General features: G+C 47.6%; 3 protein-coding genes and 2 pseudogenes across 9 annotated transcripts; 3 read left to right on the top strand and 2 right to left on the bottom strand.

Annotated features, from left to right (window-relative positions):
• Window positions 1–6,273: 6,273 nt before the first annotated feature.
• On the top strand, window positions 6,274–17,550 carry PRRT4 (proline rich transmembrane protein 4). Of its 3 annotated transcripts, XM_082472297.1 has the most exons (6): window positions 6,274–6,596; window positions 7,829–8,552; window positions 8,638–8,742; window positions 9,068–9,187; window positions 14,294–14,520; window positions 15,043–17,550. In XM_082472297.1, exons 2-6 carry the CDS (start codon window positions 7,901–7,903, stop codon window positions 16,117–16,119), a joined length of 2,181 nt encoding a protein of 726 aa, XP_082328423.1. In that variant the 5' UTR covers window positions 6,274–6,596; window positions 7,829–7,900; the 3' UTR covers window positions 16,120–17,550. The 3 variants fall into 3 exon arrangements, with proteins under 3 accessions (XP_082328423.1, XP_082328422.1, XP_082328424.1); XM_082472296.1 differs by having other exon boundaries at window positions 14,294–17,550; XM_082472298.1 differs by lacking the exon at window positions 6,274–6,596 and having other exon boundaries at window positions 6,688–8,552; window positions 15,555–16,069.
• Window positions 17,551–22,120: 4,570 nt separating this feature from the next.
• On the bottom strand, window positions 22,121–23,289 carry LOC309665734 (chromobox protein homolog 1 pseudogene; annotated as a pseudogene). Its single transcript has one exon. The product of its transcript is annotated as a chromobox protein homolog 1 pseudogene (transcript).
• Window positions 23,290–23,902: 613 nt separating this feature from the next.
• On the top strand, window positions 23,903–54,722 carry RBM28 (RNA binding motif protein 28). Of its 3 annotated transcripts, XR_014266619.1 has the most exons (20): window positions 23,903–24,144; window positions 26,312–26,470; window positions 26,771–26,865; window positions 27,299–27,374; window positions 27,801–27,893; window positions 28,968–29,039; window positions 29,677–29,863; window positions 30,036–30,178; window positions 33,867–33,936; window positions 36,258–36,367; window positions 39,007–39,080; window positions 39,880–40,015; window positions 40,996–41,060; window positions 42,877–43,035; window positions 44,919–45,068; window positions 45,381–45,455; window positions 48,341–48,600; window positions 49,182–49,281; window positions 51,749–54,353; window positions 54,564–54,722. XR_014266619.1 is itself a non-coding variant. In XM_082472308.1 (19 exons), the coding sequence occupies exons 1-19, from the start codon at window positions 24,027–24,029 to the stop codon at window positions 51,881–51,883; spliced, it is 2,277 nt and encodes a 758-aa protein (XP_082328434.1). In that variant the 5' UTR covers window positions 23,903–24,026; the 3' UTR covers window positions 51,884–54,722. The 3 variants fall into 3 exon arrangements, 2 of the variants coding, with proteins under 2 accessions (XP_082328434.1, XP_082328435.1); XM_082472308.1 differs by having other exon boundaries at window positions 51,749–54,722; XM_082472309.1 differs by having other exon boundaries at window positions 23,956–24,104; window positions 51,749–54,722.
• Window positions 54,723–54,815: 93 nt separating this feature from the next.
• On the top strand, window positions 54,816–65,138 carry LOC309665708 (ADP-ribosylation factor 1 pseudogene; annotated as a pseudogene). Its single transcript has one exon. The product of its transcript is annotated as an ADP-ribosylation factor 1 pseudogene (transcript).
• Window positions 65,139–81,525: 16,387 nt separating this feature from the next.
• Window positions 81,526–100,319, bottom strand: LEP (leptin). Its single transcript, XM_082472466.1, has 2 exons — window positions 95,508–100,319; window positions 81,526–93,978 (listed from the first exon to the last, which is right to left on the bottom strand). Exons 1-2 carry the CDS (start codon window positions 95,706–95,708, stop codon window positions 93,619–93,621), a joined length of 561 nt encoding a protein of 186 aa, XP_082328592.1. The 5' UTR covers window positions 95,709–100,319; the 3' UTR covers window positions 81,526–93,618.
• Between the last annotated feature and the right edge of the window lie 21,577 nt (window positions 100,320–121,896).

Below are 121,896 nucleotides of genomic sequence, written 5' to 3'. Positions count from 1 at the left end.
AAAGGCAAAACTGTGGAGACAGTGAAAGGATCAGTTGTTGCCAGGGGTTGGGAACAGAAAGCAGTAATCTAGGTGAGACAGTGATGGTGACAGAGAGCAGTGAAAAACATTGAAGTGAGAAGTCTTTTGGAGATAAAGCTGCCTAGATTTCCTGATGAATTAGATGTAAGGGTGAGAGCAAGAGAGGAATCAGAAACAACAGCTAGATATTTGGTTAGTCAACTGAGTAGGGAAAAGTAGGAGTATTACATAAAGTAGGAAAGAATGAGGGAGACTGAAGGAAAAGTTCTTCTGGTGGAGAGGTTGACTGGTTTTTCATGGGAAATGATTGGGGGAAAGGGTTCTTTTTTGGACATGACAAGTTTGAAGCATCTCTTAGCTAAGCAGAGAAGTCAGGTAGGTGGTTAGGTAATATGAGACTGAAGCTTAGAGGTCAGAGTTGGTATTTAAAACCATATTACCAGGTGAAATTGCCTAGGCAAGACTATAAGTAGAGGAGGCCAAGTGGCAAAGGAGGGGAGCAAGGCAGGTGCAGTGTCTCCAGAGCCAAGAAGAGTGAGTGATAGAGGAGGGGTAAGTGATGGAGGGTATCTACTGCTTCAGGAAAGTCAAGGAAGAAGATTCAGGTCTACTGCAGTTGGCAACCTAAAGTCATCGTGACTTGACACATGGCTTGACAGGAGCTGTTTCAGTAGAGCAAGGGGATGGAAAGCCGGACTGGAGTAGGAGGTAAAGAAGTGGAGACGATGGTGCAGACAACTGGGGTTCTACCGTGAGGAGTAAAGAAATGGGCCAATTGCTTGGCTAGTGCTTCTTCCCACTGCTTTCCCCTCCCCATTGATTCTTGTGCCAGAATCACAGTATAAAAAAATCATTGTGTATCACTTATATGTGGAATCTAAAAAGTACAACAAACTAGGGAATATAACATAAAAGAAGCAGACTCTCAGATATAGAGAACAAAATAGTGGTTACCAGTGGTGGGAAGTGGGAGGTACAAACTGTTGGGTGTAACATAGGCTCAAGGATGTATTGTACAACACCGAGAATACAGCCAATGTTTTGTAGTAACTGTAAATGGAAAGTAACCTTTAAAAATTGCATAACAATAGGGACCTCCCTTGTGGTGCAGTGGTTGGGAATCTGCCTGCCAATACAGGGGACACAGGTTCGATCCCTGGTCCGGGAAGATCTCACATGCCGCGGAGCAACTAAGCCTGTGCGCCACAACTACTGAAGCCCGCACGCCTAGAGTCTGTGCTCCGCAACAAGAGAAGCCACCACAATGAGAAGCCCACACACTGCAACAAAGAGTCTCCCCCACTCACCACAACTAGAGAAAGCCCACGTGCAGTGACGAGGACCCAACGCAGCCAAAAATAAATAAATAAATAAATTTATAAAAAGAAATCATTGTAGCTTTGTACTATATTTTAATATTTATGTAAATCAGTACACACTACCCAAGGAGCAAGTTTTTGCCATACATCCCGTTTGCCACTCTTCTTTTTCTTTTTGTGCCTGTTATTCTTACAGATGAGCTATGGAATAATTATTTCAAATTTAAAAAACTCATTGATATTTTAATTGGAATAGTACTCAACATACGAATCAAGTTGGAAAGAATTAATGATCTTATAAAATATTGAAAGGTTCTATCCAGAAACAAGGTTGGTTTCTCCATTGATCAAGGCCTCTTTTATTTTTTCAGCTTTATTAAGGTACAAATTGACAAAACTGTAAGATATGTAATGTGTAAAATGTGATGATTTGACACATGTATACATTGTGGAAGGATTTATCAAAGTCTCTTATATCTCTCAGTAAAGTTCTGTAGTTTGCTTCACATAGGTTCCTTTCATTTCTTAGTAAGTTTATTTCTTTCTTTAATGCATTTTGCCTATATCGAATGGGATATTTCTCCCCATTCTTTTTATTTATTTATTTTTTATAAATTTATTTATTATTTATTTTTGGCTGCATTGGGTCTTTGTTGCTGTGCGCGGCTTTCTCTAGTTGCGTCAAGCGGGGGCTACTCTCCATTGTGCAGCTCGGGCTCTAGGTGTGTGGGCTTCAGTACTTATGGCTCATGGGCTCTAGAGTGCAGGCTCAGTAATTGTGGCGCTTGGGCTTTGCTCCGCGGCATGTGAGATCTTCCCGGACCAGGGCTCGAACCTGTGTCCCCTGCATTGGCAGGTGGATTCTTAACCACTGAGCCACCAGGGAAGCCCTCCCCATTCTTGTATAGAAAAACTATTGATGGGGATATTTAGCTTCAACCTAATCACATTTTTTTTTCTAATGGCTTTCCAAATGTTTCACAATATAATGATATTTTGGCTTCTCCTTTACTCTTTTTTAAAATACATTTATTTATTTATTTATTTATTTATTTATTTTTGGCTGCGTTGGGTCTTCGTTGCTGCGCATGGGCTTTCTCTGGTTGCAGTGAGCAGGGGTTACTCTTCGTTACGGTGCGCGGGGTTCTCACTGCAGTGGCTTCTCTTGTCGCGGAGCACGGGCTCAAGGGCTTCAGTAGTTGCAGCACACAGGCTCAGTAGTTGTGGCTCGCAGGCTCTAGAGCCCAGGCTCAGTAGTTGTGGCACTCGGGCTTAGTTGCTCCATGGCAAGTGGGATCTTCCTGGACCAGGGCTTTGAACTGGTGTCGCCTGCATTGGCAGCCGGATTCTTAACCACTGCGCCACCAGGGATGCTCCTCCCCTCCTATATTTTCTATCTCTTTGTATATTTGCTTTACTTTCCAGGGAGATTGAATCAACTTTATCTGCCTATCTCTGTGTTGATGTTTTTGTTTCTGCTGTCATGATTTTAGACATAATTGTTGCTTTTGCTACAAACATCTCTGGATGTTCCTTTGTATAGCATCTTGTTACTGTTTCATGGATGCAGTATCTTTTATCTCTCTAAGGATATTAACCGTGGTCTTTTTGACACTTTCTTCTTCCTGTGTAACCTGTTTCCTCCAAGTTACTTTTTTCTGATTGTTTTGTGGCTCTCTTCTGCATTAGAAAATTTCCTGGATGTCTGGTAACACTTGGCCGTGATTAAGGTCGTGTAGGTGGGAGGGAAGCTAGTCAGAAACTCTGAGCTCAGAGGTTGGGTTTGCCACCATAGGGTGGGCTGGCTGGGCTGTTTCTTATGTCAGTATCTTTAGGTCTTTCCTCGTGGACTGGTGAAATACCCCAGAGCAGTGTCTTCCAGTTTCCTGCCTAGGTCCTGCTCCCAGCACTTGGGGAGCCTGATGGTGGCAGAAAACTCAGCATTCAGCATTCTGCATTCCATATGGCACGGTCACTTAATCCCTTTGTTTTCAGTATTTTTCAGAATGGTATCTCCATTCACAACTGTGCTCCAACACAGACACCTTCTATCTTACATTCTTCAGAGGAAAATCCCCCAGACTCTGGCTGGCGTAGGGGAGGGACTGTTGCCCAGGGGCTTGGAGCTGGAGGAGAGATGGAGGGATCTAACTCCTCATCCTGGTCCTTATCTTAGCAACCTCTTCCACCTTTCACCTCTGGGAATCCAGAGGTACCTTGGACTCCCAATTTCTGTGCCTCTGAGAACCTTGCCATGTAGATCAAGTTGGCTCTCAATTTTCGCCACTGCCAGCTGAGATGTCTTTTTCCTTGGGGCTGGTAAGTCAGTAAATAACCAGATGGCTGGTCTGCCATCCTGCTTCAAAAATTTTGTGACTGTTGTCTTTTTCCCTGTTCTGTCTATCCTTGTAGGTTTATCTCTTGATTTAAAAATCTCTTTATGGAAGTTTTAGTGGGGTTTTAGGAGGGAGTGAAATTAGATGTACACATTCAATTACCATCTTAACCCAGAACCCTAACTTCCCTTTTTAATATATTTTAAAAAATATAATTCCTGGGAGGATTGTTATTGGTCATGGAGGATTGTTATTTTAATGTACTGGGGCATGTTTATTTCTGTCTTTCCATTTAGAAGTCTTTAACTGAACATGATTAGCAGGAAATGAGCCTTTCTATGAGGAGGATTCAAGGAAAATGTCTCTAGTGGGATAACTTTTATTAAGTATATGAGAGAAACCCAGAGGCTGGATCCCAGTATGCAGCCTCCAGGCAGCCCCTAAATGACTAGGGCGGATTCCTGCTAGAGGAGGGACCCTATAGTGACCCCTGAGGGTGCATCCAGGGAATGCCCTTGGCAACATTTTGTTTAGAGACCCAGAATAAATCCCAGACTTCATCGCTGATGTTCCCTGGAGAGGGGCTCAGTTAGTGGCCTGAGTTTATCTTACATCAATTGGGGGAATTCTGTGATAAGAAAGTGAGTTCTGGATGCCTTTCTGAAATGCAACCCATTGCCCATTTGGGCCCTAGAATCATTCATTCATTCGTTCTTCACTTTGCTAATATTCATTGAGCATGTGCCTGGGCCAAGTGCTATGCTAGCCATTCTTGAGACAGATCTGCCCTAGGCAACTCTTTTTTTTTTTTTTTTTTTTTAAATGCGGGCTCTAGAGCGCAGGCTCAGTAGTTGTGGCGCTCGGGCTCAGTTGCTCCGCGGCATAGTGGGATCTTCCCCGACCAGCGCTCGAACTCGTGTCCCCTGCATTGGCAGGCGTATTCTTAACCACTGCCCCACCAAGGAAGCTCCTGGGTAACTCTTTAAGCACCCTCTCCCCAACCTTGCAGAACAGCGAGGTCGGGGGATCAGGGTGACATCCAAGGCTGTTACCTGGTGACACTCATTTTTCTCTCTGTGTGGCCTGTGATGAGGACCAAGTGAGGAGACACCTAATCATCCAGCATGGTGCTCGGCACACAGTAGGATGTCTGGATTTTTTGGGACAGCTTTGTATGGTGCAAGGAACCTCCTGTGTTTTATGTTCACCTGATACTTTCAAATACTAACATTTTGGGAGGGATTTATTTATTTATTTATTTATTAGAAATGATTTATTTTTGGCTGCATTGGGTCTTCGTTGCTGTGCGCCAGCTTTCTCTAGTTGCCACGAGCGGGGACTACTCTTCCTTGCGGTGCGCAGGCTTCTCATTGCGGTGGCTTCCCTTGTTGCGGAGCACAGGCTCTAGGCGCGTGGGCTTCAGCAGTTGTGGCTCGCAGGCTCTAGAGCGCAGGCTCAGTAGTTGTGGCTCGCGGGCTTCAGAGTGCAGCCTCAGTAGTTGTGGAGCACTGGGCTTAGTTGCTCCGCAGCATGTGGGATCTTCCCGGACTCGAACCCGTGTCCCCTGCATTGGCAGGCGGATTCTTAACCACTGTGCCACCAGGGAAGCCCTTGGGAGGGATTTAGAGATTCAAGTCAGCGTAAACGAGCCAGTACTACTTAAATCAGTCACTGTGACAGCATGATAGGGTCCATGAAATATCCACAGTGACCGCCCTGCTCTTTAGTTATCTTCAACACTGGCCTGCGCACTCTTATATTCCTGGACTGCACACTCTTTGACTTCACTGTTCTCCTCTTGCCCCTTATTGGAAACAAGTTGTAAGCCACCCAGAAGGTGAGAGACATTTCTGAAACTCCAGTATTTTTGAGAGATCAGTTTTAGCAAAAAGAAATGTTACACATGGATTGACACTTGGTGGTTCACCTGTGAAGTGTTGGAGGCACTTCCAACTGTTGAAAGCCACCAGGTGATGGAGAAAACAGTAGTGGGACTGGGTTCTGGTTGCCCAGCTTTGTAATCTTGGGCAAATTCGTGAGTTTCCCCACCCACCCGAGCCTTAATTTACCTATCTGTGAAATGGGGACACCCACAGGGTTGTGGTGAGGACTAATGAAATAAGGGGTGCAGACGTGCTTATTACACTTTCCACTCACGGCTTAATAAACATAGTGGTTCTTCTTGCCGGGAGTGCCATCCTGGGCAGGCTGCCGTGTGTGCGCGCGCGCGTGTGTGTGCACATGGGTGTGCGCGTGGTGCTCTGGCCCGCTGTGTTTCCTGGGGAGGGCGTACGAGTGGATGTGTGTGATGGGCCGCCCTGGGAGCGTGCGGCTGCGGCGCCAGGCTGAGAACACGGTGCCCGCGCCCGCCGCGGCTGGGCGGCAGCGCCGGGTGAATGAGCGCGCGTGGGGACGCGGGCACAGAGGCGGCGGCGGCTCAGCGCTGCGGTGCGCGCCCGCCTGCCTGCCGGCCGGGTTGGGGGCGGACCGCGAGCCGCGGGCCGGGGGAGGAGGAGGGGAGAGGGCGGGCGCGCGGGGCGGGCGCGCAGGGTGGGAGCGCCGGAGGCGGGGAGGACGGGCGGTCAGAGCGCGGCTGCCGCGGAGCCCGGCGCGCGGCTCTGCCGGGGAGCGAGGCTCGCAACCAGGAGGCGGCGCAGCGGGAGGGAGCGCGGAGCCGGAGCCGGGCCGGGCCGCCTGCCTGGGGCCAGCGCTGCGGGCCGGGGACGGGCCGCGCCAGACGCGGGGAAGCGCGTCGGCGAAGCCGCGGTGGCCGGGACGAGCCAGGGGGGCGTCGGCCGCAGAGAGAACCGACCAGAGTCGGCGGAGCGTCGCCCAGCGGGGCGCCTGGGCTGCCGCGACCGCCCCTTCTCGGGGGACTTGCCGGAGGAGACCCGCCTGCGGGAGGGAGCGAGAGGAGCAGGTCTGCCGTCAGGGCAGCGGGAGAGGGAGGTGTGTGTGTGTGTGTGCGCGCGCGCCTGCCTGTAGGGGTGGGTGGGTGTGTAGGAATGTGCATGTCTGGGGATGACGGTGTGTGCTGTGTGTCTGTAAGGAGCGTGCGAATGTGTGTGTAGGGGTGTGTATGCCTCTGGGTCGGTATATACTGTGTGTGTCTGTGAGGTAGGGGTGTGTGTGTGTGCCTGTGACACAGAGCAGGCTGGGAGCTCACAGAGCTTGGGTCTGAACCCATGTAGGAGGGAGGGGGCTCGGCAGGACCAAGTGTGTGTGTGTGTGTGCGCGTGTGTGCGCACTTACGTGCAGGGGTGTGTGAAGGGTGAGTAGGTGAGTGTGTCACGGGTGCTAGGTGTGGCCGTGTGTGATGTAAGGGTGCTGGGTGCACCTCCATCCCTGGCTCACCCTCCCCTTCCCCTACCAGAGGTAGGTGCCTGGGGTGGGGGCCGGGGAGTTAGGAGTCTACTGCAGCAGCCCCTGGTCCAGTTTGCCTGCCTGGCCATCTTCCGCCCACCCCCCCGGAAGCCAGAGATGGCCAAGCTGACCCTCCCCCCAATACTTCTAGGGTTAAGGGATGGGGAGCTGGTCAAGCCGCAGGAAAGAGGGTAGAGGCTGAAGGGACAGAGCTTCTGCCAGACCAGGGCACCCTGCTTCCCTGGCCAGAGCTGCCTTCTCCATCTCTGCCAGATCACTCACCCTGTGCTTCATCCCTCCAGGGACCAGGGCTCCCAGGGTCTGAGTGAGAAGACAAACATCTTAGAGGGGGGCCGGAGCTGGGGTGGGAATATGTTGAGACTCATCTGTGAGGGCCAGCTTGTTCACAGTTGTATTACCAGAAGGGTACTCAGCACATAGTAGGCCTCAACAGATATTTGAGGGAGGAAAGAGAGAAGAGAGGGAGGGAAGGGATCTGAGTCAGTCAAGGATGAGGGCAGCTGGATGCAGTCAGACCAGTCCCCATCCCCGGACTGAGCAGGTGGGGGAGGCAGGGGCTTAGGGAGAAGGAACCTTGGCTGGAAGAGAAGGGAAACTGCAGGGAAGAGATTTGTGCTGGGGCCTGAATGTTCAGGAAGAAGCTGGCAACTCTCCTTGGGCAGAAGCCTTTGTGTCCTATCCCCACCACCTGCTTCTCTGGGATCAGAAGCCTCTCTGGGGCATCAGATCCCAGGCAGCCAGAGCTCATAGCACCTCTCCTCTCTCCAGGACCTTCGTGCTCAAAGGTGCTGAAGACCTGAGTCCCCTGCCTACCCAGGCCACCTGAGGCCTGGAGGGGCCATGGCAGGGTATGGCTGTCTGGGGCTGGGGCTGTTCTGCTGGGTCCTGCTTGCCGTCCCTGTGGGCTCCCAGCCTGCCTCCTCTGTCCCAGGTGCCCATGTCACCACTTTGGCCCCGCCACCTCAGAGTGAGGCCTCTGTGCTGTCTCTCAACCTGGGACTTAACTTCAAATTCCACCTTCGGGGACCTGCTGCTGCTTGGGGGAGCTCTGTCACGGAGACCCAGGCACTTTCTCCTGGGCCGAGCCGGGAGCCGGAGGAAGAGGTGGCCGGTGGGCTGAGGACTGACCCCCTTTGGGAACTACTGGTGGGCTCTCTCGGGAACTCCCCCCCAGAGCGGGGCTCTACTGAAGGCAGCTCTACTCCCTGGGCCTCCTCCTGGCCTCTGGAGTCCACATCCCTCCTCGCTGGGCCCACTGACCGGCCCACTGCTCCCTACCAGCCCAGGATGGGCACCGTGACCTGGGCTACTGCTCTGACGGCTACAGCACCTCCATCCAGTGCTCCCAGGCTCCACCAGAGCGAGCTGGAGCTGAAGTTTGACATGGCGCTGAGAGCAGGCGTAGCCCCAACGCTTGGACATCGAACACTGCCCCTGCTGCCCAGCCTGCGGGCCAGCCTGGCAGAGATTGCTGGGCGCCTGGGACCCTTTGGTGAGTACCCACCCCAACCCAAGGAGAGCCTCTGCTGGGCAGTCTGGCAGGTAGGAGGAAGCTTCAGCCTGGGCTCCTTTTGCAGGGTTCTTTGGCACTACTGTGTCCCCACTCCGGAACTTATCAGGCCCGAGCCCCCCGGGCCCAGTTACATCCCCAAGCTCTGCCTCTGGAATTTCGGATTCTCCAGGTGAGTGTTTATTTCACTGCAACAAGCATTTATGGAACACCTCTAAATGCCAGCACCTCCTTTTTCCCTTGACTCAAGGGCAGCTCGCATTCCTTCTCCCAGGACCTGGGATACCAGCCACTGCTCTATGGGGAAATGCCCTCTTTGCCATACTAAGTCTGGTTTGGTCCTTGTAGCTTAGCTTCTGGTATACATGTGGCTACAATTCCTGGGACAGTGGCTCCCATAGGTCAAGCTCTGAGAAAGGACAGGATTTTCTCCAAAGCTCCAGAGGCCAACGCCGGCTGGTAGGATGGCAGTCTAGCCCTATGTGCTCCCTTTGCAGGGTTCTTTGGCACCACTCTATCCCCGCCCCCATCCCCCCAGGAGAAAAAACTCCCAAGTCCAAGGCCACTGGACCCAGCTGCTTCCCTGAGCTCTGCCTTCATTGCAACAGCATCACTAGGTAAGTATCCAATTCATTTAAACTTGACTATTATTATTATTTTTTTATTTATTATTTATTTATTATGTTTATTTTTGGCTGTGTTGGGTCTTCGTTTCTGTGTGAGGGCTTTCTCCAGTTGCGGCGAGCGGGGGCCACTCTTCATCGCGGTGCGCGGGCCTCTCACTATCGCGGCCTCTCTTGTTGCGGAGCAGAGGCTCCAGACGCTCAAGCTCAGTAGTTGTGGCTCACGGGCCCAGTTGCTCCGCGGCATGTGGGATCTTCCCAGACCAGGGCTCGAACCCGTGTCCCCTGCATTGGCAGGCAGATTCTCAACCACTGCGCCACCAGGGAAGCCCCAAACTTGACTATTATTTATTGAGCACTTACTACATGCTAGCCACTCATCGGCATTCTGGGATCCTTTTATTTCATTGTCATCACCATTCTCTTCATCACCACTATGGAGATATATATTAATGGTCTGAGAACAAGTGTTGCTGAGGATGGTCCCGCACAGAGTTAAGTAATGGTCCTCTGAGAGTTTTGCAGTCATAGACAGAGCAGGATGTAGACAAATGTATCAGGGGCAAACGGACACAGGAACTCCTTCATGATTTCCACAGCCTCAGCACTAACCCCACCCTCTACTCCAGTCTGCCTGCCCTGCCTCCCCACCCTCCCACTCCGACCTTGGGGCTCTGTCCTTTGCCGTCTGATCTGACATGACGTGCTGTCAGATATGGGCAGAGTTGGGCCCCTCATTGGGAAGACGTTGAAGAGAAGACCTTGCGCAGACAGATGCCATCCTTGTTCCAGGGAGCCTTTCAGAACACGCACGTAGACAAGCTGGTGGTGCAGAGCAAAGACCAGGGGCTCTGGAATCCTGAGACTTGGCTTTGAGACTTGAATCCCAATCCACTTCCTAACTGGCTGGTGACCTTGGACAGGCTATTTAACTTCTCTGAGCCTAAATTTTCTCCTATATCTGGGGTTTAATAATAGTGCCTGTTTTGTTATTGTGAAGCTTCCACATAATGTAATGGGCACAAAGTATTAGCTCATTAAATAGTGTCTGTTAACCTTGCTTCTTTCCCCGGTGTGTCCCAAGTACATTCCAGATCTACCTCTCAGATACGGCAACCGTGGCCCCTAAATGTGATAGGACAACACATACCACAAAAGGCAGAGGGCACGCTGCCTGGGGAGAGGTTCTGGTAGGTGAGGCCAAGGGAGACATGCAAAGGGTTAACTGTGGCTGGGCATCCTCTCAGGCACCCCACACTAGGAACTGGTGCAGCAGTGGAAACCGCTGGTCCCCGAGCTGCTTCCAGCTCCAGACTTAACACAACACTTGACTGTCGCTTCCTCTCAAGCGGACTCGGCACTCCTGGGCATGTGGGTGGGGAGCCTGCCGTCTCCTCCCCATCCAGCCCAGTGTGCAGCAGTGGCAGGATCTGCTGTGGAGTTGGGGGCAGGCTCTGTGGCCTCAGGGGAAGGATGCAGGGTGACGGTCTGCCAGCCTTAGTGACAGCGCTGGCCAGGCAGGTTTAATGAGTCTGGACAATATCAGAGGCAGCCCAGCCGGCTGGTGGCCCCGCCCTCCTTCCCCCTCCTTTCCACGGCTGCAGGAACCCAGCGTCTTCCTGGCTGTCCCTCTTGGATAAACCCCGGAGGGCTGCAGGCCTCCTGGAGAGAAGGCCAAAGAGCCTTGTTCCTGCCAGCACCTTCTGCGGGAGTAGTGGCAAGCAGTTAGGGGATAAAGGGAGTCTCTCTGTGTCTTCTCTAGGAACTTTCTAACCTCGGTAGTTAACCTTTGGGCCTAGGGCTTCTCTTCTCTTGCATTAGGTCTGCTTCACCTCGGACAGAGCTTGCATTCAGCCAGTAAGTGCTGAACAGTTGTGCAGGTCGTTAACATAGTAAAAGACTTCCATACCAGTTGATAACTATCCACTCTCCTTAGCCTCCTGAGCACCACTCCCCTCCCTGACCACCTGGCTGGCAGCTGTTCTGATTCACCTGAAACAGTGGTTAAATATTTCGAATGTCACCCTGACAAGGAGTACCAATCCTCTGTGATCCTGGAGGTGGGGTTGGGGGGAGGGATGGGGCCAGGCCACTGATCCGGGCTGCAGCTTCCGGCATCCAGAGTAGAGAGTGATTCCCCAGCCCTTTGATCTGGGCAGCTAGTGGACTTTTCCATAAATTGAGCCGGGCCCTCTTCCCAACTCCTCCCCAATCGGCTCTGGCTTCACCAGTTACTCACATTGACATCCCATCTCCTCTCTTGCCCCTGAGGTCAAGAGGAGACACAGGGCCAGAGTGGGACCACCTTGTAAGGGAGGCCTGCTCAGGAGAGGGATCCTAGGAAGTCACTACCTTCTGGGGGAAACCGAGGGCCCCTTCTGTGGAAGCCTCAAATGGGGAGACAGACGATGAGGTCAAGCGGACCCGTCAAAGGCAGAGGCTGGGCCTTCTTCACCTGTCCCCACCCATACCTGGCCTGCCCTGCCCCCCCGGGAGCAGTGCTCCTAGGTCAGAGCTCTCTCCTCTGACACTTGAGCTGGGCCTGTACTCTATTTCCTGGTTGTCATTCTTTTTCTGGCTTCTTAGGAATATTGCAGTTTGCTCTAGTTGCCATAATGCTTTGGGCCAGAGGTGAAAGATGGGGTCTTCTGTGGCCATCGAGTGAGAAGTGGCGCTGGAAGAGGGTGAGGCGGAGCAGCTGTCTGAGAGCTGCACTCGTCTGTACAGTGAGCGAGGAGGAGGCATGAGGGGTGACAGGTCGGCGCAGGCTGTGGGCTCCTGGCTGGGGTCTCCCTGCCTCTCTGCAGAGCCCACCAAGACCGGAAAGACCAAGGAGACTCATCCACTTTGCAGAAGTGGGTTGTGCAAGGGTATCTGAGGGGACCAATAAATGAGGGGTGAGGGAGAATGTTTGTGTATTTGATCCCACTGGTGTTAGACTGACCCTGCCCCCACCGAATCAGCAAGCCGTCAGTTCCCAGCTGAATGATTCCTCATTTAACTCACGGCTGTGTCTTCAGTAGGTGTTTGGGGATGGTCAGTCCATCCAAATGGTGTTCTTTAAACAGGGTTCACAGAGTGAGACAGTGCGTTGATGTTCACTCATTTGACTAATAGTTGACTTTCTAAGGGAAAACAGCCTTTTGTTAGTTAAATCGAGAATTAGTTTGAGGCCAGAAATGGTCACACTCAAACAGACACACACCGATGACTGACGGGTGATAAACATTAGCCCATAATGATCAGACCAACAACAGTTGTATATCAAATGCTTATGATGCACCAGTCTCTCCAAAGAGCTTTGCACACGCTGGCCATGTATTCTCATAACAGCCCTGTGCAGTAGGTGCTCTTCCCCATTTTAGACTTGAGGCATATGATGGGACAGGAACCAGGGAACATGCTGCCATTTGCAGTAGGCAGCCAGCTGTATATATGTAATTTTTTGGCAGCTCCCTCTCTGCCCTCCCAGTTGCCCAATTCTACCTTCCCCTCCCCTCTCTCCAGGGCTGCTTTCTGGCCCGCTCACTCCTTTTCCTTGTTCTTAGGATTGCTCTGTTTTCCATGTCCCCAGCACAAGCTGGCACTGCCTGGGGTAGGGATGGGGGTGCGCCTGGAGTCTTCCTGTTTTGTCCTGCTGAGGCATGGCTGGGTATGTCCAGGCAGTTGGGGCAGGAGTCTGCTTGTCAGGAGATCCTCCCCGCCTCATTCTACATCTGTCTCCCGTGCATTTCCCCATCGCCAGCTGGCTCCTCCCATCCTTCACCACCATCTTTCTCCCTCCATCCTTGCCTGCAGCTGCGGTTCTGCTAAGCCTGCTAGATGGGGGAGGGAGGTTCAGCGTGAAGCATCTTCCCTTGCTGCCTGGCCATGGAAAATCCTTGGGTCTAACTCTTTTTCGCCCCTCTCTAGCTCCAGGAGAGTAGAATTAGGGATCTTAGTCCTCACACTCTCTTACTTGACTTCCCTTTCCTCAAGGGATGTGGGGAAGATGTTAGAGCACAGGATGGGGCTGGGAGCCTAAGTTAGCAAACCCCAGAGCACCTGAGGGGCTCACTCGCTAAGCTGTGATCCCCCCAAATGTTCCTTCGTCAGAGTTCAAGGGTAGTCTTGAGACCCAGGGGAGTCCGTCTCAATGTCACCTTCTATAAAAGGGGGTGAGAACCAAAGGGGCACTGTATTAAGAGCCTCAGACCAATGACTTTGTAGTTGAGTTAGGATGGGGACCATAGCCATGGGTAGGCCGAGGTTGGAGGTGTAGCAAGCAGGAAGGCCAGTGAATAGGGAAGGTTGTGTTTTCTCAGGGTGCTGGGGATGGGAGGGACATATCACTCCCCCTGCTGCTGTGTGTGTGTGGGGGGGCGGGGCGGGGGGGCTTTTCCTGATGAGACAGGGAGAAGGGGGGAGCAGCTGAAAAAAGGCAGGGCAAGCTTCTTCTAGCACCAAGGTGGGAGTTGGGAGTCAGGGGTGCAGAACAAGAGATAAGCAAACTAGTATTATGAAGCGCCTCTGAAATCAAGGAGAGGGGCTCAAACTGGTGCTCAGATCTGGATTCTAGTTGCAGCTCTGCCAATTTGTAACCTTGGACAAGACACTTGGCTTCTCGGCAGAGCCTCAATATCTTCATCTGGCAAATAAGAGGATTCATTTCTTCAACGAATATCTGCTCAGTGCCCACTCTGTGCCAGGCACTGTTTTAGGCATGGGTATTCAGATGTGAGCAAAGCAATCCTTGTTCTCACGAAGCCTCCTTCCTGGCGGGAGGATTGAACTAGAGGGGGCTTCTACAGCTCCTTCCACTTGTAAAATTCTGTGACTTCTTAAGAAAAACCCTTTTCAGTGGAATCACAGGGTAATGATCAAAGCAGGGAGCTGGGGGTGGATGGGGTGGGGGGAGGGCATGAGAGCTGAAGCTGCAGCCGGAGGAGTTTGATGTGGGAGGGGAAGGTGAGGGGCTGCAGGGTCAGTGAGTCTCAAATTTAAGACAAGTCCTTCCTGGAAGCTATGAGGACTCTCCGATGGGCATACAGGCTACTGGCTGTAGGGTGGGCAAGGGGAGGGCTGCACGGAATGCCTCAGACAAACGTTCTTTGCCCACAGACTCCACCACCTCCACCTCTGGCCTGGATGACCCCTCTCCCGCCAGCCTTGGGAACCTTTCGGTGCAGCCAGAATGTGGGCCAGGGTCCTGCAGTATCAGAGAACTGCCTGAACGCGAAGCACAGCCTCCTGCGGCCCCACTGCCCCTCTTCTTCCTGACCCTGGAGGCCGACTGGACAGAGGCCAAGGCTCGCTGGGGTTTGGCCTGGGAGGCCCATGTATACGGGGTAGGCGCGCTCTTCGGCCTGGTGGCCCTGCTGGCGCTGCTGGCTCTGGCCCTCTTGCCCTGGCGCTGCCCGCCCGGCGCCCCCTGCCTGGCGCTGCTGGACCTGCTCCTGCTCTCCGCCGGGACCACCCGGGCCTTCCCGCTCTTCTACGACGCCTACGGGCACCGCGACCGGTTGCCGGCGCTGGCCTGGCTGCTGCTGCAGGACCTCCCGCTGCCCTGCCTGGCCGCCGGCCTGGGCCTGGCCTGCCTGCTTCTGGCCCGGCCACGCCCGCCGCGCTGTCCAGCCGCCCTGGCCGCGCTGCTGCTCCTGGGGCTGGGGCTGGCGGCCGCCGCCGCCCTCGGGAGCGCCGCCCATCGCCCGCTGCGGGCCCTGCGGCTCGCCTCCCGCGGGCTGCACGCCTTCCTCGCCGCCCTCCTTTCCGGGCTCCTGCTGGCGCTGTCCTGCTGGGGGGGTCGGCGGCGGCGGGCCGGAGCGCCCCTGGGAGCGTCCGGCTTCAAGGGCGCCACTCCTTTTCCGCAGGCGCGCAGCCCCTTCGGCCCGCTCGAGTCCTGGCGGCGCGCGGCGCGCACGGCCCCGGTGGCGGGCACCTTCGGGCTGCTGAGCGGAGCCCTGCAGGGCTACGAGGTGCTGCACGCCCTGGGCTACGGCGGCCAACCTGGCCTGGAGGGGCCCTGGCCCTGGTGGGCCTTCCAGCTCGGCCTGCGCCTGGGCGAGGTGGGCGTCGCGCTCCCGTTGGCGCTGCTGGGCCTCTACCCGGCGCTCTGCAGCCCCCGCGTGCCGCCGCGCTGCTGGGCCAAGCTCTTCCGCTTGTCCCCCGGCCACGCCGCCCCTCTGCTGCCCGGAGGCTGGGTCGCCGGGCCCCCGGACAAGAAGCCCCTGGGGAGCGCCATCGCGCGTGGCGACGCGGAGCTCCTGCAGCTGTGCGCCCTGGCAGGGCCGGGTCCCGACCTCCTACTCCAGGGAGGAGGCTGCCGGGGCTTCGACGGCGCGGCCGCCAACCCGGCCCCTTCCCCGGCCTCCTCCCCCTGCAGCGATTACACCGTGGACTTCCGCCCGCCCTCCCCCATCAACCTGCGACGCAGCATCGAGGAGGCCCTCTGCAGCGAAGCCCTGCTGAAGCCCGGCCTCTTCCAGGGCCCGGCTTTCGGGGAAGCCCTGCCGGGGCTCGGCCTCTACCGCACCGCCTCGCTGGGGGCGCAGACCGGGGCCGGGCCCACTGGGAGGTCTGGGGAGGCCCCTGGTTCCCCCGCGCCCCCCGAGCTCCCCTCTCCCGGGGCCTGGCCCGCGGGCAGCAGCGCCTCATCCGGCTCGCTGTGCGGACTGTCGCGGGACAGCTCGTCCGTGCTGCTGTGCTCCAGCCCGGACAGGCCCCCTCGCTGTCCGCTGGTCTGCGTCCTCAGTCCCCCGCGGCCCTCAGGAAGCAGCCCTAGCCTCCCGGTCTCAGGATCCTACCAGGCCCTGTCCCCACCCTCCCGCGACTCCCCAGAGCCTACTCCTGAGCTGCAGGCCGAAGAGGCCTTGCTGCAGGAGCAATTCCTGGATGCCTGCCGACAGATTGACGAGCTGAGTGTGGGCAGCGACACCATAGACCTGTGAAGATGTGGGCCCCTCGCTGCCCCGACAATACGCCCCCTTCTGGAGCCTGTTCTGCCCGAGACCTGCACACTGTAACCCTTCCCCAATCCCGCCTGGCTCAGATACCTCTCCCCGCTTCCCCTCCCATCCAGGGACCCCTGGATGGGTGGGTCAGCAGCCAGGCTCTGTTGATTGGGAACTAGTGCCACCTTCTCTGGAGCCCTGGGCACTGATGCCCTCAGCTGCAATTCTAGGCTGGCAGGGCTCCCACTTTCCTTGGCATTCACCAGCAATAAAGCTCCAAGGTGCTCCACTCGAGACCACCACTTCCCACTGTGGTGCTGAGTGAGAGGGGCTGTCCTCAGCAGACCTCAGGACTGGCCTCAGTCCCCACACCCACCTCTGCCACGCCCAGGAATCCCATCCCTGCGTGACTGAGACTCCGTGTCCTCCGCATGATCCTTCCCCATAGAAGGGTCCATGGCCCATCTAGGAGACTCTACAGCAGTTGGGTGGGAGGTGAGCGCTTTCAGAGTTAATTTATCAATAAAATATTTTCAGAGGAGAAAGGTCTGACCTTCTTGGAAAAGCTGAGATGAGGCAATAGCAGCAATGGTTCTGCCAGAACTGGAAGAGAAGCAGTGTTTGGGTGAGGTGGGTCCATCTCAGACCCCAGTGACCTTCACTCCTGACTGCAAGGGGTCTTGTCCTCCACATGACCTTTCCCCATAGACAGGTCCATGGCCCATCTGGGCTGCGTGAGGGTCCTGGGAGTGGCCCCTTGAAGACCCTTCTGACTCCCTTGGAAGTGGCTTTTCAGAGTTGGATCACTGCCCTGAGAAAAGAGGCAGAAACTCTACAGTCGTTGGCAGAAGTGTCTGCATTCCTAAGAAACTGGCTTCAGGTCCTGATGGACAAGTGGTTAGGGACTAGTTAGCGTCAAAGTCCTCCATGGAAATGTTGATACACATCTCAAGGGCTTGATCGCTTTGAGCTGGGTTTCGCAGCAATCTCCCTGCCACGTACCCAGAGGAATTCACAGAGGAAACTACTTGCTCCACCTACCAACAGGACCTCTTCAAGTTTGGACTAACAAGCCCCTTCCCCTGGAGAGCATTCATCTCCCACAGGTGCAGATCCTCCCTGGAGAAAGACTTTCTTCCCCAAACACCAGCCCCATCCTACCCGCCAAAGCAGAACTCACAGGGCAGAGACCCATGAATACATCCGGCCACCAGGCACTCTGTAATCCCTCCCTTGTCCAGAGCATTTGGCTCTGAGCTCTGTAGTGTGTGCATTTGTCATTTGGCTAAAATGCAGTAAGTTCAGAGTGGCACTAAAACAGAGTCAGAGATTTGAAAACTAAATTCTGGAAGTGTTTTGGCAGATGTCCTGCACATCACAGGGAAGCCTACAGGGGCACACATACTAGGTTTGAAGTGGAAAAACAGGAATAGGAATGGTTTTTCTTCCAACTCTGCCCATCAGCGTGTGGGGATTTGAGAAGGGAAGCAAGGGAGCCAAGAGGGAAGCAGGGAGGCCGGGAGGGGAGGGGGCCCTCACCAGACCAGGTCCAATGCACTAGTGGAAGAATTAAAACACTGCTCTCCTCACCCATGAAGCTCTGTCTTGGCTGAAAGGAGCGTTCAGAGCCTGGAATCTCAGAAGGAGGAGGGAAGCCAATGATGCTTGGGGCAAGTGAGGGTCATCGTAGGGAAGAAAATGAGAGGAGGGTGGGGCAGGCACAGCTGAAGAGTGGGACTGGAGTGGTTCTGACTGTGTCTTCTCCATCACCTGGCTCAGCTTGGCTCAGAAATTCTTGCTGCATCGTCACTCTGGGCTGAGGCCCAGAGAACTGCCATCCTCCTAATTACAGGCATTTCTCACTGGTGTTGTAGTGGCTGTAGCGGCCCCAGCACCAGAGCTGCTCCGAGAAATTGTTTCCTTTCTTCCCCACTTACCCTTCCATCTGCCTCTGCTCACACTCAACTCCTCTCTGCCATCTCTTCCTCGTCCTGATCCTTGCCAGCTCCTCTCGCTCTCTCACTCTCCCCATCAAGGGTCCTTGGGTTCAGGCACACACCTCTCAGCAAAGCAGTCCAAGCCCCACATACCCCCAGTCGGTCTCTCTGTATGTTTGTCTGTCCGCCTCTCTCTCTCTCACAGAAGCGGGCACACGCTCGCACGCGCACACACACACACACACACACACACACACACACTCCTTTTTTGTTTGGAAGCTCTGAATGGGGCTGGTGAGATGGGGAGGGGGCAGGGGAATACAGCTTGTTACTCACCAGCTCCAGCACTTCTTTGATTTGCCTCAGCAAGAATCGCCTAAGCCCTTTGACTTGATCAAGAGGCTGAGACTTTGGTGAGACAACCCTTCCCTTTTGTCTCATGCCTCAGCCCTTCCTTACCCGAAGCAGTTTCCCAGAAGAGCCCCGGTAGACCAGGGTGTAATATATACGCCCTCAGTTCCAACTCTTAGTACTGTAGGAGACTGAGAAACAAACACCTTCATTCGTTCAATCTCTTTAAAACATTTTATTGGATGCTTACGATGTGCTAGGTGATGGGGGTAGACAGGTGAGCTAGGTGGACAACAGCCCTGAACTTATGAAGTTGAAGGTCTTTTGGGGAAGGCAGACATTAAAGAGTTAATCATATAAATAATTACAATTACACAAGTAATTAATTACCTTTGCGAGAAGTGCTAAGAACAAGAAGTATGCGGTATTATAAGAAGGTTTGGCTTGCAAGCGGGAATGGAGCCAGAGGGATGGGGCTTGGAAGAGGATGGCTGAGCACAGCCCAGGCCTCTCTTACTTCCTTTCCAGGCTCCTGCAAGTGATGGATGAGAAGAGGCCAGCAGTTTATTTCCCCTGGAAGCCACGTTGCTGATGTGGTGCAGGGTACCACGACTCCTGCTATTTAATAAAGAACGCTGCATGTGTCCTGGTTAGATGGATGAGCAAATATTCCTGATTGAAGAACCACATGGCTTCCCTGTTACAAATGGATAGGAGGGGATGGGGCTGAGGCTGAGGCTGGGAGACTGAGATGGGGAGCCAGGTCTGAAAGTTGGGAAGAGTACAAAGGGTCGGTTGCATTGTTATACTCCCCTAGGGGCACAGAACTCCTCCGTACTGTGGGTGGCTGCTGCCCTCTGATGGGCACAGGGACACAGTTTCCTTTTGTTCTTTATGGAAGATTTGGGTCCAAAGTATTTCCAACTGAGCATTGTAGGGTGTGTCCCAAAGGGATGTTGGAGCAGCCTTCTCAGGATTCTTTCCCCAGTGCACACTGCAGCCAGGGCTGGGAAAGCCTCCATATAGCTAGGGCCCTGAAGCTTGCAATTTAGACTTTGGGTATGAAATTTTGATCTCTAAGGTGATGAAGGGGCAAGAGAGGAGGAGAAGAAAGAGAGAGGAATGTGGAATTCCAAACCGACTGTATTCAAATGATCCATCCCATTTCCTTTGTCTATTTGTCTCTCTTTATCCTGGATGGAATTAACCCATGGCCTTAAAAATCTGTTTTTTATTTCAGTACTTCCTCTGCTGAGTTGTGTGTTTAAAAATAACTGTGACATTTTCTTTTAAGCATATAATAAATGCTTAAAAGCTAGGGTTTCATAAATCTGATGTTAAACGTTCTCCCTTTCCCCCTATCACTATCAACCAGTCATCCATCCAACCAAAATGTGCTGAAAGTAGATGGGGTTTGAGGAGAAAGGGAAACACTTTTCAATGTACCTTTTGTACTTTTTGAATTTTCTACCTACCCTGTGTTCAGGTTATGCCATTTAAAAGTAATTATTTAAAAAATGCATTGGGTACTTTTGTTCTGTACAAATGTTCTTCAGGGTGCTGCACTCCTGCACACAGGTCAGTTCCTGGGCCCAATGGGATGGCAAACACTGTCTGTGTTCCAGGATCCAGGAGCACCCAGATCTCCTGGCCAGTGGGATTCCTCAGCCTTGGCTCTGTCTGATAAGCTGACCTGAGGAAAGATCTCCTGTCTCTGGGAGGACCTGGGTACTATGTCTGTGTGTGCAAGCTGGATGTCATGTTTGTTCTGGGTGTGTTCTCACGTGATCTTGCATGGTGCAGGCTATGATTTATTTGTAATTTTTTTTTCTTATAAATCTATAGTTTTATTAAGACAAAAACTGACAGTGTTGGTATGAAGTTTAACATTTAAACAAAAGTTTTCACAGACACCTAACACGTGCCTAAAAGGGTTTTACAAGGGAGTTCTAGATGCAGGTCTAGATGATGTCAAGAACTGATGGATCTCATGATTCAAGACAGTATTTTGGGTTCTAGTTAGTTCTTAGGATTAAAAAAATTTGTTTTGTTTTAAAGTGAACCACTGCCCCAGTATGAAAATTTAATCTTATCCTGAGACCAGGGCTTCTGAAATCATTCAATTCTTGAAGTGATTCAGTGAACTTGTGTTCAGTCAGTGACTGAACCCTGCCACCAATGGTTTCAAAGTTCAAAAAACAGAGGCTCCAAAAGTTTTCCACCTAAGAGCACCAGCCCTTGTCTTTGCCTACTCTCCCACTTCCTATACCACCCTCTGCCCTTCCCCAAATACTTCAGCCAGTGGCTTGATGGAGAAGCTGATATTTATAACTTCATAATTGGAAAAAAAAAGGGTCTTCTTGTCAATTTCAAGAATTAGCACCTCTAAGACAGAATGATCTGCCTGTGTATACACTCCAGTAAGACTTTTCCTCCTCAACCAGTTTCCATCCCTCAAATGGCAGCTTTGGTAACTTCTTAACTGGCTTAGTCCTTTGTTGGGAATAGCATTAAGCTCAGGCAGGGAACACCTTGGCTTCTAAGTTTCAGGCATTCACAGCTTTTTTTTTTCTTTCTATTTTTTTTAACATCTTTATTGGAGTATAATTGCTTTACAGTGGTGTGTTAGTTTCTGCTTTATAACAAAGTGAATCAGCTATACATATACATATATCCCCCTATCTCCTCCCTCTTACGTCTCCCTCCCACCCTCCCTATCCCACCCCTCTAGGTGGTCACAAAGCACCGAGCTGATCTCCCTGTGCTCTGCAGCTGCTTCCCACTAGCTATCTATTTTACATTTGGTAGTGTATATATGTCAATGCTACTCTCTCACTTCGTCCCAGCTCACCCTTCCCCTTCCCCGTGTCCTCAAGTCCGTTCTCTATGTCTGCGTCTTTATTCCTGTCCTGCCCCTAGGTTCTTCAGAACTTTTTTTTTTTTTTTTAGATTCCATACATATGTGTTAGTGTATGGTATTTGTTTTTCTCTTTCTGACTTACTTGACTCTGTATGACAGACTCTAGGTCCATCCATCTCACTACAAATAACTCAATTTCATTTCTTTTTATGGCTGAGTAATATTCCATTGTATATATGTGCCACATCTTCTTTATCCATTCATCTGTCGATGGACACTTAGGTTGCTTCCATGTCCTGGCTATTGTAAATAGAGCTGCAGTGAACATTGTGGTACATGACTCCTTTTGAATTATGGTTTTCTCAGGGTATATGCCCAGTAGTGGGATTGCTGGGTTGTATGGTAGCTCTATTTTTAGTTTTTTAAGGAACCTCCTACAGTTCTCCATAGTAGCTGTATCAATTTACATTCCCACCAACAGTGCAAGAGGGTTCCCTTTTCTCCACACACTCTCCAGAATTTATTGTTTGTAGATTTTTTGATGATGGCCATTCTGACTGGTGTGAGGTGATACCTCATTGTAGTTTTGATTTGCATTTCTCTGATGATTAGCATTCACAGCTTTTAAACAGTCTCTCACGTCCTCATTTAGGTTGCCAATGACATTTTTTGAAAGGATGAAATATTCTAGACACAGAACCAAATCATCATTAGTTGTTCTTTCCTTTGTTTCACCATTTCCCCCATCAGGCCCCAAATTTTAACAAAAATAATCCTAACCCATCTCCCTTCATTCCCACCCCATCCCTCCCACCCCAAATAATACACCACTAATAGCCAAAAACTACATATATGCTACGCTGTAAAAATGCAGAGTTAACACTATTGGGAAGAAGGCTGTGGGTTGTGGGGATGCTCTTTGAAGATCTACAGTATCCTTTGCTCTCCCACAACCCATTCTGCAAGTTTTGTCCTTCATAGAAGGCCCTTTGCTTTTCTCAGCAAAGTTCAGAATGGGTTGCCTTGAAACACTGACCCTCCTTCCCCTCCACTGGGATGGGTGTGCAAACTATACAGCATGGAGTGACTTTAAAGCACTTGGGCTGCTGTAGGGTACAGAAACTATACTGGCTCTTCAAAAGACATCTTCTCAAGCCAACTCTATGCTGTCAAGACAAGTAGAACTCCTTCTTTCCCCACTTGAAACCCACAGTCATATGTGACAGGGGCTGGTACTCAGGAGAGTTATTCTTGTCATCTTTTTTGTCATCATCCTCTGAGGGGTAGGAATGCCACGTCAGCCTTTCCTCATAGAAGGATATGACAACCTGTGGGCACTTGACATTGGCCCTCTTGGCAGGGACCAGGTCAACCTCATCAGAGTTTTTCCATTTCATCAGGAACATGAGTTCTCCACTGGAGCCTGTAGCTCCAATAATCCGCTGCGGTTCCAAACCCCGGGCAAAGCCTCGTGGCTTTTCTGACTCTTCTTTCTTCTCCTTCGGTTTGCTCTCCTCCCCCTTATCTTCCGAATCAGAATCAGCTTTGCGCTTGCCTCCCTCTGATTTATCTGTCTCGTGTGCTGTTTTCTGTGACTGCAGGAACTCAGCAATGAGGTCGGGGCAATCCAGGTTTTCTTCTGGCTCCCATGTGTTGTCCTCATCCGAGAACCCGTTCCACTTTAGGAGGTACTCCACTTTGCCCTTTACCACTCGACGGTCGAGAACTTTTCCCACCACATATTCTTCTTTTTCTTCTTCTAGCACCTCCTCCACTTTCTTCTTGTTTTGTTTTTTCCCCATAGTGCCCCCAGCTTTCTGGTATAAAGGGTGACGGGGCTCAGAGCAGCGCCCACGAGCCCGAGAGGAATCGGTGCTGCGCTACAGGCGCGTCTTGTCGGGCCGGCCGGGGGAGTGGCGACCAGTAAAGCAACAAGACAGTTGACCGCGGTTGAGCCCCTCACTGTAGCGGCGTACTGCAGGCCCCGGGGCAACGGCCCTCCTTTTTTTTTTTTTTTTTTTTTGATTAATGTCTGTCTACCCCCACGGGACTGTACACCCCATGAGGGTAGGCGCCCCGTCTTTTTTTAGCTCACCAATTTTATCCTTAGTGCCTGGCACATAGTAGGAGCTCAGTAAATATTTTTCTGAAAGAATGTATGATCTGTGCCTATTTGTACTTTAGTAGCTATAATTTGTCTGCGAAGTGTTAAAGGCACAGTTGTAGTTATCTGTTATAGTGTGACAGATGTCTCATATTCTCTGAGAACATGAGAATTGTCCGAATGATGTATGTGACGTACTTGCGTTGATGTGCATTCTGGCTGTGTTTTATGCACATAATCTGGGAGTCTGGGGTGGCACTTCAGAAAATATTTATTAAACATCCATTATATGTTAGATCCTGGGTTAGGGCCAGAGTAAAACCAACCTCTCCGGCCTGCCCTGCTGAGTTTGGTATCGATCTCCAGGAGGTTACATCGTAAGCAGTGTAGGAAATAGCGAAGCCAAATTTCTCTACAGCGGCGGGGGCGGTACTTGGATTAGGGGTGGAACCCCGCTCAAGAAGCTCCGCCCCCGGGCGTCATGATTTTTTTCCTTCCGGAATGTTTTTTCTCCTTTTACCACGTTTTCCTCCGGACTCTTTTGAGTGAAGAGCACTTCCGGAGTCTCCCGGCAACTTGGCGTGGTCGCCCTTACTAAAACCTGTTCCTTGACTCGCGTGCGCGACGCCGCGTGCTTCTGTTTCTCGGCCTTATGGCCGGGCTGACCCTGTTTGTGGGCCGCCTCCCGCCCTCGGCCCGCAGCGAGCAGTTGGAGGAGCTGTTCAGTCAGGTGGGGCCGGTGAAGCAGTGCTTCGTGGTGACTGAGAAAGGTAGGGGGCGGGGCGGTCGAGGACAAAGTTGGGGTTCCTGGGAGCCGGGTGGGGGCGAGGACATCCAAATTGAAGCGACCCGTATAGTCCTTTACCTGCCGCATAGTGAAAGGACTTGGAAGTTGAATTTCTTTTCTAAACGGACTCTGCTTTAGATGAATCCATACGGGCCGTTTCTGAAAGTCAAATCACTCCCTTAAATTTATGTAGCGCTTTCCGTTTATTATGCACGCTGACATATAAGATCTTATTTGGTAGTAAATAACTAACTTTTAATAAAACACTAGTAGGGCTTATTGAGAATCAGCTGATAGCCAGGTGCGGTGCTTGAGTTCCATGTGTTATCTCATTTAATTTCCCCATCAGTCTTGTTGGGTGGAGAGTTAACTCCATTTTACAGACGAGGAATCTAGGGCTTAGGGAAATTTAGTAATTTCAGCTTAAGTTCATACAGCTAGTAAGTAGTGAATTCAGAATTTGATCACCAGACCCGGAGCTCTTAACCAGTATGTTATTCATTCACCCAGTTAATTATTCCGTAAACATTAATTGAATGCCTATTTTGTGCCAGGCAACTGTTGTAGGTCCTGGGGATACAGCAGTGCACAGAACCAAACCAAAAACCTTGCTCTTGTGTTCAAGATGGGGAAGACAGCCAATAAGCAAATAAGCAAAATATGTAGTGATAATGGTGATAAATGTTGAGGAGAAAAATAAGTCAGGGAAAAAGGATAGGGAGTCTCTGTAGATGTGTGTGTGTGGTGGTGGGGAAGCTGTAGAGGAGTGAGGAGTAGCCAGGGAAAGCCTTTCTGATGTGAGAGAGGGAACATGTGTTTCTCAGTGGGAGGAGCAGCCTAAGCAGAGAGAGCTAAAGGATACTGAAGAGTGTGTGTAGTATATTGGAGGAATAGTGAGGAAACCAGGGTGACTGGAATGCTGTGAGTGAAGGGAAGAGAATTAGCAGATGAGATCTGGTGCTACCAGATCATGTAGGACCTTATAGGTCATTGCAAGGACTTTGGCTTTTACTCTGAGATATGAAACCACTGGTTTTGAGCAGGGAGCAGTAAATATGATCTGGCTTGCATTTTGGAAGATTCTCTCAGGCTGCCGTGTTGAGAATAGGCTGCTAAGAATAGGACAGAAGTGGGGAGACCAGTTATTAGGCTCTTGTGGTAATCCAGGTGAGAGAGAGGTCATGGTGTTGGACCAGCTGTTGTAGCAGTGAAGGTGGTAAAAAGTGATTGCAATATGGATATTTTTGAGAGTAGAGCTGAAAGAATTTGCTGATGGATCAGATGTGGGGTATGAGAAAAAAGAGAGTGTCAAGGAGTCAAGTCTGACTCCAAGGGTTTTGGCTTGAGCCGCAGGAGATATTTACTGACTTGTGGAATACTTTGGGTAGTAAGCAGACTACTTGGTCTGTCCTTTCCGTTTTTGATGCAGTAAATTACTTAAAATTTTACTACACAAAAATATTAAACTGAAAAAAAAATACCAAAAAGGGCAAAGGTGGGTTACAGTTGATATTTGCAACTGTTTGTCTTAAATGATTCGTTTGGAGAAAAGCGATGATGATATTGGCTTTTCTCTTCTTGGTGTGTTCTGACAAAATGAGGTAAGAGGTTTACAGCCGCTTTAGAAAGGTTTAATTTGATATTGATTTCTAGGGCTTGGTAATAATGGTAATAGTGTCTGCAGCCTTCTGAAGCAATGTTTATTGTTTGAGGTTCTTTTTTCACGGCCCCTGGCATTCATTGCTGATCTGTTCTGCGGAGCGGTGGCTGAATTATTTCTTTGTAATTTTTGAAGCTACCATACTTACCTTTCCTACCTTCTCTGGTGATGTTTTGTTCTGTTTGATGTTGAGTTCTTCTTCGGAGGTGTAATGCATATCATGGGTCCTCCATATTCTTGAAATTATCAGGAAAGAGGGAAGAAAGGGAGCTAACAGCAAAGACACCACATTAGAAGAGGAAGCCTAACAATTTCTGAGCAAAGAGGGGATGGGGGCCACTCATGCTAATCTTGTCTCTTTCTCTTTTGAGAATTTTGGCAGACTGGCTGGCCTGGCTGTATATTTGCTAGTTTAGGGCTGTGAGAATACTGGTTTAGGGATCTTGGCTTACTGTTAATCCCCCCTTCCCCCATCCCCATACTGTTCCAGGAAGTAAGGCATGTCGAGGCTTCGGCTATGTCACTTTTTCTATGCTGGAAGATGTTCAGAGGGCCCTCAAGGAGATTACCACCTTCGAAGGCTGCAAGATCACCGTGACTGTTGCCAAGAAAAAACTGAGAAATAAGTCCAAGGAAAAGGGGAAAACTGGTGAGTTTCTAGTAGCCGAAGGGAGTGTTCCCCCAGGATTGAGGGGACAGTGGATTGGCTCTGGGAGTAGTGTCTAGGCCTAAAAGCTTCCTGAATTTCCTCTTGATGTCCAAAATCATCCAATGTATTTTGTTACTCGTTTTAGTCTTTTGTTTACTTCTGAGTCTGGAAAACCTGGTGTTCCTGGGCATTGCCATACTTAACCTTGTGTTAAATGCCATCTGTTGGTAGTAGCTTCTTTCCTGTGATGTTCTGGGCCGAGGGGATCACAGATTTACTTCATTGCCATTTACTTTTTAGAAAATTCAGAGTCCCCAAAGAAGGAGCTGCAGCCTAAAAAAGCCAAAGTGGCAGATAAGAAAGCCAGATTAATTATTCGCAACCTGAGCTTTAAGGTAAGAGACAGAGAAAACTAACAGTGAGTGTTCTGAAGGCTGTTGGAGCCAAGGCATGCTCATTGGCCGAACTCCTCACCAGGATGGTATAATTGGGCTTAATTCCTTCTGGGAACGAACTTTAGCCTTGTTGAATTCAGAAAATGGGCCTGTATAAACGAGAACTTATTAAGGACAGAGACTGTGAAGATGCCTTGGGGAAACTACTGCTGAGAAAGGGAGGGGAGGAAAAGCTCTCTGCTATCTGTCCTTTTTGCCTGTATAGGTACAAAGCAAGATGTCGTCTATCTTGAAATGTTTGGTGTCCTAGTCTCAAAATTTAAAAAGGAGTACAAATATTCAAGCTCTTCCTGGTGAACTAATTGAATAGTTGATGTTTTGTGTTTATTTGCTGTGATAATATCTCTTTTTCTTTCTTCACTTTTGGCTTCAGTGTTCAGAAGATGACTTGAAGACAGTATTTGCTCAGTTTGGAGCTGTCCTGGAAGTAAACATCCCTAGGAAACCAGGTACTGGCAAACCTTTATTTTGTGTGGATTAGATTAAGGTTATTTTACATAATGGTCTTTTTCTGTATCACCTTTGAACTAAGCAGAAATACAAGGTTCAGGTCATACTCTGTGAGCCCCAGATGATATGATATATGTAAAGTATCAGGCACAGTGCTTGACAAATAACAGTGTTTAGTCCCCTTACGGTATTGTTAGTTAGATCAGAACTACTTTTAGAAGGCAAGTTACAGTTTGAGAAAATGCATTGCTCTCCCCAAGCCTGTGTCAGGGTAACCTCAGCAGGATATAGGCTTTTGCTTTGGGCAAGGGGCTGACTGGTTGATAGGATTTGGGTCCTCTTGCCAGTCCAGGTTGCTGTAACATCTTCTTAGTGTCTGTTGGCTCCCTACCTGCTACCTCTAACTTTGTTGTGTTTGCACACAGATGGAAAGATGCGTGGTTTTGCTTTTGTTCAGTTCAAAAACCTCCTAGAAGCAGGAAAGGCTCTCAAAAGCATGAACATGAAAGAGATAAAAGGTAAGTTTTCTATGCCTGTACCATTGACTCAGATATTTCTGGTGTTTAGGCAAATTAGCACAGTAACCCACTTTCTACATTTTCAAAAGGTGTTTGCCTTGTTGAGAGTCTCATTGCTAATATAGAAGCTGTTTTGGTGAAATATTCCTAGTACTTGATCTTAGGGTTAAACTTGAAAGGACCCATGCTGTCCTTCTCTTTTCTTTTTTTGGTGATGAGTGTCCTTTTAAATCCCTAATGAAAAGCTGTCCCTGACTGATAGAGGCAGGTTGCTGTCTAGAGGATGTGGGATTAGCAGGTTCCTTCCTCTTGGTTATGATCACTATTCAGCATCTGTGGGCTTTTTTTTTTTTAATTATAAATTTATTTATTTATTTATTTGGCTGCATTGGGTCTTCGTTGCGGCGAGCGGGGGCTACTCTTTGTTGTGGTGCGTGGGCTCTAGGTGCACAGGCTTCAGTAGTTGTGGCACGTGGGCTCAGTAGTTGTGGCTCACGGGCTCTAGAGCACAGGCTCAATGCTTGTGGTGCGCGGGCTTAGTTGCTCCGTGGCATGTGGGATATTCCAGGACCAGGGATCGAACCTGTGTCCCCTGCATTAGCAGGCGGATTCTTAACCACTGCGCCACCAGGGAAGTCCACCTGTGGGCTTTTAAACTGACCTTGTTGTTACTCTGGGTATTGATTTACCAGGTACAGTGCCTAAAGAAGGGATTGGCTTGGAGACTTCTTAACTTCTGAGTAACGTGCAATTATTCCAGAATGTCTATTTTCCCTCTTGCTAGTATAACTGGAAACTTGGTCTAACTGGAAGCACTGTTCTGATTCTTACTCTGTCTTGTTCCAGGTGTAGTGGCTGTGTAGAAAGGCAAAACTTCTGTTCATTGATAAAAAGGTTAAGGGTTAAAAGAGTAGACACCTACCAGGAGTTTTATTTTAGGACCAACAGTCTCTGAATCTGCAGTTTCTTTGTCTCCTTTGGTTCCATTACTGTCTTTGACTAATAGGAAGTCATTTATAGGAAATAGGAATGTTAAAGAGAAGGCCTTTCTGATGCTACTTTTCTGTCTGACAGGGAGGACAGTGGCTGTGGATTGGGCTGTGGCAAAGGATAAATATAAAAATACACAGTCTGCCTCTGTCGCAGGTAAGATGCAGTGGTGTTGGATAGGAGGGGTTTTATGTCCTAACTGTTTGTCAGTCTGTATTGTACCATCTGGTGATCTGGTCCCAAAACAGGATCTTTTGAATCTAAGCCCACTCCTTGATGTGGATGTGAAGAGTGGGGCCCAAGTTCATTGTCCCTACTACTTGCTGTCCTTTCCCAGCTTTCATAATAGGGAGTGATGGAACATTAAAAATAGGGAAACTTAAAACTTGCGTTTTATTTAGAAAACAATTGGCTTTTAAGCCACCAGGAGCTCAGAGAACAGAACTCACAGAGATTAAATTTCATGGCTGGGCTCCAGAGCATGCATCGTGCTGGCCATGGTGCACGATGATAGGCTGTTTGCGGAGGCTCAGTTGCTGAGCCAGGTTAACCGTAAGGCTTCTGATGAATGGGACAGCCTCCGAGGGAATCTCAGTGATGAGGGGTTTTTGTTGTTTGCTTTTTTGCTTTTTTTTTCCTCATACTTTTTCCTATTATGTACAGTAAGAAAAATATATGAGCTTCTGTAAAACCAAAGGAACCAGGAACTTGGGGTATTAGTTACTCTTGTTTAAATAACCTTGTTTTGGATACTAAATGAATTCCTAACTTTCTTTACCAACTATGTATGTAGGTGAGGAGAAGAGGCCTGAACCTAAATGTCAGGAATTAGATCAAGAGAATGGCAGGGAAGAAGAGGATGTGGAGGAGGAGGAGAATGATGGTGATTATGATGATGAGGAAGATGATGAAGAAGAAGATGAGGAGGAGGAGGAGAATAAAGAATCAAAGCTGACCAAGCCTGTGCACATTCAGAAGAGGTAAGTGGCTCAGTGTGTTCTGAGGCAACAGAGGAAGATTCAGGGTTGTCCCTGAGAGGAAAATGATATCTTTCCCTGCCCCCATCATTGCAGAATTGACATGTGCGGTGCAGTTGGATAGGCAGGCCCCTCTCTCATCCCAGAACCTTAGTTCTGATCTGTGCCATTGCAGAGCAGTCAAGAGGGCAGCACCTGCAGAAAGCAGTGAAGAGGAGCATTCCGATGACAACAGCGACCTGGAGGAAAGCGACAGTATTGATGGTGGAGAGGACCTGGCTCAGAGTGATACCAACACTGAAGAGCAAGAGGAGGAAGGTTTGCCTTAAATTTAAAATGAGTTACTGAGAAATGTGCATCAGTTCAGCTCAGTCCTCTTTTTAAATAGGACCCTAAGGTGTCCTGTCAAATTTATGTTTAAATGCTGAAAATGAAACCTTTATATTCCTTTCTTTTTTAAAAAAAAAATAAATTTATTTATTTATTTATTTTTGGCTGCGTTGGGTCTTTGTTGCTGTGGGCGGGCTTTCTCTAGTTGCCGTGAGCGGGGGCTACTCTTCGTTGTAGTGCACGGGCTTCTCATTGTGGTGGCTTCTCTTGTTGTGGAGCATGGGCTCTAGGCGCACAGGCTTCAGTGGTTGTGGCACGTGGGCTCAGGAGTTGTGGCTTGTGGGCTCTAGAGCTCAGGCTCAGTAGTTGTGGCGCACGGGCTTAGTTGCTCCACGGCAGGTGGGATCTTCCTGGGTCAGGAACCCGTGTCCCCTGCATTGGCAGGTGGATTCTTAACCACTGCGCCACCAGGGAAGCCCCTATATTCCTTTCTTTTAAAGATTATTTTTTTTTAATGAGTTTGGAATAGTGTTTGAGGATTAAGATTCTTAGGGAATTTAAAACCTAGCTTAATGCTGAGGCACTGCCTCTGTCTCTCTCAATTACCCAAATTGAATGAATAACTGGATAAACAGGATATTGCATCCTACCACTAAAATGGGTTCTATTCAATTAATTTAATTTAATTTATTTACTTCTGTACTAAAATTACATTTTATTAAATGTAACAAACTCAGGAAGGGAAACACTTGTATTTTTCCATCTATGCTGTTGTCTGTAAACAACAGATTATATGGAGTAGATTTGAAAGCCCAAAGATGGTGTTTTTTCCCCTCAGTGATTAGAGGTATTATTTTAAGTATGTCTGCAGTGTTAGCAAACCCCAGAACATCAGCTTAGTATATTCTACTCAGAATCAGAGGTACTTGAATCACTGGTACCTTCCAGGATGAAGACTGACAACAACAATAAAATAATCCATTATGATAGTAACACACTACTGAACTCAGAATTTCTCATCTGGAAAAGCTCAGTTCTTTTAAGCAGTCTTTTTTGCCTTTTATCATGGGCTTAGGAGTCAAATCATGTGGGTTCAAGTCCTGGCTTTTCCATTTCTAGTTGTCTGGTTCTGGTCAAGTCCTTGCCTCTAGTTTCCATATTGCTTCATCTGTGATTGGATGTTAGAGGTCCCCATCTCCTGACATTGCGGAGAGTACCTTCCCAACAGTATTAGTTGCCTTTGTTGCTACTAACCTTATTTTTATGTGCCCCCCCCCGCCCCCGCCCCCAACAATCTTCTAAAAAATGTGTGAGTCTCATTAAGTTAGATGTAAGATGGCTGCTGATAAAATCTTCTGCCTTTAGTGGTCACTGGGAGGGAGGCGGAGGCAGTCTGAGCATTCCACTACTCCATTCAGTTGAGCAAATCAAGTCTCCTTTCCTCATCATTTGCTTAAAAAGAAACATTTATTGAACACCTACTAGTGTTAAACTTTGGGCTGAACAGAAAAAAAAATCCTGTTCTCTAGGAGCTTTTGATCTGGCTCCACTACTTTCAGTCACAAAGGATTGGCAAGAAGACAAGCAAAGACCAACAAAAACACTTCTGCACTTTCATCAGAGTTTTTTAAAACTGTAGATGAAACAATTTGGAACTGATGAATGAACACTTATGTGCACACCCTTCCCATGTTGTATGTAAATGCCCATGTGTTTGCTCTTTGGAAAGGTTGGAATAGATGCTTCATGTGACAGTGATTTTTAAACCTGTCATGAAAGAAAAATGTACTTTTTTTTTTTTTTTACTATTACTACACCTTCGTTTATTCAGACAACAAATATTCAGAGTGCCTGCAGTGCTAGACACTGGGTGAACAGGAGTTAAAAGAAAATAAAACGCCACATTTCCTAGAGATCACAAGTATAGCTTGTTTGGCAGAGGGTTTCAAATCCTGTCTCTGCTCCTTTCTTAAGGTATGACTTTGGGGCAAGTTACTTAACCTCTTTATACCTCAGTTTCTTCATCTATAAAATGGAGATAATAACCGCATAGGGTTGTTGTGAAGATTAACTTATTTGTGTGACTAATGCCTTGTACTACTAGTATTGTCACTGTTACTGTTCTGTGGCAGTGGTGGAGTATAAACAACAATTTTGAACTGAAATGGGGATAAGGGACCTCCTGGGGCATTTTGTAAAACTGTAACCAAACCATATTGCTACTTTTATCAAGAATGTTGGGTTTAAACTCAACTAGTTTATTGAGGGAGGCAGGTCATTACAGAATGAGCGGTCAGTAAGTAGTCCTTTAGTTTGTCTGGGTGGAGGTTTTTATTCACTTATCAGGTCTCCCTTCTCCCTTTTCTGTAAGTCTGGCGTTGATTTGACCATATGAGAAATCTGAGGAAATAAGCTTTTTCTGTGAGGAGAGAATAGTAGACACCTTAGAAGCAAAGAAGCTTTTATTCTGAAGGAACTGAGAGACCTTGCATTCTACAACCAGATTCAGCTGTCTCTTACCATTCTTTCACTTGAAAAAATTATAAGACTGACGGATAATAATGGGAGAAAATTAATTAAAAATACAGTTCAAAAAATATAAATAGTGCAGAAGGGTGTAATATAGAAATTTATGTAAGATCTTAATTTATGTAAGATCTTTAAAAGTTCCTCACGGGCTTCCCTGGTGGCGCAGTGGTTAAGAATCCGCCTGCCACTGCAGGGGACATGGGTTCGAGCCCTGGTCCGGGAAGATCCCACATGCTGCGGAGCAACTAAGCCCGTGTGCCACAACTACTGAGCCTGCGCCCTAGACCCCGCGAGCCACAACTACCGAAGCCCATGTGCCACAACTACTGAAGCCCATGCGCCTAGAGCCTGTGCTCTGCAACAAGAGAAGCCACCACAATGAGAAACCTGTGCCCCGCAACAAAGAGTAGCCCCCGCTCACTGCAACTAGAGAAAGCCCGCGTGCAGCAGTGAAGACCCAATGCAGCCAAAAATTAAATAAATGAATAAATAAATAAATTCATAAAAAAAAAATGTTCCTCACCAATCCTCCCAGTAGTCCCCCAAAATAATCTCTGTTATTTCTTTTGTATCCTTCCAGAAATTTTCTGTGTATATATAAGCATATATGTCTATTCTTAAAATCAATGAGTCTCCCTTAAACCCAAATCCGCAGCCACTTAGGGCCCCTCCCCAGAGACAACCAGTGTTTCTTGTGTATCTAAGGATAGTTAATGCTTTTATAAGCAAAAACATGAATGTATATGCACTTATGTAGAATATAATGTATATTTGTGTATGCGAATGTAGATATATTTTTTTTCTCCTCAAATTTTTACATTTTATATTTCTAGAAAGTTTACACTGTCACAACAGTATATGGGAATCTCTTCTTTTCCCCACACCCTTACCACAATGGATTTCATCTGTCTTTTTTGTTGTTTGCCAATCTGTTGGTGATAAATAGTATCTCATTTCTTGTGCTGTGTTTTTCTTTAATTATGAGTGCGTTTGAGCATCTTCGAATATTTAGTTGCATATCCTTTGTTCATTTTTAATTGGAGTTCTTAATTTATGTAAGATCTTTATATATTTAAAAGCCTTTGTTGTAAGGCTTGTACTAGTCTTTTTCAGTTTGTTGTTTTTCTTTTTACTTTGGATATACAAGTCTCGAAAAAGAAGAAGAAGAAGAGGAAATTACCCTCTGATGTGAATGAAGGGAAAACTGTCTTTATCAGGTATGACTTTCTATCTTGAGAACTGCTGTTTGTGTTGCCTTCATAGGTTTCTTTTCTTCCCTTCTTCCTCCCTCCCTTCTTTCCTTTCTTCGTCTTCTTTTTGCACTAATTCTGTTAGCTAGGCCAAAAAGTTAGATGCATCTAAGACCATTAGCACATCTGCCTAGGAACATAGCACACAATGAGAAATGTGTAGGAGAATCAGAACTATACACAGAAGATAAATAGCAGGGGTCTTTATATCTTGTCCTCATTTAGATTTCATTCTTTGTTAGTGGGGTGGGATCATTTGGAACAAATCAGGTTTTCAACTATTAGAACCATCTTGCTTCTGGCCTTTGTTTTAGGGTGAGTGCTGGGGAGGGGTGATACCACTTATCCCAAACGAATTCTCTCTTCATGCCTAACTTATCTTCTAAAGTCATGTCCAGAGTATAGTGAGGCATCCCATCTGTTTCCTGGAAAACTGAGGGAGGGAGATAGGTGTTGTATCATGTTGCCATTGCTGTTTTAGTCCTACTGATTGCAGTAGGTTGGTATTTTCAGGAGGTTGGGATATCTTCGGCATACCTCAAGCATGCCTTCTCATCCTTTCTTAAGTACCATTGTGCTAGGGCCATTTGGGTCTTATTTTAGAGATGTCTATTTTATTCTCCTGTATATTCTTTTAAGATTGTTTTCATTATACAAGTAATTTATGTTTATTGTGGGAAATATAGGAAATGAATAAGCAAAAAGTTAACCTTAATCACTGCTTGGGGAACACCCACACACATATTCATAATATCATAAATATTTACAAAGATGATTTTAGCCTATACATGCTGTGCTGTAGCCCATTTTCTTTCTTTTTTTTAATTTTTGAATTTAATTAATTTTTTTATACAGGAGGTTCTTATTAATTATCCATTTTATACATATTAGTGTATATATTTCCCATTTTCTTTCTTTATAGCATGTCTTTCCAGGTTTTTTTTTACTGTGTTATTTGTAATTTCCATATAATTTTGTATTTGTAAAGGATTCTATGTAACAGGAAAGAAGGAATGTCACACTTGGAAGCCCACACTTAGAAGCCTGTGACTGCAATACCAAGGATACCATTCCTTATACATCTTTTAATTAAAAAAGAACTTAGGAAAGTAAAGGATGGAAGAAAGAAAACTATGTCCAGAAAACTATGTCCACGATGAGGCAAATTAGAAGAAATAATGTAGCTAGCATATGTCTTATTCCAGAACATCTTTTTTATCTTGGTTACTCCATAAGATAGAACTGTTTATGGGGTTGTTAACTAGCATAAGAGAAGTAAAATTGTAGATATTTATTTGGGACTGTTTTTCTTACCCCTGGAAGGCTGTGCATAGCTGGGAAAAGAGGAATCTTTACACTGTGTTGAAATTTAGTAGAACAAAATCTTCTTCCAACATTTTTTAATCCCATCGAGAGAAATAGTAGGTTTTTTTTTTTTTTTTTGCACTTAGCTAGTAAACTTTACCATGTTTGGTTTTGAGTTATTATTTTGAAGGATTTTCTGACTTCTGTAAAATTTTAACTGAAACCTGGATTTCATAGGAGTACAGAGGAGATGTTGAGTGACATTTGACTTTTCATTAGCTGTCTGTGAGTCTTTTGGTTGTAGTAAGGGAAACTAATTTTGGCCAGTTCAAGTGAAAAGGCTGGTTTGTTGGACATTAGGGTGGCTCACAGAATAAAAGTTGTCAAAGAGCAGACCTCAAGAAGGGGATGAAGATCTGGGTGGTTCTGGGACCCTGGCTGCAGAAGGCTATGTGTTCTTTTCTCTGAAGACACCCATCCTTTTTTCTATCCCTTGTTAAGGTATAACATGTATTCTGTAAAGTGTGTTAATGTAAGTGTACAATCAGTGACATTTTTCATGTATATAACCATCTATATACATATACCTTTATACATGGATATATGTATATCCATGTAACCATCACTCTGATCAAGATATAGAACATTTTCAGCTCCCCATAAGTTTCCCTCAAGTGGGACACTGCTGTTTTGAAGTGAATCTATATCTACAACTTCTGGTCTTTGTATATGTCTGTTCAAGTTTTATATTCCTGGGAAGGAGAATTTGATTAACCGAGGAAGGTCAGTCGCTTACGGCCGATAGGCAGCGTCATGCACTGGAGACCTGGCTAGTGGGAGCCACCCCCTGGTGCTGTCCCTGGGAAGGGCGGTTATGAGCAAGGAAACCACGCCAGTTGATGACTAACTCACTCACCTTGTACTGGAATGCAGGATCTCACTTTTGTAACTGACCTTTCTTGTGACCTGATTGTCCTCCACAGAAACCTGTCCTTCGACTCAGAGGAAGAAGACCTTGGAGAGCTCCTCCAGCAGTTTGGAGATCTTAAATATGTCCGCATTGTCTTGCATCCAGATACAGAGCATTCTAAAGGTATTTGCTGTCAGCTGGTCAGGCCCAAAAGGGTTGAGACCACTGCCATGGGCACTGACTAGGTTACATGAGAGCATAATGTGTGCCATTCTGAGGGGTCTGCCATTATCCAGGTTTCTGTGATCCATAGAAGCACCAAGGATGTTCTGAGGTTGTCTTCCATGATGTCAAACTCAGCATCTGTAATGGTGCTGCCAGCCATAATTTTGTCTCAGCTTTTTAAGCTCTTGCTTATTTACTTTAGGGTAATGAATTTCATTTGTTGTTCTTTGAATTTCAGATGTGATAGCATCTCACCGGTATTAATCATTCCACATTGCTTGAAATTGCTGGGATATTTTTCAGTTGCTTTTGTTAGAGATGGAAACTGACAGAAACTTTGTTGCAGTGGCAACAGTCAGAAGGAAAACTATGTAGCAAGAGTGCTGCCTTAGTTTTTTTTTTTCCCCCCCCAAAGCTATTTCTTTTGAGCTTAAAGGTTGACCACTCCTCATTCTAATATACTGTTGTTAGGTAAGCACCTTTTCAACCCGTTCAGAATCTTTGATTTTATCAACTGCAGTCCTTCTACTAAAGCAGTGAATTCTTAATTCATTCTGGTTCTTGATTCCTTTGAGATCTAGCAAAAACTCTGAACCCTGTCCTCAGAAAAATGCCATTTCTGACTGTTTTGGGGCTCTCTGGAGCCTATCTATGGATTAATTGCCTCCATTCTGAACCTTCTTATTTTCCAGTTTGATGAAACTTGATCATTTTTGGTTTTTACTCAGCTATGAAGGATGTAAATGAGGTAGTATAATGGAAAGAAAACTGAACTGCTTCCTGGAGATTAGGGATCTAATCCCAGCTAAACCATAGACCAGCTGGGTGATTTTTGGCAATCATTTAACCACTGTGGGCTTCAGTTTCTTATCTGTAAAACGAGTGGGTTCAACTAATCACTTAACATGCGTTCAGCTCTGATATTCAATTATGCTTCTTGGACCTTCTCCATTTCTAGTATATTTTTCTGAAAATGGGCAACTAGGATTGCATAAAATGTTACAAGTACTGTAGCATATTGCTTGACTTTGATGATCTCTTTTGTCTCTTTCTGGGTGCGGTAGTGTATTGGGTTGACATTTTCAGAATGGAGTCTGTAGTTGACTTGCTCAGTCTCTTTCTTGGTCTGTTAATGTTAGCTGAGAGTTAATGGTCTTAATAGGCATAGTTTCCATTATTTTTTTTTCATAATGCATTGTCTTTCCTGAGCTCATATTAAAATTTTCTGGCACTTTTTCTGCCTCCTCACACAACCTCCTCCTATACCTCATCCTTGTCAGCATGCTATTTCACTGCCTGGAAGGGCTAAGTATTGTCTGAAGACTTTTAGGAAGGTGGTAGGATTTAACCCAGTAGTTACCCTGGAAATTCCAATGGTAAAATTCTTACCCATTCAGAGAGAAGAACTCATCCTATTTTATTCATATTGGACAAACAGGCTAATGTGCCTGTTAGAAACATTTTTTCCCCCATATTTCTTTCTATATTACTTGTTTCTTCCTATTGAGTATCTACTAATGCTGAACATTATGGTAGGTGCTACAAATGTAGAAACAGCCAAGAAACATGGCCCCTCTTCCAGAGACATTCAGGTCTTTTGGGGAAGATGCCACCTGACCAGTGCTGTAATAGAGATGAGAGTGGAGGACCGGCGGTGGGGTGGGGGGTGTTGCGGGGGGGCACTTGGCTCTGCCTGGAGGAAGCAGGGAAGACCTCACTAGATGGCGACCCTTGGGTTGGCCTGCCACAGGTGTCTTTTCGGTTAGTCTGCTGCCATTCAGTCTTAGAGGGGCAAAAGATCAGTGCTCCAGTAGCTCCGGGAAATATGGCATTATTTTCATATATGAGGGGATAATTAAAGTTTAAAGGAATACTAACAAAATATTATGGAACTTAATTTTTTTTTTTTTGAGTGTACTGTAAGGTGAACTTTTTTTTCTTACAAAAGCTGCTTTTCATCAAGAGCAGAAAATTAGGATGGGTTGATTGGCCCTGCCTTTAACCAGTGAAAGGTGTGGAAATTCTCCAGCATGAGTCGAGTTGAATTCATGAAAACAAAATAAAACAAGAAAGAGTTGAGCTCGCGGCTTTCTGGTTCACCACTATATTCATGGGATAGAGGCCAGGGACTTTTTTTTACTCCAAGAGCTAGATTTGTCCTTGTACAGTGCCTTCCAGTGACTGTGATGACAGTGAGCTCTATAATTTAATTTCAGGCTTAAGTGGTTGTTTCTTTAGTCCTCTAATAGGCATGCAGAGAGTGATGCTGAATTAAATGTTAGGCTGGAGTTTCTTTGGATTTCTTGTGGATATTTCTTATTAAGGAGTGGGATGGTGAGACTAAAGTTTCTAAGAAGCCTTAGAAAAGATGAAGGAAGTAATGATAAAATTTCATTGTGAGCAGGTGTGCTATCTTACCTGTCTTTGAACCTCCAGCGCCTGACACAGTGCTTCTTAGTTAAGTCTCATAGCACTAAACAAAAGGATGCTACCACCCCTCCACTCTGTGTCAGGCTGCCACCATTTGTAGTGTTGTCTTTGGATTCCTGGTGGGCCATGGGTGTTTGGGATCTACTTAGTTTTGTCTCTCTGTGCAGGTTGTGCATTTGCCCAGTTCATGACTCAAGAAGCGGCTCAGAAATGCCTCGAAGCTGCCTCTCCAGATACCGAGGTAAGGAAGACATTTCTTTACTCTGTAACTTAGGCAGTAGTGGCTCCCAGGGGCGACATCTGATGTTTACACAAAGCTTTATTATTATTATTGTCAATGATATAATAATAATAAAGCTAACACTTGTTGAGCACGTAGTGTGTGTTAGGCACGGAGCTTTACATGCATTACTTTATTTAATCCTCACATCAGCCCTGTAGGTGTATATAAGGTAAGTACAATCATTATTCTTACTTTACAGGTGAGGAAGCAGGTATAATAATCTATTTACGGTTCACTCTCTGTATGTCAGTCTCTATCCTAGGCTGATGACATGAAACACTGGGACAAGAAGGGATTAAGGCCATCTGTGAAGTGGAGTAAATATTTGAGAGAGAAAGTGTGTAGGTGATGGAGAATTTTTCTGTGTATTCTATAACCAAGTATAAGTTGTTTTGAGATAAGTTACTCTGTATTGCCATTGTCTCTTAAATTCTCCTGAGTAGAGTTAATACTACCATTTCATTAGCTTTCTTTAGAGTACTAAAAATTTGCCAGTTTACAGATCATTTTCCTCAATTTGGGCCTACTTTGGGACTAATCAGCTCCCTTAAAACAAACGGACATGTGGCCTTTGCACAGCTGTGCTAAATACTGTTCGGCTCAGTGATCTACTTGCAACCAGCTGGGCTAAAACATCCTGGGGGTTGGGTTCCACAGCATAATTGGGGTTTGCTGTTTTCCCTTTCCTTGGTGTTCCTTGTCAGGTGCTTAGTTTCTACTCATCATGAATTTTAAGAGAGGTTGCAATCTGTTACAGAGTGGTGGGCTTAAACTGGATGGCCGGCAGCTTAAGGTTGACTTGGCAGTGACCCGTGATGAGGCTGCAAAGCTCCGGACAAAGAAGGTGAAGAAGCCGACTGGGACCCGGAACCTCTATCTGGCCCGAGAAGGCTGTGAGTGGTGGCAGGGAGATGGGAACCAGGCTTCTGAGTAGCTGGCCCCTTGCTGTGCCAGTGACCTGGCAGTAGTATGTTTGGGGCATGTTTCAAATTAAAAACCCTACGTCCTCTTTAACAGTGATATATTGCTAATCCACTTTAGCAGATGTGGCTTTCTGTTAGGAAGGCTTCACCCAGTTCATGGATTAACGAGTCCCATTCTCCTTTCTGCCTGCTTGCCTTTAGACCTTTTTGTCAGCGGATTAGCAGGGCAAAGAGGGAGGAAAAACTCAAATTACCTTTGCCTTTTGTCATCATTCCTGATAGGTTTTCTGAAGAAGTTGAAAATTATGACTAAAATTACTCTTTTGGATTACTCATGGATTTTAAATATGCACTGAGTACCTTTCCATTAATGTCAGAAAGATAATCAGGAATGAGCTTTAATTAAGGCAGAAGAATCCTTTTCTCTAGGTCACACAATATTGCCACCTGCTGCACAGCTGCCCAGCCTGGACTAGCAAATGGGAGACCATTAGCCTTTGAGACTAGGCCCTGTGTTACGATGTAGCTGTTTTCTAGGTTGGCTTATCTCACTGCTTAGTAATGGCTCCCAAATACATGCGCAGTGAAATTCCAAGGACAGGTTATAGGTAGACCATTTTTGCATTCTAGATGCCTAAAATGTACTTATTTCCAGAACTTCCTCTAGGCCTTTCCATCTGACTTTGGGCATGTACATGAAACTCTTTGAGGGAAAGGAAGGAGAGGAACAAAATCACAAAATGTTCAGAGTTTTAGTCCTTGAGAGCAGTTCATAGACAAGAACTTAGCCCTGTAGCCTATTTCTGGACCTACCCAGATGCCACTATGTCCTGGCCAGCATAGTCCTCAGGGCCCTGTACAGAGAGCTTGCATCATTCAAATCACATTCCTCTTATTGCTCAGTGAAAATTCCCTTGCTGATGTCTTGGCCTTTTTCCCTCTTTCTGCAGTGATTCGTGCTGGGACGAAGGCTGCAGAGGGTGTGAGTGCTGCTGATATGGCCAAAAGAGAACGAGTGAGTAGATTAGGCACCAGTCTTCATGTTCTGCATGACTTAATAAAATCCATAAATAATAATAATTGAATGCTAGAGATGCTCATCAAAGAGCCAAGCAAGTATCGGTCACAGGTGCTGCTTACACTGTTGTTAGAAAACAAGCACACAGGTGAAACAGCAACTAACCCAGCATTATACATAATATCATGTCAGCATTATATGCCATTATAAGAACTGGGTCTTATTCTTTATTTTCCTAATGCTCAGCAGTATTAGGCATAATACTCAGCAGTATTAAGCATACTAATGCCAGATAGTATGCTTCTGGATCATGGAGTAGATACCTAGAGGCTCGGGCTGTATATAATTAGGTGTCAGTATAAATGCAGAATAACATAAAGGAAGGTCAGGGTGGCTAGAGGTAGTAGGGAAGGAGGTGTAGATGTGGGTCTTGGAAGGGAGAGTTAAGATGTCTGTTTTGACGGGGGGAGGGTGGTGTCTCCAGATTATAAAATCATTTTAGGAAAACTCTATGTTATGGGATTTCCCCTGATAACTGATACTATTGAGTTCATTTGCTGCTCGGCAATATTTGTTCCGGTAATTTTTACTTTTGCCTGTATAGCTTACTTTCAAAAAGCTAAGCCAGCCTAGAATGGTAAAGATGCATGATCATTAACAGAATTAACTATGGAACCTGAAAGTGCAGAAGATGATGGACAGAGATGAGAATATAGTGACAGCAAGAGGCAGCATGTCTTTTCTCTGTACAGTTTCTAGACTAGTGTTCTCAACTTTTTTGGGTAGTGAACATCTGGAAATCATGGTTATTTGGAGGGCATTGTATGCCCTTTTCTGATCACCGTGTGATAGTGACACATTTAATTCTCCCTTAGAGTGAATTTTTCTAGCAAAAAGCTCACTAGAGTATACACATTGTAATTCAGAGCAGGCACAGTTTTTCCTAGGAGAAAAATTAGACTGTTGAATTTAAGCATGATAACCTCTTCAAATAGCCCTTTTAATATTCATTTCCAGGGTATTTGTTTATTTTGTGATTTGTTAGTACCTTTACCAAACAAGAAGCAGCAGGAATGAAACTTGATAAAAGAAAAAATTTAATTTAAAACTTTTTTCTACTGAGCTAATTTTAACAAACAAATCAGGAGAAGAATGTCATCCTTTCACTTTAGAGACAGGTTGCCCTGGGACCAGTGCTTTGTGCAGCATAGTTGAGACTCTAGACGCAGTTTGTTTCTATGGCCATTGACGTTTCTTTGCCTCAAGGTGGCAGAGTTGAGATGAGACAATATTCTATCAAGAATTCTTTAAAGAAATTCCATTTCCTTTTGGAAGGACTAAGTAATTAGTTTGAGTTGATGGGTAGGTAAGGGCTTGGCATAGATGTTAACTACAGTATTATTTTTTATTTGCTCTGGGCCAGGTTTGAGCTTGGGATTTTATGTTTATTACCTCATTGCAACCTCACATCAGTACTGAAAGATTGATCTTATATTTTGATCTACAGTTCTACTCTGTAGGTGAAATTATTGAGGCTTAAACAATTTTATGTAGCTTCTCCAGTTAGAGATGGATTTCTAATTCAGACTGACTCCAGAGCCCATGATCTTATCACCTCCCCACCATCATCTTGCTTCCTTGACCCTTTCTTTCCCTGTGCTGAGTATCATAAGGCTGCAAGGTGGGTGGTTTCCCTCCTTTTTTCTAGATGTGTGGTTATTGGATAGGGGTCATGGTTCTTACCTGTTGGAGAATTATGAACCTATATTTTTAAAGGGTGGATCGTATTGTTAACAATTTGTTGTTCTTTCAGTTTGAGCTGCTGAAGCATCAGAAACTCAAGGACCAGAATATCTTTGTCTCCCGGACCAGGCTGTGCCTGCACAATCTCCCAAAGGCCGTGGATGACAAACGGCTCAGAAAGCTGCTGCTGAATGCCACTGGAGGGGAGAAGGGGGTGCGCATCAAGGAGGTGAGAGTTGGCCCTGCCCACTCGGAACTTAGGTACTCATCCTGGGTCAGATCGAGTATTTAGTTCAGGCTGTGGTGCTGGCAGATTGACAGATTTTCTTTTTGGACACACTGTCAGCAGACAAGGCTGAGTTTGGTGATTTTTATGGTTTTTTGGGGTTGAAAATTTTTTTTTACCTCTTCTAAGAACTGCCTTTCACATCTGACCAAATTGCAGCAGAATGTGAGGAAGTCTCTGCCCTCATGAATTAATTTAGCAAGCATTTATTGAATACCTGCTGTGTTCTCAGCATTATACCAGGTGCTGTAAGGTTAATTTTCTTGCAGAGAAAATAATCTGTGTGCTTTGCTCTTTAGAAGGGCGTTTCACTACCGTATAGGCTCTTACCCTGTAGTAAGAGTCCTCAGTGCCCCGTGGTGAGCATAGGGAGCCACCCGGGTCTCCAGCAGTTGTGTTAGACAAACTCTGGATTCACACCAAGACTTGGTTAGGCTCTGTGTGCGTACAGAAAGCTCTCCTCTGCTCCCACAACACCCCTGCGTACCTCTGTCATAGTACTGACTGCTACATGTCCCGTGATGGTCTGCCGGTCATTGCTCCCCACCAGGCTGAGCTCTTGGAGAGCAGGCGTTATCTCATTGTTCCCAGTTCTTGGCATAATACGTGGCACATAGTCATCTCTTGATTAGTGTTTATTGAATAAGTAACCTAGCCAATATGATGAATCTGCTTTGCTCTGATTCATCACCATAAACTGTTTTCCTACTCCTGGAAATCCTCTTCAAAATGTAAGGTATTGGTATTCAGGGAATTCCAGGAGAGAATATGAACATGTCAGCACGTAGCCGACACCACTCTTGGTAAAACTTGGTAACTGTTCAGCTGTTACTGGCATAGGGGTGAGTTGTGTAATTTCTCATTAACATCCACAATACTTAGGAAGAGTCTGCACATTTAACACCTGCCATCATTTAGAGAAATGTATGTGTGTTTTACAATATTTGCATTATATTGAATTTTCTCTTTAATTCTTTCATATGTGTAAATATCGTGTCTCAGTAAGATAGTAAGCCTCTTGAGGATAGGAGCCTCATTTTATGCTTTCTTGATTATCCTACAGTACATGGCACAGTTCTAGGCACAGAGTAGATACCGGACACACACCAAATGCAGCATCCATGTGTACCCAATACCTAGACTTCTCCGTTACATGACAACTGCAGCTTCCAGGAGTAAAAGCATGTAAACAGTCAGTTACCCCAAAATATCCTGCTGTTCCTCGGTGCCCCAGGATGCCTATTACAGCTTAAGGATTTAGGGAAAAATCACGCCAGAGAGGATCTGAGCTCTGAGCAAAGACGGCTGAAGCTCCTTCCAGTATTTCTGAGGCTGTATGTTGGGCAGGATCTTCCCCATACCTGAATTGTCTTTCTTACCTAAAGCCATCAGGCCCTTATCCTTCCCTTCTTCAGGAATTCCCTTTCTGAGTGGTGTCTTCAGTGAGGAGATCCACAGACGGCTTTTTAGCCTCAGTGCGAACTTATACAACCTCAAGTACCATGTACCTCTCGGCTTGTGTGTATTGTCGTGTCAACAGTTAGCTATTATAATTTTTCCTTGGGAAGTTTATTTTATTTACATGCTTATTTGTGGGTCTGTGTTGATGTCTGTAAGCTCTTAGAAAGCGAGAAAATATCTGTTTAACTCGTTTTGTGCTCTCCGTAGGTGTATTCTAATAAACCAGACGTTCATAAGTGCTATTCCAGTAAAACTGTTGTGATGGTGACATATATGAAAACTGTTCCAATAACCTGATTTCTTGTTGAAGCTGTTAAGGATCTTTATCCTCTAATTACTGATTCTTTTTCTTGTTCTACTCGTAGTGTCGGGTAATGCGAGGCCTTAAAGGAGCTCATGGGAAAATTAACGGTCAGTCCTTGGGCTATGCCTTTGCAGAGTTCCAGGAGCACGAGCATGCCCTGGCAGCCCTACGCCACATCAACAACAATCCAGAAATCTTTGGGCCTCAGAAGGTGAGCCTCATCCTGTGGGTGGGAGCATGTTCCTCTGAGGGCCATTTGCGGAAAACCCTCTGACGTTTGTATGGTGGGTAAGAGTGGCAAGGCGTTGGAGGATTGATCAGTGATTCAGGTGATAAGATGATTAGAAGGAACACTAAACTGGATAGACTGCTTGCAGAACTGGCCCCTTGCCTTTAAGTAGAGTGAAGTGAGCAGCATCCTCTGACTTGCAAGAAAGACGGTAGTGGTGGGACGATATCTCAGCTCATTGCATGCAGAGATTAAGAAATCTAATGAGTGACTTCCTGTCCCCTTCTGCCACAGAGACCAATAGTGGAGTTCTCTTTGGAAGATCGAAGGAAACTTAAAATAAAGGAACTGAGGATCCAGCGCAGCCTGGTACAGAACTGAAATGTTTTTTCTGTCTTTGTTTTTTAAATGGTAGTAGTATACACATAAACTTTACTATTTTTAAGTGTACCGTTCAGTTCAAACAATTTTTTTTTTCAGGCCATATTTAAACTCCTGTTTTGTTCAGTTTGTGGTTCTGCCCCCTTAAAGTAGGTCTCTTCCTCGTTAGGTTCTTTGTTACCCTTTACTCTTAGTTCCCTAGAACTCTGCAGGCCATCTCTCTTCTGCTGGCCTGGCTTGTGGTAGCTCCACAGAACGGGGAGGAAGGAGAGAGGAGAATCAGACTGATGTTATTACCAATCAGCAGTGCTTGTACTGCAGTGTTTGGTGATGGTACGTGTCAAAATTAATAGCCAAGGTTAAGTTTTACATTACCTGTAGATTTCAGCTATCTCTTCCATAATTCTGTTTTCTTCTTAGATGGCTCCAGAAGTTTGATGCCTGATAGTTTTAGTACTTTTTCTAATCTAGTGTAGTATAGAGGAAAGAACAGGGACTTTGGGAACAAGAATATTCATGTTCAAACTCAGGCTCTGCCCCTTTCTGAGTTCCTTGGCAAGTTATTACCTCTCTCAGCTTCAGTTTCTAGTTTGTAAAAATAGGATTAACATCATCTGTGTTATATGGTTGATGAGGATTAAATGAGGTAACGCGTGTAAGTTGTCTCGCATACTACACAGTCAGCACACAGTCAGTACTCATTCTCTTACCCATCTTGCCACAGGACATAGAAGGCCAGGTTATTCTTGACACCATAACTCTTACAGATCTCATTGATATTATACCTTAACTTGCGTATATACCAAACATTTGCAGTGTTTTGGTGTCTTTATGGTGTATATCATGAGCATGACTTTTATAAATTTATTTATTTATTTATTTTTGCTGCGTTGGGTCTTCGTTGCTGCACACGGGTTTTCTCTAGTTGCGCCGAGCAGGGGCTACTCTTTGTTGCAGTGCGCGGGCTTCTCATTGCGGTGGCTTCTTATATTGCGGAGCACAGGCTCTAGGTGCGCGGGCTTCAGTAGTTGTGGCACGTGGTCTCAGTGGTTGTGGCTCGCGGGCTCTAGAGTGCAGGCTCAGTAGTTGTGGCGCACGGGCTTAGTTGGTCCACGGCATGTGGGATCTTCCCGGACCAGGGCTCGAGCCCATGTCCCCTGCATTGGCAGGCGGATTCTTAACCACTGCTCCACCGGGGAAGCCCTGAGCATGACTTTTAGAGGAGCAGTATCAGTGGTTAATACAATGGCCCTGGGTTGGAAAAACCTGAGTTCTGGTTATTATTCAAGGCAGCTTTATTATTGTAGTTATAGAATTATTTACTGCCTAAGTCAGAGGTGATTCTGTAGCTACTGGCTTAAAAAAAAATTCAGGTTGCCTTATTTGTTGCCTACACTTATGTACATACTGATCTTTCTGTGTAAAAGCGTTCCTCTCCCCTGACTCAAGGATACTTCTACTCAATTTCCATGCTCATATTCCACAAGTAGCATTTCCCCATCTCTCTCAAAAGAGATAAGACTTTATTACTTGTACTACATGAAGTTCCTTAAACTTTTTTTTAGTTTTTTACTTTGTGGATGTCTCTTTTCTCCACTGGGCTGTGAGCGCTAAAAGGTAGACACTTCATTCTGTCCATCTGTACCCTTACCACTTAGAGACTGGCACATAAGAGGCATATAATAGATCTTTGTTGTGTCAGTGTGCCTATCTAGATTTCTGAGGTGAAAAGGACAAAATAACATTATTATTACTACATTAATTTCACATGAATCTTCTTTTTCTTCCCCCACTTCAGTGCAAAATAAATCTGTAACATACTTTATGTCTTCCTTCTCATGTCATCTTTTCCTTATCTTCATTTCATTTATCTTTTCTCTAATGTTTTTTCTTTCTCTGTGTGGATTCGAGTTTCTGACCTGTCATTTCCCCTCCCTTAATACATTCATTTAGTATTTCTTGCAAGGCAGGTCTACCAGTGATAAATTTCTTTAAAGTTTTTTTTTTTTTGGCCTCACTGTGCGTATTGTGGGATCCTAGTTCCCCAATGAGGGCTCGAACCCGGGCCCCTGGCAGTGAGAGCACTGAGTCCTAACCATGGACTGCCAGGGAATTCCCAGATTTCTTTAATTTTTGTTTGTCTGAGAAAGTTTTTGTTTTTCCTTCACTTTTGAAGGATAATTACACGGGTAAAGAATTCTAAGTTGGTGATTTTTTTCCCCCAAACTTTAAATATTTCATTCGATTCTCTTCTTGCTTATATGGTTTCTGAAGGGAAATCCAATGTAATCTTTTTTTTTTTTAATCCAGTGTAATCTTAACTTTGTTCCTCTGTAGGTAATGTATTTTCCCTACCTCTGGCTTCTTTCAAGATTTTCTCTTTGATTTTCTGCTGTTTGATATGATATGCCTAGATGTACTTTTTTCTTTTTCTTTTTTTTTAATATCCTGTTTGGTTTTTGGCTGAGCTTCCTGGATCTGTGGTTTAGTGTCTGTCCTTAAGTTTGGAAATCCTTAGCTCTTATTATTTCAAATATTTCTCTTCTTTTTTCTCATTCCCATTATACATTTGTTACACCTTTGGTAATTGTCCCATGCTACTGGCCTATTTTCTACTGGCCTTTGCGTTTTGGACATAGCTGTACTTTCCCCTATTTCTGTATGTGGAAAGGGAAATGGTTGTTTTGTGTCCCCCACCCAGTAACCATCTGTTACTATTTCAGGGCCTGTGAACTACTTGCATTCACTTTCCTATAGTCTCTAACTATTTGGGGGAAGAATTCCCCTTCTCTCACCAGCTCATTCCTCTTCTGAGTATTTCCAGCAAATAAACCTCACCCAGTAACTAAATGGCATTCTCTCGTCTTATGCAGCAAAAAGTGAAATCCGGGTCGGCAGCTGGTGAGCAGCCCCAGCAAGAACAACCAGCGCTTGGAAAAAAGCAGCAACAGAAAACAGCTCAGAACCACATGCATCAACAAAGCAAGGCCCCCACGGAGCAGGAGGAGAAGGCAGGATCTGTCTCGTGGACAGGCTTCCAGACCAAGGCCGAAGTGGAGCACGTGGAGCTGTCTGATGGGAAGAAGAGAAGAAAGGTCCTGGTGCTCCCCTCACACCGAGGCCCCAAAATTAGGTGAGATGCAGGATGGCGGCTCAGAGGGTTTGTTTTGCTTCGCCCTTTTTCCTCTTTGTGGCTTTGTTTGGATGAAAGGGAAGCTTAGTGTGTGCCAGTCCCGCATGAAGTATCTCTACCCCCGCACAGTCACTCTTGGACCAAATGGAGGCCGGAACAGGACCGGCAGAGGGGGCCTCAGAGGGGCCTTCCAGTGCGGGCTTTCACGCGATTTTTCTCCTCTTCTGAAGAGCTTCCTCCTGTCCTGATGGCGGTCTCTGTCAGCTGAGGCCCATCTACTTGAGGTTTCTGTTTGGGACAACAGATTAGTGCTGTCAACAGGAGTCGATCTTGACAAAATTTTTGTTAAGTATATGAGGGTTTTTGAGATCCCCTTGAGGTTTTAAGCCAAAACAAAAAGACAAGTATACAGATGTTGAGCCATAGGACATTCTGTTGCAGTATCCCTTTTTAGCATGATTTCTCATGGGCTTAGAAAGAGCCAGTGTAAGAAAAGGCATTTGATCTTTTGGGCTGAGAAAAATCTCAGGGGTCCCAATTAGAGGATGAACTCAGGGTGACACTTGACCCTATTGTTTCAGGTTACGGGACAAAGGCAAAATGAAGCCTCTCCCTCCCAAGAAGCCAAACCCCCAGATAAACCACTGGAAGCAAGAGAAGCAGAAATTATCTTCCAAGCAGGTAAGTTCTGTAGGCCCTGAGGCTTTGGCATGGCACAGCTCTGCTGGGGTCGGCAGCCGCTTGTGCCGTGATTAGTTGTGCAAAAGGAAAGGGCTTCTAGATTGCAGTTATGTACAGGATTGCAGCTTTTTAGAGGATGTGGAGGTACACGGTCCTAAAAGTGGGGAGAAAAATAAAACGAACCCCATGTATTGGTTACTCTGCTTCAACAATTATCTTGTTTTACCTACCCCCCCACCCCACCCCACCCTGTGAATATATTAAAGCGAATTCTACTTCACTTGTAAATGTGCCTCATGTGGAAATGAGGTGTATTGCTCAGAAAAATATCTCTGAATTCATCTCGAGCTGATCAGGCCTTAAACACACATATACACAAACACATATTATGCCATCATCACATCTAATGAAATTAATAAGAAACTCTTAATAGCTAATATGTAACCCATATTAAAACGTTCCCAGTTGCCTCAAAAATACATTTTTAAAAAAAATTTATTTATTTTTGGCTGCGTTGCGTCTTCGTTGCTGTGCACGGGCTTTCTCTAGTTGCTGCGAGCGGGGGCTACTCTTCCTTGCAGTGCGCGGGCTTCTCATTGCCGTGGCTTCTCTTGTTGCGGAGCACGGGCTCTAGGCATGTGGGCTTCAGTAGTTGTGGCACGTGGGCTTCAGTAGTTGTGGCACGTGGGCTCAGTAGTTTTGGCTCACGGGCTCTAGAGCGCAGGCTCAGTAGTCGTGGCGCACTGGCTTAGTTGCTCCGCGGCATGTGGGATCTTCCCGGACCAGGGCTCGAACCTGTGTCCCCTGCATTGGCAGGCAGATTCTTAACCACTGTGCCACCAGGGAAGCCCAAAAATACATTTTTTAAGTTGTTTAGTATGAATCAGGTCCTAAACAAAGTCCACATGTTACACTCGGAATTTTTTTTTGGCCATGCCCCACACACAGCTTGTGGGATCTTAGTTCCCCGACCAGGTTTTGAACCTGGGCCACGGCAGTGAAAGCGCAGAATCCTAACCACTGGACCGCCAGGGAATTCCTTATACTTCGTTTTTAAATCTCTTAAATCTTTTTTTTTCCCCTATAATATCCAGTCTTCCTTACATCCACCCCGATTTTTTCCATGCAGTTAATTTGTTGGATAAGCCAGGTCCTTAGCCTTAGAATGTATTACATTTTGAATTTAGTTGCTTTCTTCCTTGTGCTGTCATTTAACTTGTTCCTCTAACACCCCATGTTGCCTACAAACTGGTTGTTAGATCTAGAGGCTTGATTAGATTCAAGTTCAGTTTTCTTGGCGAGAGTATTTCATAAGTGGTGCTGTGTGCTTTCTGTTGCATTGCACCATAAGGTGCATAGTGTCTGGTTGCCCCATTTTTAGTGATGCTGTGATTCATCAGTAAGTTTAGGAATTGTCTACCTTATCCCTCCATTTGTAAAGTCCCCCATCAGCCTCCCACCTAAGGGTCTTAGCACCCACTGATGATTGCTATCTAGATCCATATTTCAATATGAGTTGCAGCATGGTAATTTTCTAATTTTATCAACGCTTTTGTGTTTTTTAAGAAGAATTCTAGAAAAAAGAATCTTCCCTCGTCAACTGTTTGGTTCCCATGAAATATCATTTGTGTAGGAAGGGCAGGGTAAATGCTTGATTTTGTTTTTTTCCTTTTATCAGTTTCCAGAGTAATGAGTTGTTGCCCTACCAACCTCCTCTGATGACCAGTAAGACTTTTTTTAGTATTGTGAATTCCTGAGTTTTTATGTACTTGATGTGTTTCAGTCAGATGCAGTCATTATTCTTGTCCCATCTGAGGCCAGCAGAAGCCCCTTCAGGTTGACTCCTGAGTCCTTCTGACATGACCCTGTCTTTGATAGTGTCCTTACTTTCTAGTACGACCGGATGTCCCAACTTACCTATTTCTTCGTCAATCCTGGCATTAGCTTCCAAGGAGCCCTAGTTCTTAATAGAAAGTGGTGGTCCTGCATTCTTGATCATTTGAAGTCAAATTTTCTTTTTTTCCTTGCCTAGTTCCTTTCTTTGAAGGGTACAAAAGCATTAGCTTCTCATCCTACTCAAGAAATCTGTGTCTCTGGGAAGCCTCTGACCCATCAGGCTATCATATAGAGCTCTCTTTGAAACCCTGTAATTCTTGGTGAGAGAAAGGGCAACAAGCAAGACCATCCAGACTTGGGGCTGACTCATCCTGGAGGAGATTCGTGTGAACATTTGGGAATTGAAGGGGGAGAGGCCTTTGAAACACGGTATTTTAGTGGGGCCCTTCTCTTAGGCACTCCTGGTCTGATTTCTTACCAATGGATGATTCGTGCGGGGTCACTGTCTGGAAGTCCCTCTTGTGGTGGACAGGATCTCTGAACCTACTTTCTCCCTTGGCTGGCCTAAGAGTAAGGTAATACTTAATACTTGAAACTGATTATCTTATGTTTCCTTACCTTTCATTTGTAGGTACCTAGGAAGAAAGCTAAGGGAAACAAGACAGAAATTCGCTTCAACCAGCTGGTCGAACAATATAAGCAGAAGTTATTGGGACCTTCTAAAGGAGCTCCTCTTGCAAAGAGGAGCAAATGGTTTGACAGTTGATGATGGTAGTAGACTGGCTAAAAAGCTGGATTGTGTGCTTCTTGGTAAAGCCTCCCCGTCTCCCCCATGTCATTACTGAGGGAAGGAAACTCCTTGAGTGCACTGCTACTTTGGGGCACTGCGACTGGGGCATATCTAAACTTTGGTCCCTCCCTGGTGTGTGGTTAGATAACCACAAAGAGGAATCTCAGAAAAACATGGTGATGCTTCTTGCATATTTTGTGTGAAGTTGTGTTTATAATTCTTATCCATTTTAATTCTTTGTTGCTCAAATGGGAACAATTATAAAAAGCATTCTTGACTGCTGAATTTTTAAGATGTATATTTTGTTAAGTGTCTTCTCTAAATGAGATATTTTGTGGCTTTTTGAATAACAGACTCTCCTTTCTAATATATGGGGATCCTTTATTATTTATAAATGTTTTTGATATTCCTAACTCTAATTCAGGCATGTAGTCCTACATACTGCAGGAATCGATTAAGAAAGAGCAGAGAAACACGATTTCCAACCTAATCTTTGAGGGTGGGAGAAACTTGGAAAGTAATTCAGGGCATGGGGCCTGGCCAGGAGCAACACCTGATAATTGTTTGCCAAATGAGTGGGTAATTGTTGGTAGTTAACTAGAAATCAGTTGGCAGTGGCCCACAGACACTAGCCTGGGTGGTGCTAACCTGCATTTCCTCTCTTCCAGCACCTCCTCCTGAGGACTCAAGAGAGGTGGTGGGTGGTGGAGAGAGCAGTGAGCATGGCCAGAGAAAGAGGTGGAAATACAGCACAAAGCTCTTAATTCCCCAGTCCAGACTGGTCCATAATAAGTGATGCTTTCTTCAGAACCATTGCTGACCTAGGGATATGGCTATTCCATTGCAGTATCTTGGGAAACCAGTGAATGCTCAGAAATGCCCTTAATTGGTTTAAAGATGGGTAAAAGAGAGACCATGAAAATCCTGAAACCTTTTGGAGAGAACTAAAGGACTGAGGCTATATCTCCAGAGTTACCTTGAGACAGGGCGACTTGGGCAGTTCGAAATATTCTGGCAGCAGCTTGGCAACCCATCAACCCTAGGATGACCTGTACTCTGTGAGGGAGTCAGACACTTTATTAAAGGTGTAAATAGAAGATCCACAGGCTGCCTGGCCTCTGATCTGTTTTCCCTTGGCCAGCTGTCTGCTCACCAGACACTTTTTCCCATAGTGTACAAATATCTATAAATTAACATTTAAAAATAATCTTAACATTTAGGATAAGATAAAAATTGGGGTTCATTTCAGATAGCTTTGCCAGATTTTCTTACGTCCAGATTTTTCTCCTGACAGGTTTAGCAGCCCAGTATGTTTAAAACATCATTCAACTGCTGGAAAAGTTACTGCGCAGTTCTTTTCTTTTTTTTTTTTGCCTTTATTTTATTTTATTAAATGATGTTTGAATCACTAAATTAAAAAAATATATATTGCTGAACGTTTACAATGACAATTTTGCATTTCTCCATATACTTTATCATATAATGATATCATATGTTTTCTAAATTTCTTAAATCTATATTTAAGATACAACTATATAATAAGAATCCCAAGGAAAACAAAACTTAAACCTCAAAATTATTGTTCATCCCATTACTATTTAAGCTGCTAATTTTTGCCCATTAAAACTCCTTTTTTTATGCATATTTAAAAATCCACATACTAGTATCATTTTCATTTAAAAAGTCACTCTTTAATATATAACTTTCAGCATATGGTTATTTGTGAATATAATTTTGCAAAAAATTATGTCTGATAGTTTACTTCTGAAATTATTTAGAAAGCTTAAAGATGCAAAAGAAAAATAGCAAATCGGATTATATAATCTGCATACATAAAAGATTTGCATTGAACTAAATCACAGAGGCAGTTTTGGTGAATTCGTATTCAATATTGTCTTCACTTTATTACTCAAGAATATTTCTGAGCTGGATAGTGTGCCAGAACCCCTATCAGTTTTGTCAGTGAAAAGAGACAAGAGAAAATGTAATTCTGCAGGCAATGTAATAAATAAATATATACTTTTAAAGAAAAAGGACAAAGAAAATGTAAATTTGGTCTGTCTTCTTACCTATAAAGAAGGTAGGCACAGGAGTAAATTATTTTTTATGTAACATTTATTTCTAAAGGTTTACAAGATATGATTTTTAAATGGGTATATTTTATGGTTTTTATGTTAATTGATACAAACATAGCCAAATACCTATGTGTATAAATTATTTGGCCAGTATCCGCTCACTTCATACCTTTAAGAAAGAGAATATAAGGTCATTTGCAATAATAATAATTAACTAGTTAATAACATAAAACAAGCTAAAATAATGTTTAAAGAATGTTGACCTGAAAAAGTGTAATGATTCTCAGTGTAGGCGTTCCTATGTGGAACAAATTAATGTGTGATTTACAATACAGTTTAAAAGTACACACACTGCACAGTTCTTTAAAAAAGTAATAAGATGAATCATCCACTTTCTCAACAACCAGATTGCTTGTATGGTGTCCTCCTCTGGGACACCTCACCATGGGTTATCTGGGCAGCTTCTTAACGCTTGCCTCGGGAGTATTAACGCAAGGAGAATCATGCTCATTTCTTCACTTCAGAGCCTGATGTTTCATGAAATGGAGTTTTCTGAATTAAACGTGAAAGTGGAGTTACAGACCGCTTGGTTAGAAAACAACAACAATAACAAACATTTCATTAACATCCAAGACTGAAGGCCATTGATCAAAACTGTCAAGTTTCAGTAGATTTTCCTGCTTGGTTATACAGCAGCCTGACTCAGAGATACTTATTTTAAATAAAGAGTCTTAAGATTGTGTGCTGGCTGTTTCTTTGCTTTTTTGGTGGGGGGGGTGTGTGGAGGGGGGTAGATGGGAGACTTGGTAGTTTTGAAGACTCTGCTTTGATCCAGGGTGTATAGTCCCTTGCTCTAGACTTCGCCTGCAGCGAGGATTTGCTTCAGCTGTCTTGAAGTGAGATCTGCAGCTTCCTCTGTTAAAAAGTTAGTGCATGTGAATTCGTTCTTCGAAATACTTCCAAATGTCCTTTGCTATGTATTTGCCTTGAAAAGAGGTTTTCCAGCTAAAAATTCAGAGTGCAGAACCTCAAGGTTCCAGAGATCCCCTTCTCACCATGTATTTAATCTTCAGTCATCTGAGGAAGCAGGAGGTCAAATATGCCTCTGTGAGTGCCGGCCACCCAGAATCTTCAGTCATAGGCCCTCTGGCTGATCCATGTAGCTAGTTCTTTGCTTAATATTCCTCCCACTCACTTTCTGAGAAGTGACTGACAGGCATCTGCCAATTCTGTCATATAAGTGGCAACTCTGCCCACCCAACTTGGAAAGTTCCTGAAACTTCTCCATGGACTGCTCCATCATGGTAGTAGCCACATCATCAGACTGAGGATGCCCAAGATAAGTTTGTATTTCAGTTTGTCTCAGATGATGCTCAACTGTGCTTTCTCTCACTCAGTCCTAACTGGCGCTTAAAGGGCCAGGATGAGGTTGCTTTGTTTCTCTCAGGCAGAGTGAAAATTTCCAGACCTCCCTTTGCCCAAGGTTGACTGATTTAGAAGTTACTTGCATGCATTGTCTTATTTTGGTTCTTTCTGTCTTGTCCTGATGTTTCGTCCTTTCCAGGATTAATTGCAGAGTCTGAGACTGCTCATTGATTGGGGTGTTGTTATTCAGTGGTCTAGACATGGATGAGTTATAGGTACATCTGCAGTTACTTTAGCTTTTGATTCTGAACTGGTGTTTGGCTGCGGACAGGCTTCTGTGCTTATGAAGTAATATAGTGGGAAGAATGTGAAGGACACAGACTGATTGAGCCTGGTAACCAATTCTGAGGAGGAAACTGCAGAGTCACCAGAATACCTTTTGGACAACCCCCAAATGGAGCATCTTGATAGATGGCAAATCCAGTTTTCCTTAGGCTCGTCCACGCTGCCCAGAGCCTGCTGCCTTTTGTCAGATGAATACTTCACTGCTGCAGAGTCACCCCGGAATCTCCTTCCCTGGCCGTTTGATGGAAGGAAAATCCTTTCTGTCCTTGAGGGCAGGGGCTATATTTTACACTTTTCTGTGTATCCTGCAATACTTAACAATGATTTACACATAGTAGGAGTTCGTTTAATTCCACTGAACTCACTGGAACAGAAGGCCATCTGGTCCAGGGAGCTGCGTTTGTGAAGGACAACAGAGTCATTTCCTGAGGTGATGTATGTGAAAGGGCCCCAAAATACAAAGGGATAGAAAAAGAATAATAAACTGCTGGTCACAATCCCTTGAGCACACCACCTGTGTTCTTTTTGCTGTGCCTTGTCCACACCAATTTGTCCCTCTCCACTCACGTGCTATCCAGCATTTCTCCCTGGGAACCTCATCCAACCCAGGGCATTGTGGTCCCTCCCTTGGTCCCTGACACTTTCTGGTTGACGTCTACTCAGTTGACAGCATATGCGACTGTGGCTTACTTGTCATTTCTTTAGATCTTACTTCCCCAAGTAGATGGAGCCCCATGATGGCAATCCCAGCCCCAGGGCGTGGCCGATGGTGTCCTTAGTGATTGGCTGTTGAGGATGATGAAGATGAGGCGTGTAGCAGACAGTCACCTGCTGCAGTGAACTCTCCCCAGCCTATCATTTAATGTATTTTCTTTTTTCTTTCTAGTTCAGCCTCGTTCCTCATAGTAGGTGCTCAGTTAATGTCAGTTCCTGTCACTCCTTTTCTTTTCATCTTCCCTGCACTACTGTCTGGGCCTCAGTCTACCAGCAACTCCCCTCATATATTGCTTAATCTGCCTTGTGGCCAGAACTCATTGCATTCCTGTCCCCCTCTGCCCGAGGGACTCCCAGCCCTTAGGCACAGGGCTGGACGTTAAAGGCTGTATGTGCAAAAACCCTAGTAATAAGCTGATTCTCAAGTGTTGCCTTCTCACTCTCAACTTCTCTCCATTTTTCCCTCTCCTCTCTCCTGGGTCTGACACTCCATTGTCTGAATGCACTTTTCAACCAAAAGATACTCAAATACTGGGCTTTTGATGAGGTTTTCCCTTTGGAAGCTACTGCAGGAAAGATGCTTTGTATTGTAGCCCGCACTGGGGAAGACCCTATCATGGCAGTTGGCACCTCAGATGGAGGAAGAAGTCCAGAACATTGTTCCTATACTACTTGCAATGAAAGGACGGGATTTAGATGCACCCTTCTTATAAGATAATGTAATATTGTGATTTACAATAAGAAATATATATATGGTCTTTGTCCCTGTTCCTGGAACAGAGCTCCTAAAGCCCTTGGAATTTCCTGTGCAGAGAGTAATAGAGGTATCTTTTGTTATGTTAAATAAGGTGACTTTTGGAAAGTCCCTAAGGATACCAGTGGAGCCAACCCAGTGATTAGAGGGTTGGAACTTATGGCCCTCCTGGCCCCCCACCCCATCTCCCATGCAGGGAAAGGGGCTAGAGATTGAGTTCAGTCATCAGTGGCCAATGATTTAATCAATCACACCTATTTGAGGAAGCCTCCACAAAAACCTGAAAGAACAGGGTTCCGAGAGCTTCCGGGTTGGTGAGCACGTGGAAGGAGATCTGGGGAGAGTAGCTCACTTCGCGAGAACATGGAAGCTCCCTGCCCTTTCTCCATACTTTGCCCTGTGCATCTCTTCCATCTGGCTGTTCCTGAGTTATATCCTTTTATAGTTAACTGGTAATCTAGGAAGTAAAATGTTCCTCTGGGTTCTGTGAGCTGCTCTAGCAAATTAGGAGGGGGTCACTGGAACCTCTGATTGGTCAGAAGCACAGGTAACAACCTGAACTTGTGGTTGGCTTCTGAATTTGGAGGGTGGGGGGTCAGTCGTGGGGAACCCAGCCCTTAACCTGTGGAATCTGACACTATCTCCAAGTAGGTAGTGTCAGCATTGAGTTAGAATGTAGGACACCCAGTTGGAGAATTGCTTAGTGTGGGGAAAAACACACACATTGGGGTTGGATGCAAAATTATAATTGGTGTCAGAATTATAGATAATATTCTTTTAAAAGCACCAACAGGGGCTTCCCTGGTGGCGCGATGGTTAAGAATCTGCCTGCCAATGCAGGGGACACGGGTTCGAGCCCTGGTCTGGGAAGATCTCACATGCCGCGGAGCAACTAGGCCCGTGAGCCACAACTACTGAGCCTGCGCGTCTGGAGCCTGTGCTCCGCAACAAGAGAGGCCGCGATAGTGAGAGGCCCGCGCACCGTGATGAAGAGTGGCCCCCGCTCGCCGCAACTAGAGAAAGCCCTCGCACAGAAGCGAAAACCCAACACAGCCATAAATAAATAGAAAAAAAAAAAAAAAAAAGCACCCCAACAAACATGCTTCCTGCAGTAGTGTGGTGGCCATCAGTTGCCAGAGTATGTGAATTTGTCCAGCCCTCATGGCGCTGCCACCCGCTCCGCCGCAGGGCCCTAGGGAGCAAAGTAGGCCTGTGTTACTTCAGAGGTGGGTAACGCCACGAATGAAAGGAACAGCAACTTAGAGGCAGAGTGCTCTGGCTCCTTCCAAGCCAGCGGGGCCCGCTGGAAGTCCGAAAGCAACCTCCCTCGTCAGATCAGACCCCAGACCCACCTTATGTGTTACGCAGGTCAGAGACTACGATCTCTTTCAGAGACATGGCAAACTGAGGCCCAGACAAGGAAGATGGCACGGGCTGAGGCTGGGATACAAGCCCAGGTCTTTTGACACCTGGGCCAGTGCTCTGTCCTCATCTGATCTCCGCTGCCACCTGGCCTGCCCCCCTCAGGGCCTCTGTTTCCCCCTTTGCACAAAAAACAGTTCCCTGAAGGAGTGTGGGCTTCCTTTGCCCTGCCTGTCACCAGCTCCCCGATGTTGTGGCCTAGAAGAACCCATGGCTGTCGAGAGGGGCGGAGCCACAGCCATGGCCTCTGGATCAAAATAGCGGAGTGTGGGCAAAGGCAGGGCTGAGGGGCTGCCAATCAACTTCAGCCTGGGATTCCTGGGGCCGTCCACCCCATGGGAAAGGGGAGCCAAGACCCATGGGGGTGAGTAGGGGGGAGGGATGGTGGGCTCCTGCATCCCCTCCTGGCTTGAAGCTTTTCTCAGGATGGGAGAGACAGAATGAAGAAAAACATCTCTCCCCTTCTCATTTCCCTTCCTGATCCTTCCCAGGCAGGGTGGCGACAGCCTGGTCATTTGAGAAGTGGATGGAGCTTACCTGAGGGACGGTGGTCTGGCTGTGACAGGTTTTCAATCCAGTTTTGCAGCATTGTGATCATGGTGTCCCCTTGGGGGCCACTGGGTTTGGCCATGGCTCCTTTCTCATGAAGCCTGGCTGGGCAGGGCTTTCCTATCATCTCAGGTGATCTTCACAACAATCCTGGATTAGATCATTGAGGGACAATTATTCCCACCCTAGTCTCACAGCTGATGGAAACAGGATGACACACCTAGGATCTCTTGGCCGCTGAGCTAGGACCAGGGCAGGGTTCCGACCTGGCCCAGGGCTCTATCTCTGGGTCCTTTTACGGAACTTTTATTTGAAACCGCTTTTTTGCCAGGTACACCAAGTGTTTTTAGGGTAAAGAAAGGTTTCTCTTTTTCACATTACATAAGAAAAGGAAGGACATTTTCATCCTCACGTGGTCTCTGGATGGCAGTGAAACATTTTAAAACGTCTCGTAGAGCGAAACCAGCAGCTGCCTCTGAGCAGCAGCTGCGCTGCGGCTGCCCAGGGTTTCTCTGGCCAGTGTCGCTCCCACGAGTCTACAGCGTGGGGCATATCTTTGCAAACCTCTTCAAGGGCCTTTTTAGCAAAAAAGAAATGAGCATTCCCATGGTGGGCCTAGATGCTGCGGGAAAGACCACCACCCTGTACAAACTGAAGCTGGGTGAAATCGTGACCACCGTTCCCACTACAGGCTTCAACGTGGAGACTGTGGAATACAAGCACATCAGCTTCACTGTGTGGGCGGCCAGGACACGATCCGGCCTCCGTGGCGCCACTACTTCCAGAGCACACAAGCTCTCATCTTCGTGGTTGACAGCAAGGACAGAGAGCGTGTGAATGAGGCCCGAGAGGAGCTTATGAGGGTGCTGGCAGAAGACGAGCTCAGGGACGCCCTTCTGCTCGTGTGTGCTAACAAACAGGACCTCCCCAATGCCGTGAATGCAGCCGACATCACGGACAAGCTGGGGCTGCACTCCCTGCGCCACAGGAACTGGTACATTCAGGCCACCTGTGCCACCAGCCGGGACGGGCTGTCCAATCAGCCCCGGAACCAGAAGTGAGCTGTACACCTCTCTCCTCCCCTCTCACTCCCTCCTTCTACCCTCGCTTTACTCTCATGTGGCAAACGTGCCCCTGGGGTGTGAGTGCCAGAAGCTGTCTCCATGGTCGGTCACAGTGTGCTTCACCATGCTGTAAATGTGCAGACGCAGACTGCAACTGGGTTTTTATCTAATGTAAATAGTTTTTGTTTCCAATGAGGCAGTTTCTGGTACTCCTATGCAATATTACTCAGCTTTTTTTATTGTCAAAAGAAAATCGACCCACTGTTTAGTACTGAGAAGGGATTTTAGGCACAGGGGTCATCCAGGAGTCACTGTGTCAGACAAGCCCGATGCTCCTCCCCTGGGCTTTAGATCTGTGTTGAAATCCATTTTGGTGGTTGGTTTTTAACCCAAACTCAGTGCATTTTTAAAAATAGTTACAAATACAAGATAAGGAGAACACTTGAACACACAGAAGGGAGAAATGTGCCTAGCGTAGGTTCTGCAGTAATGGCCTGTGTCCGGTCCACCAGTGATCTGTTTCCTGTTGGGAACGTGAAACGGGATAGAACCAGCCATGATCCATTCTGCATGGTCACAACAGGGTCCCTGTGATTTGCTGTCTTGAGTCATCCCACACCCCATAGCATCTGTGTTTGTTTCTGTGCTTACATGGCCGCCCAGGAGATGGGCTGGAGGCTGCAGCCACTGCTCTCAGACCCCTTGGAGGAACCCCAGCCTTTTCTTGGGTCAGCATGGGCACTTTGGTTGGGATTCTCTGGTTTGAGCGGGAGCCCTGCAGTCCCCTTGCTTGCCTGCTCCGGGCTCTCTGGGGTCTCACCAGCGGGCGCGCGGGTGGCCATCCTTGAGCTGCAGCCCCTCGGAGCCCCTGTCTACGTGTGCTTTCACTCCCTCAGCCTACAAGGGTCAGATTTGCCATCGAAAAATGATAAGCTCTACTGTTTTCTTTTGTATTTTGATAAACACTGAAGAAGCTGGAGCTGTTAAACTTTATCTTGGGGAAAACCTCAGAACTGGTTTATCTGGTGTCGTGGAACCTCTTACTGCTTTCAATACACAATTAGTAATCAACTGTTTTGTATACTTGTTTTCAGTTTTCATTTCGACAAACAAGCACTGTAATTATAGCTATTAGAATAAAATCTCAACTATTTAAAAAAAACTTCTTGTAATCAATAATGCCAAGTTTTTATGATAAAGTATTAACTTAAAAATTAAGTCCTTTGCTTGACCAGCTCCTTTCTCCCCTATGCCAGGGCAAAAGACACCAGTCTTCACATATTTTTGTAGTTATTTTCCTCCCTCCCTCTCTCTCTCTCTCTCTCTCTGTTTCCTTGGCTACCAGAAGCCAGATGTACTCATGCACATCAAAATAAGTGAAGAAAGACTTTGAGTGGTGACTACATTTATTTTGTGATTTCTTTGGCAGTAGCCAGGACTCCGTACCTTAGTTTTGCACTGGGGTTTGCAAATATCGAAAGGGTGGATTTGCTCTACTCGGTTTTATAACTGCCTTTCCTGGAATTCTGCAGACATCTCCATTCCCCTGGAGGTCAGATAATGGCTATTTATCTTCCATAGTCATGAAAGCCTCTGGGGAGAGCCATGGCAATTTGACAAGGACTATTGAAGGAACATCAGGATTGAAGTGACTGCTCAGGAAATCACATACCCTTGCTCCTATCTGCGGGGACAGCTGCCAGCCGGGCTCTCCTGTCTACAGCCAGCTGTGCACGGGTGCAGCTGGCGAAGGGGAAGAACCCTTTGCCTCCCTTTCTCTCTGCAAGAGGATGGGTGCACTAAACTCAAATAGAATAGTTCATAACAGCAGCTGACAATTGCTGAGCACTTACTCTGTGTGGCAGGCATACGCTAAGGATTATCCCACTGAGTAAAATGCATATCCCATCCCTATCCCCACGGCCAGAGGCCAGATGAAGAGGACAGAAGGGACTTAAGTCTCTCTGTAGGAAGGCTAGAGGTCCCTTTCCCTCTGCTTGCAGACCTTCTGGGACAGGAAGCTCACCACCTGACCCAAGCACGCCGTACATTTTCACACAGCTTGAAACACATGTCCACACTTGGCTAATTAACGGAGCACCCAGAGCGCCTATGAATCCTTCAGTGGTGCCCTTGAAAGTCTATTACTGGGTGTGCCCTCCCTGCTAGGGTGTGAGCTGCAGCAGGGTGAGTGGGACGGGCTGTCTTTCCTTCCGTCTGCCCAGCCCCCAGCCATGCTTTGTAGCAAGCAGGTGCGTAAGACAGTGCATTGAAGGTGATCTCCAGAGGTGGCCCCCAGCAGGACCCCAGTCTTTCCAGGAAGCTGGAATGTTCTGGGGCGGGGGTGAGGGTTCTGGGGAGGGTCCACATAGCTCCCAGGGACCTGCTGCTGGGCCTCTGGGTTTTGAGCTCCTTGGTGAGATTTAGGCAATTTAGGGTCTTAACAAGGGACCCATGTTCTTCTTTCCCAGGGAAGCAGTGAAGGGTCTGAGCTGCTCCAGGTGGGCGAGGGACAAAAGGGGAAAAGCAAAAGGCCAGGGCTCCTCCCAAGAGAATCCAAGTTCTGGAGGACAGGAGGCATGAGGAAACTCACCCTCTGCCCACCTTCACAGCCCAGTTCCCCAGGATAACGGCAAAGAGACAAGGGGGTGACCTTGGACAAATCACTCAGACCCTCCAGTCTTCTCTTTCCTCATCTGTAAAGCAGAGGCGATAAAGCACCTTTGCAGAGTTATCAGCACTAAATGAAACAGCCGTTGGAGGGGAGTGTGGAAGTTGATGGTGGGGCCCACAGCATCTGGGACATGGGGGAAGAAGGGTCTCTGGGATGCCTTTTGCCCTCAATGACCTGAGTGAATTCACAAGAAAGAGGAGAAAGGATGATTGTCCTAGAAAGGTTTTGCCCACCTCCAGATGACTGGCTAATTTCCACCTCTCTCCTGCCTGGGTTTAGGGAGCTCATCCTGTCCTCAAGGGAGCAGTGACCCCACCTCGGCCTCTGCAGGGAGATCCAGACACGTGGGCGAGGCTCTGCTCCCAGGGCAATCTGCCCTCCTCGGAGACTGTCCTCCCTGCCAAACTGCAGGGAGAATAAGTCTGTCTCATCTTGACGTTTTACCTCTGTAAGGAGCTGGCTAATGCCATTTGAGGAGGTCCTTGGGGTTGAGTGCTGTGAGGAGACAGCAAAGAAGGGGCACCCAGGCCACCCTACTTCCTCCTTTGCCTGTGGCAATCACTGCTAACTCATCACTTCCCTCCTACCATCCAGCCCAGCCTTGACCTCAGCATCTTTTTCAACAAAAAAGTACAGGCAACCATACAGACAATTGGAGTTGGCATGTGAGGTGAAACCTACTTGCCAATTTTGCTGTAAGGGAGCATCCTTCTTTGCCAGAAAGTAACCCAATATTAATAACTGTCTCTTATTGAGCTCTTGTTTCATTTCAGGCATCGTGTCGTATTTCATGGGCATGAGTATCTTCAGTCCTCACAAGGTCAGGAGGTAGATGCTGTTAGCGTGCTTATTTAATGATCTAATGAGGCATGAGGGAGGTTGCACCTTCATTCACTCAGAAAGTATTAATTGATCACCTCCAGGCGTGGCAGAGGGCACTGAATTGAATTGAGTTCCTGCCACCTTGGAGCTCACATTCTATCGACCAAGCCCCAATTAAAAAGATACTGTTTGTGCTTTGTGACCACCTAGAGGGGTGGGATAGGGAGGGTGGGAGGGAGACGCAAGAGGGAGGAGATATGGGGATATATGTATATGTATAGCTGATTCACTCTGTTATAAAGCAGAAACTAACATACCATTGTAAAGCAATTATACTCCAATAAAGATGTTAAAAAAATAATAAAAAAAAAATAAAAGGCAGTTTTACAAAAAAATAAAATAAAAGATACTGTTCCTCTGTCTCTCCTAACCTAGGTCCTCAGACACTGAGTTCCCTTCCCTGGAGGCACCATGTTAGGGTTTCTTTTTTTTTTGTGGCTACACCGCTCGGCTTGCACTCCGACCAGGGATTGAACCTGGGCCCTTGGCAGTGAAAGTGCTGTGTCTTAACCACTGGACCACCAGGGATGTCCCATGTTAGGGTTTCTTGTGGGTCCTTCTAGAGAGATGCTGCACTTACAGGCACCTAGGTATGTACAGTGGAGAATATTGCACTAGGTGTTTTGCACCAGGGGTTTTCCTTTTTATGACATCTCTTGGAGATATTCCATTCTTTTTCATGGCTGCATAGCATTTTATTATTTTGGAGCGAAATTCCTTTTCATTCCTCTTCAAGTTTTTTCTTAGCTACTCTTGCATATGTATTTCTTCTGAGTAAACATTAGTACAACTGTGGCATGTTTAACAAGAAAATGACAAACCTCTTTGGACTTTTGATTGGACTGTGTTTAATCTATAGTTTAACCCTACAGTACATTCGCTTTTCCCTCTTAGGAATATGCCATGCCTTTCCATCTAATTAATTATTTCATGTGTGTTAGAAAAGTTTGTACATTTTTAAGATCTAGTTTTCCTGTTTCCCACACTTGTTGCTAAAATCAGTCCTGGGTATTTTTGTTACTGTTAATTGTTTTTTGACTATGTTCTCCACCACCCCCCATCCACCCACCCTCATTGTATTTTCTTTTTTTTTTTTTTTTTTAATTTATTATTTATTTATTTATTTTTTGGCTGTGTTGGGTCTTCGTTTCTGTGCGAGGGCTTTCTCTAGTTGCGGCGAGCGGGGGCCACTCTTCATCGGGGTGCGCGGGTCTCTCACTGTCACGGCCTCTCTTGTTGCGGAGCACAGGCTCCAGACGCGCAGGCTCAGTAGTTGTGGCTCACGGGCCCAGTTGCTCCGCGGCATGTGGGATCTTCCCAGACCAGGGCTCGAACCCGTGTCCCCTGCATTGGCAGGCAGACTCTCAACCACTGTGCCACCAGGGAAGCCCCCTCATTGTATTTTCTAATTGGTTATTGCTAGTTGATGAGGAAGCTATTGAATTTTGCATGCAGCCACTTTATTAAATTCGCCTGTTAGTTCTAATAGCATTTCAATTTTTTCTTGTAGGCTCTCTGGAGCCTTTTGCACAGACCAATTCAGATGAATAATTAACTCTCCAGCTGAGTCAATGACCTTCCCTAAATCAGGTCTCTTATAAATTTAGGAGTTTGGCTGAAGGAGAATGCTGTGTAAATGCAGTGTGAATAGGGGTCTTGGCAAGTTCTGGTAGCCTCCAAAAAACTTACAGTCTTTCATTCATAATTTCACTGCTCAAAATCTGTCCTAAAAAAGTGATCAGAGCTGTGAACAAAAGAACTTAGGAATCAAGACAGGTATTGCAATGCTTGTTATTTATAACAGTGAACATTGGAGACAGCCTAAATGATTAACATTAGCAGATTGGTTAGGTCAATGTTTACTCTGTTTTCACCTGTCTCCTGATCCTCTCATTCTACCCACTCCACCCCAGGCCTCGACTTCTCCCTCAGACCGCAGCCTCACAAATCCCACTGACTGCAGAAGGCTCTGGTCTTATTTCAGAGTCTGTCTGCATGGCTACTTGCCCCAGTCAGAGCTCAGCCTCCTCTTCCTCTGACCAGGTCAGGTTGGTGGGAAACACTCTGAGGCAGAGATCTGTGTCTGGTTATTAGGGAGGACTTTGAGAGCAGCATCTGGCAGGGAGTGAGGGGAGAGGATTGGGCAGGAGGAGAGTTGAACTGCGATATAGTCACGACAGAGTCACCAGCTGATCCCATGAGGAGATCTAAAGCTGGGATGGCCCTTCAGAGTTGTCCCAAATAGAGGTAAGGGGGCTGGGCTCTGGAATCCCTCACATTGACCAGTCACTGGGAGGGAGCTGTGCTTTGAAGGGGGTGGAACTTTGGGAGAGGACAGTTTCTGGGGAGACACCCAGCTGTGAGCAGCCAACACTGCCAGCAGGAAAACAAACGCCTTCATCTGGAAGGAGGTGCTGGATGACTGTGATGTTTCATTTTATGTGTCAACTTGACTCAGTCGCGGGGTACCCAGATATTTATTTATTTATCTGTTATTCTGGGTGTGTCTGTGAGGGTGTTTCTGGATGAGATTAACATTTGAATCCAAGGAGACTGAGTAAAGCAGATTTCCCTCCCCAGTGTGGGTGGACCTCATCCAATCTGTTGAAAGTGGGAATAAAATAAAAGGTTGAGTAATAAAGGAGTCTTTCTCTCTGCCTGACTGTCTTTGAGCTGGGGCATCAGACTTCTCCTGCCTTCGGACTCAGACCAGGACTGGAACTTACACCACTGCGTCTCCAGCTTGCTAACTTCAGATCTTAGACTTCTCACCCCCATAATTGTATGAGCCAATTCTTTATAGTAATTGTAAATGAGATATATAACTGTATTTGTATCTATATCTGTATCTGTATCTCCTATTGGTTCTGTTTCTCTGGTGAACCCAGTGGCACACCATAGCATTCATACACCTGTTGTGGTGGATTAAAGGTGGCTGCAAATTGTTTGCTAATCCATCCACTGAGAGGTGGAATGTATTTCTCCTTTCTTATATATGAGGTGGCTCAGTGACAGCTTTCGTATTAGTCAGGGTTCTCCAGAGGAGAGATGGATCTATCTATCTATCTATCTATCTATCTATCTATCTATCTATCTATCATCAAGATATATTATGGAGAATTGGCTCATGTGATTATGGAGGCTGAGAAGCCCCACAATCTGTAGTCTGCAAGGTGGAGACCCAGGAAAGCTAGTGGTGTAACTTAGTCCAAGTCCGAAGGCCTGAGACCCAGGGGAGCCATTGGTGTAAATCCCAGTCTGAGGGCAGGAGAAGATGAAATGAGATGTTCCAGCTCCAGTAGTAAGGCAGAAAAAAGGGTCAAACTCCGCTTTCTTCCACTTTTTGTTCTATTCATGCCCTTTACTGAGTCCACTGATTCGAATGCTAACCTCATCCAGAAACACCCTCACAGACACACACAGACATAACGTTTAATCTGGGCACCCACGGCCAGTCAAGCTGACACATGAAAGTAAAGGAACCGTCACAGCCGGCCTTTAAAATAACATTACGAAATGTTTAATGTCATCGAGAATGGCTTATCACCTACTGTTAAGAGAAACAAGCACTGCACAAAATTAAGAGTACAGTATGAGCTCAACCATGTGAAGGAAAAGAAACAGCAGAGAAGATTGGAAGACGATATGCTGACGTTTTACTAGTGGTTACTTCCAAGGTAATGGACCCTTAGTAATTGTTTTTCAACATCTTTATAGTTTTCTGCATTTTTCATATTTTCTACCATGAGCATGTGTCATTGTGATAAGGAAAAGACTTGAGAAAGCAAATCGTGAGGGCTCAGACAGTACTGGAATCTCTTGGCTCCCCAGAAAAGTCAGTGTAGGGCGCCTGGGTACCTCAAGCTGCAATCACCCGCTTGACCCTCAGCTGGGCCAGTGGCCGCCTTCCCCTCCTCAATGTGGAGCAGCCCCTGCAAACGGGAGAGTCAAACTGCTGCGGGGCCAGACTGGGGTGCTGGGGACTCCTATAGCGTCCCCCACCGTAGGAGCACTGGGCGAGACGAAAAGGAGGCAGCGGGGGAAAGGACAGGCACACGAGAACGGGCCTTGGCTCCCTCTGTGCCACCTCCCCTTGGCCCTCCGTCTCTCCACACAGCCGAGGCGGGTGCCGGGAGCTGCCGGGTCCCTTCTGTGAGCGCACCTGGGGACACGGCCCCATCCTGTGCTCCTGTGCAAGCTGGGGGAGAAGCAGAGAGAGGCATGGAGGCTGGGGTGTGTGGACGAGGCTGACTCCGCAGGGGAGCCCGTGCAGCAGGGGAGGCCCTTGCCTGTGGTGGGTTCCTGTGGCCGCCACGTCAAGGCCAGGCTTCCTCTGCCTCCTGCAGCCCCTCTGATGGCCAAGGGGAGCTGCCGGGGAAAACCACAGGCCACAGGACTCCCTGGCTGCCCAGGAGCAAGGCCACAGGTAAAACCCAAATAAAATAGAACTCCATACCCACTCCTTTCTAAATCCCCAAACTCAGTTAAAAAGCAAACACGTCTTGGCGACAAACATCCACCTCAACGAAAATAATGCATGGAGTTACCTGGTCCCCAGTCCCAGACGAGTGAGTAAGCAAGCGTAGAGATGGCTTTGTGTGCCAAAGGGACAGCCAAATGGGAAAGAAATATCACTTCCTCCCAGGAAAGAGAGGGAGGCTTCCGGACTCATGTACAAATGAATGAATACCCTCCCCCCTTCCCCTCCCTCCAGCCCCGAACTGCCATCAGGCTGTTGTCATTCTACTCTGGCTCCCCAGACAATGGGGCCAACAGGTGGATTCAGGAGCCCCCAGACTGTTATTCTTTTTTTTTTTTTAACATCTTTATTGGATTATAATTGCTTTACAGTGGTGTGTTAGTTTCTGCTTTATAACAAAGTGAATCAGCTGTACATATACATACATCCCCATATCTCCTCCCTCTTGCGCCTCCCTCCCACCCTCCCTATCCCACCCCTCTAGGTGGTCACAAAGCACCGAGCTGATCTCCCTGTGCTATGCGGCTGCTTCCCACTAGCTATCTATTTTACGTTTGGTAGTGTATATATGTCCATGCCGCTCTCTCACTGCCTTCCCGGCAATTCCTCTGTCTGCCCTGTCAGGTCAAACTGCTCCCTAGGCCGCTGCCCTCTGCTCATAAGCAATTTTTCAGTCCTTTAGCACAGCTTCGTTAAAAAATCTACTTCTCTGCGGCACCCGAGAGATTTTTCTGCCGTTTTTGCGAGTTCAGCTCTTTTTAAGTCATTTCCTATACTTCTCTCCTCCTTCCACCCCTCCCTTGCCCCTAGATTGAAATTCTTTTGGCAGTGGAATCCAGATTTTTCCATCTCCTGCCTCTACCTGTAGAACAAGAACGTGATTTGGCACAAGTTTTGGGACAAGATGGGGCAGGTGTTTGTCCAAAGGGGTCACAGGGAGGAAGCTCTGAGTCAGTGAGACGAGGGCCACTTGCTGTGACTTCAGTCTCAGGGTCCATGGGGGGGCAGGTGTGTGTGTGTGGGGGGCAGGTGTGGGGTGATGGGTTCAGGCTTTGAGGGCAGAAGGTGGGTTGGTGTCCCAGGCCCACCCCTGGCCAGTGGCATCATCCAGGGGCCTCTCTGAACCTGAAGGTCCTGATAGATACAGTGGACATAACAGCATCCCTCCCTCCAAGGGCTGTGGTGAGGTTGAGACGAGCTTGGGTCCTTGGAAAGTGCTCGTTCAGTGCCCTGCACACCTAGCTGCGAGGTTAACTGAGAGGTGACACAAGCATGGCTCGCTGAACTGACCGGTGCCCCTTGGGGTAATTCGAGAAGAAAGGAAAGGCTCTTCCCACCTTTTCTCCACCAACAAGAAAACCTTTCACGGAGAGCTGGAAGTCCACTAGTGAAGAGTTAGTTATGCTAATATCTCCTTCCCTTTCCCATCTTAAATTTAAAATCTGTCTGGAAGGGAAACACATCACATCCCCAATCCAACGATTGAAACTCTCTCTCTCTCTTTTTAAATAAAATTTGCTTAATTCTATAAACACGGACTGAGCACCTGCTGACATATTATATGCAAGACACTGGGCCAGGCACTATAAACATAAGTAAGAAAGATATGGTTTCTGCAACTTGACAGAACTTCCCAGCATGCTTTCACCCCTGGAGCTTGAGTGGAGCTTTTCCTGGGTCCCCACTGGGGTCCTTGGAGAAGTCAGACTTGTCTAGTTGAGATCTGGCCCCAGCTCCCGCCTTCTGGTTGATGCCCCCTTTGAAGCCTCCTCCCTCGGACTAGCCCAGCGAGCAGACACTCATGTCTGGGAGCTGTGGTCAGCTGCTGGCAGGGCTGGTCCCAGGGCAGTAAGAGGATAGTCCCGGCCACTCTTCATTTTCTTGGTTACCCTTTGTCCTGTAATTTGGGATGCACTCTGAAGCATCTGATAATTTCAGACTTTTATGACAATTTAAGAAGTGCAAAGGCAGGAATTTAGCTTGGTCCCTGGGGTAATTTAGATTCTCAATCAAGCCTTTTAGCCTTTTTGATTAAAATAGAGACATTTAATATCATTAAATGATGCCCCCAAACATCCTCCAGCTTTACACATTAGTCTCCCTTTCTTGCCTCCCTGAAGAATAGGATTTTTTCTCTTGGGTCCTTTTCTCCCTCCCTCCCTCTGCATTTTCACTTTTCCCTCTTCTGACGTTTCCTCTGCTCCAAGCCCTGCCATAATCCCTGGAGACACCAGCCTCCATGGAGATGACCTGTCCAACTCCTAGCCTCTCACATCCTTGGCGTCTCATCCTCAGGGCCCTCTCCTCCGTTCCAGCCCATGCTGTGGGCTCTGCACAACTTGTATCTCTTGCCTCTCCAGGCTCTCAGAATTTCCTCTCCCCGCCACCCTGCCTCACACTCTCCCCCCGCATCGCTTCTCCCCTTCACAAACTTGTACCAAGAATCACTTTCCGCTTCTTTCTCCTCAGTCTACTCTAGTCTCCAGGTTGTGGTGCCCACCCTGACCTTCTCAGGGTCACCAGTGACTGACCTCTCCCTGAACCCTGTGGATACATGTGTATCCCCACCGGCTGGGCCCCCAGTGGCGTTCACATGGCTGATCACACCCTTTTCTCAAGACACCCCCTCCCTTAGACCACCCCCGCCACGTGCCCCTCATGTCTAGTTGGCTCCTGGTTTCTCCTTCTCAGGCTCCTGGAGGGGCCTCTTCCTCATCTTGTGCTCAGGTGCCGGGGTTCCCAAGGGCTCCGCCTGACCTCTCCCACTCTCTTCTGGGGTGGCTCCCTCACTCCCAAGGCCTCAGCGACCTCACATGCTGCTGCCTTCTGGCTCTTTCTGCCTGCCCAGGCTGTCTCCTGAGCACTGTCCCCTAGAGCCGGCCACCTCCTCCGCAGTCTAAGATACTCTCCTCCGAGTATCCTGCAGGTGCTTCAAACTCCACCTGCCCCAAGTGGACGGAACGGGGCTCCTCCGCCTCTCCTCCCCCAGGCTTCCCCTTCCCAATAAATGACCCCAGTCTCACTTGCCCTGGCACCTCACCCTTAGTGATATCTGCCTCATCACCCTCAAATCATTCCTCTTCTCAATTCTCCCTTTACAATCCCCGTGCTCCGTCAGTTCTGCCTCCTGTCTCTCCCTTGAATCCTGCTTTTCTCCTTCCCCGCTACTCCTGGGTCAGGTCCTCATCTGGACCATGGCAGCAACCTCCTAACTGGTCCTCCTGGCCCCCGTTCAATGCACCCTCCACACTGCAGCCAGAGCCATCTTCCTAAAGTGCCAGCCTAATCATGTCGCTCTCTAGCTTCAAACCTTCCGCTGGTTTCCACAGCCCTCTGATCAAGTCCATCTGAAGGGGGTCCTGCAGGATCTGGTCTGGCTCAACCCTCACTTTCGTCCCATGTGAGCTGAACGTCATTCAGTTGCTTGTGGGCCTCAGGATGTCTCCCCTTTAAAAAATTGAGATGTAATCATTCACATACCATAGAATTCACCATTTTAAAGTGTAAAATTCAATGGCTTTTAGTATATAAGTATCTCCTGCTTTTTGAAAGTTTGCTCTAAGTCAATTTACCTTTATGAAAAAGCTACGTTAGTACCTGTTTTCACTGATGGAAAGTAATCCCAAGTAGACGAAAAGAAGTGAAAAACAAAAACAGGATTCAGCATTTGTTTTGCAGCAAGTGGTTATAGAGGCAGCGTGCACCCTGAGCAGTGAGAGTGGCCCCGCCAAGCTCCTTCCCTGGGAACTGCACTCAGCATCGAGCCGCCATAGCTTTACATGGTGTCTGTGAGCATCTGTGCTTTATCTTGATGTATTTTGTGCATCCGTTAGCTGGATGTGTCCTAAGGCAATTGCATCTTTGCTTTACGCCATTTGGCTAACAAAATGTTTCATAGGAACACTTTACTTTTGGATGTCAGGGGAAACCTGTATTCACAAGGGTGTGCAATCATCCTCACTATTTAATTTTGCAACATTTTTTTCTTATTTATTTATTTACCTATCTCTGTATGTATGTATCTATTTATTTATTTATTTATGTCTGCATTGGTTCTTAGTTGCTACTCGTGGGCTTTCTCTAGTTGCGGTGAGTGGGGGCTACTCTTCGTTGCGGTGCGCAGGCTTCTCATTGTGGTGGCTTCTCTTGTTGAGGAGCACGGGCTCTAGGCGCGCGGGCTTCAGTAGTTGTGGCACACGGGCTCCGTAGTTGTGGCTAGCGGGCTCTAGAGCACCGGCTCAGTAGTTGTGGTGCATGGGCTTAGTTGCTCCATGGCATGTGGCATCTTCCCAGACCAGGGCTCGAACCCGTGTCCCCTGCATTGGCAGGAGGATTCTTAACCACTGCGCCACCAGGGAAGTCCCCTAATTTTGCAACATTTTTATCGCCCCGGAAAGAAACGTGAATCCGTTAGTAGTCACTTTATAACCCCCTCACCCCCAACCACGAATATACCTTCTTTCCCCATGGATTTGTCAATTCTGAACATTTTATATAAATGGAATCATACAAGCATAACATTTCCAAGGTTCCAGAGCCTCTCTCTTGCCCTGGGAATTTCAAAAACACTGTTACTCTGTCTCCTTCTCTACCTGGAGAGCCCCTGCTCAGCCTTCAGGTCTCACTCTCCTCTTCTTTGTGGAGCCCTTTTCTGACCCAGACCCCTGACCCCTAGGTTTGGCTGAGACCCTTGCTTTATGCCACAGCAATTTCACTTCTCTCAGCCTAACCCTCATCACACTGTTATTATTTATCTCATTGTTATGACCTATATTGTTATTATTACCTAATTTATTATTAGATTGTTATGACTTATCTAATTCGTTCTCCTGCTAGACCATAAGCTCCATCAGGGCAAGGACCCGTTGTCCTGTTTATGCCTGTATCCCTAGGGCTCAGCACATAAAAGCCCACAATAGACATATGCTACATGTAAAAAGTCAATCCAGGTCTCCTGGGCCTTTGTCAGAGTCCGCTGGTAAGTCAGCCTCACTGTGCAGCCGCTTATTCTTTCCCTGTCTCTCTCCTCTCTGACAGCTGGATGGAATTAGGGGTGTGCAGGGAAGGGCTTTGGACAAGACCCTGTATCTCAGAGAACCTGGCACATTAGGAGGGAAAGCTGCCAGCCCAGAGCTGTGGTGGAGGTTTTGTGGAGAGACTTTCAGGAGAGACAAAGCATGAGGGACCAGGCTCTAAGCTCCTGTGTTTGTCTTTGCCTCCCCATCCACAGTGCTGGGGGAGAAGGAAGTGGCCAAAATGTGTCTGCTGAATGAGTTAATGGAGACAGACAGGTCTCAGCTTTGGGGTTTGCAGCTCAGAGCACCCCGACTCCCGCTGTGTTTCTGCAGAGGCAGGATGAGGGTCTCCCCAGAGCCTGGCATATCGCACAGTTTCTGCCCTTCCTGTCCATGCTGGCACCGTGGGGCCTCATGGCTGTGCCCCAGGAGGGGGCTGTGCCCCATGAGGGAGCTCTGCCCCAAGAGCCGTGCTGGGGCCCAAGGAGGAGAGGATGGAATCCTAGAGGCTGGGCTAAGGACTCCCTGGTCCTCTGCCAAAAAGGCAGCTGTCACCTTGGGGAGGTTTGCAGGATGCATCAATGCCAAGAGCTCCCCTACAGGCTGGGCATCTGTCCTCCGAGTCAGCAATAGGTCAGAAAGCAAAGCTGGGGACCTGGGGGCTTCCCTGGTGGTGCAGTGGTTAAGAATCGCATGCCAATGCAGGGGACACGGGTTTGAACCCTGGTCTGGGAAGATCCCACATGTCGCAGAGCAACTAAGCCCGTGCGCCACAACTACTGAGCCTGCGCTCTAGAGCACGCGAGCCACAACGACTGAAGCCCCGCGTGCCTAGAGCCCGTGCTCCACAACAAGAGAAGCTACCGCAGTGAGAACCCCGGGCACCGCAACAAAGAGTAGCCCCCGCTCGCCACAACTAGAGAAAGCCTGTGTGCAGCAACGAAGACCAAACACAGCCAAAAAAAAAGTGCTGGGGGCCTTGTTTCCAGAAGGTTCAGTTCTGTGGCCCATTTGGACCTTGATCACTGTCATTTAGGGCTCTGCCAAATAATCACTGGGAGATATTTCTTAAAAAGGTGTAAATGCTGGGACTTCCCTGGTGGCACAGTGGTTATGAATCCGCCTGCCAATGCAGGGCACACAGCTTCAAGCCCTGGTCCGGGAAGATCTCACATGCTGCGGAGCAACTAACCCCTTGTGCCACAACTACTGAGCCCAAGTGCCACAACTACTGAAACCTGCACACCTAGAGCCTGTGCTCCGCAACAAGAGAAGCCACCATAATGAGAAGCCTGTGCACCCCAACAAAGTGTAGCCCCTGCTCTCCGCAACTAGAGAAAGGCCACGTGCAGCAATGAAGACCCAAAAATAAATTAAAAAAAAAAAGGTTTAAATGCTGCCCAAGCAGTGCCTGAATTGGAAGGTGGGAGTGAGGGAGCAGGAATGTTGAAGATCTGCACGTTTGGTCCATTATTCATTCTTTTTTTTTTTTTTTTAACAATAGAAGCTGTTAGCTTTTTAAGTATTAGCTTAAGTATTAGCTAATACTCTACCAGTTTTTTTGGGTTTTTTTGTTTTTTTTTAAAGAAACATGTTGGCTCTTTAAATTTATTTAATTAATTTATTTATTTGGCTGTGTTGGGTCTTCGTTTCTGTGCGAGGGCTTTCTCTAGTTGCAGCGAGCGGGGGCCACTCTTCATTGCGGTGTGCGGGCCTCTCAGCGGGCCTCTCACTGTCGTGGCCTCTCTTGTTGCGGAGCACAGGCTCCAGATGCGCAGGCTCAGTAGTTGTGGCTCACGGGCCCAGTTGCTCCGCGGCATGTGGGATCCTCCCAGACCAGGGCTCGAACCCGTGTCCCCTGCATTGGCAGGCAGATTCTCAACCACTGCGCCACCAGGGAAGCCCCCATTATTCATTCTTGAGGCTTTTACATCCTCTCACTCTCACTCCAGTGGGGTGAGCTAGGTATTATTAGCCCTGTTGCAGACAAGGCAATGGAGGCTCCAAATGTCTGGAGTTGTCTGAGAACGCTGGGAGCAGTATTCAGTTGGGGCAGAGTCAAAGTCTCTAGACTCCAAGTCCTTTTCACTGCTCTCTAGCATCCCCACCCAATGTTGCTATGAGGGGGGGGGCGGACCCCCTTGTCTCTGGCAGGGGCCTTTGGAAGAAACCCGGGCTGCGTAAGTCCCAGCTGGCAGGATTGGCTTACTCAGCAGAGCCCCCTACCCCTGGCCTTTGCAGCATCCTGGATTGCCTGCTGGGGGGCAAGTTGCTCACCTGGGCACGGGTAGGCTGGGGTTTTGTGAGCCTAGGAAGAGGCTGCAGCATTGGAGGAGGAGGAAGAAGCCATCCTGGGTGAGCGCACTCAGTAAAATGGGGGAGAAACAAAGGCCACCTGGTGGGGGGGGGTCCCCCACAGCTAGGGGTTTTGTGGTTGTGCCTGGAGTGGGGATTTCTTGGTAGGTGAAGTCCTTCTACAGCATCAGTTCAGGGCCCATGGGGCTAGGATTATATACCAAATATAGCAAATAAAAAACCAGGGCACCCAGTTAAATTTGAATTTCAGATAAACAGTGGATCATTTTTTAGTATAAGTATACCCCAGATAAACAACAGATACATTTTTAGTATGAATATGTCCCAAATATTGCATGGGGCATACTTATAATAAATACATTTACTGATAGACTTTTAGCCCTGAGTGTAGGGTAATATTGGGTTGGCCAAAAAGTTCATTCGGGGTTTTTTTTTTAAACATCTTTATTGAAGTATAATTGCTTCACAATGGTGTGTTAGTTTCTGCTTTATAACAAAGTGAATCAGCTACACATATACACACGTTCCCATATCTCCTCCCTCCTGCATCTCCCTCCCTCCCACCCTCCGCATCCCACCCCCCCCAGGCGGTCACAAAGCACCGAGCTGATCTCCCTGTGCTATGCGGCTGCTTCCCACTAGCTATCTATTTTACATTTGGTAGTGTATATATGTCCATGACACTCTCTCACCCTGTCACATCTCACCCCTCCCCCTCACCATATCCTCAAGTCCATTCTTTAGTAGGTCTGTGTCTTTATTCCCATCTTGCCACTAGGTTCTTCATGACCTTTTTTTTTTTTTTTCCCTTAGATTCCATATATATGTGTTAGCATACTGTATTTGTTTTTCTCTTTCTGACTTACTTCACTCTGTATGACAGACTCTAACTCCATCCACCTCATTACAAATACCTCCATTTCATTTCTTCATTCGGGTTTTTTGTAAGCAGTTACAGAGCAAACCCGAACGAACTTTTTTGGCCAACCCAATATTTTTGTGAGGGATCCTTTCAAATGTCCCTTCAGATCTTAAAGCTCAGATGAAAAATTACTGGTTTGCTATACTCCCATTATGATTATATTACTATTGCTCAGTTTGGCTGCTGACAGGAACAGTGTGGGATAATAGGACTTAGAGTTTCACTGAGAACAAAGTGCATTAAATATAAAGCATTGTGTTAAAGGGTCCGAAGTCATCCAAGTCTAAAGAACTGGGAAAGAGCTTCAGAGAAGGGAGCTGCAGAGCAGGCAGGCCGGCAGGCGGGGCGCCCACGAGACCACAGGTGACCGGCGCCTTCCCTCCCCGGCCAGTGCCCTTGCACCAGCCCCGGGCGGCGGGGCAGAGTTCAGTTGTGTGAGCGGAAAAACGGGACAGAAGCGCGGGTCGCCGCAGAGCCAGGCTGGCCTGGGGCACGCGGCAAAGGGACCTGGGGGCGCCCCGGGCCCGTCGCTTCCTCTTTGCCCCATCTGCGTCGCTGGGCTAAGCATTGCTGACTCAAGGGAAGAAGGAAAAAGAGAAACTGGGGAAAAGCCAGTAGACAAAACCAGCAATAAAAGGAAATTTGCTGATCGAGTGGAATTCTCTCCTGAGACCCAGCAAGTTGCGCACGGGGATGGGCGCCAGCGGGGCCAGCGGCAGCGCGTTTTGCGCCCCTGCCCGGGGTGTGCAGTAAACCTGGCCGTTCCCGTGCCTCCCAAGGCCGGGGGCAGGAATCTAGGAGGAAGACCCCTATCGCAGGCAAGCCTGAGACCCTCCGGGACCGGGTCGGAGGAGGGGCGACTGCGACCCGGCTCCCCCCTTCGGCCCGAGAAAGGGGCACAGGGTGGGCTCCCTGAAGAGCAGGGGGCGGGGTCGCAAAGGCGTTTCTGGAAATAAATCCCGTCCAGGACAAAAGGGAAAGGAAAGGAGCAGCTCAAAGGTTTCATGAGGATTTGGGGGTGGGCTGTCTCCTCCGACTCCACTCTCACACTGTGAGATTCCTAATCGCCCTCTGAGAGAAACGGCGCCCCTGATCAGCCAGAAATGAGTCCTGGGAAGAGGGGAAAAGATAATGTGGCCGGTAAAGCACCCCTCTGCTGTCAGGCTCCCCCGACCCTTCCACGCCCACCACAGGCAGCCCTGGCTCTTCCTAGCGGAGCGTTGATTATGCACCAGACCCCGCGCGAGCAGTTTTACATGCATTATCTCATTCATCATCACAACCAACCCGGGAGGCAGGCACATTACCATCCCCTGGGCTGGGAGAGACTGAGTAACTTACCCAAATCACACAACTGGTAAAGGTGGCTGCCTTTTAACCCTGAACCATCCTGTTTCCTGTTGGACCCAAATAAGGCTTCAGATTCCTTCTCAACACAGAACTCCGGATGGCCACTACCCACAGACCTAAGTTGGCACAAGGAATAAAACTGTTTTCCAAACGTGTTATATTGGTGTGTTGGCTCAGATGCAAATTATTGTGGCTGCTGGATGATTTGGCTGGGGCTGTAGAAGGGCCTCACCTCCCACCTGATACGTTTATGGGTGGAATCATAGAATAATTAATCTAGAACAGACCTAAAAAATGGAGTCCAGCATGTGGGTTTTTCAGATGAGGAAGCTGAGACCCAGAGAAGGGAACACGCTTGCCCAGGGCCACCCAACATCAGGATTAGAATCCAGCATCTGGCATCCCAGTTGGGGGGGACCCTTGTTAACCCTCCCCATGGCTGCACTGCTCTCTGGGAGCGCAGACCTCGCTTCCGGCCTGCCCCTTTCAGCGGAGTTTGGGAGTCCACAGGCAGAGCTGGAACCCACGGCCTCTGTCCCGCGGCGGAGCGGTTTCTGGGCGGGGCACAGGCAGGCGGCAGAGGCGGTGGAGAAGTTCGCGATTCCAAGACCTGGGCGTGCAGGACCAGACCTGGCCTCCCTGGCCAAACGCCGCCTGGCGGTGGAAGCCGGGAGAGGGCGCGAGGCCTTGCCGGGACCCAGCATGGCATGTCTGGGAGAGGAGGGTGGGCCAGCGTTTGCTGGGCAGCCACTAGGCACTGGGCAAAAATCAGGGTTAAATCAGCTTAAAGGATTGGCAACCACGGCGTCCCCAGCCCAGGTCCAGGGCAATCTGGTTCCCGTCTAGCCAGTGTTAGATAGCCCTGAAGCTGCCTTTTTAGACGCTCGACACAGGATTATAAAATGTGGCTGTCACAGACATCCCCCCTCCACACACACTTCAGCATAAAGGCCCTTTCTCTGCTGTTTACCCTCATTGAATATTGGATTATTTCAACAACTATTTACATATAAAGAAACATGAACAGTAATCGCATAAAACTCAGCAGCACACACACACCTGGCTACGTGAGGAGGGGTGCATCACCGCTATGGGGTGAGGGCAGGAAGTCCACAGGTGGAACTCGCCGGTGGTGCCCCAGGTTCTGTGCTTTCCTCTTTCTTTCATCTAAACAGCACAGAAAACCAGAGAGGCAGGCTGGAGAAAAACCAGAGAGGCAGGCTGGAGAGCTGCTGTGACTTGCCCCAGCTCACCCAGCTAAAGTGACAGGGCGCCATGAACCAGACCCCAGATATCCTGACTCAGGCCAGCATGTGGTTTATTGAGGGCCACCCCCAAATTCCTCCCCTCCCCAGATCTGTCAAGATTCCTCAAACTTTGCTGTTATAGGCCCCTAACTCTATTTACTGCTGGAGGGTTTGGGGGTTTTGAGAATTTCCTCTCTAAACAAATCACGCTGGAAAGAACACTTCATTGGTCACTATTACTTGTAAAAGGATTCTGGCACCTGTAGAAGTGAGGGAGTGGGGGAGGTATGGCAGGGACACCGGGACCCCAAAGATCACCTTCGTGTGTTTCTCACAACTTTGGCAGCCTCTTCTGTCCTCTGTGCAGCTGTCTGCCCAGCTGGAGTACGAGCTCCTCTATTTGCTATTATTTGCTCTTGTTTCTCCTGAGCCTGTACATTGCGTGGCACATAGTAGGCACTCAGGAAATCTTTGCCAAGCAACTTTCTGTACCCCAGTTTCTCACTTGCCATAATTTACTTGGCCTGACCCAGAACCTGCCAGGATTGGCCCAAGGGCTGCCCTTCACACTTCTCCCCCAACCCTCCCACCCCCTGGCAGCCCAAGGATGAGCACAGTGGCAAGAGAGGCCATAGGATTCCTCTAGAAATGTTTTTCATAAGCTAGGCTCCAGCGAGGGATTTGGGAATTCCTTAAACAGCCAGTGTGCATTTGGGCATAAACGCTTGGCCTGTCAGCTCCCCAACGTGTCTATTAAAGGCATCCATCAAGCAGTCCTCCTGGCCAGGCAGGGCTGGGCAGGGAGCTCCAGACCTCCAGGATGCTGCACAAAACCCCTTGGGGCCGCCCGTTCTGGGCCAGCGCCGCCCTCTCCCTGGGCCCGCCTGTGGGCCGCAGCTGGGCCCTGAGACAGCAGCTGCTCGTCCTCCCTCCTGGGCTGGGGACACATCTGCATTTGACAGTGCCCAGATTGATCCCTATTACCCGCCCTGCTGACTGTGCAGGAGCAGAGCATTTTCTCCAGCCTCCACCCCCGTCCCCTGGGAAAACAAAGCCGGATGTTCCCGCAGCCAGTGGCCTCACTAACCAAGGAGATTATGGCCGTGTCCGGTTCTAGGAAGAGCGAGGCCAGGGTGTGTTCTTAGGAGGGCAGGAAGTCACCAAGGAATCTCGAAGCTCCCCAAATGGGGCAAGTGGAGCGAGGCTGTGAGACCAAGTGATGCAACATGAACAAGAGGAAAATTAGAGAGAGAAAGGGGTAGGAGAGGAGGAGGAAAGTCTCTTGCAGATTTTTTTTTTTTGTAATAAATTTATTTTTTATTTGTTTATTTTTGGCTGCATTGGGTCTTCGTTGCTGCGCGCAGGCTTTCTCTAGTTGGGGCGAGCAGGGGCTACTCTTTGTTGTGGTGCGTGGACGTCTCATTGCGGTGGCTTCTCTTGCTGCGGAGCATGGGCTCTAGGCACGCAGGCTTCAGTAGTTGTGGCACACAGGCTCAGTAGTTGTGGCACACGAGCTTAGTTGCTCTGCAGCGTGTGGGATCTTCCTGGACCAGGGCTCAAACCTGTGTCTCCTGCATTGGCAGGCGGATTCTTCACCACTGTGCCACCAGGGAAGTCCCCTCTTGCAGTTTTTATTTATTTCTATTATCTTTGAAGTTAGACTTCAAACGGAATCAGGAGTGCAAAAGCAACAAAGAAGCAGGGAAGGGAAAAGTTGAGAGATCAGATAGCTGATGTGTGCTTTGGGGACCAATAGGGGGGCTTGCTCCATGCCCAACCCCACGCCAAAGGCAGAGTGCCAGGAATCACCCCACCCTTAGGGATACACACAGGTCCCTGTGACAGAGGGGCTTCCTGTGACAGCATTTGATAGGAGACAGTAACATCCTGGAGGGCAGGGACCATGTCTCTCTGGCTCATTTCTGCATCTACAATGCCTAGAACAGAGCCTGGCATACAGTAGTTGCTCAGTAAATAATAGCTGTGTGCTAGGAGCTACGAAAAGCCTTTTGCGCATGTAAGTTCACCTTATCCTTTCACAAGGTTATGAGATGGCTATGTTATCCTCATTTTACAGAAGAGAAGATGGAAGCACAGAGAGGTTTAGTTACTTGCTCAAGGTCACACAGTTAAAAAGCAGCAGAGTTGGGATTCAGAGCCAAGCAGACTGATTTGAAAGACTGCTCATACTCACCATACTCTACACTCTTAAAAGGAGAGCAAAAAGAAAGAAAAGTATCTTAGGGAATTGAAAGAGATCCTGGATATCATTTAAACCAAGCTCTTTGTTTTATCAATTAAGGATTAGAAAGCGGAAGAGACTTGCACTAGCCAGCTATTGGCAGAGCCAGGATTAGAACCCAGATCTCCTGACTGGAGCTTTCTACTCCATCAGCTTGTCTTGGAAGAGAACAACTAGTACCCTCCAGGGTTTGTAAACTAGATTTTTTTTAAAAAATTAATTTATTTATTTATTTTTGGCTGTGTTGGGTCTTCGTTTCTGTGCGAGGGCTTTCTCTAGTTGTGGCAAGCGGGGGCTACTCTTCATCGCGGTGCACGAGGCTCTCACTGTCGCGGCTTCTCTTGTTGCGGAGCACAGGCTCCAGACGCGCAGGCTCAGTAGTTGTGGCTCACGGGCCCAGTTGCTCCGCGGCACGTGGGATCTTCCCAGACCAGGGCCCGAACCCGCGTCCCCTGCATTGGCAGGCAGATTCTCAACCACTGTGCCTCCAGGGAAGCCCCTGTAAACTAGATTTTTAATAGCATCAGTGTCCACTAGGCTTGGGAAAACAGTGGAAACGACATTTTCTCTCTCTCCCCAGCCTTCCCTCACCACCTTGCTCTGGCCAGGCTGGCTCTCTAGCGTTCTTCAGGCCATGGCATCCCAGCCCAGCTGGAAGACATTGAGGCTGCAGGTCTCTGGGAGGTGGGCGGGAGGTATCCCTGAGGGAAGCTGCCCAGGCCGGCCCTTGGGAACCAGGGCTCTGTCTGAGGCACCCAGTCTTCCAGGGCCCAGCCCAGGACATGAGGGTGTCCCGAGTGGACTTTCCATGCTTGGACTGTAGCATAAATTCCCAGTTCTTCGGCAACCTGACTACTTGCAATTTTCAGGGTAATTTTTCTCCCAGGGCGTTTGTTCTGGATCACTAATGTCTGGTGTATAAGATATTACTTTTGATTCAACGTATTTAAAACTCATTTTTCCCCTAGACAAGACAAATTGAATTTGTCTTCCCATATGGGGCCTTTCAAAAGGATTGGTGCTGGGATGCACTGGGTTCCCAGAGTGATGTCATTTGATTAATCCTGACATTCTTTTCCCACTTATGGGGGGGGAGGTAATTGCAGATATTCCAACTGGGAGAAGGTGTGATTGGATTTTTCTCCTATGGGGGAAACCAAATCCTTTCACATGGATGAGTTTCTGGCATCCACTGTTTTTCTCTGACACTTGGCGAACCTTCTAGAATAGAAGCCTCCCAGCAGCATGCAGCTTGATGGCCCAGGGAAACCTTCGCTCAAGCCGGGGAGGGCAGGGTGAGCTGACTGGATCCTTTCTCTTCTGGCCCGCACAGACTTTGAAAAGCCCTGTCCTGTTCACCTCAAACAACACTGGGAAAGCTCTCTGATCTACTAAGCCCCACTGTGAGGTCCGGGGCCAACACAGAGTGGGTTTCCCGGATGCTTCTGAGGCCAGGTCACTTCCTCTCCTGCCAGCCGGCCCAGGACTTTGACAATGAGTCCCTGGGACAGGGCTGGAAGGGCGGGGTCAGGGCCCACTTCTGCAGGGGGCGCCATTTACCTCAGCCACCTGTGCTTTGCTCAGGACGCAGGCAGAGGGTCTGGGTGAGAGGATCCCTGGAGGTTTCTAGGGGTAGGACAAAAGAATGGGGGGGTCCCCAGTTCCCCAGAGGCTCTTCCTCCCATGACAGGAGGCACTGTCTCCTCTGGCCACCCTGCCCCCTTCCTTTCTTTGGTGATGAGCAGAATCTGTGAGTTGTGGGGAGGCCAAGGAGGGCCGCCAGCTGTCTCTCTGATGGGGCTTGTCAGCGAGGAGGAGGGGCACTGGGGAAAAGGCAGCGAGGTGGGTGCGGGAGAAGAGAGGCCTTGGATTGGAAGCCCGCAGCATATCAGGCTGGAGTTTCCACTCAACCTGAGACTTCCCCGGCACTCCAGGCCTGGCTAGACTTGTCCCCTCCCTCTCTGTGACCAAAGTCCCAGTCCCATCCCTGGACCAGCTACCAGCCCCTGTGAGGAGAGAAGGAGCTGGATAGGCGAGGAGGAGTTCCATAGCAGGGCTGAACCTGCTTGTGGGTGACCCCCAAGTGCCGACATGCTGGGCAGGACTCTAGTCATTGCTGCTGGGGGCACCATGGCCCAGTGTTTGTACTTTGGTCCTTCTGAGCTCCCGCAGTTTGCGTACTGCAAACTAATTCCACTGGGGAGTTAGCTCTGATTAACTCTGCAGCAATAAAGTCTAATTTTGTTAAATAAATGAACCCTTGAATGAAGGCCTGCTTATTCCTGCCCATATTTTCCTGCTGCCCAAGGCAACGTAGTTCTGTGACCTTCAGCCAGTCACTTAACCTCTCTGAGTCTATTTCTGTATCTAAAGAAAATGAGTGTAATACTATACCCCTTTGCCCTGGTTATTGTGGGGATCAAATGTAATAATGGATGTGAAAGTCTTTTCTAGATGTCAAGGTGCTATTCTCCTGTAAGGGGTCATTAAGATCATCATGCTTATGGTAACGTGCCCAGAACCACCATGCCTTACAATATAAAGTGTCAGCAGCAGGTATTCCATTATAAGGGAGGGAAAAAGGAAGCAATTTCCCCAGTGGAAAAGCATGACCCCAGACAAAGCAGAGAGACCAATAAAATAACCCAAATAAGAGCAATGACAACTTGGATGACTTCATATCAAGGCCCAGTCCAGTATAACCAATAACAAAATGTCCCCCATTCTTATCAGGAGAAGTTCTTAGCACCCAGGACAATCATTCCACCCTTTTCTAAGTCCAGGGTCAAAGGCTATTTTTTAATTTGATGCTGTGTAGTTGAAGTTAAGAGCCAGTCGGAGCTGGTTTTAAATCTTTGTACAAAAAAGTAAGGGGTCAAAGTGAGTTTCTTCTCTTCCCTTTCTCAGAAAGAAACCCTAACTGGAATAATGCTCTGGAAGGCTGTCAGGAATCAGAGGAGCCAGGACAGAGCTACTCAGAGCATTCCTGGAGGAGATCAGCTATTCTTTCTGTCTTCCTAAAGTCCATTCCTGTCTCTCTTTTTGGTACTAGAACCCTCTTTTTTGGGGGGAGACTACCCCTTCCCCATTCTCATTCCAAGTAGGATTGCCTTCTTCCCCAGTTTCTGGAATGATTCAAATTTGACCAATCAGAATACTGCATCCTCCTGGACACAGTGATTAGCTCAGCAATAGGCATGTGAGCCAAGCCAGGTCCCAGGAGTGTCAGTCCTGGGACTTTTGTTAGAACAATTAGGAAGGAGATGTTCTCTTTCCTGAGTGGTTGCCAAGCTGGAAGGTAGAAGCCTGGAGTTTTTGTGGTCGCCTTTGCTACCATCTAAGAATGATGCCAATGTTGAAGAAAGTAGAGCTGGGAGATAGAGAATGATTCCTGTTGACATGGTTTGAGCACTGGTTTTAGCCGCACAGGAAAGGCAAGGCAAGGCAGGGTGAGGGGAATACGTTCCACAGCCCACAGGGACCACAGATGGCACAGGACCCTGTATACACTATGCTTTTTCCTGTACATACATACCTATGGCAAAATTTAATTTGTAAATTAGGCACAGTGATAGATTAACAACAATGATTATAAGAAAATAAAACAATTTTAACAATATAGTGTAATAAAAGTTATGTGAATGTGGTCTCTCTCACCATCAAAATATCTTATTGTACAAATTTAATGTCTTTTCCATCTTATCTAAGCGGTGACCACTCACTGTGGCCGTAACTTTTGCAGTTTGAGGTACGCCAGCAAAACTATAACAAGTTTCTTTTTCCTTCTTCACGATTTCATGGGTAGAAGATTCGTTCTTCCTGTGGATCTTAGCAACCTCAGCGTACGATTTTTTTCTTTTCCTTATTAAGTCGAGAACTTTCACCTTTTCACCTGAAGGCACCGTATGGCTTCTCTTTGGCATATCTGAATTACCAGCATCACTACTCTTGTGATTTGGGGCCATTATTAAGTAAAACAAGGGTTAGTTGAACACAAGCATGGCGATACTGAGACAGTGGATCTGATAACTGAGATGGCTACTAAGTAATCGGTGGGATACACTGGACAGAGGGGATGATTCACATCCTGGGCGAGAGATTTCATCCCACTACTCAGAATGGTGAGCAATTTGAAACTCATGAATTGTTTATTTCTGGAATTTTCCATATAGTATTTTCAGACCCCAGTTGACTGAAAGTAACTGAAACCTCGGGAAACTGCGGCTAAGGGGGGAATGCTGTATGTACATCTAGCCTGGGTGTTGCAAGTCTGAAGGCCCAGGTTCTAATCCTCAGATGGGAGCCTTTGGGCAAGTCTTGTGAGACCTCTAAGCCTTGGTTGCATCATCCAATACATGGGATAAATAATGAACACCCTGCCACGCTCCCCCAAGGGTAGGAAGGTCAGCGATCCCTCCTTCCTCAAGTATGGAGGGGGTTTCCTGGGCTGTGTCCATGATCTCCAAATAATTACCGGGTTGTGAAGACCAGTTCCAGGTTTTGTGTCAGACGCCAGATCCGAGCCCATGTGAGGAAGGGAGGGGGGTTCCCTTTCCGTGACTCTCTCCCGACTGGGGGTGGGGAGGCTCTGCTTCCTATGACCGGTGCTGCACCTGCTGCTTCTCCCTCAGATAAACACACGCATTTTATGAACAGAAAAGGTGAAGCTGTGAGGGTTGGCATTTCCTCAGGACTTATGGCCAAGAAAGGGTGGGGCGGTCAAGGCAACTTCAGGCTTGGTTTTCTGACCTGTGATATTTCTGGGGGACATCTGCCCGGGATGAAATGCTGGCCTGAGACAGGAAGGCCCTGTCCGAGGTTCAGCAGCACTCAGTGCCCAGGGCCTGGCTTCGGCCCAATGGGGGAAGGAAGCCTCATGTACCTTCCAAACAGGGCTTTCAGCCTGCCCAGTTCTGCACTCCTTGAACCTCCTGAAGCTCATATGGAGGGTGTGGGTATGTGGGATGTGCTGGGGTGAAGAGTGCCCCTGCACAGGGAGGGGGCTGAAGGAAAAGGGATGAGTCTGGCCCTGGCTGTGGCCTGATCCGGAGTCCCAGGGACAGGGTTTTGAAGGTAGGCATGAAGTATCTTTTTTCTTTAAACGATAACTTAAGTGGGAAAAAGAGACAAGAATCCCATTTTCCTTCACAAACGAGCTGAGGGCTTCTCTCTATATACAGTATGTTTAATATGGAGGAGAAACTGCATGGAGGGAGCACCTCTATTTCCCTTGGGAAGGGGAAGGGAAGGTCCATGGCTTCCACGGGTCACCCTGGGGCCCAGCAGGAATGAGGCAGAGCTCTCAGCCCTGATTTCCGCTCTTTTGCTTTTTTTTTTTTTTTTTTTACCAGCAAAAGGACTTGCCTTCCCAGCATCTTCAGCTGGCTCTTACCACTTTCTCCTTGTTTGATTTGCTAAATGTCTGTTTTAGTTCGGTGTTTCACACCCACTCTGACAGCCTACCGTCCCCCCTCCCAGACCCTGGGACATCTGCCAGGCAGTGACATCAAATGCGAAGTTAAATGCAGCTCGGCTCCACATCGCATCCTGACTCTCCGTCCTCCCTCCACCACCTCCTTCCTTCCAAGAATGCAGATGCCCAGACAGTGGAGGGGCTGAGCTGAGTGACCCTTCCCCCAAAATATTTATTCTGGAAATTTTATCTCAAAGTAGAGGGCCTGGTATAATGAACGCTTAGGTACTCACCACCCAGCTTTAACAATGGTCAACATTTTGCTGATCTTTTTAATTTAATTTCATATATATATGTGTGTATATATATATATATATATATGCACACATATATATGTATACATACATATAATATATAAAAGAATATATTTCTTCCTGAAGTATTTTAAAATAAATCCCAGATATCATTGTATTTCACCCTAAACTACTTCAGTTTGACTCTCTAATGAATAAGAAAGCTTTTAAAAATAATCACCATGCCATAATCAAAGCCAAGAAAATTAACAGTAATTCCTTGTCATAATCTAAAACAGAAGCCATATTCAAATTTCTGTCATTGCTTCAAGGCTGTCTTTCACAGTTGGTTTGGATCTATATCTTTGAACTCAAAAAGAAGTTTGCTGAGCAAATTAAGCGTGAGCAGGCTTCTTATAAGAAGTTTAACCTTTAACGGCCAGGACTGTTTTCAGGTGTTTTGCAGAATTGGTTTACATGTAAGTAGTGGACTTGTTATACAAGAGTCTCAATTCCTTTGGTCACCAAGTAAGAACGGAGGGCCTGCAACGTGCCAGACACTATAGCCAGGCAACGAGTGGGGTGACCCGCCCGCAGAGGCTCACGGCCCAGAGCAGGAGGGATGTGGCAGTGAAACCTGTGCGAAAATGATTCCCTGTGAGCTAGTGCACAGGAGCAAACAGAGGCTGTGGGGGTTCAGTGAAAGGAAGAAATGCCAACATTAGGTCCCATTTTTGTAAAAAGACTTTTTATGCAGAAAATATTCAATAATTCAGATTCCTTTGATTTGGCCTCAACTTTCCTCCACTCAGTTATCGTTAAGATGATGCCATAGATTGAATGTTTGTGTTCCCCCCAAATTCATATGTTAAATCCTAACAACCAATGTGATGGTGTTAAAAGCTGGGGCCTTTGGCAAGTGATTAGGTCATGATGGTGGAGCCCTCATAAATGGGATCAGTGCCCTTATAAAAGAGACCCCAGAGAACCCCCTAGCCCCTTCCGCCATGTGGGGACACAGTGAAAGATAAGGTCAATGAACCAGAAAGTGTGTCCTCACCAAACAAACAAATTTTGTCCACAACAACAAAATCTGTTGGCACCTTGATCTTGGACTTCCAGCCTCCAGAACTGTGAGAAATAAATTTCTGTTATTTTTAAGCCACCCAAACTATGGTATTTAGTTATAGTATCCCAGACTCACTAAGACAGGTGATGTTTAACCTTATATGTATTTCTCCTCTTTTTTTTTTTTGGCCACCCAGCTCGGCATGTGGAATCTTAGTTCCCCGACTAGGGATCGAACCCATGCCCCCTCTGGTGGAAGCACAGAGCCCTAACCACTGGACCGCCAGAGAATTCCTTATTTCTCCTCTTTTCATTCATCTCCTTTTTCCTTCCTGCCCCCTTTCCCCCTCTCTGCCTCCCTCCCTCATTCTTTTCCTTCCTTCCTTCCATCTTTCCTTCCTTCCTCCCTCCCTCCCCCCTTCCTTCTTTCCTGTCTTGTAATTCTTCCATCTTAGTAGAATCCCCTTCCTGTCCTTGCCCTCTTTCCCAAGTCAAGCTTTCCTGAAGTGGATTCCCTTCTTCCTGAGGACCCCTATCTTAGCCTCGTCCCCCGGGATGGCCCAGGGTTCTCTGAGTGTGGATGTGTGGTTCCTGCACCTCTCTGGAACCTTGCTTCACAGCTCTCCCAGCATCCAAATCCACTCTATTTGCTCTGCAGTTGTCTTCCTTGGAGTTCCTTCAAAAGCAGGACCTGAGACAAGGGTTCTGGTGCAGGAGGTAGATTTGGGGGGTGACCTGGGGAGGCGAGAATGAGGAGCGGGGAGAGTGAGACGCGGAAGGAGGAAAAGCCACCGAGAGCGCTTTAGTGATGTGGTGACTGGTGTGGGCACCTGGGGCTCAATCTGGGTAGAAGACACCTCAGAACTGCCTCTGTGGAGGGTGGGAGGCTGGCCCCCACCTCCACTGGTTGGGACTTGCTTCTCTGGGGTCTTCTGTCTCCCTCACTTTTGGGCTGACCCGTGTGGGCTGAGAGCGCTCCCTAAGGCTTCAACGTGGAGGGATGCGGGAGTGTTGTGTAGGGCTCAGCTGCACTGAACTCAGAGGTGGGCCGAGGGCATCAAACACGTCTGCTACATCAGTCCTCATTCCTTTTGCTTCTCTGACTCATTAATACTAATAACGACAACATAATTTATCGAGTGCTTTTTGTGTATCAGTCACTGGTTTATAGCTTCCCAACCATTTTACCACCTAATCTTCTAAAAAAAAACCTATGCGGACAGTGCTATTATACTCTCATTGTACAGCTAATTAACCGAGGCTAACAGAGGTTAAGTTGCTTAATCTTAACCTTAACCTTAATGGTTAAGCACCCCACTGGTGAACTTAACCCAGGTGGATTTGTGTGGTCAGGCATCACCAGAGTCAGATCCTGCTGTTAAAAGCCTGCAATTAATTGCTCTAAATTCCTTTTGGAAAAATAGGGTGTAATATTTTGGTTGTGTGCTGTCGTGCAGAAAGCTGCTGGGATGCGGTCTTCAGGAACATCCTCCTGGGTTGATCTGAGGTTTTTCTCACTAGACTCAGCCGAAGTCTTGTCTTTGGAGGTTGAACATGACCAGATGCTGCCCCAAGACTCTGCCAGCTGCTTGGCAGATGTGAGCTGCTGCCTCAGGGGAGTATGACAGAATGCCTGAGGAGGGAAAAGGATCTGGAAGTACAGCTTGAAAAACACACCCTTCCGCTCTGACCCTGGGAGTCACCTCACAGAGGAGCGAATGGCATCTCTGCCCGAGACCCTGCTACTGGGGGCTGCTTTCCCGAGCCGGCAGGTGGAGGTGGGCGGGGGCTTCTCAGGCTGTGTCTGCTCAGAGATGAGAGGGCTCAGACAGTCCCAGCCCCTGTTCCGCACCTCAGGCGGGCAGGGACTGGGGTGGATCATGGCACCAGCACCTTCCAGGTCCCTGGGGACGACTGAGAGGAAAGTGTTGTAAGAGATGGACCGTGGCCTGGACTTCTCAGAATCATGGGCCAAAAAATTCTCTCTTTTCTATTTAAGTTGGTTTGCCTTGGGTTTCTGGCCTGAAGAGGCCAGACACTTCCCCCCAAAGCTGCCAAGTGACCCAATTAGGCTGCTCCAGTCACATCTGACTGCCCCCCTTCTGCAGTCTACCCTCTGTCAGGAGCTTGATCTCCCTGCCCCTCCCCACCCAGGAAAGGCTGGGCAGCTGTCCTCTTCACTGGAGATGAATTTGCACCTGCTTGCTCCCTGGTCCCAGATCACTGACATTTAAAGCCTGCTGCTAATTGTGATGTGACAAGAAGGAGATTCACTTAAATCTACTCTAAGCCAGACACTGCTAGGTCATTATCTCATTAAACTCTCCAGAGCCATGAGCAATTTTGGGGGAGGGGAAGGGGGCCCTTGAAATCACCCATGGAAGTGACTGCCTTCGGTGGGCCAGCCCCCTGGGTCCTCTCTGGGGCTTGGGTTGAAACTCTCGGGTCCAAACTGCCCCACAGAGGTGAGTGGTTGTGCTCTGTGCCCTCGACCAGAAAAGTTCTGTCTTTGTGAGTCTGTGCACCTGGTCTGTTATTGGGTTGCATGTTTTTTGTTTGTGGTTTTGTTGTGGTTGTTCTTTTTTAGTTTTTGTTTTTTAAATAATGTGGTGCTTGGTTTTTCTCAAGGCTGATTTGTAGACTCTGGTGCAGAATGTGCTCTGAGCTTTTGGGGAATCCTTTAGCCTGAATAACTGGCGGCTGGCTATGGCCAAGCCGGGGCAGAGCTGAACCCAGGCATGGACGGGGCCAGCCAGGCGGTGCCCTGTCACACACAAGCAGCCCTTCTGAAGCCCCTCCAAGACAGGCGACAGCAAACAAAGACCGAGGGGCAAAGGAAATTTATTTGGACTTTTTGGAACAAAAAAATTGTTTTATGTTACAGAAAAACACAATCATTTACATTTTGGAAACTTCACACTCTGGGAATGAGCCCTAGTGCCAGGTTTTGTGAGCAAAAGGCTTAAAACATCCCAGCCTGACTGGGTGGCTGTGATTATCAGGACTTATTTTCCAGAGCAGGTCTGACTCTGTCCGTCACATGAGTCTCACTCTAGAACTTTTGACTCTTTCAATAGCAAACATCTTTGCCCCTGAAGCCCTCTTCAACATGACCCTTTCCCTCCCATCTTCCCATTCTCTGCCTTACTTTGTAACTGGCTACTTACCCCGTCACCTTGGTGTCTCAGCGCCAAAGCTTCAACAAAACAGCCTCCTTCCTCCAGGCAATTCACTTCCCTCGCCTCCCGCAAAATCGGCCTCGGAACTCCTCTCTTCCAGCAAGCACTCCAGTTCTCCCTGCCCAACCCTGTTCGTATCTCCAGAGACCGTTACCCGGATCAAGGGACACTCTCGGGGGTCAGAGGACCTGGGTTCTAGTCCTGGTCCTGCCACCTGTCTGCTGTTACGGTCTTAGGTATTGTCTTACTTTTAAATTCTCAGCTATCCCGCTTCAAAGGGATGTGGCATCACAGTAATAGAGGCTGACGTGCCTTGAAAAGTAAAAAGGCTACCGAGTGCAAACAGGATTAGCCTGTGGGTCCCAGGCACTGCCCTCCTCAGCTCAGCATTTCCCACCTGCTGAGGACCTCACTGTGGCTCAGCTGCTCAGTTGCCATGGTGAAACGACAGCCTTTGCATGCTGGTGAGTGGGCTTTTACCATCTGGAATGCAAGGTCCCTGAGGGTAGGACTGGATTTTAATATTTATTTGGTGAGGTTCTCAGCCCATGGCACCAGTTGGGGTTGAGCATAAGCAGGTGCTCAGTCTTAAAATTGGTTGCTTAGATTCCAATTTCCTTGGACAGATCCACCTCCTGTAATGTGATGACTGCATCACAGTGACAGGATGGTGGGAAACCCAAGCCTCCTCGTTTGTTCTACTGGACATGACCTCTAGCGAGAAGGGCGCTGCTGGAGGCTGGTCCTGGGGTCCTGGGACTCACTGACCCAGTGTTGACCCAGGTCTTGAGACCATCTGCTAAAGCCCACAGACCCCCTATAGATTTCACCCTCCCACTGGAATAAAAATCCTTCCCAAATGGATGGGAAACATGGACTTGCTTTGGGTGAGCATGCAAATCCCAAAGAGGGACACTACCATGTTATAAACCCAGTGTGGGATCAACCCAGACCATTCAAAGGGCCACACCAAGGACCCCTGCTCTGGGGATCACTGTCTCCAATGTGGGGTCCTCACTCTCTGATGAGCAAGACCACTCTCTAGCAGTCAGAGAAGGCCAGAGCCCACCACTGCCCCAACAATCTCCAGCTTCAGCCCCCTCACCACTCCGACCCTGGGCGGCTGGCAAAACACCACAACCCTCCTGAAGGAGTCATCTCCTCTTCATGAAAACCACGAAGATGAGAAAATGACCTCACCCCACCCAGAGAGCCCATCACACAAATGTTATTCAGAAAATACATTCTGGATTCTTCCCCCTCCCACCAACACGTTCCCTACTTCCCGCTGCACACGGCTATATGTTACACTTGACAAAATTCATCTTCTTCTTTTTAAAAATAACCTGGCACTTCGAGATCCATTCAGGGCAATGACATTGCAAACATTGTAATTTAAAGTCAGTCACAGTAGGACTTCCCTGGTGGTGCAGTGGTTAAGAATCCACCTGTCAATGCGGGGGACACGGGTTCAAGCCCTGGTCTGGGAAGATCCCACTTGCCGCGGAGCAGCTAAGCCCGTGCGCCACAACTACTGAGCCTGCGCTCTAGAGCCCGTGCTCCGCAACAAGAGAAGCCACCGCAATGAGAAGCCTGCGCACTGCAACGAAGAGTAGCCCTCTCTCGCCACAACTAGAGAAAGCCCGCGCGCAGCAACGAAGACCCAACGCAGCCTAAAAAAATAAAAAAATAAAAAATAAAAAAAAGTCAATCACAGTAGAAACAAAGCCAGTCTCTAGAAAACTAACTTGAGGGCCCTCAAGTCAGTCAAAATGGGTTTGCCTTGGTCAGGCCCATTGATGGGATTGGAAACAGCACCCCAGCAGCATCCCGAGCCCTGGCTGACCCCAAAGAGCCTGGAAAAGCTGGTGTTTTGCTTCAATTCCATCCAGAATAAAATGCATAATAAATAAATAAATGCTTCCGACTTGTGTTGCGTGGGAGTATCCAGCTGTGTGTGCCTGTAGCCTTTACGATGCTCCCCGGATTTTCAGAGGGAAACTTGCTTGATCGTCCAAAGGGTCTGAAATCATCCCGGGTCACGGTGAAGCATGCAGTGAGAGGGAGATGGAACAGGGAGGAAGACTTCTGTGAAAATCCCAGATCTAGTCCACTGTTTGCTGGATGGGCCCTCCTTCCCAGTGGGCATGGAGCCATGTATTTATATCTCTGGTTTCCTGCCTTGGAGTTTTCTGCCTTTGGAAGAAGAGTGGCTTAGAGGAGTGACAGAGAGATGACCCGCAGGCCTGCATAAAGGATGTCCACACAGGCTCTCTTCTCCTGCAGATACCTGGAAGCTCAGGTTTCTTCCCTCAGCTTTGGGAAGAGAGGCTTTCAAGGCTTCAGCACCCAGGGCTGAGGTCCAGCTGCCGCAGCATGTCCTGCAGAGACCCCTGCAGCCTGCTCAGGGCCACCACCTCCGTGGAGTAGAGGGAGGCTTCCAGGACGCCGCCCAGGCTCTCCAAGGTCTCCAGGGCTCTGGCCTGGGGCAAGGGGCAGCTCTTGGAGGAGGCCAGCAGGTGGAGAAGGTCCCGGAGGTTCTCCAGGTCATTAGATATTTGGATCACATTTCTGGAAGGCAGACTGGTGAGGATCTGTTGGTAGATCGCCAATGTCTGGTCCATCTTGGACAAACTCAGGACAGGGAGGAGCCCAGGGATGAAGTCCAAACCAGTGACCCTCTGTTTGGAGGAGACGGACTGCTATGCAGGAGGAAGGGGAGAGCAAGAGCTCAGGGGAAGAGAAGTCAGCGCCGCAAAGCCCCTGGCCCTTCCCGCGAGCGTGGAGGTGCCTCCTTTCCCCCTTCCACACCATCCTGCCTAGGCCCTTATTTCTTGTGCCCACGTGGCTGCCAAGCCTCCAAGCTGGTCTCCTGGGCTTCTGTCTTCCTGCCCTTCCCAAACCACCCTGCCCTCCACTTCCAGACCAGCTTTAGCAGGCCGTTTCCTCTTCCAGACGCCTCTGCTATAGAACCAGCCATGACTCCCTATTTCTTGCTTACTGACTTAAGTCTCTTCCCCAGGCATTGAGGTCCTCCATACATGCCCCTCCCCAACCCTTCCACCCCCAGCGGACTCCTTCCTCCCAGACAGGTTCTCCACGAAGTCTCACCCCCTTAGGGATCAAGGCCCCGTCTCACTCCTCCACTCCAATAACTGGTTACCAGGAGCGGCTCTCCCCCTCCCCCGCTGCCCACAGCGCTCACTTCCTGCACCACACCGGTCGGAACACTCTGGGTCTATCATGTGCAGCTTGTTGAATGACTATTTTGAAAGCAAGGAGACTTAAGCGTTTTTCCCTATGAAATGCTCAAGACGCTATCTAGTTCTGAGCTGTCCCTGCTTCCGGCCACCTAACGGCTCCCTGGCTGCCCAAGGCTCCTGTTAGAAGTCCAGAGTGGCCAGGAGATGTGGAAGTCTCCAGATTGCTCCATGCAGATGAACAAGTTGGCTTTTAAGGCAGGGGGCTATCAAAAGCCACGTCTGAAAACCTTTGAAGAGGGCGTGCTCTGTCCTGGTTCTGCAGGGGGGTGTGTGTGCGTGCGGGGGAGGGGGTCACTTGCTTTACCTAATTTAATCTTGAAACGACCTTGTGAAGACTATTAAGATAGTCCTATTATCTAGATGAGGAAACCAGGGTTTAAAGACATTGAGGAGCTTAACTAGCTTAAGATTTTACGGATAGAGAAGAGAAGGGTGAGGATTCACACGTAGCCTTCCTAATTCTAAATACCGGCCTCATCTGGGAAGTGGCTGAAGGTATAGGCTTGTGGACCCCAGAGAAAAGACCCAGGGGACATCGATAGCCGTTTGCAAATACGTAGAGGGTCGTATGTGAAAGAGGGCTTGACAGGCAGGACCAGCAGTAATGAGGAGAAGCTTCGCAGGGTCAGAGTTCAGCTACCAGCCAGGAAGAATGCCTAATGATTAGAACGTTCTAGAGATGTGTTGGAGGCCCAGAGAGGGTGCTGCTGGGGCTCTGGTCACCTGCCAAGGGAACACCGGACCGTTATGCTCTGGTCCTGGGCACTAGGATTCCAGTCTGGGAGGAAGGGGAGTGAGGAGGTGGGAGGCAAGGGGAGCAGGAGAGCAGAGGCAGCTGTCCATGCGGTAGGGAGGCGTCAAGGCCGCCAGGCCCCTTGCGCGAGGCTGCACAGCCTCAGCCAACCTCTGAGGTCCGGTTTCCCCACGGGCCAGCCACAGTTCTACCTCGTCTCCCAGGCCCTCCCTACCGTGTGTGATATGTCATTGATCCTGGTGACAATCGTCTTGATGAGGGTTTTGGTGTCATCCTGGACTTTTCGGATGGGCACAGCTTCAATGTAGGACAGATAGGGCCAAAGCCACAGGAATCGGCACAGGGGTCCACAACGCATTTTTCTTCCCGGGATGTGCTTCTGGGGCCTGAAAACAGAAGGAACCACACGTGGCATGTCGCTGGGATCTCAGAGAACACCCACATGTCACGTTACCAACCACATTCCCAGATGCGGATAAAAGCGAGATTTGCTTTCTGCTGTGGTTATCATTTCCTCAAAGACAATTCATTATCTAGAAATACAGTAATGAAATGCATTCCCTTGGGGAAAGGCATGGCAGGATCAAGAAAACCACGGTGAGGTGTGCTGTAGACCACAGAGCAGGAAGACAGGGCATGAGTAAACGGACGGGCTTTTAAGGTATGGTTTGAATCCAGCCATTTACTAGCTTCATGACTTCAGGCATATCCTATCACCGCTAAAAACTCCTGCCTGCATCCCCTGCAATATACCTATCCCCAGGCTTTTATGAGGATCAAATTAGATAACGTGTGTGAAAGAGCTTTAAAGGTGTTGCGAAGTGTACTCTATTACTACCCTATTATTAGAGATTTGTTACTGTCCTCTCCATTAACTCTCTCACAGCAGCCCACTGATATTTCCGTGATGGCATTTATCACCGGCTTTATTACTTCCTTTCTCTCCCACTGGGAGCCTGAATCCAACCGGCACTTATGGAAGGGCTGATAATACGTCAGATGCAGTGCTGGGCACCAAGGATGCCACAGTGGACAAAAGAGGCTCTCTACTCTCAAAGTGCTTACAGTTGAATAGGAGAGATAAACAGGTAAATAGGCCATTCCAGTACAGGAAGAAAGAGCTCTGCAAGAAGGACAAGATATTGTGGGAATACAAAGGGGGGCTCCCTGGAAGAGGTGTCACCTGAGCTGGGTACTGAAGGCCAAGGAGGGATCAGGAAGAGTATAAACTGGTTGCCATAAGTGGCCAAGAAAACAGCCGGTGCAAAGGCATGAAGGCAGGAGAAAGTATATAACACGTTCACCCAGAATGTCTGAAACTTTCAAAGTCATGGAACCATGAATTCTAACATTAATAATAATGCATGCAGATCCTTGATTAAGCAGCAAAGTTTTAATGAGATACATGAGGCAAAAGGTAATCAAGTTAAAGGTATGTGAGCCTGTGGCCAATGATCCGTGCTAAGTATGTGTGAATGAGCCTGAAATAATGATCAAGAGTAAGTGAATGTTAGCATGAAGGTCCTGGAGATGGCAAAAAAGTTCATCTCTGCTTTTTGTGTTCTGCCTCATCTGGGTCTTGATAAAAACAGGTAACACATTTTCTGTCCATAGGTGGCAATATGAGTATAATTCATATTCTGGCAATATAATACAAATAAGCAGTCTTGGGAATTCCCTGGTGGTCCAGTGGTTAGGACTTGGTGCTTTCACTGTGGTGGCCCAGGTTCAATCCCTGGATGGGGAACAAAGATCCTGCAAGCTGCACAGTGTGGCAAAAAAAAAAAAAAAAAAGAAAAAAAAAGAAGCCTGTTTCTATATTATAATGCTTGATCAAAGGTATTTTTTTTAATTAATTAATTTGTTTTTTGGCTGCATTGGGTCTTCATTGCTGTGCATGGGCTTTCTTTTGTTGTGGAGCACGGGCTCTAGGTGTGCGGGCTTCAGTAGTTGTGGTGCACAGGCTTAGTTGCTCCGCGGCATGTGGAATCTTCCCGGAGCAGGGATCGAACCCATGTCCGCTGCATTGGCAGGCAGATTCTCAACCACTGTGCCACCAGAGAAGTCCTGTTTTTTTAATCTGAATTTTACCGAAGGGGGAAAATGAGGCTCAAGAAGACGTGCTAACTTGTCCAAAGTCAAACAAGTAAGCGGCAAAGCCAGGATTCACAGCCAAAGCTGCTTCACCCAGAAAGGCTGGGGCGCTTTCTACCCTACCCCACCAGTTTCTCCAGGCTTTAAGGGAAAGCCCAAATTACAAGCCACTCCAATGACCAACCAAGGGCAGCTCCTGGGACCATGGCATTTGAGAAAAAATACCCTGCTCTATTCTAGGACGAAGCTATGAGATTGTACCCCCGTATCAACTTCATGTATGAAAAATACTAAGTAATTCGGGAGGGGGCACGTCAACTGTTTTTGTGCTTGTTCTCTCTCCTAAAAAGTTAATACTGCTTCTATTAACTCCTTATTCCCTGAGTAAACATGTCCACCAAATGTTTGAGGAATGGAGTTGAATAGTGCTAACCCCTCAGTGTGATTCCATGAAACCCTAGCAAAGGTGGAAGCACAGTGGTTAGGCCCCAAAGCTTCACCAGTGGGCTCTGCCCTTATTAGCTGTGTGTATCTGGGCAAGATATTTAATTCCCTAAAGCATTGGTTCCCATCAGTAAAATGGAATGAATCACACCACCTGGCTCAAAGGTTAATTGAAATGAACCTGTAAAGCCCCTGCCCACTGTGTGTGTGCGTGTGTGTGTGTGTGTGTGTGTGTGTGTGTGTGTGTGTGTAAGGGTGAGGGTTGGGGGCAGGGGGAGTAAATATCAGCTTTTTTTGAATTGTGTAATTACTCAGCAGGGCTTGGAATGCTCTGGCGGCACTACCTGTAGCCAACCCTGAATCTAGCATTCCGCCCATCGCCTCGCCTGGGCCATCTCAAGAGGGTGCCTGGTATTTCTGGGTCCTCCCCCTGCAGCACAAGATAGAGTGGTAAACTTTTCTAGGATTCATGTGTTAATGACACCCTCCTTCCCAAGAGAATTTATTACCAGATTAACTCTGGTCATAGTCACTCTCACATAATGGCCACTCTTTAATACCTGAGTGGAAAAACAGTTTTACTAGCCCCCTCTATCACCATGGATAATATGCTTCAGTGGGCGCTGAAAATAAATCATAGTTCCTTGAAACGTGGAATTGAGGAACTGCTGCTGAGTAAGTCTGCCTAAGAGGAGAGGCCAGGGTTAGGGGAGCTCCCTGGGGGCGCTGCAGAGAGAACTCGTAACAGGCCCATCTGAGATCAAAGTGATGGGGGGACCCTGGCCAACAGACACACACAACATGAAACACACATGCTCACACATATAACACATCATATGCACACACACACATATCAGCACATTAACCCTTTTAGTAAAGGCTGGCGATTGTCTCCAGTACCTATTGCCTCTTCGCAATTAGTAGAACATCCAGGTTTAGATAGAGATGTGGCCATTCAGAATAAATACTATATTTCCCAGCTGGTGTGGCGATGCGACTAAATTCTGGCCAGCTGAATATAAGCAGGAATGCGAAGTGGTAGTTCTTGTGCTGTGTGCTTTCGCCCCTCCCTTTTCCATCCCTTCCTCTGTCCTGATGCCTGAATTGTGGATGTGGTAGCTTCTTGGGTCATGAGGATGGGGGCCTTACTGTACGAACACTGGAGTAGGGAGCTGGAGGGGGCCAGGTCCCTGAGGACTTGCTGGAGGCGAGATGACATGCATGGACCACCTACCTCTGAACTTGTACTGAGTGTGTGAGAGACATAACCTCTGTCTTGGTTAAGACACTGTTATTTTGGGTCTCTGCTAAGTGCAGCCAAACTTAATGCTAATTAATTTATACACCCAGACACGGGCAGACAAGTTTTTCTTGGTTCACCTGAATGCCAGTACCTGGGTGGGGTCTGGCTGTGGCCCGAGATTTTGGGTTTGTGGGGAAGGGCTGGTGAGAGCAGGGTTTGGGGACTGGGGAGGGGAGGGATAATCCAAGACAGCAACTGCAGCTTCACTGAGCACAGCACCTGGCACGTACTAGTTACTCAATATCTGTTTGATGGTTGACAGCTAACATGTATTGGTCGCCCACTGGGGGCCAGGGACAGAGATAAAGAGACATGCAATTGCAGAAAAGTGGGATCAGGAGTGGGGACAGTCGGGGCTGAAGACTGGTGGTTTTCCCAGGAAGCCCAGGTAGTACACCACAGTATTCGGCGTTGTCAACTACTTACATATATTACTTGTTAAAAATAAAAGTAAAGAACAATACTGTGCTCTTAAACAACTGGCTTAAGAATTTACCTAATTAACTACAATGCAAGGAATAATGTTTAAAGAGATAAAATGCCTTGGATAACTCAGGGGAGGAAGTCGTGTGTAAACTTATGAGCTCTAAAGCCGAGCTATGTTTCAGTTGGAGCATAGGACCTTGGGAAAGTTTGCTAACCTCTTGCAGACTCAGTTTTCTTAGCTGTAAAATGGGGATGAAACAAATCATAATTCCCATCTGTGGCTGTTACGTGGCTGAAACAAGATAATGTATGTAAAATGCTTGCTCTGTGCCTGGCACATGGCCAATCCCAATACATGTTAGCTGTTGTCACCATTATTTCCAGCTAGGGAATCAAGGAAGCATCTTGGAGGAGGTGGCATTTAATAAGGGCCCTGAGAATGGGGGGGGATGTGTTTGTGAAGGTGGAGGAGAGGGGCACCCCCAGCAGAGGTCTCAGAAGATGGCGGCTCTCAGCTGGCACAGGAGGTGTGATGGGGGGACAGGGAGGGGCGGGGCTGTGCCACCTTGGCTGTGCAGGGAGGCCAAGCTATTTCTGTGGAAGTGAGGAGCTCTGATCACTCCCAGGCTAATGCTTTCAGCACAGGTGACAAAAAGGACGGAGATGGAAATTGGGAAAGGCCACCCACCCACTTCTCCACAGACCAGCTTGCCTCCGCCTTCCCCAAGAAGCTGGCCGCCTCCAGACGTGAGCTCCCTCACCTCCTGGGGGATGCAGCAGACAAAGTGCTGCATCCTGGGGGATGTAGCAGACAAAGTGGGGGCCTCTATGTCAAGGTGGGGGGGCACTTCTCTAGATTCAGGCTAGAAGGTTGGCTGGCCCCAGGGCAGGCCTGCCCACAGCCTTTGGATTCCAGCAGTCAGAGGGGAGGTGGGGAGAGCTCTGGGTCACAGAGGCAACTGCTGGTGGAGGCTGCCAGCCTTGAGCTATCCACACTCCTCTGTCTCCTCCCGGTAGAAAGTATCAGAGGTTAGTAAGGGCACACCCTTCTCTCTTCCTTCTTCTCTTCTCCAGCCATCAGGTTTTTATACCTCTCTCTCCAGTAATCTTTGGTATGCTAGTGTGAATTAAATTCAAGTGATGTGGTATTTACTGTTAATTTTAAGGAAAAAGCTTTGGACAGGCTACACCCTCTCTCTCCCTGTAGAAATCCTTCCTGTGGGCTCCCTCGCATTCTTCCCTCTCAGCCTTCCTTCCTTCCTTTCTCCCTAACTCCAAGTTGGAAGGGACTTGAGGATGGGGAAAGGACAAAGGATGAACAGAGACAGAGAAGGCTGGATCCCGATCCTTCGAGATACTCAGAATCCAGTGGAACAGATAGAAGCTTAAACAACTCATCTTAACACAACGTGGTGAAGGTTATAAGAGAAGGAACGTGGAACTGGGGGATCATGGGGAAAGGGGGTGACTCTGGGGAGGTGAGGAGAGCTTTGCACTGAGACCTGAAGGACAGGAGTTCCCCAGGGGGAAGAGAGCAAGCAGGGCATTCCAGGCCAAGGTGACAGTGTGGAGTTGGGGGAAATCATGGTGGGTTTGGGAGAATTCAATATGGTAGAAGGGTAGAGTATGTGAGGCTGGAGAGCTAGAATGTCCCGGGCTTGATTCTATGTGCAGTCGGGACCTTTCGGGAAATCGGCCCTGCTCAGGACACACACACACACACACACACACACACACACACACACACACATGAATCCTGGAGGCCATGTTTGCATGAGCAATAGTGGGCAAGAGAACCAGAATACTCTTCTCTTCCCTTTCCGTGTCCCTTCCTCCTCCAGCTCCTGACTGGGTCAATTAGCGTCTCTCCTGGTAATTTAAAGTAGTGCCCCGAGGAGTCCAGTTTGCCTCTGATGAGGACTCAGAAGATCAAGGGTAGCCACAGTTGGCATCACATGCATGGAAGAGCTAAGAGAGACCAGGGTCCATCCAGCTGCTGAGAGGTGGTTTATGGTCAATGCCTGGACTCTTTCTTGACCTTCTTCCTGGTTGGTTCTAGGCTCTCCCTGTCCTTAGCCTCCACTGTGAGATACTCTTCCACACATACTACTCACTTGAGTAGCTTTCAACTTTCTGAATATATTTTTTCATCCAGGACACATATAGATACACACATGTAAGAGAAACAAGTGTCAGGAAATAAAATTCACCTTTACTATGGGGGATGCACTCTTGAGAGTCTCCATTCTGTTTTTTAAATGTTGGCTGCAATATACAGTTGAAAACACTGAGCTAACATGAGCGGTTTTCTCTTATTTGCAACCGGAAGCCTGGTTGAGAAATCACGTTAACATACTTAACTGGTAGTCAGAATGTGGGTGCGAGGGGTTATATTCTTCCCGTTCATCAGAAACTACCCTTAGATTTGATCTCATCAGGGATAACAAATAGGTTTCAATTCCCGTGTCAACTCTGATCAATTTTTAGCAGTTCCTTGGAGTGCTGAGTGGAGACGAATCTGAAGCTCCATCCAGTCTCAGAGGGAGAAGGTGCCGTGATCAATTAGTGATGTCTGCCGGGTGCAGGAGTGGTGGATATGCCACTTGTTCAGCATCTCCCAAGGGCCTGGCACAGAGCAGGTGCTCATTAAATTTTTGTTGAATGAACGAACGAAATATTTCCCATCCCTGATCTTCATTGTCTAACAAGGTTAACCTACCTCTACAATGGTTTACCTGCTCCCATTTTAAAGTCATGATCTAGAATTCACTTTTGCCCAGCAGGAATTCCTAAGAAACTTGCTTAATGAAGACGGAAAATGCTTCAGCATCCTGGTCTCCTTTTCATGGGGACTTTGGTCGGCTTCCTGCATCCCATAGATGTCCTCTAGCACCACAGAGGCCCCAATTCCCTTCAGCTTCCTGAGTTCTGCTCCATCTCAACTATTGTCTCAGATGCTCCCTGCCTTGGTCCCATTCATCAGCTTGGCTCTTCCTGCTGTGCTCTGGGCCTCCTGCCCTCCTCAGAGGTCTGCTCTGCCCGGCTAGTCTTCCCTGTGGTTTCCCCCCTCTTCCCTGGCACCCCCAGCCTGGAGCACCCCAGAGTACAAACTCAATATGTGCACAGATGCGGATGAACTCTTCCAGGGGATGGATGAGATATCGGCATTGACACCGATCGCTCCAGAGAGCTGACAAATGGAGCAGGAAAGACTGTAAAATGCACTTTGCTGAGAAGCAAGGCACATTTGTTGTCACACATGGAGTAGTGCAAAGGACTCTGTGGGTCCAGTCATCAGGTGGGTTGTTTTTAAGCAGAAACCGCCTCTCTGTCTGCTTCTCTGAGACAACTGTGTGGACAAAGAAGAATTTCAAGGCTCTCGCTGGCAGGCTACAAGGGAGCTGTCGCCACTGGACTCGGGCCTACTGACTGACTGATTGCAGGAGAACTTGGCTCGGTTTTCCTTTAAATTACATGCATGTGGTCGAAGGATGCACATACCACAAGGACTCCACCTCCCTGGAGCCCTTCTCTCTCTCTGACCACCACTGACCCCCACGTCCCCCTAGGTGGCATCGAGGCTAGAGCGGGGACAGTGACCCAGGTTCTGTGAGGAGAGCTCTCCCAAGCGGCCACCTCCGTACCCTGCATGAGCCACTCAGACACGAGAGGCATGCGTCTGGGGCTGACAGGCCGGAATTCATTGCAATCTCCCTGGCTCTGTCCTTGGCGATTGGAGCCATTTCCTGGAATGGAGGGGGGAGGAAAATATTTCCCCCAAATACCAAGAAGAGTTATTTTGGGCCTAAGATGTACAAAATAAGAGAAGGACACTCCTTTGGCCAACATGGAAACGTTCCCCTCAGCCCAATGTCCTCAACTGCTTGAAAAGGAAAGAACCGAATCACATCCGCTGTTTTTCTCTTGCCTTTTCCCCCTGCCTACATGGGAGAAAGGATCAGCAAGGCCTTCCCGCTCAGGAGGGCGTTAGAGTGGGAGTGACTACGATTCCGCTCACCGTCCTGGTGGGAAAGAGACTGGATACCCTCTGTCCCACCAGTGTCAGCTGACCACTGCCCGCCTCAGCGCTCTACAGAGCAAACACCAGAGAGCGGACAGAGGTCAGTGCGGGAGGCGTCCAGCTCGTGCTCCTGGGGTGGCGTCTTCAAGTCCCTGCCCTCTGCCCCGCCTCCCCTGCAGACTACCTTCTCATCCTCTCCAAAGCTGCTGGTCCCAAATGACAACCAGGAGACTTCCCTGGCGGTCCAGTGGTTAAGACTCCACGCTTCCACTGCAGGGGGCTCGGGTTCCATCCCTGATTGGGGAACTAAGATCCCACATGCTGCACAATGCAGCCCCCAGAAAACACAAACAAACAAACCAAAAAACCCTCAAATGACAACCAGGCCACCATGTCACTCGATTGAACTCTGTTTAAGAATTCACTTTTCCCAAGTGCCACACCTTTAAGCTATAGAAACTGGAGTGTAAAGGCAAACCCATCCACAGTGAAATCTAAAGCAGCCAGGAGGGAAGGCAGGCTATAAGCGAGGCTGGTAGGTCTCACCTGCCAATAGTGTGTCTTTATCAGTTTTGGCTGGAGAGATGGTAACAGTGAGAAAAGTGTAACAGGCCTTTCCCGTGACCTGCTGTTCTGTTGCCCCAGAGAAACCCCATTTTATCCATAATGTAGAAGGCAATTCGCACAGCTTTGAGGCCCGATACGGTGAGATCCAGCATAATTTCTTTGGGAGATTTGGGTTCTTCCCGACAGTTTTTCTGCCCACCTCTACTACCTCGTCCCTTCCTAGGTCCTGGGCTTTATACAGCCCCTCGCATTCAAAAGTCAGAAACCCTGCTGGAAAATGATGCCTGAAATCTCACCTGCAGAGCAAGGCTTCTCCTCGGAAACTCAAAACCCTCCTAACTCGCACTCCTCAGAAACTCAGCGCACGTCCCCTGCACATGGCGGCGGGGTACCCTGATCTTTGGGGGTGTGCGCAAGGCCATTTGCAAGGCATCTCAGCGACAGGGCTGGCGGCTCTGGCAGTCTCCTGGGGCCCTGGCTGGCTCCTTGAGCTCAGATTCCTGCCCCGAGGGCACAGGCACAGCTCAGCCCCAAATCCAACGCTCCCGGCTCCCAGCCGCCTCCCCTCCGGTCAGAACTCTGGTGCAAAGTTACCACAATCCAGAACCAAGCCGTCCGTTCTGCCCTTCGCCCGCCTCAGTTTCCCCAGGATGGGGTGGCCTGTCAAGAAAGACCGGCGGAGAAGGAGAAAGGAGAGCGCCGGCTCTTACCTCGCAGCTGCTGGCGCCGCGATTCCTCGATTCCTCTGAGGCTCCATGCCTGCCCGCCCCTCTTATAGCCGCCCGAGCGCAACTTGCGCAACTGCCCGGCAGGCTCCGGCGCACCCCGAGCGCCAGCTCCCGCCCTGTCCGGCGGCGGGGCAGCGTCGGGCCGGGCGGCAGCGGGGCAGGGCCTCGAGGGAGGGACTCCGCTGCGCCAGGAGCCCCGCGTGCACCCTCGGGTACCGCCTGAAAAGTTGGGGGCGGCTGGCAGGAGTGAGAAGTCCTCGAGGTGGCGCCAGCATCATCGGCCTTGCGGGCCTAGGGCAACGGGCGCCAGGGACAGGGCGGCGGTGAGGGGTTCTTCTGAGCCGGCTGGGGGCTCGGACGGCGGCCTCGCTGGTCGGTGGTGCGCGGACGGCGAGGCCCAGCAGCCAACTCCGCTGGGCGGCGGCACCCGACGGCCTTGGGCGCCTGGAAAGCCCCGGGTTAGCGAGAGCGACCCGCCGTGCGCCCGGCCTGGGAAAAGACACCTGCAGTGATGATGGTGTGGAGGGAATAAGGAAAGCCAGGCTCACACGGTCTGGAGGCACCAGTCATGCTGCATTGGAGACTTCCTAATGGGAACATGCTCGCCAAAGTCTCCTGTGCTCCGCCAGGACGGCAAGGGTCTCCTTTGTTCACCGCTATACCCCCGGTTGATAGCCTACTGCATTGCACAAAGTATTCAATTTCTAAGATATATTTTTAAATGAAAATCGCAAACTTAGGTCTAACAAATATTATTTTTCGATATTTGCTTCATTAATTTTTTTGGCTAAAATATTTTAAAGCAAATTACAAACATCATGACGTTTCACCCTGAAATACTTCAGTATATATCTCTGAAAAATAAGGAAATATTTCTACCTTTATCACAAGATTATTATCACACAAGAGTAATTCTTTCACATCATGAGCTAGTCTGTGTTTCAGTTTCCCCCAATACCTAAAAAATGTCTTTTATGATTGCTTTGTTTGAGCCTGGTTGTTTTGCTCTTAATATTTTTGGAAGGAAGGGAGGGAGGGAGGAAGGGAGAAAGGAAATTGAGCTATATATTTGTGGAAGTCACAGATTGTTAGCATTGACCATGAATTCTAATTATACTGCCACCAAAATGTGGGAAACCAACTAAATGTCCAACATAGGAAATTGGTAAGATTATTGAAAAGCCACATAAGAGCAATATGCACACATTAAACATTGTGTTGTAAAAATAATATTTAATGATGTAGGAAAAAATAATTATATTTTGTGAGATGGAAAGAATCAGATTATAAAATGGTATGTGTTTTCTGATCACACACATGCCAACACACGCACTTTCACACCAAAATATACGTTGTCACTACTGGGAGTGGGATCAGGAATTTTTAACCTCTTCTTTGTGCTTTTCTGCTTTTAAAAAAGTGTCTACAATGGAATTACATTTTGAAGAAGACCTTTCACGTCCCACGGAAATGGTGTTTTATGTTGTTTTTCATATATAGGCTGTAGCACCCACTACAATCAAGTTTTTCTTGTCCCCAACATCTTTGTAACTTGGTTCTAAGTAGAGACTTAGCTTATAGGCAGGGGCCTTAGCAGCCTCAGGTTACTTGTCCCAGCATCACCTTTTTTTGGGGTCACAGTTCAGATTGGGACCAGAGTTATTGCCTGAACATCAAGCAGCACTTGAGACCACAGTGAGAGGATATGGACTGCTTGTCTGCCTAGCTATCTATTCCCTACTTATTTTTTGCATTTGGTTGATTAATAATTATTTTATTTTAAAATAAAATACTGTATAATAAAATATTATTTTTTAAAAAAATTCAAAAGGGACAAAAAGACATGAAAACTCAGTCTCCCCCCAGTCTTCCTTTTTTCCCTAGAAGTAACTGTCATTCCCAGTTTATGGTGTGTCCTTCCACGGATATTCTTTTTCTGTCCTTCGTACATCTATTACCTTAAAAAAACTTGCAAATAATGTCATATTATTCACACTAATGTTCTTGCCCTTTGCCTTTAAATTTTTTTATTTTGGAAAATTCCAAATCTCCACAATACATTTACAAGGAAAAATGGCATTACAAATCTCCATGTACCATCGACCAACCTCAACTATTATTAATCTCACTTCCTTCACTTAATATATCTAAAACACAATTTCTTACCAATACACAGGTGTGCCAATCCTTTAAAAGTCAGCATATGTTTCATTTTACAGGTGTACCATAATCAATTTAACCATATTGTTACATACATAATGTTGTAATTAATTCACTCAAATGTACTTATTTGAACACAGTGTGAGTATATCAATGGGAGAATTTCTTGATAAATAGAATTGTTGAATCAAAGGGCATGTACATTCAAAACAGAAATATATTGTCAAGTTACATTCCTTAGAGATTGCACTGATTTACATATGCTCTTGGCTGCAAGTAACAGTGACTTAGGCATTAAGGTCATTTCATTGTCTCTTTTAACCAGAAGCCTGGAGGAAGGCAGGTGCAGTAGCTTGGTGACATCATCAAGAATCCTGCTCCTGGATAGAAAGCCCAGAGATAAACCCACGCACATATGGTCACCTTATCTTTGATAAAGGAGGCAAGAATATACAATGGAGAAAAGGCAGCCTCTTCAATAAGTGGTGCTGGGAAAACTGGACAGCTACATGTAAAAGAATGAAATTAGAATGCTCCCTAACACCATACACAAAAATAAACTCAAAATGGATTAAAGACCTAAATGTAAGGCCAGACACTATCAAACTCTTAGAGGAAAACATAGGCAGAACACTCTATGACATAAATCACAGCAAGATCCTTTTTGACCCAGCTCCTAGAGAAATGGAAATAAAACCAAAAATAAACAAATGGGACCTAATGAAACTTAAAAGCTTTTGCACAGCAAAGGAAACTATAAACAAGACGGAAAGACAACCCTCAGAATGGGAGAAAATATTTGCAAATGAATCAACTGACAAAGGATTACTCTCCAAAATTTATAAGCAGCTCATGTAGCTCAATGTCAAAAAACAAACAACCCAATCCAAAAATGGGTAGAAGACCTAAATAGACATTTCTCCAAAGAAGATATACAGATTGCCAACAAACACATGAAAGAATGCTCAACATCATTAATCATTAGAGAAATGCAAATCAAAACTACAATGCGATATCATCTCACACCGGTCAGAATGGCCATCATCAAAAAATCTACAAACAATAAATGCTGGAGAGGGTGTGGAGAAAAGGGAACCCTCATACACTGTTGGTAGGTATGTAAATTGATACAGCCACTATGGAGAACAGCATGGAGGTTCCTTAAAAAACTAAAAATAGAACTACCATATGACCCAGCAATCCCACTACTGAGCATATACCCTGAGAAAACCATAATTCAAAAAGAGTCATGTACCACAATGTTCATTGCAGCTCTATTTACAATAGCCAGGACATGGAAGCAACCTAAGTGTCCATCGATAGATGAATTGATAAAGAAGATGTGGCACATATATACAATGGAATGTTACTCAGCCATAAAAAGAAATGAAATTGAGTTATTTGTAGTGAGGTGGATGGACCTAGAGTCTGTCATACAGAGTGAAGTAAGTCAGAAAGAGAAAAACAAATACCGTATGCTAACACATATATATGGAATCTAAAAAAAAAAAAAAGTCATGAAGAACCTAGGGGTAAGACAGGAATAAAGACACAGACCTACTAGAGAATGGACTTGAGGACACGGGGAGGGGGAAGGGGAAGCTGGGACGAAGTGAGAGAGTGGCACTGACATATATACACTACCAAATGTGAAACAGATAGCTAGTGGGAAGCAGCTGCATAGCACAGGGAGATCAGCTCGGTGCTTTGTGACCAGCTAGAAGGTTGGGATAGGGAGGGTGGGAGGGAGGGAGACATAAGAGGGAAGAGATATGGGGATATATGTATATGTATAGCTGATTCACTTTGTTATAAAGCAGAAACTAACACACGATTGTAAAGCAATTATACTCCAATAAAAATGTTAAGAAAAGAAAAAAAGATATGAAAACTGAAAAAAAAAATAAAAAGAATCCTGCTCCTCTGACCTTCTGTTCTTCCATTGTGTCCTTGTGCTTATTGCTTCACGGTTGCAAGATGGATGCTACTTCTTCAGGCATCACGTCGTCACACGAGTGCCCGGTAGGAAGGGCAGGGCAGAAGCAAAATGTTTTCTCCTCTTGAAATTCTGTTTCAAGTTGGGGAAGAGAAGTCAGATTTTCCCTTGTTTCTCATTGACCAGAAATGGGATGTAGGTTCATCCTTAGACCAATCACTGGCCAAATGGAATGTGATTGCCATGACTGATTTAGACTGATCATAAGTCTCCCCTCTGGGGCTGTGGTAGATCAAGGTAGATGAAGGGAAGCTCTTTCCTTTCCTGAAAGAATTGGGGTTCTGTGAGCTTGGAAGAAGGAGAGGAGAAATGGGTCTTGGGTACACAGTGAACAGTGCTTGCTACACTCAACTATGGTGTATTATCAAACTTCCCATACACTTGACTTTATTTTTAAATAGTAAAACTTAAAAATGCTTTTTGTGGGAATTCCCTGTCAGTCCAGTGGTTAGGACTCCACGTTTTCACTGCCGAGGCCGTGGGTTCAATCCCTGGTCAGGGAACTAAGATCCCGCAAACTGCGTTGCACAGCCAAAAACAAAACAAAACAAAATCCTTTTTGTTTGAACCTTGACAACCTTAACAATTAAAAAAAGAGGTAATTCTAACCCTTTGGATTTGAGTATTGCTTTTTCTTTTTCAAAGCACTTCCATGATATCTTTTGACTGACAGTAACCCACAGGAAGAAATAGAGCGGGTCTTATTTCCCTGTTCCAAATGAAAGCCTGAGATGCAGAGTGGTCAAGTGATGGGCCCAGCAAGTGGCATCATTAGAGGTCACAGTTCTCAGCCGCTGTGGTCCCTGTGGTTTTGCACTGAGGTCAGCCATGAGCTGCAGGCTCACATGTGTGCCGGGGTCTGAGGGTGGTCTCACAGAGCTCTGTGCTTTGCAGAGCCACTGGTGGTGCCCTGTTGAAGGAGAAGAAAGGCAGACAAAGGTTAGATCTCTGTTCTAATTTTAGGCAATCCCAAGCACCTTCTCTTGTGTGAAATATGCCTTTCAACCCGCAGTGAGGAAGGTCTATACAAGCTTACAGACTGGACGAAGAAAGCAACAGGATAATTCAGTCAAAGAATGGGTCTATTTTTTCCCCTAAATTAAATATTTGTGTGTGTGGCGGGGGGGTGGGTGGTTGGTGGTAGACTGGATTGGTTCTTCTGATATGTATGTGACTTCTCAGGGGTGAGCTCCCTAAGGGCAAAGACCATATCTTATTCACCTCACTGTTGCCAGCCCTTGGAAGAGCTCCTGATGCATAGTAAGGGCTCCATAGATGCCTATCAGATGCATGAATGGTTTGAGTTCTTTCTGCTAATGACGGATGTCTTCCCTGTTATTATCTGTCAGAGCACCATGTTTCTTTCTACATAGCACCGATCAAAAACTGCAGTCAATCAATCAGTTAATTACTAATTTGTTAATACTTTTGTCTCCATCATGAGAATGTAAGTTCCATGAGAGTCAAGACTGGGTCTGCGCAGTCCTAGCCCAGGGCCTGATACATAGTAAGGGTTCTAGAGACTGTTAAATGAAGCTTTGAGCAAATGCTTTTAGCAGTGTCTGGCACGTAGTTGGCCCTCAGTAAACATCCCTGGAATAAACTCTGACTACATATAACAGTGACTTCATGATCACACACTTCCAACAACCGAGCTGAAGACTGAAGCTTAACAAAGCAGAGGAGGGCCAGGGAGCCAGGCTGCCCAGCAGTGCCGCAGATGGATGGACACCCCACCGTGAGGTCCACTGGCTTCCATGCGATCATAGCCAGAGGAGAGCCTTAGGGAGCGAGAGAACAAATTCTTTATAAAGAAAGAGAAAGAGGGGCTGGATTTTGAAGGACCTTGACAGAGAGTGGGAGCCATTAAAAGCACGAGAGGGGATTCACATGGTCAAGTCACCATGTGATTCAACTGGCAGAGAAATATAAGAAGAATTTCAGGGAAAAAAACTAAAATCAAAGAGACAAATTATAAAAGATTATTTCTGCACCCATTTGTTCATTCATCCAACCAGGAAAGCATACACTGAGAGCATACTATGTGTTGAGCGGTATGCTAGATCCTAGAGATGAAAAAATGAGTCCGATTTAGTCCTGGACCTCAGCCATGGTTCCAGGAGCATGAGTGAGGAAACAGAAGAAGGAAAGACCCAAGAGACATTTTGAATAAAGGAACACCAGCCCTGTTAACTGAATTTTCTTCTGGGAGGAAACTAAGCAGTGATAGTTCCATAAACTTTCCCACCTAGAGCTCAGTGAGGGCACCGCTGGCAGAGACAATGAACCTGAGGAGCAAGAAGGGTGGGACTAAGATGTATGTTGCGAGTGTGGTTGTTTAGAACATCTGGTTGCAGATGTCCAGTAGTTAATTGGGGCTGAAGTCCAGGTGGAGACGTGGTTCCAGGCATCATCTTCAAAGACAGGAAAGATGACTTCTCATCAAATCAGGGTGTGGGGGGCCAGCAGCCTCAGGCGTGTGAAACTCTGTGCAATCTGCAAGGTTTTGAGTAGATTAGTGTGCAGTGGAGGGTGTGAAAGAAGAGGGTGGCGATGGGAATTTGCTGGTGTGAAGGACAGAAGGGGCTCTGAGGAAGTCACATGGAATAGAGGGCACTTTGAGCTTAGCTGTCTACAGATGGCTGGAGAAAGAGCCCTGCGAAGAACAAAGCGAGAACAGTGACTTCCCTTCCCTTTAATGATTTAATTGACCAAACTGTCATGTTCACTGTAGAAGATTAGAAAATGCAAAGAAGCAAAGCCATGAAAAAAGTCATCCCTAATTCCACCATGTGGAGATAACTTGTTAATGTGTTTGTGCTGGTTTGGCCAGTCTTGGTAACGGTACCTTACTTCCCGGGCTGGAATCCAGCCTGGAAACTCTAAAGAAAGAGATGACAGCCAAGAGACTGACTCCAATAGGCTCAGCCTCTGGGCTGCGTGCTCTTTCTCTACTCTAATCTCTCTTCCCCACTGGAGTGGAAGGACTCGGGCCATGATCCTGTGTAGAGCTGGACCCGATCCAGGTACCCGGGGCTGAACAGGCATTTGGGAAGATGTTGTGGAGAAGTAGCAAGAAGCCTTCTATCCTACATAAGGCTGAGATCTAATGCATCCTGAGGCTTCCCAAGTCACCAGCCCAATTTTGTCCCTAAAGATGTTTTACTGCACTACTTGCATACTCACCTGTAGACACGCCTCTAGCAGCTGGAAGCTAGCTCTCTAGGCTACCCTCACTTCTCCTGCAGTGAGAATCCTAACTGTGCTGGGTACACAGCACCTTCTCAGTGACCCTTGGGGAATTCAGTCTTCCAGGAAAAATCTGGGAACAACTCAAAATCACCCTGGAAACATGACTGTGACATCAGTGGTGTACCAGAGAGCCTGTATGGATGGTATCTCTGAGGGCTGGCTCTGGGGCCACACTGTCTGAGTTTGAATCCTTGTGATTTATAAGCCTATGACTTTAGGTAAGTTACTTTCTCTCTCTGCCTCTATTTCCTTGTTCATAGTGAGAGCATTGCAGTACCACCTCATAGGGTTGTTGTCAGGGTAATTCACGTTGTTATAAGTAAAGCACTTGGTAGCCACTCTACAAATGTTAATTATTAATTAGAGCAGGGGCGTTCAGAGTACACTGCATGGTGGGGTTAGCCTGGAAGGCTCCCAGAAGAAGGGGCCTGGCTTGTATGGGCTGAGCAGTCAGGGAGGGGAAGTTCAACTATGTCTGCTCAGTGGAGTCGAACTCAATGACCAGAAATACATCCATCCTTCTTTTATGCAATCATCGGGCCTGAGTCCTGGCTTGTCTCATCACGGCCTGTAATGAGGCCAAGGAGTGGGGAGATCTGTTTGCTCAGGGCTGAGGCCAGGCTGCCAGGCGCATTTTTCCTGCAGCACGTTGCATAAGAGGGGTTGCTGCATGGCACTCTGCATGGCTGAGCCCTGGGGCACCAGGAGCTCTGGAGGACCCTCCTGGGCCAGGCCTGCTCCCAAGCAGTGTGGCTGCCCAGCACCCAGCACCCAGTACCCAGCTCCTGCCTGAGCATATCTCAGATGGGAGACATCGCCCTGTGCCTGGGAAGATGTCACTTTAAGAAACAGAGTATCTTTTATTCTGATTACATAAGTAATGAACATTCTTATAGACAACATCCAGAGAAGATGCTTTAAATTTCTTCTAATTCACTATCCCGAGATCACTAATGTTTTATATTTTTTATGCATAGTTCTTTCTTCTTTCTTCTTTGTGTCTCTGTAGATATGTACATATATACTTTTTTCTATCATAAATAGAATCATACAGTAATACCATTTTGCAATGTGATATTCTCATTTGTCTTCAACTTTCTTTTCACATTATTAAATATGCTTCCATGGTGTAATTTATAATGCTGGCATTGTACGACTATGCCATAAATTATTTAACCTATTTCCTATGGTTGAAAATTTAGATTGTTTTCAACGTTTATTTTCTCTTCTCATAAGCAATGGTCTCAGGCATAATCTTGTAGATAAATCTTTCAAATATTCATGCTTACTTCCTTAGGATCATTTCTAAAGGAGGGGTCAACAGGTATGCATATTTTAAGGCCTTGGATGCCTACTGCAAGGGCTTCCCAGGTTAGACCCCCAGTGGCGGCTGTCCTACCTGTGGGCCTGAGAAGGCCCAGCTATACCACCTGCAGGGAGCTGGGCAGATGCTGCCAAGCACCTGGGAAATTCCCCCAAGGCTGAAGGAGTGGCTGGGATAAGGACCTCGGCAGAAAGTAGACTGCAGCCGGGAAATTGAGCTGCCCCTTGGAGAGCAGGTAACCTGATGAGAACAGGTAGAACCATGTAAGTAACTCTGCAGAGGTGAGTGAGGTGCCTCAAAGAGGAAAAACCCAGAAAGCACACTCTTCCACTCAAAAGTCTGCTTGTAGCTTCCAAGGGAGCCCCAGGGTAGCCCACACTGCTGGACTGTGGTCTGTCTGTCCTGCCAGACTGAGCTCCCCGAGAGCAGTCATGTGTATGTTCATCTCTGCACCTCCACAGCCGGCCCAGTGGCCCATAAATATTTATTAAACTGACAGGATAGACTGCATCCCAACTCACAGGCCTTGTACCTCCTCATCCCACACGTTTAGATCAAAGTTCCTGGCATCTCACTGCCTTTGAAGTGGACGTTGGAGCATCCTTTCTGGAGGCCACTTGAGCAATGTATACCAAAGGGCTTAAAATACGCATTCCTTTCAACCGGCGATTTCACCACTAGGAACACGCTAAAGTAATCCGAGACCCCCAGGAACTGCCGGCCTGCCTTTCCCCTCCATTTCCCGTGGATTCTCTTTAGGCCCCTCCACTCACACCACTCTCCATTCACCTCCTGGCCTCCTCAGCATGCTTACCATGGGGAAGAAGGCATTTCCTGTTCCATTACCTAAACTCCACTCCCCCTCAAGACACAGTTAAAATACTACCTTCTCTAGCAAGCCTGCCCTGACCCCCAGCTGGACATCTTTTCTATTGTGCATTAGAGTCAGTTACATGCATGATTTATCTGAACCTCCAAACCACAATCTATTTGAGGGCTGGCAGGCAGAATCCGCAGCTATTTTGTCTTCATCCTGCTCTACATCTGGCAGAGTGTGGTACCAAGAGCAGGTTCAGAAAGCTGGATGGAAGGGTGTGCTTTGGGGAAGGAGGTTCTTTTAAAGTGTCGCAGTCACTCCCTGCAGCACTGTGACACCACATCTTCTGCCTACAGATATTGGCATCAGGGACGAGCTGCAGGACCACACAGCCTTTGTAGCAGCAGCACTATTTTCAACCCCAGTTTTTAGAATCTCAGTCTAAAATTTAGTTGAGCAAATGGAGACCACGAGAGGTGAAGGGCATTGGCCAAAGGCACACAAACAGTCTAGAACCCGTCTGATCTGATTTCAAGGTTGACGCTCACTTCCTGAGCCAAATCACTTCATATTTATATTGTGATACAAATGTGATTATTTCTAACAGAAAAGCATTCATTTCTTTACAGTAAGATCTAGCATGCAAGACTTTAAATACATGCAGAGAGTTCCCCTAGGGAGTTCCAGGCAGGGTTTAATGAACTAAAATTTGATTTAAAAGTGCCAGCTCCCTGAATGGGGTTTTATGAGATAAGGAGCTGCTGTCGTGACACTTACCAAAGACTGGGAGGACAGACAGACATCCTCTTTTTCTCATCCCCAAAGCAGCACCCTTTTATTGATAAAAATTGAATTTGTATGGGTAGCACAGTTAATTACTGATAGTAAATTTGCCCAAGGGAGAGTTATGGAGACATTTAACCCCTGCTGTACCGGGAGGGTGGAGGAAGCCCCTACGTGTGTCGGCTGCAGTCAACCCTTCAACGTGGGTACCCATGCCAGTGTTGGGAATGAGAAGGTTGAGGCTCAGAGAAGTTAATTAACTTGCTCAAAGTTGCCCAGCAGAGCCACAATTCTAGTTCTGGTCAGTCTGACTCAGGAGTCAGGGCTCCCTCCCCCATCTGGGTGGTTCTCATCCCGGGTGCACAGCAGAGGCTCTTGGTGCCCAAGTCTCCACCCCAGCCGAATAAAATCAGAATCACTAGGCTTGGTGCCAGGCATCTGTAGTTTTTAAAAGCTCCTCAGGTGCTTAAATGAGCAGCCAGGGTAGGGAAGGTGGGACCTGTGCTGAGCTGCCTCTCAGCTGTCACCCGGTGGCTTCTTAACTCACAGGGAGGGACCTGACCCAAGTGACAGAGCTCCCACTCCATTCACCTTAGAATCACTGGGGAACCTTTATGACGGATGCTGCCCTGGCACCACTACAGATCAATTGAGGCAGAGATGTTGGGGTGGGAAACACGCATCAGCACATATATTTTTAAAGCTCCCCAGGTGGTAAAAGTGCAGCCAGTGTTGAGAATTCAACTCCAAAGGCTTGAACCAAATGGCCTGGAGAGGCAGCTGACCAGCCCCAACCTGACCAGGGCAGAGATAAGGTGACAAGGGGCCTGTCCTTTGCTGGCTTCCCAGCTAGCTGTGGGGAGGGAGGAAGAAGGAGAAAAAAGAATCAACATCCAACAATCCAGTATGCAAAGGACGTCGTTAAATGCTCAAAAAGAATTCCTACTCTCAAATCAATTAAATGCTGCCCAACAAGTTCTTTGACATATTTACTTGACATAATCTTTCTTCACAGAAAAAGCCAAGTGTAATTTAGTCTTTGTCTAGAAAAGTGATAAAAAAAAATTGTCATGAATGGGGTCCAGATGAATGAGGTTGACTTTGGGAACAAAGGGGACTCAGCAGAGAGACAGAAATGGAATCTGTGCATCTATTATATGCTGGCTTTGTATGCAAAGTGGAAAAGAACTGCTGAATAGGATTACTATGCTGAAGGGGAAAACAAAAGGAGTTTAACAATCAGTGCATGAAAGAGCAAGGTGAAGCCAGGGCCAGGAGTCTTGTGAGGAGGGCAGGCTGGGGGCTGGGAAACGAGGGCCAGTCCAGGGTGGAGTTGAGCCCGCCTCTTCTAGGTGACGCCCAGGCTCCGTCATCCGTGCTGGATGTGACCTTGGCAGGGCCCATGTGCTTCTCCCCGCTCCACTCTGGGCCCTCCCTCCTTCTGAAGGGCCTGGGCAGAACATTGACATAACTCCCTTTAGGAGAGTGTGGGAATTACTGGGGAAATGGAATTTAAAACGAACTCTCCTCCCAGCCCAGCAAACCTCTCCGTGGAGGTAGCAGACAAAGAAAACAATTTTATTATTGAATCAGCATTAAACCAGAATGTGAGGCCACCTGCTAAGAGAGTGCAAAGACAGAAAGAAATCACCACCTTTTCTCTAGACAAGCAGCTACCAGCCATCAAGCAAGAGAACTTGATAGCACCATTGGTCATGCGTAGTTCATCCTCGATTCACCTGATTATTGGTGTGGCCCTCTGTGTTGGCTTACTGCCTTTATCCAAAAGAAAAATAAACTCATCTCTTTATGACTAGAGCTAGTGTGGCTACTGGAAGGCGAAGTTAGAGTCCTACCCTCCCTCAGAAACTAGGAGATGAGGCGCTGTCTTCCTGGATGATTACAGTTCAAAGAAATGGTTCCTGGGTCCTTGAGAAAGACATGCCTGGGTCATAAAGCTGGCAAGAGGCTTATCTGACTTTTGAAAAGATTTACATATATTTCAAAGAGGCCGAGAAAGCACTTCCAGTTACAAGTTTTCTAAAGTAAACGCTCTAAGAAAAGGGAGTGAGGTGGGGTGGGCAAGTCTCTTCTGTTATTTTCACCAGGGAGAGTTAAGCTTCTTATTTTGAATTTCTCTCTGCCCTTACAGAGCTCCGCTTTGGCCTTCCTCTAGTTCCTGCTGGGGAGGGTTGTGATTGTTTGACCTCCGGGCAACATCGGCTCACAACCTGAGGCAATCTGAGGGGTAGTGTAGACAGTAGCTGGATTTGGTCTTGCGAGCTGGGTGGGGAGCAAGGGTGAACATTGCCTCCAGCTCTTGGGAGTTTCAGATTTGGCTAGGATGCTAGCAGTGATAGGTGTCACCCAAACCCCCGCTCCCCTGACCCCTCCGCCTTCCTGGACTCATCCTGTGTATCTCCTCCCCGCCCCGGACATTCTGCTTTCTCTCAGCTCCCTGCCCGGCGGGAAGGCAGGTTGGGAACCCCAGCCAGGCATGGCTCCTGGCCGGTGGCTCCATCCCTCCCTCCTCCCAGCACAGCTCCTGGCTTCTGCTCCACTCCAATTAGACTCTAACCCACTAGCAGCTGCAGCCAATTCTGCGGAAAGTTCAGATCTTTAGGGATTTCATAGATTAGCCTTTCCTGCTAAGTGTTCTCCAGAAAAAAAAGAATTGAGGAGTGAGGGGCGAGTTGCAAAGCACAGCACAGTAGCTGCTGAGTCTTCCCAAGCTCTGAGTGTTCGTGTTGAAAACAATTCGGCAGAACCATCCCAGGAAGGGGGCTATGGGGCCGAGGGGGTGGATGCGGGGAGAGCTGACCAGCTGAGGGGGCATTGGGTGGCTCTGAGCAGGTTAGGGGTACAGGTGGGGGGAGGTGGGATAGTTCTGAGGTGCAGGTGGGAGGACAGTGCTTGTCCTGTGTTGGCAAATTCTGAGCAGGACCTTTAGGGTGTGTTTGTGAGCCTGTGGCCTTTTATATTTACGTTAGAGAATTCGGAGCAGGATCCTAAATTTCTGCACCCCTGTGTGTCTCTGAGCAAGTTTTGCTGCGTATCTGTGTCTGTCACATGTGTGTACACGTTCTTGTTCATGGTGCAGAGGGGAGGAATTTCCAGGGATCCCACCTTTCAAGCCATGGCTGGGGACAAGTCTGGCAGTTTCTTGGTCCTAGGCAGTGTCAGCAGAGAGGGAGGGTCCCTGAGGCTGGGATGATGTGTTGACAGGGCCCAGTCCTCATGGAACCGGGGAGCGGGCACCACCTGCCTCCCCATGTGCTCTGGGCTGTACCTGGTCCACTATTCTTCATTCTCCTGGTCCAACCCTTGGCTGCTGGGGGCTGCGAGCCCTGGCTCCAAACATGTAAACTCTCTCATGCCCCCAGGCTTTTGCACTTGCAGGTCCGTCTGCCTGGAACACCCTCCCCTTCTTTCTTCATCTAGATAAATCCTGCTCATTGTTCAGTGACATCCCCTCCTGCAGGAAGCCTCACCTGCCCCTCTGGGATGAGGAGGGAGTACCTCCCCTGTGCTCCCGTCTCACCCTGGACGCGCGTCTATTAGAGCACTCTCCACTCACTGCTAGAATCCCTCATTTCTTTGTCTCACCCACTAGATGGGGAGCTCCTTGAGGACAGAATGTGTCTTTCATCCCTGGCTTCCCACCACCCAGCACAGTTCTTAGCAGAAAGTGAGCCGGTGAAACGAACGAATCTTGGGTGACAGCACCTCATATTTGCATAGCACTCACGAGGCATTCTTCGTACACTGTTCTCTGCTCATCCTCCCACAGGCCGGAGGGCAGGGAGAGGCAGATGTTGTTATTCCCATTCAACTGCGGAAGATCCTGAGGTTGGACTGGTTAACAACTCGCTCAGGTGTCTCCTGACTGCATAAGTCCCTGCTTTCCAGCCCAGGAGCAATTGCCACCTTGGGAGCAGTGCCTACAGAACGAAGGTGGCTGTGACCTTGGGCAAGCAGGTTTGGGGGAGCTTTGCCCTAAAGCCCTAAGCCTCTAACTCTCTGGTTGCTAGAAGGTGTGTGTGTGAGGGAGGCGGGGATAATATTGTGGAAGTGGATGGAGGGGACAGCACAGGGATCTGGGTTCCTGTTCCCTTCGATTTGCTCCTGGCTCGGCTCCCATCCCCTCTCCACACTCAGGCCCAGGGATCCACTCTACTTTTCCCTGGGCAAGAGTATAAGTCTGGGTTCTCCAGAGAAACAGAACTAATGGGATATACATATAATAAGGAATTAGCTCAGGTAGTTATGGAGGCCAACCAGCCCCAACTCTGTGGGGTGGGCTGGCAGTCTGGAGACTCAGAAGGGCAGATGTTCCAGTTTAAGTGCAAAGGCTGCCTGCTGGAAAAATCTCTCTTGCTTGGGGAGGCCCCGGGGGGGAGGGGGGTTTGGTCTTTTTGTGCTATTCAGGCCTTCAACTGATTAGACGAGGCCCACTCACATTATGGAGAGCAATCTGTTTTACTTAAAGTCCACTGATTTAAATGTTAGTCTCAGGAATTCCCTGGCAGTCCAGGTTAGGACTCAGTGCTTTCACTGCTGTGGCCTGGGTTCAATCCCTGGTTGGGGAACTAGGATCCTGCAAGCTGAGTGACGCAGCAAAAAAAAAAAAAAAAAAAAAGTCTCATCAAAAAAATACCCTCACAGTTCACAAACTATCTGGGCACCGTGGCCCAGCCCAGCTGACATATAAAATTAACCGTCACAGCAAATGATAGCTGGGATACTTGGGAGTCTCTTCAGGATGCAGGGAAGAGAGGTTAACTGGGGAGTCCCAAACACTATGTCAACTGTCGCAGCTCCCTTTATAACAAAACAGGAGTGAAGCGGGAGGAAGGATGGATTGACAGGTAGATAGACGGGTAGATGGAGAGGCAGATAGGTAGATACATAGATAGGGATAGACAGACACTAGTACTGGTAACTAGTAACTTTTGAGTTGATATTAGACTGAAATTTTCAAAAATGCAAAACGAGAGAGTAACAGAGCAGAAAGGTCAACTTATCCAGCTCTAAGTTGCCACAGAGGAAAACGATACCCAGAGAAGAAAAGTGACTTCCTCAAGGTCACACCTGAGTTATTGGGAGAGATTCTATGGCCTGCTAGTCTGATTGCTGGGTTGACAGCGGAACGAGGTATGCATGGTGTGCACGCTGGATCCAGCTAGGCTAAACTGAGGAGCAATCGACTCTGATTCTCAGGGTTTACACCTCCAAGGCTTACCGTGTGCTCTTGCAAAATGGCCAACTCAGATTGGTGGAGGAGTTCTACTCCACATCCTGCCCTGACATCTCAACATGCGGCCTCTGCGGCCCCTGAGGACAGAGAGAGAGTCGGTGTGTTGCTGCCAGATTCCATATTTCAGCCCAGAAGCAACACCTGTCACTTCTGCTGTCAGCCACGTGGTCCCTAACTGATCAGAGGGCTCGGGCGGTGGGTGAGCACATGGAGTTTTGGCGAGGAATAAGTGTTTCTGCCACAGGGAACTTTGCCATCTCTTTATTGGGATCCCAGTGTTTCCTTTTCTACATGTCTGAGCCAAAGGGGTTGCCCCAGGATATCTCAGAACCCCAGGGATCTCCCCTGGGCTCCTGGAACCTCCAAGGGTTCTGACTTTATGTTTTACAGATACCTCCGCCTTCACTATTGCAGAACTTGCCATGCTCTTTGTGCCTGTGAGGTTTTTAGGGAACATTCTTTTCATCCCTTTCACCTAAACAAAGGGATGAAACCAGAGAAGCAGGGTCTGGCAGAAGCCCTGGGCCTCCCCCTGGCCATACTGCCTGAACCATTTACAGCCATTGTTGCCTAAAGCATGGGAGCGTCGCCCCAGGGAAATGCCGTGTGGGATTCCCCTTCACTGTTATTCATTCATCGTTAGGACATTGGCTATCATTATTTTCAGGCTTTTAAATCTTGTCCCTTCCAGGGTGGGGTTTTTCATTATGACAATTATAAGAACTTTATAGATTCATATCACTAGTACCCCACAGATTATTTATGTCCTTTGAGGTTCCTTGCCTATGCTTAGAACAAACTGCCACCAGATAGTTAGCTGGGTTTGAATTGCTTAGTTCCCCAAAGGTATATGTAACTGAAGCATGCTTTCCTAGTGGCATTGGTGTTCTTTAAACAAACTAAAATGGAGCTTTTTATGAAAATAACCAAGAACAAAGAATAAAAAGTATTAATTAAAAGTAGGATCTGTAGTTGGAGTTAGATCCAAAGAAATGCAAGCACCTAGGCATAAAACAGTATCTTCATTACTAGTGCTGCCATCCTTTATTTAATTTAATCTTTGTCCTCCTTAGGATGGAGTAACATTCATTGACTCTGAATCTTTTAACCGTCTTAGGTGTTTGCCACATCTGGCCAGATTTTTCAAGAGCCCTGGTCTGCAGTTTTTCTCCAGCCTTGATCTCTGATGTTTAATTAAGGACCCCCCTCCTGACCTCTTACAACTTCTCAGAAGGAGGATTCAGTTTCTTCTAGGTTTCTTTGCCTCATCCCTGCTTCCTTGCCGAGAGAAAGAGTAAATTATACAAAGATGTGATGTTTCCAGAATATTCGAAACTTGTGACTGCCTTTTTCTGAATCAGCAGGAGAATTTTCCTCACCTGAATTCCTTTCTCAGGAATCAGCTTTTGGACTTCCCTGGTGGCACAGTGG

Source organism: Balaenoptera physalus (assembly GCF_965194825.1).
Source record: "Balaenoptera physalus genome assembly, chromosome: 8".
Lineage (NCBI taxonomy): Eukaryota > Metazoa > Chordata > Mammalia > Artiodactyla > Balaenopteridae > Balaenoptera > Balaenoptera physalus.
This window is presented reverse-complemented; position numbering and strand designations above follow the sequence as displayed.

Bases quoted from the DNA above. Each gene is read 5' to 3' on its own strand.
- PRRT4 (XM_082472296.1), top strand. From the start codon at position 7,901: ATGGCAGGGTATGGCTGTCTGGGGCTGGGGCTGTTCTGCTGGGTCCTG. The intron at 8,553-8,637 runs GTGAGTACCCAC...CTCCTTTTGCAG, and splicing joins TGGGCGCCTGGGACCCTTTG to GGTTCTTTGGCACTACTGTG. The intron at 8,743-9,067 runs GTGAGTGTTTAT...CTCCCTTTGCAG, and splicing joins TGGAATTTCGGATTCTCCAG to GGTTCTTTGGCACCACTCTA.
- RBM28 (XM_082472308.1), top strand. From the start codon at position 24,027: ATGGCCGGGCTGACCCTGTTTGTGGGCCGCCTCCCGCCCTCGGCCCGC. The intron at 27,894-28,967 runs GTAAGTTTTCTA...TCTGTCTGACAG, and splicing joins GAACATGAAAGAGATAAAAG to GGAGGACAGTGGCTGTGGAT. The intron at 41,061-42,876 runs GTGAGTAGATTA...TTGTTCTTTCAG, and splicing joins ATATGGCCAAAAGAGAACGA to TTTGAGCTGCTGAAGCATCA.
- LEP (XM_082472466.1), bottom strand. From the start codon at position 95,708: ATGCCACGTGTGGTTCCTTCTGTTTTCAGGCCCCAGAAGCACATCCCG. The intron at 93,979-95,507 runs GTAGGGAGGGCC...CCTCCTGCATAG, and splicing joins TCAATGACATATCACACACG to CAGTCCGTCTCCTCCAAACA.